General features: G+C 43.6%; 1 protein-coding gene across 4 annotated transcripts; it reads right to left on the bottom strand.

The window, feature by feature from the left end:
* Window positions 1–26,140: 26,140 nt before the first annotated feature.
* pcdh7b (protocadherin 7b) lies at window positions 26,141–137,055 on the bottom strand. Of its 4 annotated transcripts, XM_069672425.1 has the most exons (4): window positions 134,212–137,055; window positions 86,172–86,391; window positions 31,800–31,818; window positions 30,349–30,429 (listed from the first exon to the last, which is right to left on the bottom strand). In XM_069672425.1, exons 1-3 carry the CDS (start codon window positions 136,996–136,998, stop codon window positions 31,802–31,804), a joined length of 3,024 nt encoding a protein of 1,007 aa, XP_069528526.1. In that variant the 5' UTR covers window positions 136,999–137,055; the 3' UTR covers window positions 30,349–30,429; window positions 31,800–31,801. The 4 variants fall into 4 exon arrangements, with proteins under 4 accessions (XP_069528523.1, XP_069528524.1, XP_069528527.1 ...); XM_069672422.1 differs by lacking the exon at window positions 31,800–31,818 and having other exon boundaries at window positions 26,141–30,429; XM_069672423.1 differs by lacking the exon at window positions 86,172–86,391 and having other exon boundaries at window positions 26,141–30,429.
* Between the last annotated feature and the right edge of the window lie 7,124 nt (window positions 137,056–144,179).

The raw sequence follows: 144,179 nt of genomic DNA, 5'->3' as shown, positions 1-144,179 counted from the left end.
AAGAAATTGCCTATTATCCCCACTCTGAAAGGAATAGGTGTCTCCAACTGTTTGATTGCTATGAATACTTTTGGCTCTTGATGTGGTTGGGCAACACATCAAACAGCTAGTTACTTTCTTGCATAGCTCGGCCATAAGAGTATTATGAATTAAACACAAGATACTTGTGCCCCAATGATAAGGACAAGCACTCCCCTCCCCTCATCCCCTCATCCCAATACATAGAATTAACCTACCACCGCAACCCAAGCAGCACTGCCAACTTCAGGTACTGACCTACCACATGGCTTCTACTGGCCCCCACACAAGAGAGAAGAGTTTGTACAGAGAGCTGTCTTAGAAAGAAGACGGGGAAGGCAGAGCCAGGGTGAGGTGCCCTGTCTGGGGCTCGGACTCACCCCCCGCCAGGCTAGGCTGTGCGCTGTACCTCCCCCTACTCCCCCCCTTTTCATGAGGGAAGAGAGGAGAGAGCAACTCAAACTTGTGGTTAGGTGGGCAGCGAGAGCCAGCACATCGACAGGGTTATTAAGTAGGCGCCTCCCTTCAACGGTGTTTCGTCAAGTTAGGCCCACTACACCTCAGGGAGGCTCTGGTGTTCCAGAACCACCCCCCTCCGTGCTAGCTCTCACCACCCATCAAAACTCCATGCTGTCAAATCCTTATGTAAAGAGTGTACAGCTATGTTATTATCTCTGGCATGCAATGTTAACATGCTAATGTTTAGCTTGTTAAAATTTAGCTAGGTCATTATATACGCATGCTTACTTTTGCTACTTATACATTGCAGACAAACTCAGTGGTCCCAGAGAAAAATCAGGGAACCAAAGTGGTACAGGAAGTAATCATTATAAATGGACTAAATGGACTGTACTTATATAGAGCTTTTCTAGTCTTTCAACCATTAAAAGTGCTTTTACACTACTTGTCTGACTCACCCTTTCACACTCACATTCACATTCAGTAATAGATACAATAAAGACCTAACCACCGTAACATCTGTTTACTAACCCTGTTTCGGGCACGTTTGTGACGTCAGGCGGTGACGCAGCAGAAAAGAGACCGAAAGCTCCACTGGCAAAGGGAAAAGAGACAATTGGCGTCTATAAGTGGGTCTTCCCAGGTCTGAAAAACCTGCGTCAACACGGTAATTTCGGTGGGAAAGATTTACGACACACCATTTAGCATCCTGGTTGTTCGTAAATTCTCATTTCATGCAAATGTTTTTGTTTTTAATGTCTTCTTTTATGTTCAGACAACCCACGAACATGTTGACTGTTTTACAGGCTTCATTAAATATAATGAAATTTGGTTCTGGCAGATTTTGGTCAACAACAGATCTTTTCTTTCACCAAATTAATTGAAACATTTTTGATTCACAGTACTTTTTTGCTTCCAATAACCAAAGTGTCCTTGATCACTTTTAGTGTTTAATTTTATTTTTGCCAGCACAGCCACTGAAATTTGATGATGTCTGTTTTCCTTGATCTTGACGACTCATAACTCCCAAACTTTATTAAGGTTGATTAGCAGTTTGTTGAGCTTGTGCTTTTGTGTGCAATTCTGTCACGCATAAATGTTGACAAATGACTTCTTGGCTCGTGTTGTCGTGCACACACATTTCACGGATCTGCCACCTCAGGGCTCGCTGATTATCTTGCCGTGTCTGACTTTGGTAAACTTGAATGTTGGATGACTGGCTTACAAAACAGTGAAGTAAAGCTAAAAAATGGAGATACCAATCAATGAGAAGAAAAAGCGAGTGTGGAAATTGCTCATTAGCTGTTAAAAGCCAGTGACATTAGAAAAAAAATCAGCTCATATTCACATGCACCAAATTGCCTTGCAGAATCCAATCACCAAATCCAACTGGTGATAAATACCTACCCCTATTCCCAAATCACTACAAACGCAACCACAGTGCAACAGTCAAAGCATGCAGCTGACATTTTCAGTTTAATTTCATCCCTGAAATAAATTGTCCAATGGGAGAAATTTGAATTGCAGACGGGTTTTGAAATTAGTTTTACAGGGGATATAACAGAACCTATACCAAAGGGAAGAACGCCAGTTGATTAAATTAGTCAAAGGTTGATAAAGTTTTAATACAGGCATACAATCTTACATCTTTGATGGCTTTATTAATCTAATGAATCATCTCTTTGACTCGAGACTCAAATCAAAATGCAAAAAAGGCATCAGCCCAGCTTGTCCTCTGTAAGTAAACAACCCCAAGACTTCAGAATGGCATCGGCCTTGCTCACCATATGCTGCTCAAAGTTTCCAGTCGGTCGTACCTGGCCTGAAAACTCCAATGCCAGCCGTAAATCCATCTTGAAATCTACTTCTGCTAATTAAGAAAGGACGACAGAGCTGGTACAGTAAAGGTTCGAGGGACAGGGAGCAAACATAAAGGTGCAGGTTAACTGACAGGCCAGATGGCCGGAGTTTGGCACCAAAGTCACTTTTGCTAGTTGCACTCTTTTCACCTTCCTCTCTCTGTCTGTACTGTACTGCAGTTGCTGAATAGGCAGATAGAGCAAATTCTGATTGCAAATGATGAATTGTATACTTTATAAGGTCAGTTTCGTTAGACTGGCTGTATAAATGATATTAATATGGCACTGTTAAAGCCATATCTAACAGTATTGCAGCACTTATTTACCCGGGTCTTCATTTCCCTTGATGGAAGAAGTACACAGATTCGTAACCTACAGTACCAGTACAGCAATTTCAAAATACTCCATTACAACTAAAAAGTCCTTCGTTTAAAATTATTAAAACAACACAAGTATTAGAGGTATTAGTAGCAACAGGGATGGGACAAAATATCGATACGACAATATATCGTTGTCCTGACTCGTGCAATACAATTATTGTTAGTCTGGAGCCAAATATCAATCAATTTACAAATATATGATGCTCTAACCAGATTTCCCTGGGTCACAGTTAATCAGATATCGTGATGTATCATTAAATGATTGTCTACAGAATGGCTGTATTGTGATATAATCATTATCATGGGACACGTATCGCGTATCGTGAGTTACCCTGTGATTCCCACCACTAATCAGCAAAACGCAGCAAGTGCAAGTTTTAGCATTTGCTCTCAGAAAGAAGAAACTCTTGTGACTGATATAATGTTATATAACACGTAATATTTTTGTCTTACAAATCCACCAGGGTAAGCAATATTTAATTTTGTGGCTCGTCTAGATTTAGCAACAGTAGTTCTAAGAATTGGTAAAGAGTTTGGAAGTTCAGAGCCCATTAAGGGTCCCAAAATATATAAGTGTGTGGGGTCATGAGATGACTAATGTGGCATAGAAAAAGAAATAACTCAAAGTTCTTCTATGTAAATTTGTATAACTTTTGTAAATTTCTCTGATTATGTCTTTCTGTCTTTAATATCTGAAATGTAACAGTCGGGTCCAACCAGTGTTGTTTTTCTTGAAAAGGTTGGTAGCCACCGGTTCGATCTTTACCAAGGCTTTATGTATTTTTTTGGCACCAGTATACCATATCAGAGCAGCTGATTGGCTCTATGGATTTATGTAACATCCTGATGTGATAAACAGTAACTACAACTGTTGGACAATGTAGAGTTGGAAGCTCAAGTTGGAAGTTGGACGCTCAATTTGGAAGGTTTTTGAAAAGGTTGGTAGCCACTGGTTCAATCTTTACCAAAGCTTCTTACTTATGTAACATCCTAACTTGAAAAAAAAATACAGTAAAAGTACAATAAAGTACATTACAAATGCATTGAAGTTGCAGAAGTAGAAATACTTAAAGTCGAATTCCTAAAAAGTCCACAAGTAGAGTATCAATTGAGTATTAATGGAAAAATGGCCAAAACCACCCCCCAATACCTACGAACATGTCGACTGATGGAGGAAAAGTCCTCAAGAGAGCAGAATTGTCATTTCTTATTGTATTTAGCTACCTTCCTCTTCCATTCCTGTGTGCACATGTTGGTAGCTTTACTTTGTGAAAGACTTAGTTGAAGCACAATGAGACTAGCAGGTAGGCTGATAGGCGGATACGCCATCCACTGATCTCTATGGGTTGGAATGAAATGATTGGACAGGATTATAGCAGGCCTGCAGTAATGACTGATACCATTGCATTGCCTTTTTTGTGGTCAGATTATTTTATTTCTTTTTTGATAATCGAATATAAAGACAATTTGAACAAATATACCAGAAAAGCCTCTGAAATAAATGGACTACATGAGTACATGAGTACAAATACTCAGTACTGTAAACTGTTATTCTGTAATTGCTCTAAGCTTGTTTTCCAGCATGTCTCTTCATTTTGTTAACATTTCTTTAATTACAAAAGTTTCAGACACAAACACTAAGGTAATAATTGATGCCTAAACCCCCCGCAGGTTTATCCAGCAGCAAAGCCACTGATCATAAATCCTGGTTGCTAAGAGCTTCATAACACCGTCCTGTCCTCCTGGAATATTTTCAGATTTATTATCATTGTTTCTTCCGCTCTTGATTGACAGCTGGGAACAGCAGTTATAAGAAGTACCTGACAAAAACAATTAAAGGCTGTGCGCTCACTGTGATGGATCACCTTAACCAAAGTTAATCAACTTTCTGGAAAGTTTTATGTTTGTACAGTGTTTTTTTTTGTCTTCCTGTTGGGAGCGTAAATTGCTTTAAAACAGAGTGTTCTAACCACGGGGAAGAAACACAGACACCCACAAGCGATAATGCGAAAAAAGGAGCGTCTAGACGAGTTGTGAAAAACCCATAATCATGTCGGAAAGGGGCTTAAGATGAGGCGCACGGGAGGGCAGCGGACGTCTTTAAAGCAAACAGTTATGGTGAAAACTTGCTGTGCGTGTAAGTATTGACCCCTCGAATCCTTTCAAACAAGCTAAGTGCACTGTGTCGGCAAAGTTTGCTTTAAAGATGAAATCATTCCACTTCACTGTCTGCCGAGTGAAAGCGATGCAGCCAACCAATTCACATGCACGCTCTCTTGCATATAGGCTGCAGCACAGATGGATATTGATGACAGTGCAATACCAATTGGTGTAATTAATGCCCAGGTTATATTGGAAGGACATGGACAGCGATGTGGGCCATTTATCACCACTGGGGCTTGCTTATTCTCGGCCCATTGAGCCATTGGAGTAGGCTGGCTGAGCAGAATCTTAATTGCAGGCTCAACCCTACACCCCTCCCCCGCCTCACGCCTGAAAACAAGGGGGGGGACAAGACGGGAAAGTCAAATAGTCAGCCGACAGTCTCTCTCCTCCTTTTTCTTCCTTTCACTCGTCACCGCTTCACCTCTGTGCAGCGTGCAACGAGGAAGAGGAGGAGGGATACATGTGCGGCGGGGAGAGGAGCACACATGCACACACACGCATCAGCTGCTCGGGGGAGGGGGAGGAGGGGGGGAGTCTGTCACACACGCGGCAGGACTCGGAGTAGATTACAGAACTCCTGAGGAAATATTTCTTAGCCCTCAAGCTGACAGTGGAAGAGGATCGACCACTGCCAAGCCCCAAAACAAACATTTACACACTCTCCTCCTGCCATACACAACATTATGTAAAGAGACGGAAACGCAGAGTAGATCAAGCCGTAACCGACAAAAAAGAAAAAAATGCCAAATGGAAAATCGACAGGGAGCTCGCGGTCCGTATTTACCCCAATCGGTGCGAATGTCAGAGTCATTTTGTAGAAAATGTGCCATTTAAAATGTGTTCCAGCAGGAGAGCTCCACACTGCTTTAAAGGCACAGTAACCACTGTCAGCATCACCTGCCTGGTTCTCACAACATTTTGGAGAAATTCCTACTGGGTTTTTAGGTTAATGTATCCCCCCCCCTTTTTTAAGTTTTTCTTTTAAAATGTAGAGCTAAAGGAAGGGGGGGGTTGGGGGCTTGTAAGAAGGGGGCTTAATTGAAAACACAAATGTCAGAGAGGAAGCAAGGCAGACCGCCGTGGCATGGTGGAGGAGCAGGCGCCCTGGGAATACCAACGAGCGCTCATTATCTTGCTGTGTCGTGCCAGGCGAGGGGATAAGGGAGGAAGGAAGGATATAAGAGAAAGGAGACGAGGAAGGAGAGAAAGGGCAGTGGAAAAGCAAAACAGTTGACAGGTTGGCGTAAAGGGGACTTAAAGACACAGAAATGTGCACCAATGGAACCAAAGACCCTTCTCTGTGCATCAATGTACATTGTTTGCATATTCTACCCCTTGCCCACTGAAATTAGTGTGTTCATGTGGGTTTTTCAGACCAGGGAAGACCCGCTTACAGATGCCGATTGTCCTTTTTCCCATTGCCAGTGAAGTATACTCCTGACGGTCTCTTTTCGACAAAATTTGGAACGATGTTCGAGCGCTGCTCGGACGGAGACGGGCAGAATTTGTAGCTGAGATGACAAGGAGTCGCAGAAGTTACCGACAGAGCATAGCATCGCACAGGAAAGGGGGCGGAGATTAACGTGTCGATACGGGTTTTGTGTTCCCATCTCCCGATGGAAAATGAGGCGATAATTACCCGGGTCTACTGCAGGGTCATTTGACCCGGGTCTGAATGCCGATTGTAACCTTTTCCCACGAAGCAAAAAAGCTGGTGTTAGCTGTTTTTTTTGACCAGTGGGAAAGCGGCTTTCGTGTAGGCAAACTCATTTTTAAGCAAGAATGACAAACACACATCCCAGTGGTCCCCCCTCTCTTCATTGTTTTTGCCCATCATCACATCTTTCTGTGTCATTTTATCATTACTTTACATCTCCAGTGACTTCCTGTCTGCTTGCCCCGCGTCGAGTGAAAAATGCAAATATTTCGACTGCACTCAATTCCGAGATGCATTGCAAACAAGACACCAGCCCCCCCCTTATCCACTTGTGTCAATACAGGGCAGAGGAGAGATATAATGTAATATGATAGACTGCCGACCTTTCTCCGTGATCAGAGGTGTCAGTGGGATGACAAATAAACTGTTAAGTCGGGCGAAAATGCTGACAGTGAGCAATACGGAGGCCCCAGAGTTCCCACTCTTGCCACTAACACCTCTTCATGCATCTTCAACACCTTTAGCCATAGGTATACATGAAAATTCAAAGAGTGGAAGAGATGCATCCTGCATACATGCATGCTTTCTCTTCTCTCTTGGAATGACAAGTAATAATAAATAAATAGGGAAATAGCTCCCTATCACCTACCACCTTATGCTCACAAATGATCATAGAATGCCTTGTTTGTTTTGCATCCATTATCTATACCACTCAGGGTCGCGGCAAGGGGCTGTAGCCCATCCCAGGTGTCATTAGGCAAGAGGCAGGATACTCCCTGGACTGATCGCCAGTCAATTACAGGCACATAGAGACGGACAACTTTTCACGCTCACATTCACACCTACGGGCAATTTAAGAGCCACCAATGAACCTAACGAGCATGTCTTTGGACTATGGGAGGAAGCAGGAGAACAAGCAGGAGTACCCAGAGGGAAGCCACGCATGCCGGGGGGAATATGCATAAACTCGTCTGAACCGGAACTCGAAATAGGAACCTTCTAGCTGTGAGGCAGAAGTTGTGAAACTAATTCCTTGGTCCAAGTCCTTGGTGTTTTATCAATGGACATAGACCTGAATGCCTGGCTTCTATTGTTCAATTACAATTAGACCCGCCCCTTATTAGATAAACGTTTATGACTGGCCTGACCTCATTAAGGTCAGATGGGATCAGTCTGATTTTGAGGGGGACTTAAAGCATCTGCCAGAACCAGTAAAACATAAGCTTGGAGATTTCCAGCCTTATGATTAAAAAAAATACTTTGTGTTGAGTAAATAGCGCTTTTATAGTCTTCCAACCACTCAATGCACTTTTACACTACGTAGCATTCACCCATTCACACAATGATGGTAATGACCTAAGTGCCAATTGCCAATAAGGATCTATGCTCATTCATACCTGATGGCTATGCCTTTGGGACTAATTTGGGGTTCAGTGTCTTGCCCAAGGACACTTCGATATTTGACTGTAGCAGTCAGGGAATCGATCCCCTGACTCTACCACTGAGCCAAAGCCGCCCAATGAGTGAAGTTGTGTTTTTGCGTAAAATTATTCGGGAATTTGTCTTAACAAAAACGTAACCCTATTCCCAATTGATTGGCACAATGTCAAGAAAAACTTTCAATACATTTCAATTTGGGAGTTCTCACACAAATGTGGCCATTGTGGCTCTGGTTAAACCTAACTTTGCATTGGTCATCCCTTTTACAAAAAAATTTACATTGGCACTAGGTTGCGCAAGTCTTCTATAGCTTTCCAAATATACTGAATTGTATTATTTCCAACACTTGTTTTCTTATCAACATCAGGTTGAAATTGTCTTTCAGGGATGTAAAATAAAATACAAATTGTCCAAACCTAAAAAAAATATTCAGGGAGAAATAAGACTTATCAAATCTGTAAGCAATGTCAAAATACTGCATCATGTTCACCATGTACCAGCCGTTTTTATACCCTCATGGTCCACATAATAGTGTCTGAATCAGTCATCTAAGTGCTTCTCCACAAACAACCTGTTATAAAAGGAAAAAAAAGTTGGGCTCCTCGTACAGCACAGCAGATGGGAAGGGGACACATCTGCAGTGTGTACTGTGTGTACAATACATCTTTCCAACTCACACCCCCTTCCTTGTGCGTCTGTCCCCTTAACCCTCCGGCGAAACCCTCTCCATTGTATTCCTCATGTTGACACACAAGAAAAAACTGTCACCAGTGCTCCAGTGCTGTGCCATCATCTGGCTCCTCAGAGGGGAGTGGTGGCTCCGTGTGTGCCTGCATGGTGTTTGCATGTGTGTCGGTGGGTGGGCTGCCATCCCTCCGTCTCCGCTGAACTGATTGGCGTGGCAGCAGCGAGCGCTGACACTAATCTCATGTGCCAGGTCGGAGGCATCACACGGGCTGCTATCACTTCCATGGATAAACAAGTTCCTCTCACTGCTGCAGTAAGTCAGCAGACTCAATAAATGACACAGGGGGGACTGAGGGTTTTATGCAGGAGCCTTACGCAGAGGAGACAGGGGTCTGACAGACACTGAGGACGTTTAGAGAGTCAAGAGTTCAACGCCAAGTGAAGGGTACACCTTTGTCTTGAGAGTATCACTTTGAATAACATTCAGTTTGGATGTATCTGCTGGTGATGTTCCTAAGCTACTGCAGAATTTTAACCAATATGTTTGAAGGACATAACTGCTGCCTAAATAATATTCATTGGCATGTTGCTGGCGTTTTTCCAGTTTGAAATTCTTGCACTGTACAAAAACAAAGGACATCGGGGGGCGAGGATGACATCCTGAGTCCTTCATATGGTTAGGTTCGCCTTGCTAACAAGTTCTCCCAGCTGCATCTTTTCAGGAAAGAAGTAAGAGTGCTTGGGAGATGTTGTTTCTTTAAAGCTTAGATGCTTTTATAGCATCTGGTTCCTATGATGTGAATATGGTATGAATTGAGCACGAGTATGTTCTATGGATGGCTTGAAAATGAAAGAGTGCTGGTCCTCCAGTCAATTTGGGTAACTTAGATTTTGTTGGCTGGAAACATTGTGTGGGCAGTACCATTGTCTGGTATCTGTGGTCAATCAGGAACATTCTCGTCATAGATTTAAGCATTTATTGCCAGATGGAAATACAGTTATGCTTGCACTCTAAAGTTGAAACATGCTACGGCTTTCTCGGGAGCGCAATGCAAAACCCCCCTGAGTATACAGAGTGGGCAAAAGGCTTCAGATTAGACATGAAGAGGCTGGGTGATTGTGTGTGAAGCATTGTTGTAGAAGAGATGAGTGAGAAGGAAGTTGCATTTAAATGGACCGCCTTGTTGTGAGAAGCAGCTGTAATTGGTGTGTTCCTGATTAGAAATGATGATCAAACCTGCTGGCTGTCAGCTGGGGCGCACAACTTCTGTGTCCTGCTTGAACTAATGTGAAGCTTCATATTGGAATGTCTTCTTTTGGGCCCAAGGTTCTCCTGTAATCTGCAGTTCCAACTGTGGCCACAAGGGCAAACGCAAAAGCAAGTTGGTTATTGGCGTACAGAGACTTCATTACGATATTATATTATTATAAGTGTAGCTATATGTGTTTAACCAACGAAATGATCCATCTCAGAATGTTTTTGGATAACAGACCATATTTGGGCCTTGTTTATGGCGAAAGTCATGTTAAACTGGTCAAATGCTGTATTTTGTAACCTAATATTCATCAACAATACAATTATTGTGCTATCAAAGTATTGTTGTTTACCATTGGCAAATGATTACTGATGAAATTATTTCCAAATACTTAGTTTCTATACCTCTATTTTTTTATCCCCCAAAAATAGACACATTTTTCGTACAGAAATGTTTTTATTGCATTATTTGTACTTTCCTAGATAGCGTTTTCTGATTCTGGGGCATCCCTTTAAGAATGGTTGGGGCGATGCACTTGCAACTCAATCGAAAAGCTGACAATTAATGTAGGCTTTTTATTATTTATAACCCATACTATGGTGGTCATTGTTGAAGAAACTTGGCTCTGTAACTTTAAAAATTTAATGGGAAAAGGCTGTGGTTTGCAGTCCAGTATCACTGTTCTATTAAGGTTTGAGCCTATAACACACTGCTGCTATTGGTTTTTCCCTGCATGAGAGAAACGCTGTGTTCGCTTGTATTGCCAGGTAATATGGCAGTCACACCTCACACACCAGAAAGAGCCCGGTGATTTTCTGAGTTGCAAAATCGACACATGAATAAAATATTTTCCTCAGCTATTTTCAGTGCTACAGCAGCACTTTGGTATTAACAGGCACAGTTCTTAAAGTCAATGCAGTCTCGCTCAACCCAATCATGCATACCAACCTCACCCCGTGCTTCCTCGGAATCATTTAGAAAGCACTATATAAGGTTATTTATACAGGAAAGTTTGGTGTATTCTTTTTGTTTTCTAGTAACACTATGCTTTAAATTCACTGCAATATTCTCTTGGTAATCATGCCTCAAAGGGGGGATTAAAGGTCTTGCTCAAGGGCACACTGGCAAGAGGTTATCGAAGGCTAAACAGGCCTTTTGAAATAGATGATGAAACCTGACAGCATAAATCCTGAACATCCCATGTGGTTTTATCACACATTTTATCACACATGCCCCCAATAGATAGAAACATTAAATCAAAAAACAAATTGAAGCCCGCATTGGAGAACTGTGTGATTAATAAAGGGGGATAGGAGCGTGGCTGCTGACATTAGGGTGACATTGTGCACATAAACATCTGTTTTGTTTTGTCAAGACAGCCTGCTCCCTGGGGTTCCTGCTGCTTAGCGTCCTGAAACCCATGTGGATTTATGTGCGTGTGTATGTTTGTATGTGTGTGTTGCATTACCATGCATGACAGAATGAATTTGTATAACTTTCTGTGTGCATGCGTATGTGCAATTGGTTAATTAACTTCTCCTGCACAACACAGACGCACACACATTTTCTCCTTGAGGGAAGGGAGCAGGCGGCAGAGGTTTAAGCGAAGGGTCCAGACACATGGCCTCTCGTGGGATAGTGGCTCCCAGCTTTCCCTTCTGCTGTCCTCGTCCCATTGGGTGCAGCAAGTGAGGGATAGACAGGAAGTAAACAAGGTGGCCATAGGGACCACATAGTTCACACTTGGTTTGTGTAAGTGCGTGTGAGAGAAAGAACACAAAGATAGATGAAGAAGATTCCTCACCTCATGCCCCAAATACCAGGCCAATGGTAAAAAACTAAAAATTAAAAATACACCCTGAATTTTAAAACATAACAGAAAGAAACGTAGGTTTATAGCAGCAAAAGGAGACTGCAGAATTTGGTCTTAAATACACCAAAAATTAACCAGAGTGGCTTAGACCTGATTCTAACTTGCTTTAAAATATGACCAACAAGGGACCTCAAAAATGTCCCCTGTTTGCTTAGTAGTCCCCTGTTGGTGTTGTGTAATGAACCCAACGTCCCCTGTTAGATAGGTACTCAAGTTCTTTTTATAAACACATACACAGAACCATGAATTTCACCCTTGTTTCCTTTTATTTGTTGTTTGTTTTTAGTTGTTCGTCCCATTGGGTGCAGCAAGTGAGGGATAGGCAGGAAGTAAACAAGGTGGCCATAGGGACCACATAGTTCACACTTGGTTTGTGTGAGAGAAAGAAGACAAAGATAGATGGAGAAGATTCCTCGCCTCATGCCCCAAATACCAGGCCAACAGTAAACTTAATAAAATGAAAATACACTCTGAATTTGATCACATAAAAGAAAGAAACCCTCCATATTTACTAGAAGAAAAATTATGAGTTTATAGCAGCAAAATGTATCTCCTCCTGCAATGACTTGAGGACAGCTATTGGAATCTGCAAAACACGCACACGGGCACTGCTGAATATGGTCTTAAATACACCAAAAATTCACCAGAGTGGCTTAGACATGATTCTAACTTGCTTTAAAGCATGACCAACAAGGGACCCTGTTTGCTTAGTAGTCCCCTGTTGGTGTAGTGTAACAAACCCAAGGTCCCCTGTTAGATAGATAAACAAGTCATCAAAAACACACACATCAAGATCTATGAATTTCACCCTTTTTTTTGGTTTGTTGGCTTTTTGTTTTTTGTTTTTCAATATAGTTTTCTTATCTTCTTATTATCACAATATGGAAATACTGTCTTGATTTCATTCATATCAATAAAGCAATATTGAATTAAATTAAAAATCAGTCAGATACAAAGTCAGATGTAGAGAAAGGATGATATTCAAAATTTGACCTCTTACATCTGACCTAAAAGTAACCGTTCCGTCACAGGAGTGAAATTGAGTTCACAATGCAGAACATTAGCATGTACAGCGTCACATTGCTAATGCATACAAGTCCTGCAACCTCAATGCATCAATCAACAACAAGCAGCCAAGCTGTGATCGTCACATCCTAACATCCTTTGATGTCGCACATGCAAATACTCCTATTCTTCTTGTGCTTTTCTTCTCATACACTAACCTAAATACTTCAACAACACCACAAAAAAGCCACCCTGTTCATAGAGGAATCATATTCATGCAAATGAGTAAATAAAACATGCATGGGTACATGCTTGACTGATTGTATTTTTTCCCAACAACTTTGCAATGGCTCAGCACAGTCAGAAATGTGGGATAATTATGCAAAGACATGCATGCACAATGTGCATACAGGGAACCTTATCTCCAATAAACATCAAAGACAAAGAGCCGTCCTTGTCAGAATAATGCATGCATAAACAGATATTTTATATACATCACAGGAGTATTTTGTTTGCTGGTGGTGCAGGGATGCACTAAGCAAAAATAAGCAGCAAGAGAGAGGCCACTCTCCCTGGAGAATTGGCCCACAGATCTCAGTTTCTTCTCCCGACCCTCATTCTGTGAATTGTATTAGCCTGCACGGATAGCCGAATCCATTGATCTTGGCAGAGGCTGAAATTAGCTAATTAATTAGTGTGGGGGACGAGCAGACAGAGCGCCTGATGCAAAAGTCATCCACAAAACAAAGTTCCGTCCTGAAGTCGCTCCCATGCCCGTGGAGATTTCAGGTGCCGTACCTTATGTAAATATACCTCTTGTGAATTATTCATTGGCAAGTGTCATGGGCAGTGTTACTTTGGTATGCAAATGATATATGTAAATGGGAAGCAGCGTGTTGGACCAGCGGTTGGTTTAAGAGATCACCGAGAGATCAATAGTTGAATGGCTTGGAGTGAATGCATTTGTTTATGTATGTACATATGTTCATGTCAGATACTGTACAAGTAGAATGAAGTCAGTGATGTGGACTGGGACAGAGTAAAACAGCCTGCATTGTAGATGGAAACACACACAGACGGAATCACAATGATGTTTTGACCAAATGCATTTGAAGAATAATTTGGTTTACAAATGAGTAATAATAAAATGTCCGTATCAAAAAACAAAACTTCCTTTCTGTTATTAGAGTGTTTTTCTGTCATTTTCTGTGTATTAAATATGAATAATGCAAAAGGCTGAGTTCACTTTTCACAATTTAAGCCTCAGATGTCCACCCACACAGGTGTTTTCACTTGTGGGCTAATTAGACCTGCTCTCAGGACAGTGTGGGCGTGTACAAACTGGACTTGATTGACATCTACCAGACTCTCCTGTTGGCACCTCTAGATCAATCATCTGTGCCCCTTTTGAACTAGCTTAAATATAGTTGGATATATTTCTGCCCTCATCCCAGTAAGAGGGAGCTTAATGGAATTTTCTTTGTGGTGCTCAGAGCAAAAGGCTATGGTTTATTAACCATGTTTATAGGACGGCCATTTTTCTCTGACGTCACACTCATGTTGGTAAGCTGGACAGCTGCAAGGCATAAAAGTTGTACTGCTGTTTTAGTTACAGGTCTTACCACCTACCATGTATGGTGTCCAGTTTGATAACCAACTGAAAAGATAATTGAATGTGAAAATCCAGTACGTCATGCCACAACACTTAACATTAGCATTCAACCATTTCCTTATTAATATTACAATTTAATAGGGATACACAATAGTTTGGGAAGCAAAGATAATAAGGTGAATCGTTGGTGTTTGGAGCTACTTTCTAAAGAAGAAATAGTACCTGTAAAAACAGTTGTCTGTTTTGTTAATTATCCAGAGAAACAGCGGCACTTTGGCTGTTTTATTGTTGAAAATGTAAGGTTAATCCCATTCACCTTTCATGTAAAAATGCCTTCAAGTTTGATCTAAAATCCAGGGTAAGTGGGATTAAAATTGTCTGAATGGTATGACAACCACATTTAGTAATTTGGCAAAACTGCTACTGAAAAAGCTTTGTAGTCCCAGCAGTGATGTCACAGGGTACTGGAGTACACTGGCACATCACTTCAATTAATGGATGACTCTGACAGACCAAGTGGTAGTAGTAGGAAGTCAAACCACTGGAGGTCAGCAAATTGAATGTTTTCAGGGGGTGTTAGGTTACCCACTTAGTAAGGCCATATACTTAGGAGGGGGGGAGGTTGGGGGGATGCTCTTTAATGAATATTGAATTTGTTTAAAAACTATCTTAAAAAATTGCTTCTCCTATTGTTATTTGAAATCCATTTTTGGGATTGTAGATTAAATTGTTGAGCAAGTTACTTGGCAGAAATAATATGTTACATGTTACTTTTATTTGAAAGTAATATATTGCTTTACAATATTACTGTCTGTGTAATGAGTTACTTTCCCCAAAATAACCACAGAAGTACAACTATAGGCATTAGGCCTATTATAAAATGGAAGTGGGTAATGTTTGCTTTAAAAGTTTACAGTTTATTATTACATATCCTTTGGTGCCTGATAGTGCAGGCCTACAGCCTAATGAAGCTTCTCCTCCGTAGCGCAGATCTATCGTTTCTAGTGATGCGCCGGTCAAGATTTTATTAATACACCCGACATGTTGTTATTATGATAGCCAATCCACACGTTAATCAACCAACTTGTACAGTTGGAGGCAGGACAGAGACAAGGACAGAGACACTGAGCACCAAGGTGCTGATCCTGCTGCTGGGAGCAGCGGGTACATTCACATGCAGTGTGATGATGGAGGATTCCGCAGCCATCTCAGCCAGCCATTCAATTTAATTTCGGCAACAGGGTTCTTCTTTGTTGGATGTTTTTTTTTTTTGCTGGCGCACAGGTCAAAGTGGTGCGGGCTGGATGAGTGAAAACATGTTAACACTTAGTTTCGGGTGGTAACGCGTCACTTGAGATAGTAAATGTAATAATATTACCGAAAGTCCCATCAGTAATGCATTATATTACTGCGTTACTGCTAAAAGTAATTTATTACTACAATGCGTTACTTTTGTTACACGTTACCCCCAACACTGGTAGAGTCTGTTCCTAAGCACTTTGAAGGACCAAACGGACCAAAGCTTCAGAACAGAAACTAAATGGGCTTTGTGTTATATCCGGTAAGATTGTTGTGTTTCCCTTGGCTTTGTACATGAATTACAGAAAAGTACCTTGGTGTTTGACATCCAGCTAACTAGTAATTAAAAAAGCCTAATACTATATGGGTTTTTGGAATAGCACTACTTCCATTCGGCTCATTTCCACTATCCTTATGCCTACTTGGTGATTTCTTTTGGTCTAACAGTAATGAGAAGTGCAGTAGAGTGGCAGAGCTGGCGGGGCACAGTGGGATGGAAATGGCTCGGTGTCTATCAAAGTGTCAAAATGGAATACAGCTGTGCTGCACTCTGGCCTTGAGCCACGGGGTGAGTCAGGGATTCGACACACACACAGACACACACCTACACTGTGAGGTCAATGCAATCACTGCTGAGTCAACCCCTGTATTTGTGATCTGGCGTTGAAGAGAGAAAATGAGAGATGCAGACAACAGATGCAGCTTCAGAAAGGGTTAATTCTTGGGCTAGAGGGCTCTCAAGACACACTAGAGTGCACTCGCATGTGTGCGTTCTTGCCCTCACACACAGCTGCTCCGTTCATTATACATATACCCACATGGGAAATAATGAGATCACTAAGATCATTCTGTTAGAAAAAAGAAATCCGTTGCATTTTCATGGCTGGTGCCCTGTGCATGTTAACAGCATGAGGCGAGGAGGAAACCCAACTCTCCCGCCACGCGCGCTCGCTCTCTCTCTCTCTCTCTTTCTCCCTCTGGCTTGTCTCAATGCAAAAATATTAAAGCAAGCGTAGAAGAAATACATGAGACCAAAGAGATAGGGAAAAGTGGAAATGAAGGAAAACAAAATGTATATGTACAGTAGTCAAATTCAGCCAAAGTGAAACAATTCCATAGGAGACAAAGAGCTTCCACAATGGTATTGTCTAAATCCCGGACATAAATGCACTGCTGTGGATGTGGAAAAGGGCAAAGATGAGATATGACTCTCGCTGCCAAAGTGTAAGCAGCAAGACATTACCACCCGGGTTGGTTTTGCATGATATCACCTCATGATTCATATGTCAAAGATGATCCTCCGCACGGAATTGAGAAATTCTATGCATTAGACTTTCCCTAAAGTATCAGCCATGAGGCGTGCTGTATGTTGTCAAGGGAACTTCTGTAAAAACTCTCACAGTCCAAAGATTTCCCTCAAAAAATGCCGCAAGTATGAACATTTAAATATTTAGAGCCCTGATTTGTCTGCAGACGCTTCCTCAAGCCAAAAATTAATGATTTAAATTTATCTTCGTGACGGCCTTCCTGCTTTAGCAGAGCCAGCTTTGTATTTCCTCATTTTTGTGTCTTTTCTGTGCTTCAGGCCCTTATTAGGTAGGGTTTCCGTGCACCTGGGAGTACCTGGCCAGTCTACCTACATGCATTTAAGACCTGGCCTTCCCAGTGGGTGGTTCTTTATTCACGTCACTCTACATGCCCTGGGCGCCATGTTATTGGTTGGTTGGCCACAAGCTGGGTCATGACAAATTTGTGGCTTGTCCAGGGCCGGGGAAGACCAGTTCTTAAATGCACCAGGGGAGACTGGCCAGGTATTCCCAGGTGGATGGTCAGTACTGAGATTTCTGGCTTATAAAAGTGATGGCTGTATTTTTTTAAGAACATAATCTCCAACCTACAGAATTTCTTGTACAAATACATGAATAAATTAAGTTTCCTTCCATAGGTAAGTTTTTATGCAGCATTTTGCATTAACATTGTTTACCCCAGTTTTGGGATCTCACTGGAACTTGTCCAATTACATTACCTCAATGCAGTGTCTTCTTCTGCAATTGTGTAATCGCACCAACAACTGATGCTCGATTGGATTGAGATCTGGGGAATCTGGAGGCCAAGTCAACAAATTGAACTCGTTGGTGTGTTCCTCAAACCATTCCTGAACCATGTCTGCAGTGTGGAAGTACGCATTACCCTGGTGAAAGAGGCAACTGCCATTATGGAACACCGCTTCCATGAAGGGGTGTACTTGGTCTGCTACAATGTTAGGTAGACGGTACGGGTAAAAGTAACATCCACATGAATGGCAGGACCCAAGGTTTCCCAGCAGAACGTCACCCAAAGCATCACACTGCCCCCGCCGGCTTGCATTCTTCCCATAGTGCCTTCTGTTTCCATGTCTTCCCCAGGCAAGCGACACACACAATGACCCGGGTTTCCTTCCTTGGACCGCTTTTGGTAGATACTGACCATTGCAGATCGGGTACACCAAACAAGAGCTGCAGTTTTGGAGATGCTCTGACCCTCGTCTAGCAATCATAATTTGGCCCTTGTCCAAATCGCTCACATCCTTATGCTTGCTCATTTTCCCAACTTCGAACACATCAACTTCGAGGACAAAATGTTGCCTCACACATCTCACCCACCTGTCAGTTGTCATGATGTTATGGCTGATTGGGGTATACTCCAAGAAGAGATCAAGGCAGCAATGATCGTAACATGCCAAGAACTCACCCACTGACAGGTGTCATTGTAACGAGATAATCAATATTCTTCACTTCACCTGTCAGTGGTCATGATGTTATGGCTAATCGGGGTATACTCCAAGAAGAGATCAGTGCAGCAGCGATTGTAACTTGCCAAGAACCATAGCAATACGCCAACAAAGGCAAGAAGAAGGACTGAACCTCATGTTAACAATGGAGGTTCAAATATATTTCAAAAAACCTTCACAAATGTTTCAGTAAGAATAGAAATGCATTCACACTACATTTCAGGGAGAAACGCTGACTTTAAGCCTTTTGTTAAAGTTAACTTAGTACAACTCCACAGCAATTCAGAGTTCTTACTTTTATTACAAAATAAAATTGTCAAAAAAATACTATCAGGACTCAATCCGATGAAAGGAACCCTATGTGTTGGCGCCTGCATGCTTTTTAAACTTTTGCTGACAGTGACTTCATTGTGACGATCATGAATAAAACGCTTTTCACCGTTATTCTATTCAGGTCTTACCCTTCATACTGGACAGTCTACTTAATCCAGTAACCTTGAATTTTCAGTTCAACTTTATGACAAATGACAATAACTACTGAAAAGGATCAGAAGGCTTAAAGGGTTTTCTTTTTACACTCGCAACATTTTCTACTGAATGTAATGGAAGTCACTTTGAGCATATTCATAATCCCATAATGCTCAGGAATTTCTGATAAAGGGCCTTAAACTCTGAAAGTCAAAAAGGAAGGTTAATGTCCCAGTTAATGTTTTTAAAAGTGTCTATATTTCATATTTTGGACCAGGCTTTTGGCATGTTATTTTGGCTTTTTAAATGATCATTTTAATTTCTTCAAGTTCCAGAAGAAAGTACAAGAGTTCTTCTACAACAGCATTTGTCATTTGTTTGGGTTTACTTTTACATAAAGTCTGGATGTGAGGTGTCCTAGGGGGCGGGGGATAGTTAGATAGTCAATCAAGTAGTCACCCTTTCCTCAATCCCTTACCCCCACAGTCTACCGCCATGTATTTGTCATTTCTCGGCCTCCTCCAGCTCCGTCTCGCCTTTTCTTCTCACCCGCTCACTTTCTCCTACGTGAGTACTTCTCATTAATCACGACCCCGGCTCCAACTACTAAGGCTTGTATGGATTTTTGTCAAATTGCTTCTGCCACATAAATCTAGCACATATAAATTTGTGTGCATTCAACTCACAACTGATGTGTGATTAATGGGTGTGAGCACATTTGCCTGCGCCACTGCGGAATCTCTTGGCCTCACAACAAGTAGCATTCATACCTCATCTTTGGTGGGCGATCATGTGACGTGGCTCTGTCCTGGCTGCAGATCATTGTGGGGAATCTATCATGTGACAGCAGGGGTCACCAGGAGTCTTGTGGGTAATAACAAGTGACCTGCACACGCTGGAAAGATATCACTCACTCCTCGTTGTGGCCAGTCCAGTTCCTGCCTTCTCTGTGTCCTATTTTGCAAGTAAGAACCGTTCGTCAGTGTGAGGGGTGAGCTAAAAAACAATGATTGATGGAACTTAAAAACTGCTGAGATCTGCTCATGTTGCAGGTTTTGAGCAATGATCTTGTGGCTTAAACATTTGAAAAATACTTGGTTTAAAGAAGCTAAAACTAGTGAAGGGCAAAACAGTGACTAAAGAATTGAGTTTATAACCTGCTTTAAAGTCTGAAGCAGAAAGTATTCTGTATGTTATGCTATAGAGGTTAGCAGTTTCCATGGAAACAGCTTTAAAATGCAATGTATAGTAACATTAAAACTAAACTAACAAATATTTTTTGCACTATGGCTGTCTAGTTACTGCACTCTGGTTTGTTGTATACGGTAGCTCATGAGGTAGGTGGGTCAACTGTTAAAACCTAAGCTAGGGATAGTTTGGGGTTGTTGTTAGCCTACTAATAATTTAAATATTTTTCAGACAAAGTTCTGAGATTCCAGGCTTAAAAAAGTGATGGTCATATTGGTGGCCGTACCATCACTGCATGCTGGTTTGCTATATAAGCTAGCTCATGAAGTAGCTGGGGCTAATGTTACCTAAAACTAAAGCTAGGGCTAGTTGTTAGCCTTCTAATAATTTAATTTAAATATTTTATGGGCAAAGTTAAATAATGATGGCTGTATTTGCCCTTTGGTTTGCGATATAAGCTAGCTAATGTGAGCTAAAACTAAAGCTAGGGGTAGTTGTTGATTTGATAGTTGTTAGCCTAAGCATCAATCAATTTCAATGAAGTGACATTTTCTTTATTCCATTTTTTATTCCACACAGTTAAATATTGTCAAATTAATCAAATTAGGAGGGGGAAGGAAATAACAAAGAAACAGCTTAGCTAAGGGAAGCTAGCTTAGCCAGTCTTGCTAGCTGTCACCTCATTCTGTAACGCTAGTGTTTTTCACAGGATTTGTTGTGGCTTTAACGCAAAAATTAGGAACCTAATTGAAGTAGATTGTAAATTAAAGTATTAAATGAGGCCTGAATATGAAGCAAATTGCGTACTAAGCTACTCAGACAGATAGAAACATAGGCAATAACAGAAACATTGATTCTGATGAGCAATGGACTTGAATAATGATCAAGCTAATGTTGATTTTAAAATAGAAAAGAAAACGTTTTGTTGATAGATACTTACATTTCTCTGAGCGAGTTAGCCAAAGGCAGAGTGCAGTAAACCTTGTAACGTTTTTATTGCTATGGGGTTTTCGTCTGGGGTAAAATAATCATCTTAATATGATTTAAAAGGAAAGCATTACATCCTTTATATCCGGCCTCAAAACTTTAAGCCTTTATTTCTCAACTTCAACCTCAGCTCAACCTCTTTAAGTCTCTAAGTCCACCATATTCCAAATTACAACACCACAAAGCCACTGCAACAAATTCACTCAAGTGAATGGATTTCCATCAGAAAACACTGACTTTACCAGATTAAGTTTTATCAAGGGGGCAGTGGCTGCTCTTATGTGTGTGTGTCGTTTCCGCTTTGATAGCAATGGAGTTAAGTATAATGACATCATCCTCGGGGGTGTGATGGCCGGCAAAATAAACGCTGATAGAATTTATGCGATCACAATTAAATCTAAGTTATTGCAGGCGTTTCCTCATGAACTTGTTTATTTGTTCCATCCACAACACATAAAAAAGTTAGCCCTGAATCCCCGAGCGCGTTCGTAAAATAAATATGAAATAGAAATCAATTTAACAAAGCCTTAACGGCTATTCCTCGGATGCCATTTCTTGCAGTGCGCTAGAAAAATAAAATTCTAAGACAATAAAAAAGTCATAAATTGTGGATATCAAATAGCTTCCTCTAAGGTTTATGGTCGAATTCCCTCCGCTGATATGATTTTGAGTCGTTATTTCGCACCAGTGAGCATAAATGGGAATGGAATTTATATTAAAATTGCATACCTCATGTTTGATGTGAGAGAAGTGATCAATGATTCCATTAATTAGCTTTATATATTTGAGCGTGGGGAGCAGTACATTTGATATTCCTCCATCTCTCTCCTGCCCTATAGCATACGGAGACTGCTTTCCTCCCCTCCTGCGCCTGCAGTTTTATCTGCCTGGCTGTCCCCACGCTATCTCCCCTCAGAGGCTGGTTGAACACGACACCTCTGCGGAGTGGACCTCAGATTCAAGCGAATATCCGATTATGATCCAGGTTTCACCTGTGCCTCTGTTAGGACTCGTAGTGAAACCTGCGTGGGAGGTCAGCGCGCGGCCGGACGTTTTTATGTTTAAGAGCCTGCACAGAGATGCTTGTTAACAGGGCAGTGTCAGCTGTGATTGCTGATAATAGGTGTCAGAGGGTGCTTGTTAATGCCATTGAAATAGTCATGAAAGCTCATCCGGTGCTTGCACTTTGTTGTGATACAATCAGAAAGCACTCATGCCCACACAATTACAACCACTTTGACTCTATGACAACCTGGCTTGATAAGACCTTTCTCAGAATTTGTATTAACGAATGAATATTTTTTAGAAAACAGGTTATATCCCTGTAATTGTACACAAACTGTATAAAGACGTAGATATACGTACTTGCTTTTCACTACGCGTCTGTTTGGAGCGTCGCACGTGACATGCAGTATGCACATGAACTCTAGGGGTTGTATGGAGGCAGAGGGGACTTGACAGGGTCAACACAGCAGCAGGGACAGCAATGGCAGAAAGTTTAAAGCAGACTGAAATTAATTCTGATGAATCTATATGAGCTACAAAAGCAAACCAGACCATCAGCGACAAGATTGATTATTTCTATATAGGTATTTTTAATGCCTGAAACTGCTGGCGGGGAGGTAGGTGTCAGGTGAAGTGATTAACTGCATGCTGCCTTTGTTTACTGTTAAACAAAGCAGGATGAGATTTTTTTGTTAAAAACCGCCACTTAAGCATGTACAGGACAAAAATCGCCAAAGATATAAGAGGTACGGCTTTGTCAACAGGGGGCGCCAAAAAAAAAAGGAGCTTTAAAGCGATAATCTCCAAGATTTCAGTTTTGTTTTCTTTGGCGGCACCTTATGACGATAAACAGTAATTGCAGGAGCACACGTCCCACATATCTAGACGTTCGTGGTTGGCTCTGCTTGTAACGGTTGTAACTCTTGATTTTCCTCGCCGACGGTCGCTTTCCTTTTCAGACTGTTTGCCTTTATCTGAGCGTTGAATTTGTTTCTTTTTCTTTGGATTTTCACTTATTGTTGAAGTTGTATCCGTAGTCATCCATCTTCTCTTTGTTTGTTCAGCCATAGTAGATTACTGTTTACTCGCAACACTTGCAGAGACTAGAAAAGCAGCCGCTTAGCTCAGCCTACCCTCTCTGGCAGACCAACCACAGCTGGGTGATGGAAAACGCGTCACTAACTGGGCGCCGCTTGTGATTACGTAATAATACTATACACTGCAAATGCAAAGGCTTTCATCAGTGGGCCATAGGCTCAATCACCATTGTGTTACCTCATTTAGCGATGATTGAGATGATTCCTTTAAAGAGAAGCTGAAAGACCAAGTCCGCAATTATCCACATCTGTAGGATGTGTCATTGTCAATGCACAGCCACAAACATGCCTGTGAAAAGAGTTGGCGACAGATAAGTTCCATTTTAGAAGAAGCATCCGGGACTGTTACGTCTGTGCACGTAGGAAAATCTTGGGGAAACGGAGAGGGGACGGTGCAGACGGTCAGTTCTGTCCACAGAACACACATAAACTGTCGCTTTTTCTGCCATGATCTCAGAATTAATAGTGACCTCCTCAAGTGTCGCCATGTCTTGTTTACTTCCTGCACATACGGTAGTTGCATACGGCCTGAGCTCTCTGGTGTGCCCTCTAGAGGTATCCTCCAGTAACGGTTAAGTATGTGAACAATTACGTTCATGACGCAGCTTGTGTGCACGAACATAAGGTTGTTGTGGCCGTTGCCAAATGCCCTGAAATTGAGTTTTTCCCCACTAAACTGGCTGTTATTCTTCCTTATGGTATTCATAATATTCAGTCACTGTTTTATTCATAAAAAAAACACCCACAACTATTAATTGGTACGCATCGCCTAAACATAAATTACATTCAAATTCATTCTAATTTGTCTTAATTTCCCTCCTCTCTCAATAGAAGAATTAATACTACCCGCTGATTAGTCCATGCGAGGCAATTCAAAATGCTTCAGAGAAGACAAGAAAATGAGCGAGACAATTTGCATATCAACATGATTCAAACCTAGTATTTCTTAGAAGTGGCATCTTTTGAAGACAAACATGCAGGAGGAAAATAAATATGGTCACACTTTTGAATTTCCAATTGAAATCGTGAAAATACAAAACTTCAGTCTTTTGGGAAAAACATGTTTGTCTGGATTTAATTATTCGGGAATGATACGACAACACTGCCGTGTGTCATGCTCTCATTGTTCATTGTTGAATATTTCTGTTGTGAGGAAAACTTTCCCCATATTATTGAACTTTAAAGACGCAATTTTACAGTGTTCTATTAAGACGCCATTAGCGTTTTGAGGGCGCTGGAGAGGCTGCGGTGTGCTGTTAATCAGAGCGTAGGGAAAGGAGTGGAATGGATCTCTAATCACCCAGACTGTAATCACCTCATACATCACCCAGGCATACAGGCAAGATGAAAAACACAGTTAAAACATATGAATAAGTGCACATATGTCCACAAGTGTACATGAGCACATATGCTAAGTAATCCTACAGTCACATTTAACATAATTGAAGTGTCAGTTCGCTGGATGAGCTGTTTCACCGTCATGACATTCAAAGCCCAGCACATTAAGTCTTCTGCATTCTACTTATTTAAAGGGTGCGATCATCTGTTTATATTATTGAAGTTGGTTTGGTGTTACTATTGCGAGACATATTAGACAAACTTGTAACTTGAAGCTGCACCAGTCAACATTTTGGAAATCACCGTTGGATTAAATGTCCATGTTTTATCTGTACTTCCCCTCAGCTGTATGGAGCTTTAGGGCCCGTGTCCTCCGGCGTCTACCGTTGCTAGGTTACAAGAGTTGTTCCTCTTCCCTTGGTAAGTCCATTCTAAATCGCTCTGTATGCGTAATGTTTGCTTTTATTTGAGGAAAGTTTACAAAGAAAACATGAAAACATTTTAAAGGAATCGTGTCCTGGCTGTTAGCAGCAGCTCTACACCTGGAAATTGTCCCCTCAAAAACGAAAGGATTAGCTTCTCCACCGCTATTGTTGTTGACAAAGTCGATATCCTTCTTGATTTTGATTGGTTGGCGAAGGAGAAGTGACACTGATGAGCGTGGCGGTGTTCCAAAATTTGAGCTATTTTTACAAACACACCGCTTACACCGAGGGCATTTTTGCACTTAGGACGCCAAGCGTTGGAAATGCTGAACTTCTTTGGTTTTGTATAGAAAACAGGCCATTAGTGGACCTTTTAGATTCTATCAACACAAAATCTTTTCAAATCAAACTCGTTTACAAATGCCTAGACTGCCAGCCAAAAAGGTCCGTAACCCACTGTATGCCTAGCTTAAAAGTTGAAAAAGTTAGCTGTTTGCTTCTGAACATGGTAAAACATTTAGAAGCTAAAATGTCTAATATTGTTCTAAATAGTTGGTTGAGACCAAAACAGAGCCCCCAAAAAGGGAATGAGTGGTCAAAAAACATTTTAAAATGAATGCTAACACTAGACTGCAGCTGCTTTGTGTAAATGACAGCTAGCTGTTTGCTAACACATTAGCCAAAGCTAACATAGCAGTAATTGGTCTGATTTTGAGTTTGTTTCGCTGCTTCGAAGTTGCCAAGAACTCAATTTATGCAACTTAAAATAGTTATGTGACATAAACAGTGATGCATATGGTAGTTAAGGTTAAGTATAACTGTAATTAATACTGGATATTTTGAAGCAAACTACATTTTCACATTGGTTGGTTAACATACTGAGATTAATGCTCCTTTGAAGTGGCTGGAATGTTTTTATTCTGCAAGTACAATTTAGAGTTGATGTCAAAGTTCAGTCAGATGAGTTGTAAATCTCATTTGAGACTTTAAAATGCTAATAGTTATAGCTGTTAAACATTACTGGTTTAATTTGGGTATTATTTTATTTTGGCTACTCTTTGTGGAATTAAATATTTATTCTTCAAAAAACAAACCCACACATTAAAAAGAATAAATTAATCAACCAAATAGACAGAATTTGTTTTACCATGTTATATTTTAATTTCTGCAGAGACAAAAATGACAAGCAATTTATTTACACAAACCTGTACAAAAGCAAATTAAATTATGTAAAATATCTCATAAATAGAAGTGGACTTGCGTTCAATACACTTTGCCATGTTCAGCTAAGCTGCGTGCATAGTGACTCATATTAAACGATGATAAATTGGTTCCTCAATTTCTATATCAACATCCAAGTCGCAGGACAAATAGTAATGGTTAATATTACAAATCTCATTACACACTGTGAAGGCTATATGAATTGAGGAGAGCGCGGACTTAACACACACCTCGGGCAGCAAGGTACAAACATTGTAATGGCAGGTGCGCATGCCACGTTTGCTGTCAAACGTTCGTTTGTTACCTCAGTGAAGAAAAAGAGTATCAGTGAGTACATTGTTGCCAGTATATGGCATTTTTTCTTTCATGTCTTTTTGTCTGAGGTTCACACAACAGAGCCCGTTTCCACTCCATCTGATCTAATAATTCAAAGCATCACCTTGCAATATCATAGCAAACATCGTAGCACGCTTATTTGTAGGACGGGGTTTCATCACCTACTCTGATATGCATATACTGTGAATCTGCGTACGAGTGTTGTGTTGCTCCGCATATCCTGAGGTGTGTGTTCTGTCAGCTACTCTCCCTCGCAGCTTTTTTTTCCCCTCTCCCACTTCCAACTCCTCCTAGTAAACCGTCACATTAGCATTTTTATCTCCAGGCTCTCGCAACTCAGTCAAATGTCTCCAAGCATTTTTTTTTTTTTTTTACTCCCTTCTCGAAATCTTTCTAGATTCTGTCCTAGAGCTTGTTTCATGCACAAAGAAGGTTACTTGACCTCTGATGTCATACATGTACATGAGTGGAACACGACAAAAAAATCCATTATATCATTATTATTACTACCAACATGTACCTGTACTCATTCGGTAATGCACTATGCTAGGGATGGATATTTCAACAAGATAATTGACCCCAGTGAACATTCGCCATCACTGACATTTGACTGTTTGTCCTCCAAGAAGCCTTTGACATCATGGGATTATCATCTAAGATATGCAAATGTATTTCAGTCCGTTCTTAAATGCCACCCCGTTAACTTTTGAAACCAACGTAATTGTTTATGCACCATTCCAAACCGACATTAACCATACCAATTGGTATAAAAAGGCACAATTGCATATTTGCATTCACTCTAGTATTTTTTATGTTGTTTTTTTTTTTCTTTTTTCAGAAGCACTCTAAATATACAAAGTGGCACCAGATAAAGAAAAAACACATAGTACATTGTCATGATCATTTTCAACGGTTTTGATTTTTATAGTGTAAGAAATTAACGTATGGGATTATAAAGTAAAATACAAGATGGGGGTAAAAATTTGCTGATGGTATAAAGTAACAAAACATTTTTGGGGTTCGTGTTGTGATACAGGATGATGATATCGAGTAAGAAAAATATAAAAAATGGTATGGTCTTAACTGATGTACTAAGTTGTACTACATGTTTCTTTAGGTATAACAAAAGCAAGCAACAAGGTGGATTTCCATGTTTACAGGGAAATTTTTTTTTGTACATTTTGTTTTACAGTTTTTTTCTTCTTCCTTCTCAGTAAGTGAAGTAAGTTCCCATTAAACGTGCAGTAAAAAGTAAATATTTATGTATACAGTTGATAAGTATAGGAGCACTTTCTTTCCAACAACGAGTAGTACTTACAGACTATAGATTGCCGGAGTGCACAAAAAGCAGCTCCGGTCAAACCAAAGGGGTTTTGCTAACATACAAAAAAGTTCCATTGCATCTGATTTTTTTGTTTTATTACAGTCATGAGATTTGCGCCTCTGTAGCTGCGAAAAAGAAAGAGATCACCGTGGACAGGGAGGCACAACATCTCCACATTGTTATGTGTCTGTGTTAGCTGTGAGGATGTAACGGATGGTTCGTTGAGACATCACATTCTTATCTCAATCCTTCATTTAAAAAAAAAAAACTTCATGTAATGTCGAAGCAAAGTTCTCCCGGAAAGCTAATCCTGCGTGTAATGTGGGAATGCTTCATCATGTTCGCGAAGCTTTGGTTTCACTTTGACGCCGTTCTGCTCAGCCTGTAATGACTTCCCGCTTTCTGCGCGTACACTTCAGACGTTGCCTTTGTTTTGATTGTTCTCCATTGAGCTGATTCTTACATTCGTGCTCAAAGACGCTATCACCAATGTACGATGGAAAGCAACATCGACTAGTGCTAAAAGGGACTCTTGGACAGCCATGTGTTGGGTTAATGTCACCTTGAAGGCTTGAGAGGAAGTGAAAAAGAAGTTGATGCTTGTTGGTCACGTGTACATAGTGATATTTATTGCTCAGTCTATCACACAACAAAAAAAGAAAAGAAATAACAGTAGAAAGCTGTCCTTGCAGCTGTTTTAGGACGAGCTTGGCCTTGTTTACGCCCTCCTAAGCCTATTATCGGTGTACATCTACAGTATACACTAAATATAGCCTATACACACACACTATATACTGCATATCTGGCCCATACACACATACAATTTCAATTGCACCTCCAGAATTTTAATCTCGGCATGCCACACACTGTGCTTACCCAGGATTTTCAGTCAGTACAGCAGCTCCTCTGAAAACGAATCTGCTCTCCTGCTTCTCTGTATGTGTGCGATTGGGAAAACACTTGGGGTACAACTTGATATAAACAGGAGCATCCTACCAAGGAAATTGGGATATGCACAACCATGTACACACATGCTTTTCCAGCCAATGGCTCTAAAGATTTTGCATCTGGTAAAAGAGGGTTTTGGTCTCAATCTCGCCAATCAAAGACAAAGAACGAGAGACTGAGGAAAGGTAGCAAGACAAAAGGGAATGGTAGCAGTTAGCGTTGTTGCTGTGGTCCAATGTTTATGTACAATGAATGACATTTTATCTGTGAAGAACCACACACTGGTTAGATCGAATAAGTCACCATGTGTTCATCAGAGTAAACCAGTTGTGTGTCGTGGTCTGAAGCAAAGAGTTGTTGCAGCAAATTCCATTGGCTCCCATTTCTGTCCAAGAATCTCCATTTTTGGAGAAAGTGTTGTCAGGGCTGAGTACTTAAAGCTTAGTCTTTCCCGTCCTTATGAGATTTGAGTAAGTTTCAGTCAACTTTTATCACAAACAGTCAAGTTGACAGAATTCCACAGACAGCTCAATGTGAAAGAGACAAAGTTGTCCATTATATTGTTGCAGCCATTGAACATCAAGGCCGAAGCGCTGCACTGTTCGGAAATAAAAAAAAAAGGCATAACCAAGACACACTTTGAAGTCAAAATAGTCCACATGTACAGCTTTGTTTCTAGAAAAAACAGAAAAAGAAGTTGTCCTTTTTTGTACAGTGTCATCCTCAGGGGATAGGGCCTTCATTGGGGGATCAGAGGGGTAATGCATGCATGTACTGAATATGTAAAATGAGTTGATTATTGTACAGATTGACTATCAGGCAGCAGATCGTGTCCCAAGCACCCGACTCGCCAGTAGAACATCCCAAGTCCTATCCATGCCCTCAACAGTTTGTCCTCCTCCTCCAATTTTCTTCCAGGTCATGGCCGGAATTAGCACTTTAAAAATGGTACTATTGGATTATATCCACTTAAAAGTTTTCATTAAGGAGCTGTCGTAAAAGTCTTTGGAAAGTTTAGTCCTACCCTGAAAGGAACAAGAGTGGCTAAAAGCTTCTAGAGCTGTAACGGTGGTGGGTAAGCGACTATGCTTAGAGTACTTCAATGCCAAATGTTGTGGCACAAGGGGATGCTAGCTCACAGGTATACCTCCCGTCGCGTCAAAGTACCACAGGTTGTGGGCTTGTACTCCCCAGTGGGTGCCAGAGGGATCTCCTCGGTTGGGTGGCCCAGCGTCTCCTCTCCGCTTCCTGGGGAGCCGTAGGAAGGCGAGCCGAACGCCTCGTAGGAGGAGGAGGAGGAGGCCATCTTCTTGTTGAGCAGGTTGCGATTGCGGTCGCCCATCATGTGAGCGGCCGTGGGGTCTCCGTTGGCCATGGCGGCCATGGCGAGGGTCTCTTGGCTGCCGGGCTGCTCGGCGCTGCTGCTGCTGCCGCTGCCGTTGCCGCTCATGAAAGTGGAAAGCTTTGGTTGTTGTGGGGTGGTGGTTGACTTGGATGGCCGTCGCTCAGGCGACGTGCGCACAGGCATCCAGCAGGAGTCCGAGTGGCCATACTCGTCGCATTCCCGGGTGCATTTGCCAGTCATGGCTACGTCAGGCAAGGGCCGAGAGTCTAGAGGAAGCAGAAGGAGAAAAGAAAGTCAGTGGTACTGTTTGTTGCGCCAAAGTGGGGATATTTGATGTTGCACTACCACTTTTGACTAAACACACTTCCTAGCACTCAGTGTTTGGTGTGTGTCACATGATTTTGCTAATATGAATTCTTAAATTAGATGCGTGAGTCAGTATTTTCTCCCAAATGAGGTCATCAACGCATCTTAGAGTTAATGGAAAAGGTGAAAAACAACAAAAACTGGTCACGATGGTTACCAGGCACCTTTTGTCAAAGCAAAGTCAAAGTTCTGAATTTCATCACTGCTTGTCTGTGAAGGTTCTCGGTCATCCAGAACATAATCATTCTAAGCTTAATCCAAAAGGCAACTGGACTGGGTTGAAGTTCTTTACTTCAACCCAGTCCAGTTGCCTTTTGGATCAAGCTTAGAATTCATCACTGCTGGTTAAAATTAAACTTGTTGGGATAAAATTGCCTGTTTTCATGCAGAACCCAAACCACATGACAGAAACAGAAAACAACAATGAAAAGAAGACTCCACTGGCTACGACAACAGCCTCAAACTAAAAAACAGTGGCGTGAATCAGAGTTGAAATAATGTCATGCTTCAAAACGTGTTTGTGCTGAGAGGGGAAGGGGAGGGGGGGAGGGGCAGCCATGGAGGGAGTAGGGAGGAGGTCAGTTTGTGTTTCTCGGTTCGGCCTGATGTAAAATTTATAAAGCACAATTAGGCCTGCTCTGTTTGTGTGTACGCGTCGGTGTATAAGACGGGAGCACCAACAACACCCTGTGCTCTTATCCGGTGATTGACAGACGGCAATCACATTCTGATCTAAGTAGCTTAATAGCTTTGTGTGGCTAAAGCAGCCTGATATCCTCTTAAATCCACTAATAGGGTTCTTAACCAATTACCTAGCTAGGAGCTGGCCTCAGATTAACGACGTCTACTGTATTATTGTGAAAAGCAAATTATGTGCTTAGAATGCTCCAGCAGGACAACAGGTTTGACGGATATCCCACTGCCAATACAGTCAGACAGTGCAAGAGTTTATCCAAGTGCAATATGTGAAAGATAATTAGCCCAAATACAAAAACCCAAAGCTGAGTTGCTGGCTGGATATAAGACAAAAGCTGTGAGGAAGGAGCCTAATCCCAAAGCCCTGACAGAGTGCTTCGATGTAGTAACACAGTGCCAGAATTATCAGAGTGCCAATGTTATAGCGATGCTATGTTAGATGTAAATTATTCATGACCTGATGCGTTGTATGGGAAACCAAAATCAAGCAAAAGCGAGGGTGAGTGCAAACCAAGCCAAGCATGCCTTTGCCCATAGTATCAAAAGGAAAACAAGAGTTTGGACCATGGCTTACTTTTAATGCTCTTTTTCTCCTGTAAAAGAAAAAAATAGAACAGAAATCACTCTTCATGACTTGCACTTATGTATATTTTATATATGTTTGCTGTATGTTGAAAGTGGAACTAAAAGACACAACAGCACACAAACAAGTGTTATGCAGAGCGGACACATGACTGACGGACACGATGCGAGGCCGAGACAAGGACAGCAAAGGAAGAGGAGACAGGAAAAAACAGAATGTAGTCCTACTGATGTTCGCTTTTTAATCACTTGCCTCACTATGAATGCAAAACATCCAATCAGAGTGCCATTCCTGAACTGCCAGAACTCCTATTTCATCTATATACCTATTAGACTACATTTTCATGTCACAAATTACCTTCATAAAGCATCAACTGAAGTCGATGTAAAGCTAGTGCCCTGGGGAGCTACTGCCACTTGATAGAAAAATCAAATAACTTTTTGTCATTAGTGAGCCCAAACAACTGAGCAGCTGGTTAATGAAATGAAACAGCTAAATAAATGAGAAGAAAGGGCCAGAAAATCAAAGAAAATAGGGAGATGCGATGGCAATCACAATACGTTAACATGCTAGCTGATGTGGTGAATGTGATAGCAGTTGGCATGGCTCATGGCATGGAAGAAAAGATGTCTTCCTCTACCTCTTTTCCTGCGTCTTAGCCTGACAAACAAAGCCATCAAAGAGACAACCAGGTACTGATTGTCTTCCTCGTTTACACCTACGATTGAGCCATCAGGCTACCCACAATGCAAAGAGCTCTCGCGAGGGCCTCTGCGCCCTGCTTCTGAATGCTCATCCAATTGCCTCCTCATCCCAGTCGCATTCACACAAAAAAAAAAAATCAGCAGGGGAGGACCTTCCTGCCTCCGCCAGCTCTCATGGGGAAGCAGCCAACCTTCAGCCGCTGCCGAGGTAGTTAGCCGGCGCTCTTGTGTGTTGTGTGCTGAAAGGAGGCTGATTATTTCCTAGCCATGCTCCATTGACTCGGCAGGCTTGCTAAAAATGAAGACGTTTCCCACTGAGCTAATGAATTGGGCTGCTATATCAAAGCAAAAATGCTTTATTTTTCCCCCCTTCCCTTCCTCAGAAGTGTCACCTCCCCCTGAGGTTGGGCCATCAATATGACTACTTTAAAACCACTTAAATCCATGTGTCCTGTAGCGCTGGACAAATAAGTGTGCTTGAGTCGTCCTCAGCATGGACTAGTGCTATAACATGTTGTCTTGGGACTAGCTGTAGAGGATTGTAAATTTTAATGTCCACTCCACATCCATCAAATAATCGCTTATTCTAGCAAGAATAGAAAGTATTCCAATATTGGTAGCACGTTTGATTTAAAAGTGACACTAAATCCAAGATTTTATGTCCGTAGAATAAAAGCAAACCCATTAAAACATGGCTGCAAAATAATCAATTGTAATTTCTTCAAGTATTTCTATGAAGACACGCAACATTGCTCCCAAACATATCCATAGGCCCTTTCAAGACCCAATTCAGAAATCAGGACGTAGAAAATATCTTCAAAGAAAAGCCCTCGGAGCACACGCAGCACTGTAGCAGGCTTTTGTTACATATTCACAAACACCCCGCGAGCCCACACTATCAACCACAGCATAACACAATACAAGTGGGTCACTCTGCTGTGTTAAAAAGCCTCTCTGCAACACTGAGAGCTGAAGAGGGAGGCCTCTCCATACCAGGTTAGGTCCCTGGGGGGCTCAGGGCCTTTATATTTGGCGATTCAGAGCCAGAAAAACAGTGGCACAGTTTGGATGCCACGAGCAGGGTGGTATGTCTGTTGCTTGGAGAGAAGGGCTTTCAAACAAGCGGGGGGCTGGTCTGCTCATAAAAGCCCACAACGCAAGCCATTAGACCTTCACTCAAAAGAGACTTCCGGAAGCTCAAATGCTGTTAAAGTGTTGTACTGAGTATTCTCGGTTTGAAATCATTAGAAAATATACAGAATCTGACAAATCTTCATACCTTTACCACTTCTTAATTGATCAGCAACTGAAAAGACCATCCATCATTAAAATCTGGTGAGACATTGGCTTTATTACAAGTTAAAACTAAATATTAAGTAACCACAGCTAAGTGACAACAGCAAACCTTAGCATTCAACCAATTCCTAGCTAACATTACTGTTAGCTAATATCACTGTTTGATAGTTAGCTAGCTTTCTTTAAAGCTAAGTTACAACAACAAATGTTAGCATTCAACCAATCTCTAGCTAAAATGACTGTTAGATACCACAATCAATTCCTAGCCAACATTACTGTTAGATACTATAACCATTTGCTAGTTAGTTAGCTAACTTTACAGCTAAGTGACAACAGCAAATGTTAGCACTCAACCAATTCCTAGCTAAAAGGACTCTTAGATACCATAACCAATTCCTAGCTAACATTACTGTTAGCCAGCTAACTAACAGAGGGTTATATTAGCTAACTTTACTGCTAAGTGACAACAGCAAACGTTAGCATTCAATCAATTCCAAGCTAAAATGACTCTTAGATACCATAACCAACTCTTAGCAAACATTACTGTTTGCTAATGTAACCGTTTGTTAGTTAGCTAGCTAACTTTACAGCTAAGTGACAACAACAAACGTCAGTATTCAACCAATTCATAGCTAAAATGACTCTTAGATACCACAACCAGATCCTGGCTAACTTGTTTGTTTGTTTGTTAGTTAGCTAGCTAACATTGCAGTTGGCTTGGTAGCTACGATATCTTTCATATTCTGCTATTGCACTTTGTTAACTAGGAAGTGGTTAAATTCCATTGTTAGCTGTGTAACGGCATCGAATGACTCAGAAATGCCTTATGGACAAATAACCCTCTTGGTTTTCACTATCCATAGTCTTTTCAGTGTCTGATCAATCAGGAACAGGTGACATGATAGTTGTATATCCTATGTTTAATCGATTAGCAAACCTTGAGCACAGCTGTAGGCCTACAACTTGATAACAATATGTAAGATCCAAGCCAACATGGCACGTGAGAGGGAAATGGCTTGTGTGAATATGGTGAATAGCGACAGAAGTGGTGCACTGTTGAAGGGATGATTACCCAGCAAGACGCCACTAAAAAGCGGCACTCAGAGATATTTGTTCCTCACACTCTGGTATACTGAATTCTTTCTTCATTTGTGCAAGAAAAGCAGGCTGAAAGTGGGCCAGTGCCTGGTTGAGCCGCTGCTTTTCTTAGCTGGCTTTAGTCAGCCACCCTATCAGCTGACTAGCTTACACTGTGGGATATTTCAAAGAACCTCCAAGGCCGGGATACAGTACCAATTTGTTGCGGTGTCTTTAGCACTTGCTAAGATGTTGCAGTGGTAGGAAAGAAGCGGAGGGTTAGACTGTCATCGCTGCTGGGCATATGCACGCTAATGTCTGTTGCGTGGGCTATTCTGGGCAATTACAGTTTTGCAGTGTTTGTTTGTGTCATGCACACTGTGTTTTCGCTGTGGCATGTCAGCAAAGTCCACTCGTCGGTCCGCATTCATCTACGTCACCAGCGCTTCCACATTGGAGCTGAATCGTCCCCCGCACCATCAATTCTTCCTCTCCTTCCTCTCTCTATATTTTTTGCTACACGGACTGAAGCTCTGCGACCTTTTGCCCTCTTTTTTCTTTTTTCGTGGCAGACTCAACCCAAACAGCTGAGGCATTGGGAGGGAGGGATGATGGGAGGAAAAGAAAAAAGAGTGGGAAGAGGACAAAACAGAGGTGATGTGCTTGCATGCATTTTTGTGTATGTGTGTCCACACTGTGCCTTTGACGGACATTGCAGCTGGCTGGACAGCAGATAGGGGTCACAGCGGAGAGGGGAGGAGGAAGGGCACGCGGGAGAGGATGATGAAGAGAAGGAGGGATGATAGGAAGGGAGAGACAAGGAAGGGAGAGTGTGTGTGCTGAGTATAGCAGGGTCAGGGCCTGGGAGAAGGGAAACAGCAGATTGAGCGGAGAAGACAGCATGGCTGCCTCTGGGCCGTCACAGGCCAAACACACTGCCAAAGAGAGCAGTGGAGAGGAGAGGAGAGGAGAGGAGACAGGAGGAGAGGAGGAAGAAATGAGGACATGAGCAAAGACAAGAGGAGAGGACGGACAGGAAAGTTTGACAACAGAAGGAGTACTGTACTGCAAATAAGTCTTGGGAACATGTGCTGCTTGGACTATCCGCCTGCTCTCACACATGCTCGTATTAACTTATCAACCTGAAGAACCTTTATTTAGCCTTTTTATGGTTCTAAATTATCCCTCTAACAATGATTCCCTGTGTGCCTGGCTCAACTCAACTCAATCTAATTTACTTCCATCGCACTCCCTTCATTAAATGAAACACTTTAACCTCCAAATTTCATTTACACCCGTCCACATGCTTCCAATCCCCCCCAAAATATCCATCAAGACAAGAAAAAAAGTTTTTCAAGGCTCAGGCGGGAAGGCACGAGAGGGCGCCTGTGTCAGAACAGTGAGTCCAGCTTGGAAATGGGCTTGTGATTGCCTCGCGCCCCTCATCAAAGGGCCTCCCCGTACGGACAGATCTATTTCGCACGGCACAGCAATCAGCGTGGAGATGACAGTGTACATTGCCGGGTGTCACACAGATTACTGTGAGCGGCTGAGGGAGGGAAAATGAAATATTTATCCGGAAAAACCAGCTGTGGGACAAAATGTAAGAGGAGGGAAAAAAAGGATGCGAAGAGACGGCGACAAAAAGTGGCGAATAACGATGAAGGTAAAAACCAAAAACACCAAAGACAGCTAACGCTGTCTCCTGCAGCCATCTTTCTGCTCATTCTCGCCTCTAATAGGGTCCCACTTAATTAGCTGAAACTTGCCGACTAATTACGGTATAAGAGCGCCAGTCTCCCCGTGTTTGGCTGCCTCGCTGTGCAGGGCCCCCGTGGCATCGCCTCGCAGCCGAGAGGTCCCCGGCATCAAACGCAGACAGGCGGACGTCTGTCTCACACGACTAAAAGGTGGCTGTGGGGAACGAAAGGAAGGGAAATAAAAAGAGAGACGAAAAGAAGATGGATGGAAAACGGCCCGAGAGGAGACAAAAAAAAATCAGGTGCGGGAGGATGTGTTCCTGGGAGAAAGGAGCAGCGAGAAAAAGAATAGGTGCTAAATTATTAACGCCGTGACGGCAAGTTCAGACAGAACAATATCCACAGGAAAAAGCGATATTTGTCTTTCTCTTGCTGAGATGTTTGCCAGACAATTAAGGAAGGATGGAAGGGAGAAAGAAACGCAGTGGTGCAGGGGAAAATGAGAACAAAAGGGGCGTCCTGGGGAGCAATGACCTTTTGAAAGCGCAAGTCATGGCGTGCACCGCTAGCAACGGCAGTAATTGATGGCATTAACGTCAGCAGTGGAGTTTTTTCTCAGTGGCACAGGAAGTTAAACACAAAACTTGTAACCCGTGTTAGTCATGTTAAGTTCTTGTAACAGGAGGGACATTATTTCTCTTAATTAGATTTCATCCTTTTACACAAATCACACCCGATTCCTGAGCCGACATGACCCACATTTGACCTTTAGCATAGCTAACATCTCGCTATACGTAACCTTCCCGCGTTAGCACTCGTGCTCACGGGCCAGCTGCAGGGATACTGTTGAAAGCGGCAGCAGGTGATCTATTCTCTGCCTTCTGAGCTCCTTGAAGTATTTACTGCCTGGCAAGGGCAACTGAGGGAATAATCTGGAACCCCCCGCCATGCCTCGAGAGTAGCAGGACAGGGCGCGGAGAGGAGAAAGAAACACAGCAAGGAGAGGTGGAGTGAGTGAGAGGGAAAGATACAGAGCCCTGATCGAGTTCTGTAATGAGCTGTCGAGTCCTTTTTCCTGATGTCCAACCTCTGTGTGGAATAAAGACTCGACGTAAGGACATCCAGAACTCCTGTGAGGCATTTTCTAGCCTTTTTAGCCGCATATGCTAACTAGCGTTACAACAACACCGCAGCTACGCCGATGATATGGCTGCTTTTCTCCTTCCAGCAGGGTCAATACTCTTTCTGGAATAATGAATGTACTGCGGCCTGCTCCTGAGGTAATTAATTGCAGAGAGATTAACTAGCATAATTTCATTCTGGTGACGATCTCTCAGCCAATTATCAAATGCGGCTTGCACTCTCCCTCCCCTCTCCTGCTCTGGTTCTCTACCTCTCTCTCTCTCTCGCCCGTTTGAACACTCAGCACTCAAGCCCCATAAATAAAGCGTCCCGGCATGTCATGCTCCCTCATTCATCTTGCATGCAACTCCGCGCCTCGCTAGCATGCGCGTACGTGCGCGCGCATGCCGCCCGTACAGCAGGTGGTTGTCGTGTTTACTGGAAGCATATTTTCTCTAAATGCAGAAGCCACAGGCCGTGTCCTCAGAGCACTTGTGACCCCCGACCTCATCTATAAGTGGCACAACAGCGGGATGATGTGGGGAGCAGAGAAGCAGAGTGACTCATCCACTCCGCTAATAAGAATGACGGCGCTGGCTTTCTGCCACACACACACACACAAGACAACTGAAACAAACAGAATACCTCCGAAATATGTTCGGAAATCCACCAAATCTTCAAAAAAGAAAAAAGGGATTTTCTCATCAAGCTTTCTTTTTATCCTATAAGCACAGCACTTATAATCACCTTTACAAGCTCAAACTAACACCTTTGTACATGTAATTCATTCATCCTTGAAAAAACACAGAATTACAGTATGAAACAAAGCACCTTCCTGCATTTTTTATGCCCTGGTTTCTCCAGCACGGCACTCTAAGCTTACACAAAATGCTCCGGAGGACCCGTAAGGATTAGCATTAGCCGCTCTGCTATGGTGCACACATGCAACACTGCTAGCTGCCGATAAAACAATATGGCAGTCTCAGCTCGTTTTCGCACCACACAGACACTGCAAGCTTTACATTAACCATGCAGCATGTGTGTGTATGTGTGTGTGTGTGTCGTGCTCGGCATTCCCAGCCACAGACAAGAAGAAAAAGCACACAGTATTATTTGATAAGACAAACACAGAATACGGATGAAGGGGTGGTGGGTGTGTAGAAAATGGTAGGGCTTTCTGAGCTACTGTGAGCGTGTGTGAGCGAGGGGTTAATTCAGTTAAAAAAATGTGTTTTTTTATTGTTTATTATTCCTCTAAATTCTCTCTCTCTCTCTCTCACTCGCAAGATCTCCCTCTCTCCCTCTCTCTCTCTCTCTCTCTCTCTCTCTCTCTCTCCAGTCTTTAGAAAAAGAAGTGTCATTGCTTCTCCTCCACTGTTACTCTTATCGCACACTCCCAGGCACACTCACACAATAGCCTGTTTTACACCATTAAATGGTTATTTGTCAAAATACAATTTCGATTAAACCCTCCCTAAAATAAAAAAAGAGGCAAAAAAAGTCTGTGATTTGTGCTTTTTACCGATCGTGCTAATAAGGGAATGCATTTAAATCACTGTAAGGCGTACTGTAGCACTACACAGGGCAAAGGTAAGATGGTAGTTCCAAAGAGGGGACTTTAATAATACGATAGCAACCGGGGCTTTGGTGGAATTCTTATCTGATACAGTAAAAATGAATGGTGACTGCACAGAACATAGCTCAATTTCAGCACATGTGCAGCCCTGAGCTGCATATGAAATATGAGGCTTTAACAAGAAATATTACAACGCTTGGCAAAGACGCGTCCAAGCCAAGCGGCAAATTTGCATCAGAATTTCCTTTTGTGTCATAAATTCTGTATCAAATAATGTTGTATTCATGCATTGCTTCATTTTGTGTTTCAAAAGTACAAAAAAAAACCCCACTCTAGATATAAAAAAATAAAAGATGCAAATGTACTCTCTTAGCACCTGATGTCTAAAACAAAGGTTCCACTTGTAATAAGTAGTTAGCACCAGCAGGTTAGCTAGTTAGCTCATGAGTCAGCCAAACAACACCCACTATCTACCATGCTTGTCATCCTGAGTGTAGCAATTAGCTCTCAGCTGCTAGCGCGTTCCAGGCCAGAGCGAGCCGGGCATGGTGAGTCACGACCTTAATGGAAAGCTAGTGGTGGGATTGTGGTGGGGGGGGGGTAATTATGCTGACCTCAAGGGACAGGCTTTCAGTTTTTTTGGCGTGTCGGCTCATAAACAGGCACAGTGAGCTCCACTCCAGGGCAGAAAAAGGCAAATTATCCCGGGGTTGTGTTTTCCAGAGGGATTAGTTTTATGTGTTTGAGCAGGTTCACAAAACTACCTCAGAGATCTGAACCGACCAAGTCCTTTGATGGCTAATTCTGTGGGTTACACTAAGGGACACAAACTGTAATAGTAATCCTTTCAGACAAAGCTGAACAATGTTATGACCGGGGTGACCAAACAAGTGATCAAACTGGTTTTGAAGAATCTTCCCTTCAGGACACATAGAAAACCCAGTCGGAAGGTTAAAAACAAGCTGCACCAAATGGCTCACACAGTGTGGCCTCTTGATGAAAGTGCTAAAAGGATGTGCCTGTCAGCAAATAGTTCCTCCAGCACCTCTTTAATGTATCCTTGAGTCCAACCAGCGTGCCTCTGCTGTGTAAAACCACCCACTGTGTTCAAAACAGAAGCAAAGGCTACTTTGACAGACTCAAAGGCCTCATCCTACACAACAGACATCTTTGGACTGATTCACCATCACCGCAACGTGCGTACCAGTCAGATGTACGAAAATATGTACAGAGTTCTGACAAAATGCCACCATAAATATGTCAGGGTCCCAGCAGGAGAGGCTTGGGAACTCGCTGAGATTCGGGATCTTTGATTTCTTGAGTGCCTTAAACACTATCCGGCCACTCTTGCTCAGGCAGGAGCTCAGAGCGATACAGCCTGATAACGCCAAGGTGTCCTGGATTATAGACTATCTCGCAGATAGGCCACAGTTTGTTCCCTTCTCGGAGCAGTATATTGGATTTGCTGCGGCAGAGAGGCACTGTGCTGTCACCTTCCCTATTCGTTCTCTATCTTTGGCTTGGGACTAGACGGTAGGTCGCGCCACCTCCAGATTCTCTCTGATGATTCCTCCACGAAGGGATGCATACGCAAGAGCGAGGGGGAGGTGAGTTGAATTGAATCCTGGTGGGGCGATCTGGTGCCCAGTGTGAGGCAGACCATCTGCAACTAGACATTTGTCAAATTAAGAGGATACATGGATGATTTCTGACGACCTGTTGTCCTAGAGTTTCTTTTCAGATCTTACGGGCTGTACAGTCTGTACTAATGTTCCCATGTTACCCATACAGCATGCATGTGTCAACACAAGGGCATCCAAGCTGTGTCTGCACTACCCACATCCTCACCCCATCCCTAAGAGGTTTTGCATGTTGGGCGAAATTATACAGCGTGAAGTAGCAAAGAGCCCGTCTAAACAGTTTCTCTCTCTGCTCCTCCTTGCCTTGCTTCACCAGCTAAGGGGGTGTCAGCGACAGTGGCACACCACATCTTAAAACATTCATCAGTGCATGATTCAGTTCCCAGCAACAAACGCCACAGGGAGACAACAACAAGGCTCTTTTCAGACATCACTCAAAAGTCATTTCCTGTCCTTGAAGCCCCCAAAATCTAGATTTGAATGCTGGGAAGCAAGTTTCATGTTAACGTTTGAATGTATCACACGGCTGAACAAGAAAGAGAGATGATTCGAAGCAAAACCGGCCTTGGATTTGACTCGCTAACTCTGCCCCTCTTTCAACCCACAACACACTCCCTTCTTAACAGACCAGTTTAGCCGTATAGAACTACAGCAACATGGCTAGAGTCATACACAGTGTATTATTTAAAGCACCGAGGGCCCAATTTGTCACTCTGGCGGGCTCATCACAGGCGAACATCCTTTATGAAATGCACTTTTCACGCTGCCTGTCGGAGGGATCAAAGCTGCAGCCTTGCCCGTTTCTCCCTCTTCAGTTTCCCTGCTCCTATTCCCAGTGACAAAATGAGTCAATTTAAACCAAATGGATCCCCCATCAAAAAAACGAGGGAAACGGTGAGTGAGGTAGATAGACAGGGAGAAAGAGATTCATGTCGTGGGTGGGTGAGGTTTGGACAGGTGGGCAGTAACTAGGGAATATGGACACTCAGCCTCTCTTATGTTGACTGAAAATGGTTGAATATAGGACATGAATTCCATCACTGTATTCGAGTTGAAGACACTTTTCAACTCGATGGGGTAGATAGTCAGACAGAGTGAGTGAAAATTCACTTTGCTAGAAACACGAGCTTCTCAGGTGTTTTGAACTGTCATTTAGCCTCTGGCTAACACAGGTAGGTGTGCTACATTTGGTTAATGGTCCTATGTTAGCATTTTAAACATTGTGGTCATTTTGAAAGAACGCGGTGTCTCAGTTTGGTTCAATATCATTTAAAGGTGTATTTCAGTAAAGTAGGACTCTTTAGTAACATCTAGTGGAAGTTGCAGGAAACTACAACAACATCGGAAAATGTGTAACCTCAATTTAAACAAAGCAGGTTGTGTCACAACATTTAAGCTAGCAGTACTTGAAGTTAGCATAACATTTTATCTCTGCTTTATGGGAATAAATGAGCAGCTAGCATGTTTTCTAAATGTTCTCAAATGCTTATGTTAGCTATGTTACATAAACTACAAACAGTCGCTGTTAGCCTAAGAGGCTATCGCTAACTTCCAGTTTAGGAGTGGGGAACAGCTCCAGCACATACACAGAGCCAGATTGAGACAGCCTGTTTCAAATGCTACAGTTTCCAGCAGCCAAAAATTTGTAACGAAGCACTTACTTGACATTGATCAGCAGTTTGAGAACCCCCGCTGATTTTTGGTGCAAATATCAGTGATTGCTCCTTTCAGAGGCTCTTGAAGATAGTGAATTAATACTTGACGAGTTCAAAAGCCTCGTGTTCACCTCCGAAATCTTCACATCATTTCCAGCTCATATGATACTCAAATTAATTTGACATTATATGACACCTTGTACGTAACATAGCTTCACCGCGCCTTTTCTCCTTTGCCTTTGAACGCTGAAAACATGCTTCATTATTCACCCAGCTTGACAGGCCTATTTCTCCCCCCCATTCTACCCCCGCACTCTGCCTCCACCGCCTCCCCACCCCCGTTTTAGCAAAGCTTTCGACCAATTGATTTTTCCTCTTTCCTCTGTCTGCCTTTTTTTTTTCGCTCCCCGTCCTTGATTCTAATGCTTCTGGGTTGTGGGAAATATTTATTCACATTGATCGACGACCGAGCTGATGGGTCTTTCATGAGCGTCAGAACTCAAAACTGTTTTTGTCCTACTGATGTCTCAAAAATATCAATCACCAGTGGGATAAGTGTGGGTTGGACTGCAGATTAGGGCAATAAAAGCCCCAAAAGGCCAGACTCATTTTCCTACTGGAGAACAGAAAACAGAAAAATATACACCAGACGCCAATAGTCTGACCCGTGATGGAGTGTTTTTGTAATCTGCGATGCGTCCTAGGAGCTGTCAGTGCTCAGACACAATGCTTTAAGAGACAAATAGAACTTTTCTACGAATGATTGAAATACCCAAAGCATATCCAGACGCAGACTGAGTTCAGCTTGGGGGTGCAAAGTCATTTGGGTGCCGTACACGACTCGCTACCGGGGGACTAGACTGAGCGCTTCGATGATAATTCCTGCATCTGCGTGGTCTCCATTAAAAATGCAGCGCCGACAGGATATTTTCTGCATCAAATTTTCATAGCATTAAGCAGTCTTGACTGCCCCGTCTTACACCCACTGACATGAAACAAAGATGAAGTTCCTAAAGCCAATGTCTTCCTCTCGTTTTCTCTGAATGGATGCGGTATGGCTTATGTATGAGGGAAGCACACTTGGTAGTGGGATTCCTCAAGGGCCTTTGCAACTGTACACTATGTTCGCTATCCCCATGATGCAAACCGTCAGCCTACATGCGTGGATGCACACATACGGCAACATTATTTACATGCCACCTTAGAAGCAAAGAAACATGAATTATTACTGTCCAAAAAGATCAGGAAGCTGCCATGGAATCGAGTGACAGGTTGATATATATGCCTGGAGAACAATATGCGTTATATGTTAAGTAAGCAACACGTATGTACGTTCAAATAGTCAGCTGCCCACACAAACACAACCGTACAGTCCATTGACATCATGTACAGTACGGTTGGCAGCCAAACTAGTAAACACATTATGTCTAATCCTCATGAATATCACGACCCGATCTGACTCAGCTGCTCTTTTCACATTTTCATATTCATATTCAGCTGTCACATCCAAGATAAAAGCACATCATTCCAGCAAAATAAAACTCCGCGAACCCCCCGTTCCACCAATCGCTGCATGCAAGGTCATATGTAAATAGGCTTCCCTTGCAGCAAGGGAGACAGAGGCATCACCACCCGTGTCAGCATCATAAAAAAAAATGGCAAAAGCCGTGTTTGATAAATACGCATGGTGCACACAGACGCACGCACACACTTGGACTGAGCAAATAGTCTATGCGGAGAACGGAGAGCTCTGGAGGTTGCAGTGACGCGCAGAAGCAATGAGCATGTACAGTCGAGGCATGGTCAATTCAGCCTCATTATCACCCTAAAAGTACACATACTCTCCATGTTCTCTTGTCATGTGTGCAGACCAGAAACAGGCCTGCGGCCCATTAAAAGTCGGGGAAGCGTTCAAGAAAGAAGTTGTAGTTGTTGTAAAATGATATTAAACTAATAGTGCTGGATTTATCACTTTCTACGCACAGAGCTGGAGCACAAAAAAGAATCCTTTTGATGACACCCAACTTAATCCTAGCAAAGCTGACAGAGTATTTGCTTTCTATCCAGTTCACTGGTTGAAAGATTAGCATTATCTCTGTCCTTTTGATGAAAAGAATTCACCAAGAATAGGACAGAACAGTCGAGGCTAAAATGTAACATATACAGCGGCTGAGTGAGTGATTCTTATGAGGGTCTGGCAGCGATGGAAGGGCATGCTGTGTTAATACCTGATGAGCGTCACTTGAGAGAGAGAAAAAAAGCAATAATATGTATTTACTTCCTTTGTTTCCTCTCGAGAGACGAATGGGGAGGGGGCCAGTCGAGCTACAGTGGAGTGTGCGACCAAATTAAGAGAGAGAGCGAAACATAATCAGTGAGTGGTAGAGAGAGAGAGAGTGAGAGATGCAAGTGTGTACGAGAGAGAGAGACTGGTAATATGCTTGGGAATTTAATAAGGCTCAGCGCTCCTCAATAATATCACCCGCTTCACAGAGTCCTCTGGGAAACATGAAATGTGCCGATAAAGGATGATGCCTCCCTCTGACAAACGGGGTGTGCTAAAAGCGCTGTCGGAAGAAGAAGAAGAAGAAGAAGAGAAAAAAAAACACAGCCACGTGCTGACGCTATAGCTAGCGCACATGCTAATGTGCCCCAGGCTACACTTTAAAGAATTATTCACTTTCTTCTCCTTATGCTGCGATTCTCCAAACCTCCCTTCTTTAAGGTCACACACACTGCACACTTACTCAGAATGCAGCTGCATAATGTCAGCTTTATTCAGGGGATTGTTAGTGGACATGGGCGGCGCATTTAAAAGAGTTCCTGTTTGTGTTTTTGTGTCTTTGTGTGCATTTAAGCCTGCCCTGCCATGTTGAATATACAGCAAGCTGCAGTGAGATTTGTCATGGCGCCACAGCTTTGCCTCTATGAATAATACACCTGACCAAAAAGCAGGACGTGCTTTCAAAATAAGAGGCAGCTATTACTTAAACTGCACTGCAGGCAAATATGCCAAAATTATGTAGATTTACACATTATATGTGATTTTAGATATCTTGTACTCCACGCTTTTAAGGAAGCTTTTTCCACAAGATTTTGGAACCCAGATGTAATGAAGACCCTTATAGAGGTCTGCTTTAAACTGTCTCATTCCAATCCAACATATTCATAAAGTACTCTCAGTGTCTGTTTGAAGGTACCCTTTTGGGGTCTTTTCAAGGTTTATTATGACGTCGATTAGTACCCTTTAATTCCTGTTTGTAGGTACTGTTTAGTGTCTCTTTAAAGGCACCTAATCGAATCTGTTTTAACGTAACGCCCGTTTGAAGGTACCTGTAGGATCTGTTTTAGTGTACCTTTTAGTGCGCATTTGAAGGTACCCGTATTGTATGTTTTGACGTACCCTTTAGTGCCCGTGTGAAGGTACCAGTAGTGTCTGTTTTAACGTAACTGTTAGCGCCTGTTTGAAGGTACCCATAGTGTCTGTTTTAACATACACTTTAATGCCCGTATGAAGGTACCAGTAGTGTCTGTTTTAACGTAACCGTTAGCGCCTGTTTGAAGGTACCCATAGTGTCTGTTTTAACATACACTTTAATGCCCGTTTGAAGGTACCAGTAGTGTCTGTTTTAACGTACACTTTATGTTTGAAGATTCCCATGCTGTCTGTTTTAACATACCCTGTAGTGCCTGTTTGAAGGTACCCATAGTGTCTGTTGTAATGTATTTTTACATTTTGGAAAAAACTACTTGGTTAGGTTGAGAAAACACATCATGGTCTGGTTAAAAATATGAATTCAGGGTTGACGTTTGATTTCACCTATCCTTCCCTTGAGTAAAAAGCTCTTCCTACGACCCGCCCTGTCACTATCAGTTAGATTTGATACCAAAATGTGTGTGAATTCTCATTCATGCTTTTCCTGAGTTGCATTAAGGCACAACCCAACTCGTGTGCGAAAGCCAATGTGTTCCTTGTTGACGCCACCAGAGCCACGAAATGCGCTCCCTGACCTGTCATGTCCCATCTAACAAACTGAGAGACAGCCTCTCACTCTGTTGATTCCTATGACATTTACATACCACACTGCCTGGTCGTGTAGGAATCACCCTTAGGCTGTACCAGGCCTTGAATTTAGGACAGGCGCTTTTTCAGTCCGCCCCTCCCTCCTCTCTTGTCACTACCTCACCAGGACCTGCTCACGCTTGACAAAAAGAACCCCAAACATGTACCTTGCTCCACTGCCGCCAAAACGGGCTGCTGGCTTTCAGACGGGGGACACAAAGCGTGAAAGGGAAAAAAACACGGCCCATTTCTCTCTCTCTCGCTCCCTCCTCTCTTTCCTATCTGAGCAGACATTGATGTTCACAATCTTTCTTTCATGGCAACTCTGTCTATCAAGGCTCACCTGCTCTTTTGTCTTCACTAATCCCTTCTTGCACGCTCGCTCAATCTTTCTGCTTTTTTTCCTTCAATACCTTTGAATATTTCTTCCATGTTGTCCCTGTAACCCCCTCCTTTCTGTCTCTCCTTCCTCACCCCCCCCCCTCCCTCCACCCCCCATTTCTCTCATTATCTACCTCTGTCTCTGCTGATCGGCCAACGACTCCCTATTGGCAAATTCATGAGATTGATCATTTTTACACGGGTGGGTGGATTTACTAAAAGGGCCCCTCTCCTCTCTTTTCCCGATACACGGCTCCTACACGGCGCGCTATGTGGCACCCACACCCCTGCCGGTAAGACTCTGAAGCCCTATCACTTAACATGCACTGGGCTCAACTCCCAGGAGGAGAGAGAGAGGCTATGGGAGAGGGAGGAGAGAAGGAGAAGAAAGCGGAGTATCGTCTGCACGGAATACTAATAAAGTGCAGCACTCGAGAAAAAAAAAAGGGAGCAGGGAAAAGACAGTGGCGCGATCTGGTGCTACAAAATTACCACTTAATTTGATTCAATACTGCAGCATCTCCGTTTTCTATCCCCCTCGTGTTTGCATGCACCAATGTGTGCGTCAATTTATGTGAATATATGTACGACTGTGTGTAAAGTGTGCCCACAGGCGTGCAAAGATACAGAGTTATAGAATTCTCCACTTAAGATATTCATATGCCTTTAGGGACGTTGGGCACTCCATTCTTTCTCTCTTTTACTTTAATGTGAGAGAGAGTGTGGTCGGGCTTCTGAGAGCCGAAATAGCGAGGGAGAGGTTGCATTAGCATGATTAAAAGGACAGTAACAAATGACTGCTGTCTCGGAGAAGCCATGTGACTATCACAACAGGATATAGGCCAAGTATATCAAGACACACACGCTCCCTTATGGTTTGACGTTCCTCCGTAAAGAGCGACGGGAAATGAGCAACGAGGTATGCAAAGAAGAGGGATCTAACATGTGACAACTTTGAGAATTTACTTGATTGTATATGTTGTGTTTTAAGAGGCGGTGTGTGTGTGTGTGTGTGTGTTCGGGTGCATCAAATATTAATGGGCACATGGTCACTGGTGAAGCCTCATTATCACAATTTCTTTGGGGGAAGAATACAGAAGAGAGAGTTTCTTTCATTGCTACAACTGCTGAGTCGCAGGCAAAGGCGGCCTCTAAAAATAGCCTCAAGGTTTCATGTGCTCTAAACCCATTTCTATCCTCTCGTACTTGGTGGAAGCAGTGGAAACGCTTACTTTTATACTAGTTTTTCTCATTATAATTCAACCAATACGAAGACTATTTCTCTTCATTGCAGCTTTTTTTATCATTACGCCAAAAGTTGTTTGCCTGGTGCTGCTAAGTTCATAGGCTCGTCCTTCAATAATACTCTTGAATGGATAAAGTCATTAATTCCTGCCTATCATTTGGCTAATGGTTACCCTTGGCTCTGCAATAAACCGTTGCTAGCTTGCTCTTTTCCAATTCTGTCAGAATAAGGAAGAAGCTTTAACCTTGTTCATGTTAGCATAGTGGAAAGAACATGTTTCTATCTTTGCCTGTGGCAGCATTCGGCTGACGTTCATTAATATTAGAAGCGGAGGAAGAGAGAGAGAGTGAGGGTAAAAGATTCTGCGGTACATTAGCGGCCAGATTTATTGACATCTTTGCGCCGCGAATGTGGCAGGTGCTCTTAGGCTACTTGCAAACGGCGGAACTCCCCTCAACTCCTGCCTCTGGAGATAAGTTTTGGGGGGAAAATACACACTTACGTGCACACACTCACGGCTTTCTGTCAAGGTTGCTGAGACGCTGTAGGAACTTTATGAATGTTCTCTGTCTCGTCAGGGCACAGTGTGCAGCCTCACACTGACAGCAGGCATGAAGTGATGGAGGGTTTGCGCACGGTGTTGCCAACAGCTGAAAATCACCTGCCGGACCTGTGGCCGGGCCTTGAAAACAGAGTCACTTCTGCGGCCTCTAAGTCCCACTTAAAGTCCTTCAAACAACACCTGTATTACTGGACAACTTGGTACAAAAGCTTTTGACAGAATTCCAACTACCACCTGAGCTTCCTGTGCTTCCAACCTTAAAAACAACACTGTACCATTAATAAAACACCCCTCTCTCTGTGAGTGGGGCTCGTTTTATCAGTTATATCACTGCTGCATAGCGTCTCCTCTTACTCATGTTGACATTTATTTTCTATTGTCTTGACAACACAGTTGGCGCTGTGACAAATCAACACCAAATCAATTTTATTTTCTACAATAACTCACACTATAGTTTGTTTATCCATCAAGACGCCTTTCTTTGGCACTTATTGGCGCTACTTCTACCTGTTACTCGCTATCTATGCTTCGTCTGACATTGATAATGCTTAATTCAGATCTAAAGGGCCATAAACATACAATATATGGCCCTTTTAACTAAGCTACGCAAGACAAAACACTGCCCTGTTCAAATTACAAGGGCAGACATGAAAATATAAGATGGTTACCAGCAGTTGAATGTAATATATACATGTCCTATAATAGACTTGGCTTTCTTGCATTGAAGCACAGCTAGATTCATTTCTTGGCCCAACCCCAAGCCACAATCATAACCTTTTCACCTCAGCTCATATGTCTCTCCCAGTCCCGAGGCAACCAGCGCGCTCCATCACTCTCTGGATGGGGAACTGATGTATGGAACCATGCATCGGTTCAATACCATTTAATTGTATTAGGCCTAAAGTATGAGATTAGTCTTCAAATCTGTCCAGGAGAAACAGGGATGCTATGAGAGCGCTGGCGGTAGTGTACTAAATTGATGTGGATCCGACACAGTCTAACGGGGGGGAAAGAAGCCGACTCTGGTCTCGGGAGATAATGACTGCTTGGTTTGTTTCTGCGGGTCACCCCGGCCATTTCAGAACCAGAGAGGTGTAGTCATTGATGTGTCAAAACTATTTATCCCCCTCATCATCTGAATATTCCATGCAACTTGATTTCCATCCTCGCACCTTGCTTAAAGCTCTGAGACAGGTTGTCTGGTGTGATGCTTGTGAAATAAATTAGAAAAGGAAAGGGGGGAATAAATCACATTTTCATTGGATTCTGTAGCGAGGGAGCCTCTGCGAGAATCAAAGGAATGAGCTCAGGCTATGAAACGCCATCTATTCTTGGATTGTGCTCGTCCTATATTTTTTGGGAGTTACTGTGTTGCAGCATAGCATAAATAAATAGGCTATAGAATGCTTCTGAAATGGTTTTGTGCCACATAAAAGGCCTTAGTGTCCGTGGTAAAAGAAGGAAAGGAGGGCACGGATTTCTACCCAGCACTTGAATCATTAAAGATGCAAGCTACTGTACGTACAGAACAAGCTCATTTATCTGTCTATTTACTTCTGTGCATACCATACAGCATATTGTGTCATCCTTAAAATTGCCTAAGACAAAGCCTCCTCTGTTTGTGTGTTTGCATGTGTGGGAGTGCAATGACATACGAATGCGCAAACCAATCTTCAACATTATGCACACATTTGTGTAATCCAAACACAGAAGCATTCTGGGTACTAAATCTCCACCAATCAATTGGAGCTGTGGATATCATAGCAATGCAATGCAATGGAAGCCCACCAAATATTTAATACACAACAAACATATCAGCCGCTAACAGCTGAGTATGGATTAGGCCATCTTCCTGAAAGTGAGCGCATATTTACTGACACAAACAAGCTAGGGAGCATATTACCCAGATACACATTGCTCAGTGCCAGCGTATGAATGTTAAATTAGACTATATGGAGGTTTAGAATAGCTGCGGCGGTGACATTTGTTGCAAAAAGGAATAAATAAACAATACTGTTGACTGTGAGGCTGCTCCGTTAAAGATCACCAGCTTTAGAGGATTTTCTTTTAGTCAGTGCTTCACATTGATTCACTGATAGATTTAATGTACTTTTATATACATTGTAACGTTGGGTATAAGTTACTGTTTATGCTGCTGTTGTTTATTGTGGGAGGTGTCCACCGTAGTGGGTTATTGGCTAAGAAGTAGTCCTGGCGGACGGAAGAGGGAGTTACTGTTATAAAGCTACTTTTAAGTGGGAGTTTGGTGCTCTGGGAAGAATAAGACGCATGTTTAGCGAGTTAGAGCTAAGTAAAAAACAAGTTAGCCAACCAGTTTGTTGTTTTCCATTGACACCTCAACCACAGGTTAGCTGTTGCTGCGACACGGAAATAAATCTCCAAGCTCTGTTGAGCTAGCAGCGCACATCGTCTCCTCCTCGTTCTCCCTCTATCTGTCTAGCTAGCCTGCAACATTATAGTATATAAGACTGACTGTTTTGGTTATAGTGTTAATTCCGTTAACGTTAAAATTATGAGGATAAATGTTCGTCAAAGACCTCTTCCATGACGGAGAAGAGCGAGCCAGAGCTAAGCTAGAAAAGCAGTTAGCCAACCTTTCTGTTGTTGACAACACGTATTTTTGTTTTCGTTAATGAGACAAGACGGGACTAAAATGTTAACGTCAGGCTGTCTGACATTTAAAATCCATATTTTTCCTCACTGTGTCTAATCTGTCTTAAAATATAAGCAATGCATTACTGCAAGTGATTGAGGAGCGTGTGCAGATCCCTCTGAATCCGACCCGGATATACAGTTGGTGTCCCAAAGCGGCAGCTTGACGACAACGTGACGGCATCCACGCAAAACGGAGGGCTGTACTCTGAAGCGAGTTCTACACACCCAGGCTTTATTTAAGTAAGCGGGCTCAACAAAGCCTCAAGCAGCAGTTAGAGATAACGGGTATGACGAAAGGTGGTTATGAACTTTCTCTGTTAGACCAGGCTTCCTGCGTCAGGCTCTGTGCGCACCCACAGCAAAAGAGGCGTTTTACACGTCATTTGACGCTTCTTCTGCTCAAAAAGGAGCGATCATCGGCTGCCCGCTTCAGTCAGACTGTTTAAATGAGAAGCGATGATGATTAAATATAGAAAGATTTATGGTCAAAAACAACGCTGCTGCAAATAAGGCAAAAAAAGGAATGTGGAGCATGTGCTACTGTAACTGCTTCGATCTGTGGCTTACACGCGTAAAGTTACGGTTCCAAGTTTCCATAGTGATATATATGGATTTCATGACTACTTGAATGGTGGGGTTTATACAATCTAAATGTTCACATCTATGCACTGAACTTGTCCCAACAGATGCTAAAATAATTGCATTCAAATTCATATTTTTATTTCTTTTACCCTTATACTTTTCTGCCGTTAACGGCATTTTGATAGAAGAACCTTCCGCAATTGGTAAACAGGAAAAACAAATGGGCTTAGAGCCCGTGGATGTAGACGAGTATTGTTTTTTATTGATTTCCGTTGACTGAGGAGCTGGTGACAGGGAGTCTCCACTCATGAGGGCAGGTTATCGATTAGCCGAAGGAGGAGGAGCAGCAGGGGTGCGTAACGGGGTCAAGCGTGCAGGTGAAAAGACTTGGAATAGAGCCCAATTGGAAAGGCAAGGCACAGCCACATGATCCCTGACACCCGTAATTAACGTGTGAAATGTGGTCAATTTATCTTTGGATGGAAAGCTGCTGTTGCAAAGTCAACATTTTGCTTGTATAAGGGATTGGTCTAACACCAGTGAGCACTTGGAATTAACGTATCCTTCAGTGCTTCAGTGCAAAGTCAGGTAGGTGGTCACTCTTACTTTTCTGGTGCCATTCAGCAGTTATGAAAAGAAACACTGCTTTCAATGTAGGTATTATACTACCCTGCTGGCTTAGTGCTAATAATAGCACTAGCTTGAAGTACTTCCATAAATACCAATAAGTCCTAGTACCTTTATCCCTTTAAATAACCATCCCTAGCTGTAGAAGTCTACTTAGAGGACACTGGTACACTCAGAGGTAGGTGAGACAGATGACATTTTGAACCCCCGCAAGGACTGAATCATTACAAGCACCTCCCTACTGGAAGTGTGGTGGGATCAGCAATATTTCACACTGACAGAAGGACCTGACAGCAGGCGTCCACACACAAGCCCGACTCCTCTACTCCCTTTTATTTATTTAATTCTCTGTCTCTTTCTTTCACCCCCCATATATTTGGGAGTTGCCAGATTGGATCAAAAAATAAAAAAAAGCGCCTCAAACTCAAATGTACTCTTTGGCTCGAGCGCAAACTTCTCTGCTTGAAGAAGTACGATCTGAAAAGGGCAAAGTGTGTGATTAGAAATCTCAAACTCGACAGATTTTCCCGACATTCTTCTTTATGTCTCTAATCAGCATCTGAATGTAAATCTGTCTCCGGCTCCAGCTGGAGTGATAGCACCAGAATCAGTATGTGTCTGCTTAACACCAAAGTGTTTAAAATGCCCGCTGAGTGCTCCTCTATCTTTCTCTCTCTCGACGACTCTTTTCTTTTCTCTGTCTTTGTCGCTGATGTATATGCAGAAGGCACAACTCTGGTTCAGCTGATTGAACCTATTTGCGACAGACTCTTGCCTCTATCCCTGTACCCATTAGATAGTACCTTATCATACAACAGTTCGCTTGTACCTCTCTTACATCTTCTAAAGAAGATGAGCTCATTTGATCTGAATACCCCTAATGCATTCCATTCTTTGTGCTATTTATTTCTATTTGGGCCAAAGCCTTTTCTTCTCTTTTAGGACCCATGAATAGTGCATCACTCTCTGCTTTGAGCGCTTCAAGGACAAACACAAGAAGCCTTGGAAGTCCAAATTTGACTCCAGGGCAAGTGTCTTTCCTTGTCCCAACCCCCATTGTCTACCCACGTACCCATGACTCTAACCTCTTTTTTTTGCAGCCATGAAATGAAACAAGTTGGAAATAACAGCTCTGTCTTTGGCAATGCATCTGAACATCGTAATTCTCCAAACAATCGAGGCGTGTTAGCTTTGGAAGCTACTGACATGGAATGATGTTTGCTGACAGAGACAACACTTAATCACTTAGGAGGACTCCTCCTTTTGTCTTCTGTCTGGACAAGAAGAGAACACCTCTGCTTGGGTGGCCTGGATTCCCCTTTGGGACTAAGAAATCCATCACCAATCGCTTTAAAGTGCAGGGTTTTTATTTGCTAGTTAGATATCTCAACGTCTATGTGTTTCTAGCTGAAGTTTATCCAATGTTTTCCAAATTGATTTGAGGTTTTGTTTCTCAGTGGGCTGATCGTGGCATAAAAACTGGCAAGATCTGGTCCCTTGGGAGCGAGTCGCCAAATAAGCAAATAAATAATTTTTTTGATTTCTGTGGGTGTTTACATAATTTTTTTATTTGCCAATGTTCTTGTTCTTCCAAGCTACAAGAAATGAAACCTCAACTCTCCGGAAGCTCTACAAAAAATGATTCCGCGATCAGCAACCATGAGTGGTGACTTGTACCATTTGCTGGGATCAATTAGGCTGATTGGCTTAGGCTCTGTCTTGGCCAGCCCAGGGGGTTGGCAGTTGCAGACAAGTTGTCCAATTAAGTGAGCACAAGTACTTGCCAATAATGGCTGAATAATGGGCCTTAAGGGGAGTGTGATTCATCTCCAATGTTAGGCACCAGGGAGGCAGCCATTGAGTGTGTAAAAACCATAGATTTCTCTTTTCAGATTACAATCGATATCAACCCCCGTGGCTTTGACAGTGGCCTCAATGAAGAATTAGACTGTAAAGATGGTGGTATCCTGGGTTGATGCCAATAGTTATTTTCAGTCCGACTCTACTGGCGTACAGTGCACAAATGTCAACATCTGCTCTTCAGAAAAGGTGGATACAATTAGGCTCAGGTACGCACATTCAAACATCTTGCTTGGGGTAGCAGATGCTTGAGAATGGAAGCATTTTGGCATTTAAATACTGCTTAGTGTTCAAGTGCTGCATTTGATGAGTATACCAACCTGTCATTGTAGTTTCCTGTTATTCAGTTTGGTCTGATTTACATATCTTTGTAGAACAAGCGCTGTTCCTTGTCAATCAAATGGGAAAACTAGGACAAGATTGGTCCCATTATATCATGAAGGATGGGTAAACGACAAATGAGGCTGCTAAAGACCAACAACTTAAAGTGCCTCAGCATTACACATGTACATTCACTCCAAACTTCCTCAAAGGTCTGTGAAGAGGTCGGAAGCAGCCAGTTTTACCATTTTTTCCAATGCTTCCTCCTTCTTCTGCTTGAATCCCTTAGTCGAGAATAAGATTCAATAAGTAGTTGAAAGGCTTTAATTTCTTCTGACATCACATCCAGCTCCTATCTCCCTCCCCTCCCTTTCACTCTCCATTGTTGATGTGTCGAACACTGGCAGGTTTCTTAATGTCACATGTAAGTAGCTGTAATTTAATGCGTCGGGTGTGGCGTCTGACAGTGGCGTGTTTAATCTCCCCCTGTCGAATGCTTGTTAGAGCCACCACCTGATCATAGGCCCTGAGTGGGAGCCACGCAATCACAAAAGGACCATTTGAAACGAGGGAGGAAGACGGAGATGAGCTAGAGAATGGCTGCCAACTTTGATGCATTCTTTTATCTCTCTTGTTTCCGTTCCCCTGTACTTCTTAGTATATACATTATGTGGTTTTTCAAGATGTTACAATGAGGAGAAGAGGAAGGGGAGTCAAACTGAATTGGCACTTTGCTGACGGTATGACGCACCAGAGTTACTTGGGCATTCATTCTCCGAGGCACCCCTTGAACATTGACATCACTCTGTTGATCTAATATGAGTTGCTCCTGGGTACTCCTGCACGTCGTTCCCTTTAGGAGTTATTCCTCTGCTCTCTCTGCTTTGAGTCCCTCTTGTGTGCAGTGGCTGAAGGGTGGAACATGTAACAGACCTGGATGTTTTCCCTCCTAACAGTTTCTTCCCCATCCTTCTTACTATTCCCGCCCCCCCTCGCTCTGTCATCTTCTCCTCTCCCAGGTGGCTGTCTCTGGCCAACCGTGCACATAGCACATCAGGGTCAGCAACATAACGGACGGCATTAGCAGGGGAATGCACGCCTGCACATGTGTGCAAGCACATCGTTCCCACTTGCACGCATTCCCTCGCTGATACCAAAGCTGTCAATCATAATGGCCAGGGAATGCGTACTTCAGTACAGCAACAATCTGGAAATAATACAAATCCTCTGTGCAGCTGTAGGCAGCCCATCTTCCCACTATCTCCACTTCCCTTCCTCCAACGCTCTCAATCCACTCTACTTTTTTTCACTCTCTCCTTGTTCATCCTCCTTTCCGAACAAAGTATAATCCCTCTTTCACAAGAGGGTACTTGTGTCTTTATGTACCTACTATATTGGTTGCCAGGAGATAATTGTTTAGAAGACACATTGCGGTTTTAGGTAAGATTTAAAACAGACACACGGGAGAGCGAGGCAAGGCAGTGACACATGCTGTCTGAATCTCATTAGATATATTTGAACATAAGGGCTGCATGTGATTTCGCTGACCACAATGCCATACAGTTAACAGCGGGGCATTATGGGAGAAAAAGCAATTTGCTGCGGCAAGGCTCAATGGCCTCATGAATCAAGCCAATATGGACAAGGCGAGAGCGGTTAAGAGACCAGTACATGCCGCCTGGAGATTTCACTTAATACACTTCTTCTTTTTAAAAAAGTGTCACGCATTGTTGTACCTCAACCGACAGGTTAATGTCCTTTTGTGTCGTCTCGTAGCCGCAGATTTCACACAACAGGTTTTGGGGGTTTGCTGTGAAACTTTATTGAAGTGCCTGCAAAGATCAAGGCGCTTGTAAACAGAAAGATGATGTGTAAATTCTAACAATTCCTGTCCTTTGAAAGAGAAAATATGACACAGCAAGAAAAGCACTGGCTTGTTTTCCTCCAAACAACTACCTGTTGGCTTTTGGGCTTAAAAACACCTGTCATACCCCACTGCCAACCTCTTCCTGGTAGGTAGCTGCGCTGCTCAAGCTGCTAATGATAATGACAGCAATCAAAACATTGGCACTAATGCTGTTAATGGCGATGATAGCGCTAATGAGGACACTACCTGGGAGGCTGTTTGCTTAAGCTGTTTTCCTGGCTCGCCCTCTGGGACCAGAGGAAGAGGGGCTGATATCCTGTTGCAGCAGCCCCCCAAGGGGTCTCCTGGATGTCCTAAAAGGCCCTCATCTGCAGTGGCTAACTGCTAATACACACCGCTAATTACAAACAGGGGAAATGAGGTAACAGCAAGAGAGCCTCGCGGGGGCTTGGCAATGCACCCTGACTCCGTTCCCTCACTGCTACAACCCCTCGCCCTCTTCCTCCCTGGAGGGTCGTGGTTTGCAGCAAGTTTCTAAACAGCAATTTTTCATCCCTCTAGCTGTTGTGAGGCTTGGTTATAAACACAAGGGTGAAAACGCAGCAATTAAAACCTGGAATATTAGTCTGCTGAATGGCTGTATGGATGATCAATGTGGTGGAGAACAGGCGAAAGCAAAAAGGGAGAGAAAGGAGCTCTAAAGCTTGTCTATGTTGACAAAAGCTATTTATATACTGTATTTTCTGTGTCTAACAAAAGTGTGAGGGAGGAATGGGGGTGGGGGATTACAATGTTGTGGGACCACCTTTGTAATGCTAAATCCCATTCGTAATCTGCCAGTATTGATTGGCCATCACAAGCATCCATTTACCAAACAGAGGATTGTGGGGGAATAAGGGATTGGGTAAGACAAGGCAACACAAGGCGCTCCCGAATGGCCGACACTGGATAAAACCAAAGCCAGCTTCACTGAGCCTGCGCAAAAATAAAATAGAAAACCGAGGATAATGCTCTCCCTCTCATCTACTGTTTCGCCACAAGCACAAGGGAGAACATAATCGCCAGAGCAAGACTGAGCTAAAAAAGAAAAAGAGGGAAAAGGGTAGAAATGAGCCCTCCTGCCTCCATTTTGGCGCAGCTATCTGGCAGTTGCCCTTTAAGAGTGAAAGTCTGCAGGGTCCAATTGGAGACGGGAGCCCAATCCCCTGTTCGGTCATTAAAAGCGGTTTCTAGAATGGCATCCATCTGCTGCTCCCTCATTACTGCTGTGAGTGATGGTGGTAATGTTCCTAAATACGGTACTGGCGAATTGTCACTGTGACCCTTGACTCAGGAAGTGGACACAAGCCGGCTAATGATGCCAGTGTGTGGACAGAAGTGAGCTCTGGGTTTCCAACTTGGACTCAATGCAGGTGGCGCACAGTCGCATCATTAGGCTTAAATGACTTGTCCTTCCAGTGATGCCGCATGCCTCACCACTGTGTTCGTACCGCGGGTCGATCGCGCAGCCACCTGCATTAACGCCGAGAAGCGTCGAGCGTTCAGCCATTCATTCTCATCAGTGATGAACGTCAATCAATGTCGTCTGATTCTCTTCCCCCTGGACCCGGTTCTTTTCTTCCCTCCTTTCGACAGATGGAAAACTCAAATGTGTGAAATGAGTAATAAAGCGTTGCTAAAGAGCTAAGCTGTGAGTCAGCAAACGCACATTCACTGAGGATAAAAGACTTTTCCACGGCAGCCATTTTGATTTCACATCCACGACGTCAAGTTGAGGGCTGCTGTTATTTTCTCCTCAATAGACTTAAAATCTCTCCACTGCTGAGAATTCCTTCGCAGCCTTCCTCTAAACTTGCCCCTCCCGCCTCCGCGCTCCATCCATAGCTGCAGTGTTCACTCCCATTAATTACCTGCTTACAGAGGCTCTGCATTAGGGCCTGCCAAGACAGCAACAGAAATAGAGCTCGAATGAGAGTGAGAGTCGCCCATGTTCTTTAAGGCTTGTGAAGAACGTCTTACCACCCCCAACTCACACATACAAACACACACACCACTCCTTGTTGTTTGCTTCAGACAAATACACACTCAAACGATGCTGCTAACTTCATATGTATCCGTCTATGAATCTGCAAATAGACATAGTAAAATTTAAAATACGGGACACACTTGTATGTTGGCTCACGTTAATATTACTCCAAGGTATGTTCAGTGTATTTACCTGGAAGAGGAATGAACTGCACAGGTCACTCAGGACTAATGAGCTCTCTGCGGCCAAATCCCCAAAGCATGTCACTCACAAACACACACACATATATGCACGAGTATACTCTCACATGTAAGTTCCCCAACCCCCAGCCTTCCCCTCCGTCTCGGTTGCTTCCCCTTCCCCAACATCCCAATTGCAATTCCTCCTTGCGTCTCACTTCTCCTCCCTCTCTCCTTGTCCTTATTTTCTTCTCTCCTCCCTAACTTTCCTTTTCCTCTCCGTCCCCGAGGCGTATCCCAGGGAGCCACACTGATCCGGCAGCTGTTTGTTTGGAGTGCAGTTGATAGGGCACATGGTTACCTTGGGGCGCAGAGAAGTGAGACAGAAAGAGGCATATGAGGTGAAGGGAAGAAGGAAATAATGGTTGTGATGCTCCAGTAGGTGCGTACCCTTGGAGGGAGGGAGTTATGAGTGCCACAGGACGAGGTGGTGGTACTTTTACTTAAAGTTTGGGTGACACGAGTGCAGCTAGAACCCTTGATCCGGAGATTTTGCCACATTTTACCCTGGAGCGATACAAAAAAGTTTCAAAACTGGCCACAGTCAAGGTGACCTACTGTATACCTTCACACAAATATACAACTATTTTTCCAGTTTACAGGTAGATAGGATGGGGAAAGTGACTTAAAGGGCCAGTTCGCTGATTTTCAACCTCAGTCCTATCATGCTATTATTGGGAGCTAAAGCCATTATGATAGGAAAAAAATCCACTATCCGCTTCTCCAGTGGGACCTGGAAAACCTCCACCAGACGTAAAACGCGTCAATCTAGGACAGCCACCTCCGATGTCTCGTTTGTTTGAAATGTAGACTGTAAGTCCATAGATTTTTTAGACGATCCACCGGTATATTCTCGTCGTATTCCGGATTCTGTACTGCTCTCAGCCGTTGCCTGCAGCGAAATGGTAGTATTTCACTCCAGTGTCTCTAGCTAGGCTGTTATTTTCAGAGGGAGGGGCGCAATGCACGCTGGGTGTTGTAGGAATGTAGAATGGGCGAAACCACGAGCTGTTTGTACAACTTTCTCCACAGCTATGGCGCCAATTTCAAATATTATTGCTTCTATCGATTACAGAGAACACCAGCTTTGACTGACAGTGGCTTTTTTTCAGGGGCGTATTGCTCCTTTAAATGCTTTAGCAGCAAACAATATAGTTTAAATCGTCTATCATTATACGTGCCATCTTTCTGTGAAAGTGATATAAATTGTCATTTCTGGGAAAATTAATCCAGTAACTGAATATGATGTCAAATCTTTTGGCTAATTCAACCACAAAAATCGCTGACAAGGCAAGGTACTCAATCCCATTGATGGGAATCTATAAAAGATCCGATATTGCTCTGGAATATTCCTGCTAAATGACTTGAACCATTGCTCACAATGCCCTAATTAAACTAATATTTCTGATGGTTTGACATTTCATATGATATCAGTATGTGATTGCATTTCCAAATTCTAATATGAGGTCATTTAAACAGTTAATAGGTTTGATATGACTTAGTCTTGAAAGCACTTTGCAGTGCTGCTTGCAATTGGCAAAAGCAAGCACACGCTGTACCTACCAGGCACGAATCAACTAACAGGTTCCATTTACAAGATTTTATTTATACCTTGACAAGAACATTGATTGTCAAAAAAGCGAAACTCTGTTGGACACTGTGACTTGTCGTGTTGCTAAGGAAACCAAAACACACTCCAACGAAAGCAGACTGGCTCCATATGACAGGTACACAATAAAAGGGACAACTCAAATCCCATAAAAGGTGTCTTTGTGGTATGTGAAGCTGCTGCACTGCAGTCTACTTCACTTTGCTGCTAATTATCGCTGCCTGCCTGGAAGACAGAGACAGTAATGCTTCATTACAAAGTACAGAAAAAGACTGAGGACACTGAGGAGAAGAGAACAGACCAGAAGCAAAGTAGACGATGAAGGGGTATCATTACTGGCCCATTTGTCTCAAAAAACAGAGAGAGGACAGAGAGAGGCAGGAGTAGAGTTTGAGGAAGAGAAGGTGCACAAGATGACTGGATGTAAGAGAGAGACCCTTCAGAAACTAATCCAGTACGGTGTCTTGGGAATACCGCCTGTCAGTGAGGACCAACCGGCGCCCGCAAATTGAACCAAACCCCAGAATAAATGTAGAAGACTCTCCAATTCAATTTCATTATTCCACCTTTAATTACTTGCCCAATTTGGGGGCTATAGCACGCCTTGATTAAAATGGACACTATTTAATAACCCCGGCCCCCTCAAAAAGGGAACGCACCTTGAAGATGGAATAATTAAAGCGGCAGCGAGATAAGATTCATATCGTCCCTCTCTTGCTCTCGCCCCGCAAATTGGATGTGCTGTAACGAGAGAGTGGATGGAGCCAGTGTAGGGGAGAGTGCAACAATAGGGAATACAGGATTGGGGGTAGTGGATGGAGTGAGCGAGTGGCGGAAGGATTTGATGGACAAGTAGCAGGGCTTGGAGACAAGTGAGAGGATACGTGATCGAGAAGCATATGGTGAAAAGATGGTCTGATAGCAGGTGCTGATTCAGTACGGATTTGACCAATTTGATGCATCAAATTCACAATGTTTTACACAGCTGATACTTTGAAAAAGTGTCTCCTGAGTTGTGAAGGGTAAATGGGCTGGAGGATGTGGGTGGGTTAGAAGGGTTGACTTTGCATGGGTCCAACGGTGCCCCAAGGGAAGGGCTATTTAAAGGCAGGAACGGACAGCAGAGTCTCCCTCTGTACTCGCACCAAGAAATGAGGAGAGAGAAGTGGGGCAGGACATATGCAGTGTCCTCCACACAAACACACACAGATTCCGACTGAATGTGCAGCATCTGTATCTCTCATTTGCTTTTTTAAGGGCTCTTTGCGCTCAGAGAGGGCTTGCAGGACATGTTCTTTGCTGTGCTTAATCATACCCAGTGGGCCTGAGGTTACAAGCCAAAACACTAACAAATGTGGGAGTTCTCTACTTCCTGTGAATTTGGAATACCATGAATTCTGTAGATCCTGTACCAGACACCAAATCTATTCAGTTTTCCAGATTTTTATAAAGCTTGTCTGCAAGGGTGCAATGTATTCGCGTGTGGGGAAGGTTGTGCCGCATTGCATTTGTGTGTGTTTGTTGGTGTGCCACTGCAACTGCGACTAACCTGTGTGCCCCCATGGCTTCACCTAGTGAGAGTGCCATGGCTCGTTAAGCTGGCAAGGATGATGGGGCCTGACATCTATTTACCGAAGCCACGCAAACACACATACCCTAACACACAAATGGCCCACTTTGGCCAACAGCATCCCCTCCGGCCATTTTACGACTCGCACTCTTTGACTCTTTCCCTTCCATTACACCTAACCCCTGACCCCCCGCCCCCCTCATGTCTCGTTTTCATCCCTTGGTGCCTCCATCCTGGTCTGAAACGATTAGTGTCATACCTGGCTATGAGATTAAAACATGGGGGAAGTGTATTATTTGGTGCCCTACCATGGCTTCTATACAAGTACAAGTTATCTCAAGCATAAAATTAAGGATGTCCTTAACTATGAAATGATTTACAAGATAAAGTGAACATGCCTTGGAATGCTTTTATGCATGTCGAAAAAGCTATCTTTCCAGCAAGCCCTGACCGACTTTACAACACGAGTTGATACGTGAGGATCATCCTCGAAGAACTCTGTGTGTCAAGGGCTTGCCTTCAGCACTTCACTTGAGCAAAACACATACTTTAACACATGCGGAGACCTTGCAGATCTAGCTGCTGTAGTACAACGGTCTTGAGAAGCATTGATCGTCTGCAGAATACCAAACCCTCTCTTGAGAATTCAGCAAGAGGAGAGTCCTGAGTCTTTAAAAGCAGGCAGATAGTTTGGTCCGTTATATCTGGTTCTCCAAATACTTGTAATAAGTACATGTAATTAACAGACTTATTGTCGGAATCCAACTACTCCTTCATTATGTACATTTTCTGCTAGACAGCTGTTTGGTAGTTGGCAGCAAAATGTCCAAAAGACATACCCATATCCCAACAAAAGACCTAGTTAAATTTCACACAAGTAATTTAGGTTGTTTAAGCATTTAAAGGAACTTTTAGACCACTCTCAGAGAGCAATCTAAATGAATGATTCAGGGAGAGAGCGATATAGAACCATGGCTTGAGAGAGCGAAAGAAATCACAGCATGCTACCCTGGGCTCAAGCAGATCAGCGCCGTCTAGGTCAGCACATTTGAAGTAAAAGTCTGTCTTAAATGGGTCTTCAGACACCTTCAAATAAAGCCAACAGACAGCGCTGACCTTTACAAACTACTGTCTGCAATGAAGAGAGAAGAGGGGGAAATAGATGGAGCACACGTCCGCCATGGCTGGAACTCCTTCTAATTGAAACATTTCAACTCTTTTTTTTCCTAAACTCCAGGGAAGGAAATGAAAAGAAGAGCAGGCTCTGCTTTGACTTGTTCTTCTCTAGCACAACCCCCATCCCCCAGTCCCCCATCCTACCCACCATACTTCCAATTTTTCGATTGTGTTTATTTTCAAATCTAGGTTGCTGGTAGCGCGGGAGTCGAGAGGCTGTTATTTGAAGCTCACGTTTTACACTGCACTGTGCAATTAAATTTAATGACACAAGCGGTTGTCTAAGCTGTTTGAAGTGACTTAGCTGTGCTCTGGTGAAATACAGCGGGAGAGGGCCAAGGTCGAAGGCCGTTGATGTCACATTTCTCCTCGTGTTACGTAATTTAATGGCCCTGAGCATTGGCTTGTTCGTCCTTTCATTCCGTGGGGTCTGTAATTCAACTGAGGCAAGGAGCAAGAGAAGCTTGTTGCTGAACGATATTGATCTGCATCATCTGCAAGTGTCCGTAAGTGCTAAACCAGAAGCTTTTAACTGGATACCAAAGGGATTTCGTTTAATACTTCCAAAGGTATGGCTTGCAATTTGCCTGAAACTACCCCTACATCTTGGAGTCGGTGTTTGTGTTGCCGCAACCTCCTAATCTCCTAGACTTTACAAACATATTAAAGGTTTTCTGCGAGAGAGTGGGGCTTGGCTGGTTCCTATAAATCTCCCCAGTAGCGCATGAGTTATTTGTTTATGCGTGACATGTCTTGGCTGGGAAATGTGTGTCAAGCGAGCAGGTGGGGCGGTCATCAATGAAGACAATTAAACACCTCGGAGGCACTCAGCCAAATCTTCCCTCTGTCCCTTGTTTCTCTGTACCCTTCCTCCCACTCTCGCTCCTTCTTCCTCTTCCTCTCTCCGACAGATGATAATTCAGTGGGAGTAAAGGGTCACGGCCTGACAGGGAAGGGCATCATCAGCTGTGATAACCATCGCTGGACACAGACAGTCAACAACAAGTTGGCAGCTGAAAACAACAACAGACGTGAAGAGAACTTTTCAAAGGCACACACAAGCCCGGGTTTTTGTTACAGCATCACACACTTAGGTGCTTTTTGAATGTGCGTGCGCCTGCATTAATGCTGAATCTGCGGTTTAGATGAAGGGTGGTGCAGGTACACTTTGTGCTGTGGTGGAGGCACACTGCTTACTCATCCTAACTTGACTCCCATGTGTATATCGAGACCCGGAGACACACAAATACGCTGCAAGACACAAAACGTATCACTGCTCAGCCTCTTTCGAGGTCAAAAGGGCTCTCAGTTTCTCTAGCATCGTCTCAAATGCCTGCTAATTACAAGGAGTTGATGGGTATTATTGTACCCTCTCTAATTGCTGGAATATTCTAGAAGGACAAAAAAATACTTCTGTCACTTGCATATCCTCAAAGGAGGGATTATAGTCCCAAACTAGAGAGAGGGAGAAAAAATTCTGTGTCACAAATGGGGATCGACTGTCAGCCGAGCTAATTATCCCCGTTGAAAAGAGCAAGCTTCATTTCCCGGACTTACGTCGAGGGGAATCATTTGTGGCGACCTCATCCCCGACTTTATGAAAAGAAACATTACATTCATGATATTACCAACCCCCACGCACCCTCTGCACCCCCTCCATTCTTTCCGACTTCTCTTCAGCGTGGCTCTCATTTTGACGGCTAATTCCGGTGTTTTCATTTCAGAGGCATGAGCTTAATTCTAATGCATATTAGCGCATTACAAGGGGGTATCTGCGTCAGCAGCCCACGCACATCCAACTGACACATTGGATAAAACATGTAAGCTCTCGGTCACAACCACAGTGAAATGCACCAACAGTCTGTTGAGTGATAGCTACTGCTCGAGCTCCACATATTAGCTCTTCTTTAATGCACTGACACTGTTAGCCTTGCGCCTTTAACTGCCCTGTAAGAGGTGCAGCTTGCCTTATGCTACAGTGTAGCTCCATCTAAGTTCAGAGTGAATGCAATGCAGCAAGGTCAAAGCTGGGGCCCCTCACATGATCAATGCTAACGTGATTAGTGACACCAACCAGAGGCTACAGAGGCGCTTGTGAAGGTGCTAGAACCGCGCTCTCTTTCCCATCACAGAGGAGCATCTGAACCCGGGAGCAAGCATATGTGCAGGCTAACATGGAGCGGCCCATGGACCATAATCCATTTATGACTGTAAACATGGAGGAGGGGGAAGACATTTACTGTCAGACAGCACTTGCCACACAGACAGTATATCACCTCCCTGTCAGCAATGCACACACAGCTGGCCTCTGTGAAATTGCTACAGCTACAGATGTGATATTAGCTCCAGGCTGCTACCTTCTAATCAGCTGTAGTTAGAGGAAGGAAGCTCAATTTTTTTACATATTATTATAATATTTTACATATTTTCACCTTGTAAATTTATTATTTTTTTAAAAGGTGCAGTTTATAGACATGTTTCACCTGGATTATGTAGAGAAAGCATGCTTAAGTAAATGATGCATTCTTGCCAAAGAAACGTAAGTTTCAGAAAAGAAAAACAACAAAAATGGGGGCAAAGAGGGGGCTAAACTGTGGTCAAACTGGGGATTCCGCCTATAAATATGTGTTTTAATGATTTATAAAGAATTGTTGTGGATTGTTGTTTCTGTTAATTATAAAATGGGCCACGTAAAACAGCCACAGTGATATAGGGGTCAAATCGGTCTGACAGTTAGTGCTTGCAAAAAAACGTATGTTTCAGAAAATAGAAACAACAAAAACGGGGGCTAAACTTGTGCCAAACTGGGGATTTCACCTCCAAATTTGTGTTGTTGTTCTACATTTTTTATAAACAATTGTTGTGGATTGTTGAGTAGAAAATGGGCCACGTAAAACAGGCATAGTGATATAGGAGTCACATCGGTCTAAGTGCTAATCCACTGGCCTTATGTGAGGTGAATAAGGGCAAAGTTTGGCAGCCAAAGTGAGAGACTTATTCAGAAAGGTTGACATTTACACACTATGGTTCCTAAGCCTTTGGACTCCCAGCAGTCACGCAGTGGCTTTGTGTCCTGCTGCTCATGTCATCGCATACGGCTGACAGTTGAGCTGATGTGATATACAGTATGTGTGCGTGGATGTCGACAGTTAGATAGCACAAAAAAAAAAGTGTGTTTCAGACAGACAATGACACACTCCCTTTCCCATTATGCAAACACCTCTTTTCACACTCTGCCTTGCTCCCAGACCAGAACTTCTATTATTAGAGAAGGGCTCTCCAGCTACCGCTACTCCCTTTTGATTTTCATTTGCTTCCGCGAGCAGGTGCGACGGCCTCGCCTGCAGAATCAACCATCCTGCCTCTCGAACGGGAAACACAATTAACACGCTCGCAAACATTTAGATCACGACATGTATTTCTAGTTGCAGCGAATACATGATTAATGATTTTTCCTCTGTAGCAGTTTTATTCAGCAAGTCGGAGACGATTTTAGGTCAAGCAATGTATGCCACAAATACCTCCCCTGCCCTCCGAAGGCCAAGGTTGGCTGCTACATCCAGATCGATATTTCTCCTCGTACTCGCTGCTGGAACATGGGGTGCATCGGCTGCTGAGCAACACAAGCAGTGGAACACATATCTCTCTGCGTGTTTCCAAAACGGAAAGGAAGGAGTGGATATCATGGGTGTGGAGAGACACAGGTTTCAGCTGGACGTAGGAAGTGAAAAGATGCTGCTTTATATTTTTGGAGTGGATTTAATTACCTTTAGAAGTTGAGAAACAGAATAATAATGAGCCCCCAGTTATCGAAGTTACCCTGCTGTTACATACCGCTGACTCACTTAGATCATCCATACGGTCTTATATAAGCACACATATAGAAGTTTCATGAAACCTCTCATGGCAACACAACACTTCTACCAGACATCGTCAGAGTTATTAGTCTATTATTAGCCGCAGTAGCTTCTGCCCCCCCTCGCTTCCTGTAGACGTAGCGCTGTCATCATAGATGACTGGCTTCAAATTGGATACAGAGGAGGCCGCGGCCATGTCTCACATGCTGTGGACGTTCGTGGCATGTTGAGAATCATATAAGCCCCCAAAATAACATTTTCTGACGGAGATGGCGAGCTGATTACGATGCGAATCATATTGAGGGTTTTGCATAAACAGATGATTACAACGAGACGTCTGAGGAGAAGCAGGGGAGGGGAAGAGGGGGGAGAAGTTTGTGGAACAAAGACAGACCCTCTCGTCTCGGTCTCTCTGCGCCTCAAAAACAGTTGGCACCTACTTTTTTTTGGTCTTTTATTTCCGCTCATATTGGGTAAAAAAAAAAGAACAAAAACCAGTATGCAAACACACAATCAGAGGCGCTTGCACACATATCTTCACACGCACACACACACAGTGGGAAAACTGCAGACGAGCGAAAGTGAGGCAGCTGTGAAAACATTGCTCCTCAGTATCAGAAGAGACTTGAGAGGAAATATGGTGCAATTTTTTACAGCTCTCTGCCTGTCAGGGTGAGTAAAGAGAGCCCTGTCCAGCAGACCTTTACAGTCTGTACACGCATAAACACACACACACACACATCATGCTCACAAGAAGCCAAACCCTGGTGTCACTGAGTGGGCTGTGAACATTTACCTTTTGCCTGATTTGAAACAGCTCGTGTTGGATTATTCCTGCATTCCTGCTGCCTTTTTTTTTTTTTCTTCAAGGGAACACATTAGTCTGTGGCCTCATTTTCGCTACAACATAAACATGTGATTTCATGCTAGCAATAGCGGGAAATGTTGTGTTTTTTGGCCTATTTTTGCACCAGACGTGTCACAGCTAACTTCCTGTGTTAATGCAGGTTGAATCTAAAGTAAGTAAATACAGTATTAGCCAAGTTCTGCCATCTGGATAAGTTTAAAACAAGATGTTAATAAGGACACAATTTGGTGTAAGTTCTGCCCAATTTTATAGCTCCACAAAATGAGGCTTCAATTTGAGCGTTTTTGCACATAAATGTGTCAAAGCGCACTCTGGATCTTACCTGTGCATTCTTTGTTTCTCATTATTTTTTGTGCTATTCACATCATCAGCACTTCAGATTAAACCGTCGCAATCTCCCGCCCGAGTCTGAGCACACACACACACACACACACACACACAGACTTGCACAATTAATCACAAGGGGAAAAAAAAGGGGGGAGAGTCTGCTCGGGGGTTGCATAACACCTTGCACAGAACACAGTTGCGTCTCCGCACTCCCACATTCGCTCTTCTCTGCCTCTCGCTCCCTCCTCTCTCACATCATCACCTTTGTCAGCGGATAAACTCTTTGGCTTGCAGGCTTTCTATCAAAGCCCGAAAGCACAAAAAGGGAACTCGCTGTCTTTCTTCTCGCAGTCTCTCTCTGCAAAAGTCTGTTTATACACTGTACACACTTTCACCCCTCTGCAGCCTTCTCAAAAAGACACCCCCCCACCACCTCCCCTCCCGTCCCTCCCTTGCTCCTTCTCTGATGCTTTGGAAACAAATTGCTTTGTCCTCGCGCAGAGTTCAGCCAGAGAACATGAGTGTTGACAGCTATGGTCTTTTCAAGAGGAGAAGGGGGGTGTCGTGGGGGGGATTACCGCATGTATGTGTCGAGGTGGATTAAGACTTTTGACGCTATTGAAAGGTCCTGACTGGAGCAGTTTTTTAGAATTGGTCAGCGAGTCTTAAGCCAAGATAATGCGTTTTTAAGACCAAAATGAAATCACCAAATGCAGGGGCAGTAATAATCATAATAACACTCAGGAAGGGGGGCAAAAAAAAAAGAGCAAATAATCAAGAAATGTCTGGAAAATGTAATTTTCACTCCTAAACCATCTGTTCTCGCTGCTGATAATCTGTGGTTGCTTTTGATTAAGATTAAACCTTGCTGAGCTGTTAAAGTAGTGCAGCTTTTTTCTTTCTTTTATTTTTTTTAATAAACGAGTGATTTGAACGGTGATTTAGGGAGCAGGGGAACAAGGTGAGGTGTATGTGTTTATGTACATATGCATATGCGTGCGTGTGCATGTGTGTGTCCTTGCGCCGTCTGCAATCGCTCAGGGATTAAGATGATTTATGCTGCCCTGGCGTGACTTCAGATTCCCAACGTGTGGGGTGATAGAACCATCATTCATCTCCCTCTATCTCTCCCCTCTCCTTTTCTGTTTCACTGTCAGGGAAAATCAAACTGGTAGACCTGATTCCCCTGAGCTCTGAAAGTTTCAATTCCTTTTTTAAATTCTTGCCAAGTCTGGTATTTAGCCAGCTGTATTCAGTATCAGCAAAATAAAACTCCTGTAGAGACTGAAACAGTACTCCACTGTAGCAAAAAATCATTATTATTTTTTGGCACCATTTTACCCAAAATACAACTTGACCTACAACAGTTTGCTTTCAGATTCAGGTAGCTAGCAGTGGCTAATGCTGCTAAAAGCCGCTAGCCTTAAGCAGAAGAGTTTCTACAGAGATTTGTGTGTGTGTGGCAGTCTTGATATGATCAAAGATCCTGGTAGCCAACCTATTGACCCACATTACAACTTGACCAGAGAGTTTGTCTCACATTTGGGATAGGCTACGTCATGCTAGCTTGCTGCCACAAGCAACTAGTCTCAAGCAGGGATGAGGAATGGACAAATTTTCTCTTTGATATTGATATGACTATTAAAACCTGACACATATTTACCCACAATGCACTCAACCAGGGCTATTTCACTTCAAGACTAAGGCATGTTATGCTATCCTTGGCTAATATTCCTACAAGACACTAGCTTCATAGAGGAACTAGCAAATATGTTATCTGAACTCACTTCCTTTTAACTTCCCATCCCTGGGTTATGTGTGGGTTTGTGTGTAGCAGTTGTGACATGGTATTCAAAACATGGCACATATTTACCCATAACGCAACTCAACCAACAACACTTGTGTCGGAGATCATGAAGCAACATGCTTGTCGTGTACAATCCGCTAGCCTCAACCAGAGAAGAGAAATGGCTTACAAAGGTCAGCTAAACTCCTTCTGTTTAACTTCACTCCCTCAGATTTTGAGTGTGTTTGTTTCATTGTTTGTGTAGCTGTCCTCATATGACTGTCAAAACATGGTGTCTATTTACCCAAAGTGCAACTTGACCTACGACATTCCACTCTGTATTTGGGATACTTTATGCAAGTAGTGATGAATGATGCTACAGGCTGCTAGCCTCGAGTAGTTAGCTACAGAGACAGTTAATCTCACTTTATAAAACTCCACAAAACAAGATGTGTGTGTGTATAAGTTGTTGTCCTATGTGTCAAAACAATTTACCCACAATGCAACTTGACCAAAGACAGTTTAACATGAGATTGGGGTACATTTGGCTAGCAGTGACTAATGTGGTAACAAGCAGCTAGCCTCAGGCAGAGAAGAGTAGTTAGCTAGCTTTTTATAACTATTAAACTAACAAGAATGCGTTGTGTTTGTGTAATATCAAAACCCGACATCTATTTACCCACAATGCAACTCAAACAAAGACAGTTTACTTTGAGATTGGGGTACATTTTGGTAATAGTGGCTAATGCAGCTACAAGCAGCTAGCCTCAGACAGAGAAGAGTAGTAAGCTAGCTTTTAAAAACTTTTAAAGTGCATATAACAAGAATGTGTTGTGTATGTGTGTTGCGGTCCTGATGACATTCAAAACCTGACACCTATTTACCCACAATGCAACTCAAACAAAGACAATTGCGGCTACAAGCAGCTAGCCTCAGGCAGAGAAAAGAAGTTAGCTACAGCGACAGCTTAACTCACTTATGTCCTGATATGTGTCAAAACCTGACACTTTTTTTTACCCACAATGCAACTCATCTAAAATCTGTTTACTCTGAGATTATGCTAGCAGTGGCTAATGCAGCTACAAGCAGCTAGCCTCAAGCAAAGAAGAGAAACTGGCTGAAAAGGTCAGCTAAACTCACTTCTGCTTAACTTCACACCCCACGTTGTGTGTGTGGCAGTCCCGCTATGAGACAACTACCCAAAGAGTAGTTTGGGAACGACTCCCTCATAACAGCTATAACTGGATAATGACTGTAACTTGTTTCGCTGCGCAGTGTGTGAACCCAATCTGTCACTTCCAGAAGATTTTCAAATCCAAGCCGTACATTGTGTGTGGGAGGCAGGCTAAACGGTGCCTCTCTGCATCCTACAGCCCTCTGCGCTCATGCAGTGAGGGATACAGTAGCCTGGTTCAACCAAAAGAGACACTAGTGTTTATTTTAAAACAGCCCTTTTTGTCTGTATTTCAGATGCAGTATTCACTAGCTCCCCTGCAGCACAAAGGATCCCTTCTTCCCTATGTATACAAGCTCTTGATTTGCCAGAGGTAAGCCTCTTCCCAGAAGCATCCCTCCGACAATTGCACAAACCCATTCTCTCGCAGTGAGTTGCGGGCGATGCAGTGTTTGCCGAGGCTGCCAATAGCTGATCTCGGGGCATTTATTTAAAGAGATAGAGAGAGATTTTTACATGTGTCTGAATTCTGCACATTTGCGGGCATTGTGAGTGGACTCGCAGGCACATCATGTGGATTAGGATGCTCTGTTTTGACAGTCCATGGGTGGCGGGGGCGCATGCCGGGGCGTCTTTTGTCATCATGTCAGTCTCTTCCTGCTTGCTTTTCTCATTCTCCCTGATCAGATTTGAAGGGTTGCTTCGTGCTGGGACAATGTTTAAAAAAGAAGACACGAAAAGAAATAAAAAAACAGGAAAAACAAGGAAGTGAAGAAGAAGGTCTTAAACTTTTAAACAACTGTACTTCTCAGCGGTTGTTGACCATCACTCATTAGTGTCCCTCCTCTTAGATCTAATCCTGTCTGCCCTGTGGAGGCACTTCTGTGACAAGCTCCATAACCTCTGCTAAAGTGACTGCCCGAGGCTTAGCTTGAGCTACAGACAAGATAAATGCTATTGTTTTAGCCTGCAAGGTGGCTATTAGTCTGCGGGCGGGGACTTGCAAACAAAAGAGCCGGAAACAGACAAAGAAACAGAAACAGGTGTGCCCCTATTTTGTGTGTTCAAAGGGTTAATCTTTTAGTAAAAACCCCAGGGGGAAAGAAAAACAACTCACCTGGCTCTCCCTCATTAAACCGCATTTACCTCCATTGTTTGGTTCCAGTGTCACGTTACTTTGCTTTGATTGTATCCACTGATATGTTTGGGCTTTTTCCATTGTGGTTTAAATAGGAGCTTTTGCCTGCCGCTTTGGCTCTCAGGAAGTTTGGGCCTGCAGTCGTGAGCGATGTGCATAGCTGAGCCGGAGCTTTGTGAGGTGATTGCTGCATTTAAAGGCTTGAAAAAGACAGCTGCCACGCAGAATGGAACACAAAGGAGATGTTTTTTTCCGCCTCGTTTTGTGACCTTAAGGTGAGATGGGGAAAAAAAAACATCCACACCTGTGGGGAAGGGTGGGGATGTAAGTTTGGATGCGCTTTTCCTTGCCTTTACAACCAGGTGTTTGGAGTGGTGCGTGCGGGAGAGTTTGACTCAAGTTTTCACGCTGATTCAATTACCAGGTGCTGATTAATAATCATTCCAGCGTGAAGGGGGGACATAGCGCATTGGGCCTTCAAAATAATCAAAGAGCTGTGAGCAGGTTGATTTATTCAACAGATTTCCTAGGGATGCATGATATTGGATTTTTTGCAGATATCCGATATGCCGATATTTTCCAAACCTTTTTGCCGATTTTCAAGCATTTAGGTCAGAATTATATCAGCAGAAAATATCAGCAGAAAATATCGGCAGAAAATATCGGTAGGAAATATCAGCAGAAAATATCGGTAGAAAATATCGGCAGAAAATATCGGTAGAAAATATCGGCAGAAAATATCGGCGGAAAAATTAGATATCTGTCGATGCCGATATGTCATTTTCAAGCCATAATCTGCAGGTACTGATAACATCCAGATAATATTGTTCATCCCTAGTATTCCCTGCTTTGGAAAGAAGAAGGATAGAAAGATAGAAAGAAAAAGAATGAGGGGAGGTTAATGAAAAAGAAAAAAGGGAAACAAACAAAAGGGTCTTTAAAAATAAACATAAATAAACCTCTTTATCCAGCTGCTATATGTATAAACTGGTTATATTGCAAGCTAAAAGAGAGCACAATTGCAAAAAGCCCTTAAATGGGTCAACAATGCATAAGCAAGCAGCTTCACACACAAAAGAGAGTGAAGCAGGGAGAGTGCAAATATTAGCAGCACACACACACATCCATATATAAGCTACATACACAATTTCCTCCTCCTCATACACACACAGCAATTTCACGGCTGTGTGAATGCTTCAGCGAGTGTTTGTCTTAAGTAGGCTGAGCTCTCGGCCTTCATAAAACATGTATGGCGCTAATGCTGACCGTTATGCCGGTTTCGTGCTGGGTAGTCGCTAGGGAAACCGGTTCGATGGACTAAATGGACAAGTAAAAAAATAAAAAAAGTCTCGTAAAATGCATTAAAGTCACTCAGAGCGCTCTGACAAAAAAAACCCTCCCTCTGTTCTCTGTTGGCTTCTGAGAGAGCGGCAGAAGGATTGTTCAGGGTAAGGAAAAATAATGAGCATTTTTTTTCTTTTTTTTCAAAACTCCTGAAATACAAAAAAAAAAAAAAAAATCACATCAGCTTTGGGAGGGGATTTTTTTTCACTAATACACATGAACCTTTGGATTGTGCCCATGAGCTCGAGCGTGGACACAAAACGACAGGAAATAATGAAATTCCTCCGTTAGAGGAACTAAGGAGGATATTGTCCCCCCCCCCCCCCCCCCCCCCCCCCGGCATGTCAAAGGTCCAAGCGCGTGCCAAACGCAGACCTCTAACACCGCTCTCCTTCTGTTAGCTTTTCATTTCAATCCCTCCTCACCCCATCCTCCGTCCATATGAGACACATTAACCGTGTCCTCAAAGAGAGAAAGGGAGGGGGAGAGAAACAGATGAGGGGAGGGGAGGGAGGATAAACCCCCCTTTTTTTCATTGTTACACGCTTTCATCTATTTTTATAAGGCGAGGAGCGGAGAGAGGGAGGGGGGAGAGAAGGAAGGAGGGGAGTAAAAATAAGTTCTGGTGGGCCGCATTGGTCTTGTTGCAGCACTGAGAGGATGATGCATCTCCACTTGGCCTATGCAGACTCACACACACGCACACATGCACATATATATATATATATAATCTACATGTATGCTTGAATGCACACACACATTTACATCAGCAGTCAGTATTGATTTAAACCACTTCCTATAGAGAACAAAGTCATGATAACACTTTACCACCTATTCATTATTAATAACTTGTGTATAAACCATTAATAAATGTTTTATAACCTGTAAAGTTGTAAGCAAATAGTACCTCCTCCTGGTGTATAAACAGTAACAAGTGGTTGATTATCTTGTATAACAGAATGGACTCATATAGTGGTAATTCTTTATAACTACGCTTGTTTACAAATAATCTACAGGAAGGTTTAAAACATGGATTTTATAAACAAAGACGTGCTAAAATTGACCTTGGAAAATGACCTTATATTTTTTGTTAAAAGAAAGTCCTTTTAAGTTAAGGGGGGTAACATATTCATCTAGTAATATCTGTTCTCTAATTATGTCAGCTTATGCAATATTCAACACATAAACTGTCCTGTCTGTCAGTTGATAGGAAAGCCACAGTGTGTGATAGTGTGTCATTTCTTATGTCAGATTTGTTCACATTAAGTGTAATTATTGACACTTGAAGCTTTAACATTCTTATCATTATATAAAATGAATTGATGTTGATATTTCGAGATCAAATCCTTGATATCAGGACAGTGACTTTGACCCTGTTGGGCGACACAGCTGCAGGAATGTATCTTCAGCTTCTGTGCTCCCCGCCAAAGCCACCGCGACACACAGATTATCATTAGCTTTCAGGATAATGCCTGAAGCAAGGCACCATTTGTTTGCAGTGTTTTGACAGTTCTACAGCATTCAGCCTCGTCTCTGAGTCATCAAACCACCCCGATTAAAAGACGAACATGATGTCAAATTCCTAAATAATACGACCTAATTGGTATCAATTAGCGGTAGCAGCCGACGCTGCTGGCACAGCGAGGAGCTTCCTGACAAAATCCCTTCCCAGAAGGAATGCCGGTTTACAGCCAGGCCTGCTGGAGATGTGGCACAGCAAGCTGTTCCTGCAAACACGCACACGTGGGTAAACCCAGACTCTATGGCAAAATTTAAAAAATACGTGTTTTTTCTTTAAAAAAATCAGTCTTGGTGGCGGTGGAAAAGCTATTATATAAAGCAGGTATTGTCAAAGGTCAAGCTGCTAGCAGGCCAGATGCAGCACATATATAATGTGTTAGATAAACAGAGAAGAGGCGATTCACATTCCCCAGAAAAACAAGGATATCTCTGACCAAATTTGGTAAACCTTCACTAAAAATGAAGTCACACTTGTGGTAATGCCTGGAAATGGGTTACATGTGCTTCCAGTTGGTTCTGTTAGATTTGGCAGAACATGTCCACCTTTCTCGGAAAGTTCCGCAATCATATAAATGTGATGTGTTTTGTAATCAGCGCAGCATTCCTCGAGTGCATGTCATAATTGCAGGCAAGTTTCTGAGACGTGTGGAGGGCATGTGTTGAGAGAGAGTTATTATGCATGTGTGTGCGCCTCAACTGCGTGGTATGAGGAGGGGGTAGTGAGAGACGGTGTTTGCACATAAAGTATCGTATGTTTGGCAAATACATGAATGAATGCATGAGCGGCCGCAGCTTGGTGTCGGCCCACTGAATGTGCGAACACCTGAAATGTGTTTTTTTTTTTATAGAATTGTGTTTGTTTGCGCTTTTTCAACAACACTGAGGTGAGAAAAATGTTAAAAAGAATGCTTTCGTTCTTTGGCTTTCTCAGTTTTTCTTCTCAGATTATGCTACTGGTGTGAAGTTGGCATGGTGCAGCATATGCACATCCATATATAAATACATATACACACTTGGGTTGGTCTCGGATGCTCAGCCTACATACAAGTATAAGAAAAAAATACCAATACATTTCTAAACAGTAAATATATATGTGTTTATATAATAAACAGTCACCATATTTGAACGGTGGCCATTTTGTTATTATGGAGGAGTGGGAAGCCATTATGTCATTCTACTGTCGTACCAATGTGGGGAATCTGTTATCATTTCACCACTTCCTGGTTGTTTACCAACTTAAATGACAATGGATGGTGAATATCCAGAGGGAAATCTCGTCATTTTTAAATGTAAAACAATATATTTGATTGGTTATAAGCTGCTACTAGACAACAGCTAACTTCGGCATGAAACCAATTCCTAGCTTATAGTACCGTTAGCTAGGAGGTTTCCCTATAAATGTAGGCAATCTAACTGTCTCATAATTTCATTGCTTGCTTGTTGGTTGGCAACTTCAAAGACAATAGATACCAAAAAAACACCTAGTGACACCTATAAACCTCCACTCGACAACAGCTAATGTTAACATTCAACCATCTCTAGCTAACATTACCGTTAGCTATTAGCTTCCCGACAAATGTAGGGAATCCAGCAGTCATTGTAATTTCACTGCTTCCCTGTTAATTAGCAACTTAAAAGACAATAGATATAAAAAAACACAAACATTGTGACACCTATTAACTTCCACTAAACAACAGCTAATGTTAACGTTACACCATCTCTAGCTAACATTACGGTTAGCTAGGAGCTTTCCTATAAATGTAGGGAATCTAACACTCATTATAGATTCACAGTTTCCTTGTTGATTAGCAACTTAAGACAATAGATACCAAAAAACAGTGAGACATTAACAGGAGACAACAGCTAATGTAAATGTTTGACCATCTCTAGCTAACATAACCATTAGCTAGGAGTTTCCCTATAATTGTAGGGAATCTAACACTCATTACAATTCCACTGCTTCCTTGTTGATAAGCAACTTAAAAGACAATAAATACCAAAAATAAACCACTTCTTCCACTTCCACTAGACAACAGCTAATACTAACGTTCAACCATCTTTAGCTAACATTACCGTTAGCCAGGAGCTTCCCTATAAATGTAAGGAATCTGGCAACTGTTCATATCATAGCTACCCGGATGGTTAAAATCAAGAGGGACACCATCCATATATTAAGGTAATATAATTTGATAATCTATTAGCTACCGTTACCTAACTTTAGCATACAACTGCTTCCCAGCTTAAAACAGTCTTAGCTAGGAAGCTCCTTTCCTAGTGTGGAGTGTTAAACTGTCAGAAATTGATGTAGGCTAAGTGTAAAGCAACTTCCTTGCTAATGGCAATATTAGCTATAGTTGTGTACTAATGGGTCATGAAACTTATTTTTACTTGTTATATATAGTCCTTCCAAACATTACAATTTATTGTCTTTTCAGTCGTTGATCAATCTGGAAGGTGTGAAATGCATCGTTCGTATGATTCCCTACATGTAAGCATCATTTCAGCTTCCCTCTCTAAACGGACGTCAGATGAAAATGGTTGCCATGCGAATAAGGTCAATTGGCATCTCTCACAGCTAGCCCCTCCCATGCTACAGACCTCACACTGGGAGAGACATGGCACCCACTGTGTCCCAGTGCTGCACACCTGATGCTCCAGCATGCACCGGCAAATGTTATCTCCGCACAATCTGTTCCCCTAATCTTTTTTACAATCATGCTCAGAATTTTTACTAACTGGTTATTGTGACAAAGGAGGGGAAAGTTAGGAGGAGAAGTGAGAACAGGAGGAGCCGGAGGAGGAGGGAAAACAAGCAGAAGACAGAGTGCCTGGGAAAGGAAAGGAAGGGAGGGGGGGACAGAGGGAAGAAGGGCGGGAGGCTTTGGCTGAGCGCCTTGAAGGTGTTTAATTGTCTTCATTGAAGACCGCCCTGCCGGTTCCTACACCTGACACACATACTCAAGCCAAGAAGTGATGATATCGTGAGAGAGGTAAGGTAAGGAGAAGGAAAAAAGTAGAGCTACGTGCCTTATAAATTAACAGCTGTTGGAGGAAGCGATTTTACTCCGAATATAACAAATGCTCGTGCCATTTGGAGACCGGCCAAATTGCTAGTCGACGCTTCGCTGCACCTAAAAAGGCACCAAATGCACATGGCGGCGTGTATGACTGTAGGCCCTCATTGAAAATACAGTCATGTCTCTGCAGTGCCATGAAAAAGCATTCTGCTCTGCGTCTTTGTTTCCTCCTTTTATCAAATGTGCATCCAGATTGCATAAAGACAATGTAGAAATATCGTCGAAGCGAAAAATAGACACATGTATTCCCCCTGAAAACAATATGGCCGCCTTACCAGAGCTGGGTTTTATCGCAAGTACTTGACAATAACACCTTTTACAACACATTCGCTGCCTTTTATTGTGTGTAAGAATGGCTCATATTCTGTACATACACACTTTGAGCGCACTATAAAGTGGCTGCACTTTTTCTCTCTGGAGCCAAATGGCCATCGCGGCTGTGCGATTCTTCTGTGTGTGTGTGTGTCAGTGTTTGTAAGCCGGCTGAATGGCTTTTTTAATCTCTGTCAGGAGTGGGTGTCAGGCCGCCTCTAGCAGCACAAAACACCACAGCAACAATTCCATTATCCACACTCGGACCTCCACAATACGTTGGAGTGTGTGTGTAGAACACATTCATGCATCAGTTCTTGTTTAGCTTTGGCAGTCTGCTCTGTAACTTACAATGCAGGGAGTGTTTATTAGAGGCACAACAGCCATTTTCAACAAATCGATTCCAATTTTTGATTTTGACTTAGCTGCTTTAAGTCGAGCAAAAGAGGTGATATTGTGATGTTAAAACACTAAATGTTTCCCCTTAAAATTGCTCTATTTAGGTGAATCCAGACGCTGTTTTTTTTGCCTGTATTTCCCTTGAAACAAAGCTACGTTACTATTTTAAGGGGGTTTAAAAATTTAAACCCCTAAATAAAAATAAAAAATACAGTAATTTCTTCTCAGAACATTTTAAAAGCCTGAAAAGATAAAATTCCCAAGAAAACATGTTGTTTTGCAGAAATTTGCAGAAAAGTAAATAATCTTGTGACTCCTGATATTTTGACCCCGATAAAACCCCACATATTATTTTTCTCTCTGAACATTTCTGTTTGCTTTTAGACGCCTCAAAAAGTTACAATTCCCCCCAAAAACAAGTTTTGCAGAAATATGATTTTTTCATCTACCATGTCAATCTTGTAACCCCGTAGATTTTGACCCCTATTAAACCCCAAATGCATTTTTCTCTCTTAGAACATTAATGTTTGTTTCTGAATGCCTTAAAAAAAAAAATTCCAAGAAAACCAGGAGAACTGTGTCTCTTCCCTCCTCATCCACCGTGTAAATCATCTCGTGACCCCTCAGATTCAGATTTTGACCCCTAAGAGAACCCCACGTCGCGAACCATAGCTCTAAAGAATCTACAAAGTAAACCGTGTTCTCGGTAGAAAGCAGCTGAAACGAAATGAAAGCTGTTTACATTGAGGTCTGTGGGTTATCCAGAGTATATGCTGGTGATGAATTTTTAAAAATGTCTTCAAACCCGAGTAAATATATCTAAAAAAAGATGCATGGCCAGATTCTAATTCAGACAAATGGCAACACAACTACTACGATAAAACACAGATTCCGCATGTCCACCTATACTTCCTGTTGTTTCCCGCGCTTGCTCCTGTCAGAGTAGTACGTTACAGGAGTTAAGAGTGCACTGGGTGGGCTTTACAGTCAACGTGTGCCCATGTGGAGAGACACAGAGGAAGACAGCACTGTAGATGTGACACTAGGGTGTGATTTGAATACCTGCCTGCTCTGGCTGAGCAGTGATCAATCATCTCTCTGTCAAGCGCCACTCCCTGCTGGCAAACTTCTCCATGCATGTAACCCCATCCCTCACTTATTTTCCATCCTTCTGTTTCTCATTCTGTATCTCTCGCCTGTTTTTTTATTAATTTTCTCTCTCGGGCACCCACGCAGTGTGTTACTCATTTACTCCACCCTGCCACGCCATGCCTCCCTCTCTTTACTTTCCCCTCACCAGGTCCTCTTGTTCTCTCTGTCTCCCTTCGCTGTCGCCTCGCCTGAGGATATCACGAAAAGGAATCAGGGGCGTGGGGAAAGGGACAGATGGAAACGAATGAGGCTGCAGTCACACACACCTGCTACAAAATACACAAAGATCCAAATCTTTTACACACTTTTAAGATGCAGCTGATTATTATTTCTTTCATTTCCGACCTGATTTCAATTTCCAAATTAGTGTTTTTTTTTCCTACATGTGCACACTCGGGCTGTAACCTTGGGGAAAGCGAGCATGCGTAACATGCTGATTGATAGCGCAACTGTCTTCCGCTGGGTGATTTTTCACTGCGCTGCTCTCCGTCGGGTGGCATACACAAACACACACACCTACACACACACACACTCCCATCCCTCCACCAAGTTGAGGGAAATCAGACCTAAGACCAGTGCTGCTGCTGCTGCTGCCGCCGCTCTGCTCTTGAAATATGAATGGTTTTAATTAAACAAACTCGCTTTGCCATCTGGCCCTACAATTGGGCTCCCCTAATGAACAGAGTTACACACAAACAAATGTGTACACACACACACACACACACACACACACACACGCGCACGCATACACATTATTAACCAGGCTAAACAGCATTCCAACGGGCAGAGCATCGTAAATAGAGAGAAACAACAACAATGAGGTGATCTAGCGAGGTGCTTCACAGAGCTGGAAAATGATGCAGTGCCTCATTGTGCTGAATGAGGTGTGTGTGTGTGTGTGTGTGTAAGCTGGCTATTTGTTTCAATGTTTTCTCCATGTTTAGCGTATGTGTATTTAAGCAAAAGCTCGGCAGACCACCTGATAACAGCTGTGATGTGCCACCTGCCTGTCCTCCTTATGCTAAGCTAGCTAGCCATCGCTAAATGATGATGTTTGTAATCCAACAGTGGTACCCCAAGATTTCTCAGCAGGAGAGACAGGAGAGAGATAGAGCCTCTGTGCGTGTGTGTCTGTAAGCGCGTGTTTGTGTGTGTGCTGGGGGGTGGTTGTCTGGCAGCCAAAGCACAGAAACGTGGGAGGCATGCTAACGTTAGCAGCCAGTAGGACGTGCTATTACTCTCTCAGAGGCTACAATAAATTTGCACTATTCATCTGTCTTCACAAGGCGGCATCAACAAAATCAGGCATCAGCCTCGGTGAGAGGCACTCAGGGATGTAGTGGTAAATAAAAAGTTGAGTAAACTAGAGCACAAGGCACAAGCTAGCCTTACACGATGAGTAAATAGTCCTTTTTAAGTAAAGTTTTCTTTAAAAAGTGTGAAGTTTGATCTGATTCCAATGTTTAAACATTTCTGTTTGTTTTTAAGGCCTGAAGAGGTAAAATTCCCAAGTTGTTTTCAGCAGATGTTATTTCTTTCCTTCTCTTCCACCCTGTAAATCATCGTGTGACCCCTGAGATTTCTCTTTTGACCCCTATGGCAGGCTTCTGAACCCTACGTTGGCAGAGTAAACTGTGTTCTTAGGGACTATTTCTTCGGTCGAGTGCAGCAGAAAGGAAATGAAAACTTTCCACAGGTACACACGGGTAATATTCAAAATACAGGAAACTCTGTTTTTCTACTTCCTGTTGTTTCTCTTACAACCAAACACTCCTCACTGGAAATGTCCACACAGAATACATTAGCTGTGTTTACCTGTACAGCTTTAGCCCCAGGCAGGACAGCACATACTGCTGTATTAACTCAGACTTGTACAAGGAGGTTAAAGTTATACATTAGCATTTTCTCTATAACAAAAGCCCCTGTGTAATAATGATTCATGCTATGGATCAAATGGGATACATCATTGGCAGCGTGACCTATAGCAACAAGTACAACACAGCTACACTGATGTACTCAACAATGATATTACATCTTCAGTGCCGGGAGCGGTGCGAAAACACTTTGCACACCTCAGACACCTCGCTCACGATGAAAGGCCAATGTGGAAGCATGTTATTTGAGGTGTACTTGAACTAACACGGTTAAGAATTGAAACATCCACTGCCCCCCGGCTATGTGGAGATCAATAATAGAGTAAAAGTCTCTGACCCACCGATAATGCCGTATTTCTATCTGGAAGGGCTCTTTGACATCCGTAACGGCCTAATCGGGTGTTTGACTCCAAACACTCAGCGTTTATGAATATCTGATGAGCACCCGGGTAAGCTTATGAATAAGTGAGGGGCCCAGCTGTGCATCAAAAACATCAAGACTTCACAGAATGTGCCAAGTGCCTAAGCAGAGCGATATAAAGTGCAATTTGCCGCTCAAGAATTATGGGAAAATTGATGCATTTCTTGTTCTCAAAAGGCGACTACCAATTGAGTTCGTTGTGCATCGTTCAACTGAGCAAATTCAGAGTCACGTTAAAAGAAACAGCAGAATCCTCGTGGTTCCTGGCACGCCGCTTTTGACTGTCTGAAATAAAAGTCTACGAAGGTGAAACTGCAGAGGAGGCTCGTCTGATCGTGCATTGTGGAATGGGTCGAGAATGTGTTGACGGTGACCTCAGCACTCCCTGTTTTCATTCTGTTCTGGAAGAAACTGCCTTGGCTTGAGAGTTTCTGTCTTTTTTTTTTTTGTTCTTGACAATCCCCATGGAAAGGAGTCAACGAATAGAAAATAATAAAGTTCGAAGCCTGACCTTGATGAAGGAGATGAGGGGAAAGAAAACAGGGTCCCTTGGCACATCTGTGCGGGGTGGATAGAAAGAAAAGGAAGACGACTTGGAGTGAAAAACAGACTGTGTTAGTTGTCTTCGCATGTGTTTGTCTGGGTTTAGTTAGGACGGATGCCTGCACATTTCTGTGTGTATCGGGGGGTAGTATTTGCGTGCGTGCATCCATGTGTGTGAGACAGACGAGCAGCTGCCCCGCAGGACGATTGCTCCTGCATATTGTGCGAACATTGATCGGCAACGAGCTCCAGTCAGAGCTGGAAAAGGCACGGAATCAAAAAGGGACTTTTGGCTTTGTGGCCGTTTCAGCAGGACGCAAAGCGAAGGCAATCCAACTTGATGGATCGTAATCAATGAAGAGCAACAATCAAATCCTGAGATTCAAAGTTTTCAAACTGACAATCTTGTGTCAACCCCCAAGGTCAGGACTTTCATAGTCTTGGATCGACTCGAGCCATCATTTCCTTTCGAATCCAACCATCACACACCTATCCTCACGCTCTTTCCCTTTCTGGTCGACCACAGGGCATAAAGACAGACTTTACCACGAATCACAGTCGCATTACGCACGTAAAAGCCTGCAATTACCTGTCGCTAATGATGCCCATGCCAGCACTGAGCACCACAGCAAGCCATCTGCTAACTTTTGTTCTCCCTCACTCCTCCCTAATTTTCTAAAAGGTCTCGGGCTTCATATAGAGCGCTGATGGTGTCCGTGTGTGCTCTGGCTACAACACGAGGGGGAGTGCTAATGACTGTAGTTAGCATCCCTCAAGAGGCCAGAGCAGTTCGCCAATATTTGCCCTAACCTTAGATGATTGCATTTACTTTACACTTAGGTATTTAGCTGGTGCCCTTATCTAGAGTGACCTAGCATAAGTGAGCAAGCAAAAGCTTAGCGTCTTCCTCAAGGGCACTTTAACAGGAAGCTTATAGCTGCTTTTTTTGTGTGATTGCAAGACAGCACCTACACCAATTAAAGGCTCTCAGACCACAAGGCCACCCGGCTGCCAACCGAAATCTAGATTACATCTATTCATCGCCTCAGAGTACAAACTGTAAGCGCTTAGAATTGTATAAAAGTGCTGCAAAATGTAAGATTTACAGATTCGAGATTACAAAGAAGTATGTTGAACAAAACAGGCAAATCTTCACATGCACTCACTTGCAGTCTCGCCTGTGCAGCTGCCCTTCCAATCTACGCACACACACGCCAGTCGGGCTGATCTCACTAAAGATAGCGAAGCAGCAGCAGTGCATGTTGTTTCTCTTGGATGGAGACTGATTCATGAATTGACCTTGACTCTGTTTCTCCAACAAACCTCGTCTTAAGCTCCGGTTTACTTTGCAATAGTACCCTCTGAAAGCGGCGTGGAAAAGGCAGAATGAACAACATGTGTGCAGTGAGCTGAGACCAAAATTGATGGGGATTGTATTGCCGTGTCTTTTGGGTCAATTTGCATTCAAGTATTTAAAATTGGACAGTTTTTTGAGGGGGGATATTCAATATTCCATTTGTGGATTCATTTGTCCGCTATTTATGCAGTTTTGAATCTCAAGTTGGATTTGACTGACAGGCTGATCATACTTTTGATCTAAATGGGTGGTTGCTGTCGGCTGCCCCTGTCAAATTACTTCAAACGCAAACCAAGAGCCTTTTAATTGGTCTAATTTTGCCTGTAAATGGGTGCCAATTGTCTGAAAAGGGAGATTTTAGATATCCGCAAGGTACACCAAACAGCTCTCATTAAAAGCAAATCCCTTTTAATCTCCATTAAGGCCAGCATTTTATAATGTTCACCATGGACACCTGTGAAACTGCCTGACTGATGCGTACGAGTTTGTCTGACTTTCTTTCAGGCTAGCGTTCTCGGGTCATTAAGACGCATTCCAAGACTTTCCCTCTCGGTATGCCCTCTTGTTCTTCGGCTTTACCTTGTGGCATTGATCTGAAATACGTTAAGACATCATCCGCCAAACAACTCCATCCAAAAAGAGAGGATGTGTATCTTTAAGCCATTTGAATATCCTTATCCTAAGCTGCAGCGGGGAAGCCTCTGCACTTAGGCTTAGCACTCTCAAGACAGCTACTCCTTGTTAAGCGTCGCCTCAGACTCCTAGACTATGAATGGGACCATTACCCCCATCTCTCAATGCACACTCAAATGCACTCGCACACACACTCACACATATTTTAGCCTTGGTAGGAAACTAGCTCATGGCAGAAGAAGGTTCTGCGAGGCAGGATACAATACTGTACCTAGGGACTGACTTCACAATAGGCTGCGTTGCTTTCCGTTGCTCCCACTCACTCTCTCTAGACTGCAGTCTTTTCACATTACAACCTACTGAACATCAGTTCTATCTCCCAACTGTGGAAAATCGACTCCTCTATGAAGGCCTCAAGCCAAACACAGACTGCAGAACTCTGGTGTTAACCCCCCACTGTTAGTTCTTCATTACTTACTTTGGGTTTAAACATACAAAGACTGATACAGAAATTACCCTCAGTCAAGTTGAAACCTAGTCGACAAAGACAAGAGATCCAAACGAAAAGGAATAAGGCGGTCTAAAAGACGTTGATCTTAAAGAATACATCTGTTTCATTTGTTCGCTGGTGTCGGCCCTTTGATCAAATAAGCTCTAGGTTCCTGCAGCAGAACCGAAGGGTTCTCAATGAATCCAAGACCTCATCTTTACATGATGTCCATTTGTGGAAGGGCTTTAGCTTGAATAAAAGTTGCAGCAGCTACTACATCACAACCTCAACACCACATCACACCTGATACACTGCACAACCGACTTACCATTTGCAAAAACACCTAGAAGAAATATCTTGATTACAAGTCCTAAAAAGGATTCAACCTCATCGTTTTGGTATGTTTGTAAGACTGTCTGCCATCCGATTGCTATGTGATTGCTCTAGGTAGTATGTGAGTGTGTGTTTCCTATATCTTAACGACTTCTAAATCTCCTTTCAGTGTTTGCCCCTACCATTTTCCATGTGCTCTGCCTCACCGACACTGCCATCCGGCGTTGTCCTCTCGTAGCTGTCCTCGGGCAGGGGAAGGGCGCCCAGGCGGGGGCCCGACGAGCTCTTGCTGCTGGGCGTCTCCGACTCGTCCAGGCCGCTGTCGTAGCAGCTCTGCAGCGATCCCTGCTGGTGAGGGTCCTGGGGCTGGCTCACCACCGAGAAGGTCACTCGGCGAAACGGCTACAAGAGAAACCAAACGGCCGGGGGTCACTATAAAAGGGACTGCTTGACTTTTAATTTATTGCTTGAGGACAGCGAGGGAGTTGGATCCTCTGGATTTTGGAAAGAGATTTGGGGTCATGATGGTAGAGGAATAGGTAAGGAAAACAGGGGGCAAGGGTAAGGAGTCAATACTTTATTTCGAGAGGTCACTACGAGTCGTAGAAGTGTGCTAGCTACATTTCAAGGACTCTTAAGGCCAACTTTAATCTCCACGCTAGCTAAAAATCACTTCCCTGACCCCAAAATAAGACATGTCACCTAATCCGCTGTCACAATAGCCAACAAAGACCTTCTATTACCACAAACAAGGTCCTGCCTTTCTCTCACCCAGAATACTTTCAATAGGAAGACCTTGTAATAGGGATGTGGAGGAGGCTGTACAAAGGGAGCCTTTCACAACCTCGCTTGAAGCTCAGGGGACCAAGCAGACACTGCAGCTGGCTAAACCTGTGTGTTAAATACAACTAAGGAGGGAAGAATGCACTGGCCTCATTCTCTTGTTTATTTGCCCACTAAAAAAAGAGGACAAGGTGAACAAGCGCTCGGCCCTGCAGGAGGTCTGATTTAGAGCCGTGGAGCGAAAGAACAAACGCAAAGACGGCCGCAAACAAACATGCGCACCTTCCAAATTGGTTATTGGCACATGCACGCACACGAAAGGTGGGTTCACGTCATCGATATGTGTTGCCTGCTCTAACACATTATTGAGCAGTGTCCAGAGTTAAGCAGCTACACAGCATGTCATTAAAGCCAAGGCCTCTTACTCACTGTCTCAGTGCGTTTCCCTTCCTTCCAACTACAGCTCTCAATCCCTGTCTGAGTGTTGAACAAAGGTAGTGGCGGAGAGGGGGGATGAAAGAGGGAGAATGAGCATGAGGCGAGGAATGAAAGATCAGGCTTGGTCATTACCAGAATAAATGGCATAACAAATGGCTAATGCCATTCATTAATTAGATACGAATAACGTCAGAGCATTGCCTCTGTTGCGGCGCATCTTCCTTGCTAGACCTCATCACTTGCTCATGTTCTTATCTTTTTCTGCTTTTGCCCCCTTGGCCTCCTTGTTTCCTTGTTCGCTCATGAGGATATTAAACGGGGCACAGGCCCATTAGTCAAACATTTTCTGTTTCTCCTTCCCTCTCCTTTCATTCGTTCCCTGATAGTCTCAAATCAGGGAACAATTTGCTTCTTGTTGAAGTTAATGCTGTTATCAGCCTCGGCCATTGCTAAGTCTGTCTTTAATTAATCAGAGAGGCAGATGCCAAAACACTAAGTCAAGCTCTTATCACGTCTACAGATATTTGGAATGCATGAAAGTACGTCTACATCTAAGATAAAGATTGTCAAATGAAGCGTACACACACACACACACAGATATAAGGGACATTCTCAGCAGGCATTGACAGGTCACCTTTTAAAGGTGAACCTCTTTGTTATTCTATCATCTTGAGACACTTACTGTAAGCGCCTCTGAGCCTCTGCCAGGCACACACTGTGAAGGATTCTCTTTTTGATAATGAAATTTCCCACAAGCCACTGGGAAAAATGGGCTTCCTTTTGCTGTGTGCAAAATAAATTTGCATTTATTTATATATTTCCGCCCGCTTCTTTTTCTCTGGCTGGCTGGCTAACACAGCAATCTTGGCAATAAATCATGTTTCCATGTAATTACAATCAACACTCAACAAATGAATTGGTATAAATATTCATGCAAATTTCACTTGGATAGTCAAACATTTGTTGCATAATTAAAATCGGGGCCCAGAAGGAGAACCGCTCTCTATAAGTGTAATAACACTTGAAGAGATGCTAAGATATTAAACATGTTTTTTCATGTCGTTTTTTTCTTTTGTTTGTTTGTTTTTTTAACTCTATTTCTCTGAAACCCTTGTTTGGTGTGAGGTGTGTTTTAACAAGTCCCACAGCTTGCATGTCGTCGCACAAAAAGTACTTTGTCTTGATCAGATTTAGTGGAGTGCCACACTCCTCTGGAAACACAGTTTTCTAATGATACAAATTAAACGACTGTTGCCTAATGAATTGCTGGCGAGAGCGGTACAAAGAAAAGAAACACTCCAGCAAGCGCGCACCGAGGGAAAATTGAGTTTGGGAGAGAGAAAAGAAGCTGACGGGAAGGAAAAAAAAAAGTTAAATGAACAAATAGATTTTATTCACCTGAATTTCCCTTATTTTCACTGGAGGGAGAGCGAGATAGAAGAGAGAAAAAAAAGCTAATTTGTTTGCAGACCAGAAATGGAGTTCATGCCGTGATCGCCGGAGGCTTTGGATTAGAATCTGCAGAAACCACCGTCTGCACAGCGACCTTCGCTCCCTTCATTCTGTGTCTTTTAAATAAATGAATAAAATAAGAAGCAAGTCTTTTTTAAGTCATTTTCCCCTTACATTTGTGTGCATATACGTCTAGGTATGTGTAGTTGCCTGGGTAGTAAAGTGAATTGTCCAACATTGGCTTTCCGGTTGTCACAACCAATGCCCTTTTCCTTGTCTCCCAAGTATACCAAGTGAAGACAATTTTGGGGCTTGTCTCATGGCCGAACCACAGGGAGAAATTAACGAAATTATCTGCCATGCACACTCACACAATCAGGGTTGACGGCTGGAGGTTTTGCCGCCCCAAAGATACTTTAATGCAGGAGCAATAGCAAGGGAGATTGTACATCAGTAGGAATCAAATCAGCTTGTTGGTGTTACAGTGGTATTGTTCCCACATCTGTTCGAAGCTTAATGCAAAAGGCAACCGGACTCGGTTGAAGTTCTAGAAGACGTGTCACCTCTCATCCAAAAGGCTTCTTCTCTTCTAAACTGAGGAACACATCGGTTAGTGTACTAATGACGTGCAGAGTCTTATATTTCTAGCTCCGTCCACCAGTCAGTTTAGAACTGACGAAGCCTTTCAGATGAGAGGTGACACGTCTTCCAAGAACTTCAACCAACTCCAGTTGCCTTTTGGATTAAGCTTAGAATTGAAGACTGGATGACTGAGAACCTTCGCAGACATCTTCCCCTATCTGTCTGTCCTTAGAGTCACCCCTCTCTCGCCACATACTGTCCATTTTCAGACCTGGTGCCTTTTGTCAAGCCTGACTGAGTACATGCCCTTTGATGGCGTTAGCGCTACCTCCTACCCTGACCTCCTGCCCTCACAGTCCACTCTGCTGCCAATCACTTGAACAGCGGCTGAGACAGAAACACAAGCACACATACACACAGAAATGTCACGACCCCGGTCCCATTTAATTTTAAAGCAGCAACTTCATTTCTAAAGAATTACCTGGAGGTCAATTTGTTTTATTGACTGTCTACAATGTGATGGATGGTTTAAAAGCCTTGAATCCACAGATAGTAAAAAATAACACAAGAAAACATATTCAAATGATCACACACACCTTTATATCCGGTCTTAAAATAAGAAGCTAAACCCCATGCTGTGCCCTGCCAGAGAGTGGACAAGCCTTCAGTGTTTGGCCTTCATTACAAGTTAGCACCAGTTTGCTTTATCTTTACCAGATGCTGGGACCCCTTTTAGGCTCCCAACAGTGGAGGGCCTCTTCTGGGTGTGCCTGTGATCGAAAGCCAGCTGTGACAGCCACGGGTGATTGAGCAAATCCGTCATCCCACAAAATGAACAATGCAAACAAGCCACAGGTTTATTGGGGAGCTCTGGCCGAAGCTTGGCCCAGGCCTTATTTCCTGGACGCTAAAGGGGAAACACATGGGCTGCCTGACTCAAGCAGACCTGGAGCCAATAAAAACAGAACCGTGCCACTCATGTCAATAATATGTGACCTCTTGGATTTGATTTTCATTTCCTCCCTCCACAAACTAAACGCTGAGTCGCTGTCAGCAGCGCTCTGTTTGAGCCGTGCTTCTTCTTTTATCCTCATTGTTTTTGAAGTAGAACGCTCTGCCTTTGCATGAAACGTCAGAGTTGCTCAGATCAATGACACTGTTTGAAAACGCAGTCAAGGCACATTACTTGAGGCTATACAGTAGCTTTAATGTCAAGTAATTCCTAAAAAGCTTTTATTACAAGAACTCCTTTTCATTTGGTATGCCAAATGTCATTCATAAACGCTAAAAGGATGCATTACAGAACACACAATTAGGACTGTGTTTATACTCTACAGCAACTACTTGTCCATTAAGGGAGACTTTTGAACCCATTCTCTCTGGATGTCTGGATTTATAATAAAGCCCACCTTCGCCAGAGCTTCCTGACATGGTCAGCGATAATGGAACGATGGAGAAAGGCCTGGTTGGAAAACACAGTGTGTGTAATTTCAGCTGTAAATACCTTTGGCGGATGGCAGTGACCCACTACCATGAACCACAGGAAGTAATTGTGGCTGGGCTACACTTGGGGCTAGGAGAGCAAACATAAACTGCAGGGCCAGTGTCTTATTGCAGTCAAGCAAGAGAGAAGGAGGTATGGAGTAGAGAGTATGCGTAAGTGAGATGGAAAGACAGATAAAGAGGCCAGTCCTGCAGAGGGGGAAGGTGGGGAGGGGGACTCAAAGAGATTAAGAGAGAGAGCGGAGTGACACATGAGTACGGCCTTGATTGCCAAAAGTGCCAGTCGGTAATTAAGACGCCTTGTTTCATTTTTAATGGGCAACCAGACAGTGACCTGTGATACGCCACCTGAGACGCAAAGAGAGTGCCAAATAGCCACGGTACACCAAACAACATACTTGCTGGGATCTTAATTTGGTTCAACCCAATCGCAGCTGCTGGTGAGGCTTGGTGTAATTCCAGAACTGTGAATTAAAAAGATCATGATGCTGAAGCGTTAAATGAGACAAATGCCCTCAAGGTGAATGTCTGACTGGAAATCAATTGGAATCTGATCAGGGTGGATTCAGGTTCTATTTGGGTGCTGCTCAGTTGCATTTAATTACTATGTTACAGGCGAAGCTAAGAACAGAACGCTGATGCTGCCTGGTCTCAGTAGTCATAAACAGGAGTGCCTGAGATTGTCTCTCAGGTGGGTTTCTGTTCGGGCCGAGTAAGTTGTGGGAGTAGATGGCTGCAGCTTTGTTAGCGCAACCGCCTGCTGAGTCTCAGGTATCATGTTCTAGCCTGACTGATGGCTTTGGCCCTGTCAAGCTCCAGTGCTCCTCTTCACTTCCTCTCGTTTCCCCGTCTACTTCAAACTCCACTTCTCAGTGCACATTCCTCCCAGGTCACCAAGGATGAAGAGGGGAAACCGGGGTAACATTTCCAACGAACACCCAAGACTCCAGGAGAAAAGAAAGGAAAAACAGAATTGAGATAAAAGAGGCTCTTGCGAGTTCAGTGTCTGATTTTTTCCAACATTATCTTCTGAGTCAACAAAGATGCAAAGGGTGTTTTTTTCTGTCTTGTTCTACTCTGCTGAGCTTGAAAGAAAGTAGTTCTTCACATCCTTTCAGGCAGCCAGGCGCACAAGGGTATCCTTAACTGTGCACAGAATAATGGATTTGAAAATAAAAAAGAAGATACTGAGATTAGATTGATAAATTTGAGTGAAATGATGTGTGCTATGAGAGCTGTGAGGTCATACAATCCACAAGGGTACAAGCGAGATAATAACATTTTTAAACACCTTTAAAAATACTTTTATTACAGGAGGTGCAGACATTACGGGCGACACAGCACACCGTCTCGTTAAGAGTTGATGATGCCATTAGCACTCTCTTGTCGATCTTTGAAATCGTAAGGGTATCTTTTACCCTTCCATTTTACCATGTGGCCGTTTTATGATCTGACAGCAAACCGATCAATTGAATGTCCGTCGGTGCCTGCCCACTGGGGTTCTCTTGAGTCTTTACTGACCCTTTATTGTAGTCTTTGGCAGAAGAAGAAGCTGTGTAAATATATATGCCCCAGTAAGAAAAGGCTATTTTATAAATCCAAAAAGACAGTGGGAAACCCAAAATATGAACACCCTGGTGCCTTTGAGTATTGTCTGGTTGTGCTTGTGCCACAAAAAGTTGTTGCTAGGCAAAAGAAGTTCTCAGATGGAACTCTGGGGGGATAAATCCTTCAGCTCTGAGCTTGTGCATTGGGAACAAGGTTGGATTGAGAAAAAGGAAGTGGGGAAAAGAGAGGCAAAAGTTGGAGAGAGACTTGGGAACAAAGAAGGAGAAAGGAAGGGAAATAGGAATGGTCGGATCAACCACTTTCTTATTTCCTTATCATCTAACTCCGTTTTCTTGCTTCATCCCCATCCCCCTTTAGTCTTATTCTTTTCCCAGTGTGTTTGGAATGCCTTTGGAGTAGTGCCACTGTTAGCACTTTCCTATTAGCATGCACCTCGTGCACGCAGCCGGAGAGACAGACCCGCAGGAAAGAAAAAAAATCGAGTGAAAAAAAAAGATCACACATGGTTACTTTCTTAAAGTCTCGGCTAAACTTTTAATTGCTCTTCAAGTGGCGGATTAGGCCACTGGTGTAACAGAGATACTATTCTGGGGGGATGCTTTTGAACATCTTCAGAAGCTTAGTCCAACCCCTGACCTGCTCTGAATGGTAAAGGAGAAGTGTTTCTCTTTTTTGTATGATGGGGTGGGGGCGGAGATGGGTTGAGGGATGTTGAGTGGCAGTGGATTAGCTTCAAGCTGACAAATAACGCCCTTTCGTGGTACGCCGCCGCTTTTCTGCTGGGCTGCGAGAACACCATCGTAGCAAGCCTAGTGTCATGTTCTGATAGCAAAAGAAGACATAAATGAAGGTTTCATAATTCATAAAGGGAGGCTTGTCATTGTCAACCAAATATTTTATGCATGTCCATTTATGCTGTGGTAAATTTCTGCGGATCTTCCAGAGCAACATCCACGATTTATGTTACACAGTCTCATTACAAATAGATGGGGCCTTCTCCCGTGTCGCCATGTTAGAGCTGCTGCTGCTGACACAAGTGCTGGCAGACACTGGGAACGACTGTCAACCAAACCCTGACCCTGGTGTTGCTTACATACAGTCTGCCTGCAAATCATGTGATCGCATTTCCTACTTTTCTGAATCCAGCCCTTGTTTGTACACTGACAGGTGAATCGCATACCACTCGCTGTGCATGTGCATGTGAGCCCATGTGTGCGCAAAGCAAGTGAAATTGCTCCCTGCCCACTCAGGCGTGCAAGTGCCTCTTGTCTATCTGGGAGTGCGAGTCAACTCAAATGTGTGTGTGTCATGTCTTTGGCATTGTCATGTCATTTCACATGTCACCCTGCCATCAGCCTGGGTTCCCAGTTCTGGCATTGGCGCAGCGGGGGGAGTAAGGGGATGTAGGTGTCGTATGTGGGGATCCATCACAGTACTGGCAGCGCTGCATCTGACCAACGGCCTACTACTGTCAGTTTGCAACAGGCCTGGGGCTGGCGCTAACATTAGCTTGTTGTGACACAGGTCTGGGTGTCAGCAGAAAGCATGACATGGCATCAGTGAGTTGCGCCCGGAGTTGGCGCAAAGCGGCCAAATGCCAGAGCTGAGCAGTCGGATATGAGACACTGCAGCTCACTTATTTTTGCTACCTGTCTCTACAAGCACAGATGGAAGATTTAGGAGCCTTTAAATGTTATATCTGAGGAAATGAATGTCAAAACAGAGAGGAAAATATGGGGATAGGATTCACAAGGATAGACTGCGCAGAGAAAGGAAAAGGCAGAGATAAGGGAAGGAGAAGGAGACAGAGAACGAGACAGGCTGATAAATGATGCTTTATTTACCATTCTGAGTCGCTGATGACAGATAACCTGCATTTAGGGGATCAGGGCTGCCATCCAAACAGGCAAAAGAGAGAGGGGAGAGATAGATTGGGGGAGGTTAGAGAGCATATCCAGCTTATCCACTAATGAGGCGTTCTATTTGGGTACGATCATGCAGGCATGTATCATTCAAGTGGGATAAGTGGTGTGTGTCTCCTTGTGTGCGTTGGTAGCACTGGTCCGTGCAACTGTGTGCGTGCCTTTGTGTCATCTCCAGAAACACCCACCCACTCCTTGATTTCATCAGCGTAGTGCCGCCAGGTGGCGTGTCTTTGCCTTGATGTAACGAATGCCAACTGTATGTCCTGATCATATCACTCATACCCACATCCCTGCGCACACACTTCCCTTGGAGGTCCCATCCACCACCTGTTCCTGACAACAGCAGCATAGGACAATTACGATCCGAACAATTATGAAAACAATTACAACAAATGAGTAATTAAACTCTAATGTCAGTATAAATAAACTGACGGTGAGAAGAGAGAGGATGAAGGAGGATGGGGAAAAAAGCCCAAGGCAAGTAAGGAAAGGATTGAATAAAGAGCAGCGGGATAGGGAAGGAATTGAAAGAGATATGCGCAGTCGTTAACATGCTCCACTCTGCTGGTGCAACATGAGGATTATGAGAAGTGGAATGACTTCACACACATACTCGCACATTTAACAGACCTCGAAAACTTGGCGCTGAAGAGATTCCCCCTGCATGTTCCCCCATCCCTTCATTCCCCGTTCATCATCCCAACTCGGCCCCCTTATCTCCTAACTTCCCTCTCCTTCCTGCCTATCGCCGTCTCCGTCACTCTCGCCCACTCCCTCCCTCACCTACCTATCTCCGTCGAGATCACGCAAGGTCAAACCTTCCCGACATTTGATGGATGAAAATGGAATTAAGATGAAAGCACACTTTCAGATAATGAAGATATGCGGCGGGAGATTAGGAAGCTGGGGAGGCTGCCGAGGTGCCGACCAAATTAATATTGAAATTTATGTGTGCTTGGCTCGGGCCCAGACAATCCCCATGTGTTATTTTCACCAGGGGGGCCAAAGTGGAAAACATAACAAAAATTCTAATAGCATTTGAGGGGGGAAAGTGGAATGGCGGGTGCTTTTTTTTAATGCAGATGACAGTGTTCCTTTGTTTGATGTAGGAATACAAACTGAAGTGCACAATGCAGCTGTTCTGTGGGGCCTTGTGTGCAGCATTCAGGGATTTAATACCCTGACTTTAGGTCTGACGCTTTCTGGCTTAGGTGTGTGCCGAAGCATGTTTGCATACCAACATGTGCCTATTCAGATATTTGCATTGACTTTGAAAGGCATATGATGTACTTCCCAAAAGTGACACGCAGGCAGATACATCTTACAATCCAATCTTTTCCCATCTCAGCACTTCTAAAGGGCTGGATCAGTGGGTGTGTGTTTGAGGAGCGTGTTACAGAAGATAGGCGAAAGGGATAAGGCCCCTGTGCCTCAGAAGGCATCAAAGATAGACAGTCTATCAAGGCCCTGTATCGCTGTCTGATGACGGCGATATGCACACTAATCCGCATGTAAAATAGTCCTCTCCTCCAAGGCACTTCTTCGAGTGCACTTAGTGTCTCTTCTCCCCAATACTTTCCTCATTCTTCATCCTTTTTCCCTGCGAACGGAAGGCAAAGGCGAAAAAGATCCAGCACGTGCTCTTAAGGTCTCATTTTCAGCTTTAGCCCAATTAGATCTCATTACTCAGCTGTTGTCTGGGCAGCCATTTTGGGCAGCTAATGGGAAATTTGATAATGGCGTCAGGTTGTTTTAGTCCCCACTGTCACAGCGTTCCAGCGCTCTGCTTGCGGTTGCACTTTGTTAAGGGGGCACAGGAGTGTCGAAAAACACAATTAACAGTGCAGCTTGTTTGTTCCCTCTGGTATTTCTGCCCAATAAGTCAAAATAATGCAGAAAACATTGGGGGGAGCAGTACAAAAGAAATTCATGCGTAGTTCAATTTGGCCCTGTTTTTGTCATCTCTGAGCTGCAAGCTGTTCCCCCTTATTGAATAAGAAGGAGGGGGGAAAACGGTCAGGTTACATAGGAGATTGCCAACAATGAAGCTCTTTGTTAAGACATTAAGTAAACAGGCGGAATGCAGAAAATATTATCTCTTTTTTTCACTTGAATCAAAGGTTACGGAGAGGTCAAACAGGCATTATTACTGGACACCTGTGCCTGCCTGTTCTCCGGTGAGTCGTGTACCGGTGTACCAGTGCCCCTGCGGCATCCATCCCCACCTACAAGTGTGTGTGTGTGCGCGTTTGTGTGTTTAACCTATCACCTTACCGGCAGCTGGCATCCAAGGAATAAAAGAATCGTCAGTGAGATGGCCAGCGCAGGCAGAGGATGAAGGAGGATAGCGGGTGGTGCGCGGGGCTAGCAGATGGAATGGATCCTGTGTCTTGTTGAAGTCCCCCCCATTTCCCCCTCCTCCTCCTCCTCCTCATGCTGCAGGTGAAAGCACCTAACTGTTTGCATGCCCTCCCCTCCCCCTCCTCCTCCTGTCTGTACTTCTAATCAAGCGAAGGACAGAAATGAGAGGACAAGGAGCTTTGTTGATGAGGAACAGAGAAAGAATGGATGCTATTGAAGTAACCTAAGCTAGCGGAGAAAGATAGCCGCCGTGTGGACATATCAGACTGCACACACACACACACACACACACACACAGACGCACAGTGACAGCAACCGTTCTGCTCCCTGACTCCAAGAAGAAGCTGGGGTTGGTGTGTGTGTGTGACTGGGGGGAGGTCAATGACTCCGAGATGGCTATTGATTTAAAGTGACATCGGCGTGACAGATAATAGTGACGAGTGGTAGGAACGGCGCAGTGCATCACATGCAGCATCATCAAGGAATCTATGATGCCAGATCAATATGGTGGCATGAAGTCGGGTTAGCGATATGTGTGTTTGTGATTGCTATGAATAGGCCTTCATGCGCCCTTGTGGATTTTCAGGCAGAGCAGATGACTGATACGTCTCCCACCTCTCCTTTTTCTTCTTCTCTTTCACTTTCCCTCTTTCAAAGCAGCCGCAACAGCAACCTCTAACAAAAACCCAAACATCAAAACTCAAGGCCAGAATTGAGGCTGTCACATAAAAAGACAAAACATCCATTTAATTTGAGCTCGTATTACATTGCCATTTTCTCTCTGTTTGATCTGAGAACAATGCCCGGGATTTGCCTCAGACTGGGCCGCCTCCAAAAACTCCGCCGCTGTGCAGTACCTAGATCCTGACGAACAGGTTTTTTTTTTCTCCCCCATTCACTGCCTCGCAGAGCAAAAGCCAACTGCTAGCAGCTTAGCACAGCACCCCGCCGCACTAATGATGGCCCTCATCAGGCTGGCTAATTTAACCCCCTGTGTAAATTGGGAGGTGGAGGTCATGGGGGGAGGTTTGAAGGGATGGGGGGGTGGCTGTAATTCATTTAAAGTGGAAGCAGCTTAGGACAACAATCAGGCCTTTTAAACGATATGCCTGGCCGACATATCTATGTTAACAAGAAAGATGTGTGTGTTTAATTTAGACCACATTATTATGAATTTGGGCCATTGGAAGACGAAATCTTTAGAAGGCTACAGTGTCAATAATTCCCCATGTGTTTACTTTGCCTCCCTTGCTTTCTCCTCCAACCCTCCCTCCCTTCACAACTCCCCCTTTGGTCCTCTTCTTCAGCCAGAATCAAAAGAAGGTCAGACGCAAATGACAGCTCAGTAAGTCGAGTATAATGCACCAAATTGAGTGAAGGCTGTTAGCATACAACAGTACCACACTATACGGTAAGATTTGTGTCTTTCAATTGTCTGCATGTGATACTTTTGTAGCAGTTCTAACCAGTGTTGTGACCAAGTCATCTTTGCTCAAGTCCCAAGTAAGTCACAAGTCATTTTTTCTTGGGCAAGTCAAGTCCAGTCAAGTCCTTAGTTTAGGCAAGTCAAGTCACTTTTTTCCACCCAAGATCCAGCACTCTTAACTGTAGTATCCGGAAGATGTTCTGTCTAATAATGATATCATTGGCCAATTTATATAACCTGTTCAAAAAGTATGACAATGAATTGTATCTATATTATCTTGGCACAGACGCAGCCATGATGATGGTCTGCTCTGAGACCCTGTTGTGTAGTAACGAGTACGACTGATGAGGATTCTCTTTGGGGGCTTTGATGTTGCGTGTTGCCGTAGCGAGGAGTTTGACTGACAGCCAGTCCTCCCGTCATGACAATCACATACCGGGGAGCTTTTTGAGTCGTCCAATCATGATTCCCAGTTTGTGCTGCGTACATACTTGATAGTTAGACAGAGACTTGACAACCTTGAACTATATCATTTTTAGATTTAACAGCTAACATTCAAACTTATGAGTACACGCAAGTCATCAGAGTCATCATGCCTCAAGTCAAGTCAAGTCGTTAACTTGCAAGTCAAAGTCGAATCTCAAGTCATTTATTTTTTGTCAAGTCAAGTCACAAGTCACCATGACTCGAGTCCACACCTCTGGTTCTAACGTCCTGATATGCACTCCACGCCAAGTGCTTTAGGTGGCTTTCCTTGTTACAACTTTTTTGAGGTTTTATAATTGTCCTTGAAATTCTGAAGACAGCTATAGCTGTCGTCTAACACCCACAAACACCTACATATAATCAGGAAACTGCCTATATTTCTCCCTTAATTACATGTTCCTATATCACAATGCTGATGGTTGTCAAGCTGTTGCAAAAGAAGAGTCATTGCAGTTTTTTGTTGTTCTTCCACCACCGATGTGTACCACGCATCATCCCATCCAGATGTGATCATCACCATTTGTTTTTTCAGCACCACCAACTTTTCATTTCTCCTCCATCTGTCAAGAATATTACCCACCAAGTCATCCATCACACTCAATCCACTCCCTAATTCTCGCGTCTCTCGCTCTGCTTATCGCAACACTTCGGAGCCGAGACGTTATACTAACAAGGTGGAGAAAGACGAATGGCTCGTTGGGTCGTAAATCCACAGATAAGCGGGTGAGCGGGTGTGTTTCACATTCCGGTTTTAGTCCATGTTAGACCTTGGTGCCTTCTCTTCTTTTCACACTTGCATGCTTAAGCACACACACATGAATAAAGGTCCCTGTCATTCCTCCCTCTCTCGCTCTCCGCTAATGAGTTCCATTTCATTCCCACATTCCTCTACACGACCCTATCAACCCTGAGCCGTGTTGAGTTGCAATGCCACCGTCTCCCTGCCTATTTCAGTGTCTCTCACTCCCCCTCCACTCCCTCTCTATACAGTGCTTTCCGGTGCAGCTGATCTCCGTCGAGCCCTACAATCTCGTTAATATTTCATCAAGTGGGGAATTTCACATCTGTAGGTCACATTCTAGGCCTTGGCAATTAGAAACTCAAACAGCGACCTGGCTTGCTTCTTTTAATTCTCCTTCTTCTTCTTCTCTCTTCACCCTTCTCGCGCAGTCTTTTTTCAAAGGGAATTAACAAGTCGAAATTAATTTGAGCCCTCGCTGAAGTCCTTATAGCGCAATCGCCAAGAGTGACCGAGAGCGAGAGGGAGGGGGCAGATGGGGCCGGGGGTGGGCTGACAAGAGCGCTGGAGATGGTACGGAGAGAGGGAAAGTAGTGGATGATGAGAGAGAGTAAGAGACCACCCAAATCTACATGAATAAAATAACATTTCTGGTTTAAAAGTGTTGCATGACTAAATCAGGAGCGACTGTGTTCATTTGTTGGGCGCAGATTCTCTTTGGTCTTGGACAAATCGCTCGTTTAGGAAACTGAGGACGTGATATTGCCACGGTTGCTGGAGATACAATGATCTGGAACCCATGGCTAATTAAAGAACACCAGTTTGGACTTGGAAAATTAAACGTTCCATTGCGCCTTGTAAAATGTGTATTTGTTCTTTACTAGTGTGGGCTCTCTACTTTTGTTTTTGTATAATTACACACCAAAGGATATCTCTGTAGGCGCATTAAGTGGTCGGAAGTGCACGCTGGATTCTGCGGGTTTACCCTAGATACAGTATAGGAACTGGATTAACAGTGCCTCATTCACTGCAAGATCTTTGATTAACCCCGTCTGTAGCGCATGGCATTAGGAGGGCTTAACAATAGGGTGCCTGGTTTTAGCGTGTTCACATCTGCGATAACGCTGGAACAAGATGGTGAGAGTAAATGTAAAAGGGGATCCGCGTTATTCTGCTTTGTTTTTTAATCACATGTCGAACATGATAAAAAAAAGATGTGATCAATGATTTGTCTCCACGAGGAAGTCGACACAGCAGCTCCGGAATGGATTTAAAAAGATCACCGGGGCCTTTATCTGCTTAAGATACTGAGTAGCGTTTGCATAAACACAGGGCTCATCATGCTTTATAGAGCACTAAGCAATGTCTGTGTTTGCTGCTTTGGGACCAGTGATTATTAGCAATGGCCCTGCTGAGCCCTGACCCGCTCTGCACTCTAATACACGACCTTACGACCTTCCTGTTTGCTAGCCTGCTTAGCGCTAATACGTATTGATCGGTTGCAAGGGAAGGGAGTTTGTGGAGTGAGAATGAGATATGGTTAAAATTTCACCCAAAAAAATAAAAAACTCACTTTGGCAAACATAGGTCCCTGCTGGGCTAATTTAAGCAGGCAAACAAGAGAGGCAGCCCAGCAATCTGGCAAAATACTAACCAATGCTCCCCGCTGAAGCCAGCCAACCAAGGCCATCACACTGAGAACGTGGCCAAAATCCACAGAATCTTCCTCAGAGTTACAGTCTCAACCGAACCTCAGAGTGCGCGCCAGCGCTGAAACGAGAGAACAGAGCGTGCACCTTTTTTTGTAAGGTGCAGCCAAGACGGGATGAAACTTTGATATGAGCTCGTATGATCAGCCGTGCGTTTCCAGACACACCCATCCCACACGCAGCCCAGATCTGTCCATCAGCCGCGTGTTTAGCCAACCTGAAAAAAAAAACTGCCCCAATCAACACAGAAGCCGAGGCTTGTCAGTCACACATTAGCAGCCAAGTCACCACAAGGCAGAGGAGGAGATGAGGCTGAATGCTTATTAGCGGCTGTGAAATCTTAGCCCCAAAGCTTGTCTTGCATTCACAGTCAGAAAGCACCATTGCTTTTCTTTAAGAGGATTCTTATTTTTTTCAGTCTGGCACATTATACAGGGAAGGACGAGGCGGAGGCGCGCGATTACGTCCAAAACCTGATATTTTAAGCACACGGATATCCCCTACCAGCTCAAACTGTTACTGTAAGCATAAGAAAAGAGGTAGTTTGATATAGTATGTTCCCAGAGATTAGGAGGCTTCTCTTTATCCCACGTAAATTTACTCTGCTCAGCGCTGCTGGAATGCTGATTGGCTGTGTAGACTTTGGCCATCGAGCAGGAACATTTGCAGAACATTTAAATTCACAATCAAACTCAAAGAATGGGAAAGTTCGTCGCCCACGAGGTGGTTCAGCTTTGGTGATAGGTTTTGTTTCCGTTTGGTCTCCTTAAAAAATCGCTAGGACAACCCAGAAAGAAGCCCGCACACCATCCCACATACATTAATAAAAGCGTACAACCCACACGGAAGCAGAACCCGAGCTCTACACCCGCACGCTCGCCTTAGACGGACGTGCCGTTTAAGTGGATGTGACACTAAAACAGGAAGCCCCCGTTTGGAGATTGTGGCCGGTTGAGAATCACACTCCCTCTGTCTCTCCAGCTCCTCCACATCAATGTTGAAATAACGACGTCTTAACATATTTGTCAAACAGATGCAGCCACTTTACACTTGCTGGAGGAAGATGCAATATGCGGAGCTTTATGTCATTCTGTTTTCCCGACGCGCGGCATGCTGTCACTCATGAGCTTGACCGAATTTCAAAACACACTCCCACACGAGGGTCCGCTCAATAGTTGTCATGAGTCACCGCTAGAAGCAATTACTGCAATAATAAGGCAAAAAGAGGGACATTAAATTATACATAGGAGGAAGCTGAGGCAGTGTACAGATCAGGTTCCTGCAGCAAACTGGGCGGCATAATCATGATGGCAGGCTAACAGGAAAACAAAACATATTTTTAGACCAAGCATATGTGCGTTGGATTGCCTTCCACAAGAAGCACATACCCCCGCTAACATGTTGTACCACTTTATCCCGCCTCTCGTTGTGTGTATCAACGCGAGGATTGACCATCAATCGAGCGCCGTCCCTGTTCAATCTGCTCGTTGTTTGATCTCGCCGAGGCAAGAGCCAAAGAATAAACAACTCTATCACAGAAGGATTTTGCATACAAGAGAAAGGCAAAGAGATACAAAGCAAACAAATAAATGTGCCAGCCCGTATGAAGAGTTCTGGGCTGCGTAATTAGGCAACATTCATAATACATGACCGGAGGGAGAGCGGGAGGAAGGGAAGGGATCGGGGAGGAGAGGGAAGAAAGGTAGAGGAGCGAGCGTGTAGGCAGGGGTGGTAATGCTTGATCCGCTGTCATTGATCAAATGCGTGTGCGCAAAGTGTGTTCATTTCTGGTCGTTTCCATCATGCGGCCATTTGTGTGTCCCTGCACCTGTGTGTGTGTGTGTGTTTGTTTGTGATGGAGGCAGAGGGCCTGTGGCAGGTTGAAAATGGCCCGGGCCTTTTCATTTGACACCGCTGCGCCTTCAAACAAACTACCTAGGGCCCCCGCGCACACCCATAATCCATTCAAGGTAGCAAGCAATTTTCATTATTGACTGGTGAGAAACACAGGCAGAGAAAGAGGGACAGAGAGAAGGAGGGGGTGGGGGGAGGGAGTAAGCGAGACGAGATGGAAAACAAAAAAAGAATAGCATGGCTGAGCGGGGAGAGATTGAAAGTAGTAAAGAAAGGGAGAAGTGGAAGAGATAGCGAGGTGTTGCCGAGGAAAAAAAAAAGAAGGTTGAGTAAAGGGAGAGAGAAAATAGATTACAAATAAAGAAAGGGCTCAAGGAAGGGGAAAAAAAGAGATGTGATGCGCCTGGAGAGGGGATGCAATCGTAGGTGCTAGCATAGGCGCTAATGTGTAGGGGTACACATATAGGAAGAGCCTGTTTATGCATGGGCGACTTATATAACCTGTTAGCTTATGTATGAACTCACTCAAACACAGCCGGGGTTCCGGTGGTCACGGATAAAGTCAGAGGGGTGGAGGAAAGTTAGCGGTATGCTAATCCAGACCTTGTAAAGAGAGCCAGGGTTGTGGCGACAGACACGGTCATGACCATGAGTTTGACGGATGGCAGATGCAGATTTTTCTACCCGCACATCTCTCTCCATCTTTGTAGTGCTGTCTTTTCTAAAAACTACATATCCTAATACAGATTTACACCCAGGTAAAACTCAACCAATCTTATTTTTCAGCAGTTTTTTTGCAGTATCAGGCTTTAAAGATCCGTCAAGAATATTGACAGGGCATTTTGGCAGAGGCTCATTGAAATGCAGCTCAGCGCACCACGGAAGAAGAAGCACACAGACAGATAGATAGATAGAGAAAAGGAAGGGTGTTGAGAGTTGTTAGCGCTTGTGAGAAATCCCTCTGCAATGTTATATAAAATCACACAGATTTGTACGGTTAGCCCCCCTGCAAGCAGCAACACAACCTTTGAAAGTAGGCTAGCTTAAAGTATGTTTTATGCTAGCTGTGCGTTTGTCACCGCAAAGCCCGGTGGGCCCAGAACCGCAGTCCCCTTCCCCTCGACAGGGAGCATCCTCTGCTTTTAAACATGGAGGGAAGTTGTGACAAAAAAAAGGAGCAGAGGGGCAGAAAATGAGAGAAATGATTGATATTCCGTCAGCGTCTTGTTCCAGTCAAGAGACAAAATTCCTCTCGCTGTGTTTTTCTATCACTCTCTGTCTCTCTAACAACCTGAGCCGGCAGCCAGGAAATGAGCCTGTTTTGTTTTGTTGGAAGTTTTTTATGTCTTTCTTCTTCTTTTTTTTTATATTCTAAATAAAAAATGACAGCTGATTTGTCACCCTCTCAGTGGTATTTTCACTGGGTCTATTTGAGTGCAGCTAAAGGTGCAACCTGCGGGAAAGTGTGGATGTCCCTGACGCAGGGATAAAGGAGGGCCCCTACCTTGCTAGGGAGGTTAACACCACTCCCCATGCTGGGGTGTGTGCGTGGACATGCACGTGTCTGCGTTATGTATTGCTGTCGCATTCATCACACTCCAAAAAAATCAGCAATAACCGCGCCGATCACGCCAGAAATTCTCCCTCGTTTCGCATTCATCGCTGCACTTCCTGCTTCCAAATCCCTTATGCTAACATCCCGGTTCCCTTTCGCCTTATCTCCTCCTCCTCATCCTTTCAGCCTCCCTCCTTTCTCCACACTCACATCATCGCTCTCTCTCTGTCTATCCCTGACTAACACACACACATTACACTTACAGAGAGTGTGTATAAGATTATGAGTCTCTCTCTTTTCTATTTTTTTCCCTTTTCTTTACGACTGGGGCCAGGGCCTGAAGTTGCCTCTGTCAGCACAATAAGGCCCTATAATGGATGGTAATCATTCAGTGAGCGTGGCAGCTACGGCTAGCATGAAAAAAAAAGGAAATAAAGTGAGTGAGTGAAAGAGAGGGAGAGGGAGAGAGAGAAGCCCGGCTCCTCCGCTGCTAATCTCAGCTAATGGCTTCTGCCGAGCCAGGAGAGAGCTATACGCACTAATAATGCAGCGAGGGGGGAAGGAACGGAGGGATTGGGCGTGCGGGGTGGAGAGGTTGGTGCCGATGGGGGGGGGTCAACTGAGCGTTGGAAGGGGCAGGGGGTGTAAAGAGAGAGGAAGCGAGAGGGAGAGATTGAGGAGGGAGCGGGGGGAATAAAGGAGGAGGGAAAAAAGGAAAGCAAAGTCAGCTTAAGCGAAGGGTTTAATAGCATCATTATTATGGGGAGGCACCCACTACGGGATTTGGAGCCAAACACACACACATACACGCGCACACGCACACACACTCGCTCATATGCACAGGTCAATTTTAAGACCTTTTTTACCAACTGCTACATAACACAGAGCCATTCGTCAGTTGTGGTTACGAGTGGTCTGGAATGTTCCCATAAACATAAACACTTTAAAGTTAATGTTCTTTATCATCAACGTAATAGTCCAATATTTTGTGTCTTTGCTTTCTTGCCCAGACGTAAATAAAAAAAGGTCTATAACAGTTTTATTACACTCAAGGGTAAGACTTAGCTTACTAGCTTAGCATAAAAAGGTAGAAAACAGAGTTAAACCATTTGCCGGGCTCAGTCCGAAGGTAGCAAATTAATACATTTCTAAAGCTAACTAAGTCATTAGCTTATTGCATCTCATTAGCTTGTGTCCGAACTTTAGCAACTTCACAACAGTTCAGGAAGTTACCGCCTGTAAGTCATAAGCTAACATGACTTAGGTGCGACTAAGTCATGACCTTCTTGTGTCTCATTAGCTTGAGCAGGAACTTTAGCTTTAGCTAACTTCAGAATGATGACAACAATTCAGGAAGTTACCGCTCCTAGCGAGATACAAAGGTTGCTGTAACCCCCCTAAAAGTGCACTTTGAGTAATGTACATATTAAACCAGTATGATACAATGCGTTAATAACTGAGCTTTAGATTATCGTAGGTCTATTTTGTTATCTTTACATGGAGTTAAGCTAGCTGTTTCCCATTTTTTGGCTAGGCTAAGCTATGTGGTTGCTAGTTGTAGCAGTTAGCCATAAAAGTATTGTTAATTTTGTCATGTAACTATAAGAAGAAATTTAAAAAGCAAGTTTCCCCAAAATGTTGAATTAATACTTTGAATAAATATAACAATGTTACTGAACTTGCTGAAATGCTTTGGGGGGTTTTTTGGAGTCAATGTAATTAGCTTGGTAGCAACCTTTTCTGTGGGCCAACTGTAAAGATGATGAAATTATTAATACTGCTGTAAAAACAAAATGGCCTGTAGTTTTGATACGAGGATTTGCTGTGATTGGATTCACTTCCATAAATGCTTTCCACCTGTACAGACTTTGACCTTTCGAACCAATCAAACGCACCATCTGATGGTTTATTATTTTGCAGAGAGAAATCAAAAGTCAAAACCCTGCGGTAAAGAGAGTGAATAAATAAATGCTATGAGATTTATCATAAGGATAAAAGAAACAAACATTTAAATATAGGACTGTAAACAAACATCATTTGACAAAGCGGTACATTGGCTAGTGTTGCAATGAGCACCATGCTTTGAGGGATTGGACGTTTGTCTAAAGGGATTAGCTCAGGGGATAAGCAGAATGTTTCCCATATCTCTTTAGCCTAACTGAGCAGACAGACAGCAAAATAGTACTTGTTTGTGCCTGGCTCATTTTCCATTTCCAAATATATATTTATCCCTTTATCCAGTGTTCATCATCCGCAAGGTTATGCAAGCATGAGCAGAGACTGGGCTACGAGGTCGAACGTATGAAAGGCTGATACCAAATTACTGTTGTCCAGAGCTCATGCACAAGGGCCGAGGCCGGGGATTGGAGGAGAGACCAGCGGGCGTTTGTCTCTCATTACAAGGCCAGCAGACACAGATGGCCATGGTCGGAGCAGAGGATCAAATCCGTTGGACAGCACCCAATGGGTGAGCCATGAGTCGACCCACGGTCGCAGTGACAATAATTGGGAGAACGAAGCTTGAGGGAAATAGCGAGAGCAAAGTGTGAGGAGTTTAAAATCTGTCGCTCGAAATGTTGGGAAAAAAACTTTAAGCACATGAGAATAAAAATTGTCCGTCTTGTTCATGTCGTCTCGAATCGCACACGAGCAGTTGGTTTCACTCTGTAATGAAGGGAACATTTATCCGCATCAGCTTGGTCAGACATCTTGAATAGTTCTTGCAGAAGGATTCACAATAGATGATGCGGTGAGGATACAGATTTTCTTTGCTAGACTGGCCTCAGTAACACACAAAAAATGCCTCCTTTCTGTAAAAAATAGGTCAGAATTTAGCATCCAGCCCAGGGACAAAACAGAAGTCTTCGGTACTGTGTAAACATAAAGCCACACAGAGAAGAATGAGGAGAAAAAAGGCATTTTTTTCTAGGTGTGTGTGCGTGGGGGAGATGGAGGAGCGACTTTAAAAAGGTGATACAAAGAAGAAAAAGTAGGTGAAAAAAACGAGATGGGAAGCAGATGAAGAGAGGATATGGAAGATGGCGAACACAAAGGAGCTTACAGAGCTTAGAGACTGATGTCTTATGAGTTTGTGTGTGCGTGTCCAGTCAGGGTGGTCACACACTCCACTCTTTAGCCACCACTTTCACTCAGTCTAAAATATCTCATTTATGTAATGGATTGCCATGAAAATTTGGACATTATGTATCCAGGATGAAGGGTAAATACTTTGGCGATCCCCTGATTTTAATTTTAGTGCTAAAGCGGAATTGACATTTGCGTTTTTAGGGACATTTCTTGTCACTAGGATTGCTGTAGAATTTTGCCACAGATATTCAAGGAACCTTGAGTATAAATTCGAATATATTTGGCTCTTCATCTGGTCAAAATTGTCTATACCTTGGTTGGTGACCTAAAACCTTCCAAGCTAGCAGCATTCCGATTAGCCTCACTTATACTTCATTAGGCTGATTAGCAAGTGTTAGCATGCTAACAAGCAAATATGCTAAAACTAATACAAATAATACCTGCTTAGGACACTGGTTTAGCTCAGAGAGTAGAGCAGGCGCTACATGGACGGAGGCATTTGCGGCGGGTTCACTACCGACTTGCGGCCCTTTGACGCATCTCTAAACCCCACTCTGCCCTCCCCACATTTCCTCACCATCTACACTGTCCTATCTAATAAATGCAACAGGCCGAAAAAATTAGTGTTAGCATGCTGATGTTAGCATTTAGCCTAAAGCATTGCTCGTAAGTACAGCCTCACAGAGCTGCTAGCATAGCTGTCACCCTTCTTTCTACTTCTCTCTCCCTCTCTGCCTATGTTTCTTGTTTCCTCCCACTCAGCCTTGCGACTCTGTGAAGACTGATGTATGCCAGTTTAAGAGACGGAAAAAGAACATTCATCAACAAAGAGTTGCCTCGTCACTTCACTTGAAGTGTGTGTCTGCATGCGTAAACAAAGCTAATACTATCAGAGGCATTAGACATCTGTGTCTGAGAGTGTGTGTGACTGTGCGGCGGCGTGTCTGGGTATAAACACACCTCCTTGAACCTGCTTCCACCTGCCGTGACTGACTGGAGGCAGTGTGTTGAATGCTCCCCGCTTCTTTCTTGTTGTTGACATTCAAACAGTGTAGTAGGTTTTGTTGCTAGTGAAGTGCCAGAGGTGGAATCCATCTGGCATTATAAAGAAATGTGTTGACAAAAGAGTGCATTTCTGAAATACAAGTACAGAAGAGAGCACGTGTGAACATCCGTGTCTATGTGTGCAGGACTAATACCCCAAAAAGCAGCCATGAATCATGTTTACAGCCTTGGCGTGAGGCCTTTCATCCATCATCGCGGTGTGTTTGTGTGTGCGCCCGTTTGGGCGCAGGTTGCTCTGCTCCTAATTTGACCAGAGAATGAGCGAATGTTATCATTTTCCTGCCCTTGACCTGTTCCCGCACCGGTAGACAGAAACAGCAGATTGAGAAAAGATTGAATGAGGGGACCGGAGAGAGAACACCAAATAAACAGGGGAGGAAAAAAGAAAGAGGCAAGAGAGATACTGCCTCAGGCATCAAAAGTACAAGACAGCTACCAGGGAAGAATATTATAAATAGTTTCGAAACTGTTTTATTGTCTGCTGAGGCTTTTTCTATCCACGATGGAAAATCTCATTTTCAATATCACAGCATGTTGCAAATATTAGATCTTCTCTGAGCCCAGGATGTCGCCATACTCATCACAAAGTGTCATCAGAAAAGAGTTATCCTCAGCGGATGGATTAGCTTCAGTCTTCCTCATGCAGACTTTGACCTTTAGGGTGTAAATTGCAGATGGTTATCAGGAGACAAGCCGAATAAGAATGACAACCGAGGGGAATTTGATCCCTCAGCTGAAACTTTAGGTCTGTCAGAGAAGTTTGAACCCTGAAAAGTTTGTTAAAATATGTCCATGTCGAGGGGTTTTATCTCTTTTTTTCCCGTCAGTTTTTGACATTATCTGGTGTTCTAATAGGATTCAGGCTGATACGCACAGATGTGTGCGCGCGCGAGCATGCACTTCACACAGTGTTTGATCTGGCTCGCACTGAGGTGACATCCCGCTGCCGGTAACAAGGCCCCGCTCTCGAGGAAGGAGAACCTGAGGTCAAAGAGGCAACTACAATTCCACAGGCTTTCATTTAGTGCTCGGCTCAACCACCCCACCTGTCTTTGAGCCGAGATTAAAGACCTTCAAAAATAGACAGAGGGAAAGAAAAAGAGGGGTGAAAGTAGAAAGTTCAATGACAACAAAAACACCCTCAGCTGTCAAAACTCAATGTCATTGTATCTCAAAAGGGAATTGGTAATTGGCCTGGAGAGTGAGGGAGAAGGGGACTGGAGACAAGAAGGGACCAGGGCGAAGGTTCTTCAGCTATGTAACTCTGTTGAGGTATGCTGCTCGCATCGTCTCTAGCCCCAGGCAGAGAGAGGCCAGCTCGGCTGCTCAGGCGCCGCGCCTCAACAGCATAGTTCTAAAACGGTTTTGATGTCAAAAGGGGAATAAAGCTCAACGGCACTTCCTATTGTTGTTGGGAATATAAAAGACAAAGTGGTAGGCCCCCCACTGAGATGAGGGAAAAAGATGTTGGCATGAGTCATAAAAAATCACCACGAGCTGCTCAGTGGTTAACTAAATCACTTGCTGGGAACAGGGGAGGGTATGGTAAGAATAGAGACAGATATATTCCAGCATAATTCTGTGGTCACCAGCAAAATGTGCCAGGAGAAAGAGGCACCTACTCTTCCCAACACAATAGTTGCTTTTTTCATTTGCAAGCGCACCTGTTTGAGCAAATTCATCTAAACCCCAGCAGGAGGTTTTAGCAAAAGTCCAAGCATTTTGGGGAGTTTGACGAGAAGAGTCTTTTGTTGGCAAATTTGATCGCCCCTTGGAGTAACGCTGACAGGACAATGACCTCTATTTATCCCTGTTCAGTCAGCCTGTTCCTTAATTCCCATGTCATGTTTAGTGTGCAGTTTAGGAATGCATTGAGTTAAGAGTTCAAGGAAGGCCAAGTCAGCAGGAGATTCTTCTGCAAGACCAAAATTTGCCAATAAAAGGCTTTCCAGAACTCGTCGAAAATGCTTGATCGCCCCTTGGAGTGGAGGTGATGGCTGCTATTTATCCCTGTTCATTCAGCCTGTTCTTTTATTCCCATGTCATGTGTAGTGCGCAGTGTAGGAATGCATTGAGTTAAGAGTTCAAGGGAGGCCAAGTCGAGCAGATCAAAGGGCAGACTGAGGGTAAGCATCACTTCAAAGGGGCAGTCCGGTTGTATGGAAGCAAAACGGACAATGGCTTAGGAAAGAGGATGCTTAACTAGCCTTGCGACATACCCTCATAAGTCTTTTAATAACTGAAGGTTTTGCATCCCAATTGGTATGAAAACTTGATTCATGAAGCAACAATTTAGACCACAATCTAAGCAGAATTTTAGCGACACTCGCAAATACCATCTTGATTTGATCAAGGACACATTTCTTCCCCCCCCAAAAAGCCCGATTCCAGTTGCAAAGAGATTTAATATAATCAGCCTTGCTTTGACATTCAAGTCCAAACAAAGAAATCCCCCTACCAAGTCCTCCTGATTAACTATTAAAACTTGCGTCTTAAAACCAGTGTTGACATGAAAATCCCTTGTCGTGTCGCCAAGGCCTTAGCTCTCACTCAACCAAAATAAAAGCTTGTCAAATAAAACATTTCCTGATGAATATTTTAGCTTCAAATGCAGGCAGGTTGAAAGCATGTTTCTGCAGTTTCTTCATGCTCGGAACGCCAGATTGTTTGGGTTAAGCCAGTCCCCCGTCTGACCTCCCACCTAATACTTCATTGGCAGATTTACTTTTTTTTGGCCATTTGGATATATTACTAAATCCTACAGAGTTTATCCAGATGGTCACCATCCAGAATGTGACAGTCCAAAAAATGCAATAAAAGGCATGGAGAGGGTTCACAAAGATATCTTTGCAGCACTCTGCTTTTAATATTTCAAGGTTGTGAGCATAATACTTGCATGCTCTGGGACAGGGAAATTCACTTCAAAGGAAGGGTGTGTTTAACCTAGAAAATATAGCAATTCAGTAAAATGGATGGTTTCAAAGTGTGTGTATCTGATTCTGTGTGCACAGCCTTGGGTTTGACTATGAACCCAAATTCAACTCTACGGTAAATGTTAAAAGAGGGAAGGTAGGAAGATATCGGTAGAGCTGTCAGGAAATCTCGAGGGTATCTCTTTCTATAGGGTACAGCAGAGCCTTTGCATATGTGAATGCACAGATGTGTGTGTCAATATAAAGACAGCAACACATTAGCTCCGCTGCTGCTTTTCAGCGAAGATGTTAAAATGACGCGGTCTGTGTGTGTTCCCTTTCTCTCGGGCCCTGCATCCACTGCCTCATCTTTTGTGCCTTTGACACGCTTGTACGTTCTGGGTTCTTTTTTCCACGGTGCTATGTCATGATCAATTTGCCGCTCGGCACATGACGGCCCCTAGCGCCTCCGAGGATTTCAACGACTTTGTGTGCAATCCCAGCCTGCTTTTCTCGCTTTCTCTCCCACATACAAAACGGGCATTTGTATTTTTATCCCGCTTTGGCCGCTGAGCGAGATTGTGTCCCAGCTTTTGCCTCTCTGATTCCAGGTTATTGTTTGGGAGGGAAATCACACTGAATCTCGCCTAGCAGACACCAACTGGCAGCTCCTATTTTGAGGACAATCTGGCTCATTTTAGCTATTTTTTGCCCACTCTGTTTCCGACTGTGTGAGGTCGGGGTCAATCCGGTAATCTTGCAGAACTCTGAATGTGTGTACCTGTTTTTGTGTATACGCCTCTCTCTGTGTGTATGTGTGTGTGCAGTGAGAAAGAGAAAGCACTGAAGCATTTTGAAAACATCAGGCCCAATCAGTGCTCATTTGTTCAGGGACCCTGAGAAACCAAGCTCATTGCCTCACATGGCGACAGAGTGAGAAGAAACCGTCGACAAGTGTTGTTCTATGTAGCTACTGTTTGTGCACCTGCCTGTTTTTTAATGTGCTTATGCCAGCAATGAACACAAATACAGCCTGGCCCACAGCTTGGCCCATGGTAAGCCTGAAGAAACATCTCGTCTGTTCTTTCAAGCGCAATTAGAGTCCAAGAAATGGTCTTTAGCCTTCTGTGACAACCAGAACCAACCCAGAAACATGCTAGATTTCAATATTTACACAGAGAAATTGAGTAAAATGCTAAATAACTGGGCTAATAATGCACCGAAGCAAGAACATGCTGTTGAGGACATTTGCAATTCAACTGCTGTCATCAGTGGTAATGCATGCTATGCCAATCCAGCCAAAATATTCTATTATCATTCTGCTTTCGTATGCAGGTTGGAGCCGCCGCCACTGGCAAGGCTAAGGCTGCCTGTGTGTGTGTGTGTAGGTGGGCTCACAATATTAAGCCAGCCGAGGACTGAATGTATTCACGCAACCTGCCTCATGTATTGCGTTGCTCATTCTCTCCTTTCAATCCCTCCTTTTTTCTTCTTCCTCCACCACGCCATCTCTGTCGTTCTCCTCCTTTCCTTTCCTTTTCACCCTTTCTTTTTTTCTTCCTCTCTGATCCTGCATCCATCTGGCGAGCGTCCCACCACGGGGACTTTTTACAGCAGACCTTTCTTTCCTCCTCCCTCTAATTGAATAATGCACCGTAGTATAAAATCCCTCTCATTAAAAGGGCCTTCTATGGATTAAAATGCTGAGGCGAACACATTTTCCGCATGCAGAGGTAACTTAATGTATTCAGTTACCTCCAGTAATGAAGTGAAAATGAGTGCTGACCGATGGGCTCCAATTTATGTGTTTGCTCGAGACGGCCAGGGCTGGTGGCTTCGACCTAATGGTACCTGAGCGAGGTTTTAGGACATGTAAATAGACCTGGTTTTATGTCTGTTTATTTAAGAGTACACACTCCCTGGGAAAACCAGACCGTCTAAATGCAGCTTTGACCTTTCAAATACAACCCCAAAGCAGGATCTATATTAATGTTTAAAGAAATATTAATGCGATCAATATACAGTGCTGTGCAACCTTACCCAAAACATCCTCAGGTGATGTATGGCAGCCTGGTGGGCATCGATACTACAGCTCTTCCTTTAATACTATAGTAGTAGTACTGTACAGTTGAAGCACAGGATGTTCTGGCGGTACAGCAGAGCAAACAAGGGCCATTAATGATTTAAGGGGGTGAGATGTATCAGTGACTTCTAAGTGCAACAGATTTTTGTCCTCTAATTGGTTCAGATAGGCACCAAAACAAAAGTCCAAGCAGAAATCAATGTATGTTCCTGCTATTTGTTGGTTCACTCTCTCTGGATTTAGGGCGGTCCAATGAGCTCCAAAGAGCGAGTGGCTCTTAGCTTCAAAATATGAAGCTATAGGTACCAATGTAGGGGCAGTTAGGCATGTCTAGGTAGCTGTAAACAATATGCTGTGTCTGGTTACACTTTCACAATAAAGCAGTCAAGTGAGCATTAGAGACATTGTGATTGATTTTCAAAATAAAGCTTGATGTAAAACAGAAATATTTCAAGACTTTAAGAAATGTAGCTAACAGGCTCATATTTTGACTTGTTCGACCACCCACCAAGCTGCCATTTTTTCAACTTGGAAGCTGTAAATGTCAACCCTTAGGTATTACCATCAGAATTACTCTTGAAGAAAACAACTACACAGAGTAATAGCTACCTGTATCTAGATTGGTGGCCCCAATGCTGGCTGTCCTGAGAGCAGCTACAGAGCAGAGGCAGCTGCTGCCTTCCACTCAAACCAACCAGCCTCTATCCCTCTATTTTAGCACATCCTGACTGGGCACCTCCGAAATCAACCAATAATCTTAATTAAATTTTTTTTTACCAAACCTAAATTGGCAGCCAGGGAGCAAAAAAGCCACCAAACCTTTCTTTTTTCTTCCCATTCCTTTTTCTTTTGCCGTCTTATTTGATAGAGACTGTAAAACCCCGTGGTAGAATTTCAAATTAACCAACCTCACCCTCGTATGAATATGAGATTTCTTCGGCTAATATTGATATGCAGAGTTTTCTCATTATCCCAGGCGAATGAAACCGCTACAAACAACACCCGAGCAACCGTGTCTCATGCGAGGCGCGGAGAGGGAACAAAAAAAAAAACAAGAAGAAAGAAAAGTTAATGTTTAATTTGTGAAAACAACGCCCTGACTAATGAATTTCCTAAGTTTGTCTCCCCGCTTACAGCTCCTTGTTTGGCTTTGTTTTTAATAGAGCATGCAGATTCAGGAAAATGCAAGGCAGGAGTGGAAAGAGAGGAGGAAAAAAAAGTATTTGGACTTTTCTGAGGTGATCCAACCGTGCCCTGCCAAAATGAGATGTTGGAGCTAAGTGTAAGACAAGAAACAGCTTACATGAGGAGCGCATTGCCAGAGGCATTTTAATGATCCAGGGGTCTGGGATCGTGAGCAACACACGGTGCTCCTCTGAGCCCCAGACATGAACTGAATTATTGCTGTATACAAAAGCCAACATCTCCTTGTAGAATCACATAAATCGACTAAAAAAACAGGTAGCCGGTTGTCATGGTGGCCTATAAGATGTGAGGATATGAGTTGAAAAGAAGACGAGGTTCGTCTGCTGTTGAGGAGTTCAGCATGAGTTCATAGGAGCCAGTTTTTCTGGAGTCGATGTAAGCATTAGGTGTCTAGGCATGCACTGGCAGTAAATGCAAGGTTACTTTTAGGCGAAAGAATATGTTGTAGAAGTATTTCATAGAAATCTCTGAAGTGTTTCCAACGAAAATGCTTTTAAATCGGAAATAAAGTTGTTTTTAAAGATTTTAAAGGAGTAAAATTTATTTCCTCAAGATGTTTGGTTTCCCGTTTTAGAGGTTTTACTTCATACTTTTTTCCTCTTACCTAAAAACATGCTGCAAAATTTACCAGTGACTCATACTTCTTGTATGACTGTGCCTTTTTTAAGCAGCCTTTGTAAAGGCTAAGGAAATGTCTGGAATTAAAAAACACTGTGATATGAGCAGCCTGCCTGCTCCATCTCTACCGCTTTCAACTCCTCGCTGATACTAGTCACAAGAAGTACTGTAGCTCTGAAGTGGAATAACTTTGCCGAGTGCCTAGACTTTGTTGCACTCATGAAAGGAGCGCTCTTAGAATTGCGCACCACCGACGCGGGGGGATGCACGCACACACACACACTCACACTGGAGGAGATAAGAGGGAAGATGTAGGCGCTAACCGTGTGCATACTATGCAGTCCCAATACCCAATGCAGCTTAAAATTTAGTACCTGGAACCTGAGAGTCGGTCTGTTAATACACGAGCCCCCCCAAATATAAGACTTATTTATTTTTCTACAAAACACTAGCCTTCACAGCAGTGATATACTGCATATTGTGCCTGCCTCTTGCAACTTTATTTGATTAGAAAAGAATTTTAGGTAATTAATCACAAAAACAGTGCTTTGCTGGCTAAGAGTGTAACGTTAACGTTAGCTAGCAAAATGTCAGCAACCAGTATGTTTCCATCAAACATTTTAAGGCTGTATGATGTAATTTTTCAGTTGATGTCACTATAACTGATGAAAATACAAAATAAAGCAGTATCATGTTAAAAACTAGTGTTTATCCGACGCTCTACAGCAGCAACATGACGAGACAAGGGGCGGCAGTAAGCTAGCGCTAACGTGAACCTAGCTAGTTTCTCTCTGCTCTGCTTGTTTTCCAGTTAGGTTTCTTTAAGTGTACAAAGCCAGGCCATACAACGATAGTAGTCACAGCACATCTTTACAGTCTTGTTATTAGTATAGCAGAGTGCCCAGACTTTGTTGCGCTCATGAAAGGAGCGCTCTTAGAATTGTGCACCACAGACGCGAGGAGAATGCACACACAATCAGACACACTGGAGGAGATAAGAGGGAAGATGTAGGCGCTAACCGTGTGCATACTAGCCCCCACAACCTTAAGACTTATTTTCTTTTCACCAAAAAAGTAGCTTATAGCAGTGATATACTGTATATTGCGCCTGCCTCTAGCAACTTCTTAATTGGAGTAGAAAAGAAGAACTGATTTTAGGTAATTAATCATAAGAAATGCTTTGCTAGCTAAGAGTGTAGCATTAACATAAGCTAGCAAAATGTCAGCAACCGGTGTTTTTCCATCAAGTATTTTAAGGCTGTATGTAGACATTTTTAAGTTCAAGTCGTTACAACCGATAAAAACACAAAATAAAGCAGTAAAATGTTGAAACTAGAGTCTATCGGACGCTCTACAGCAGCAACATGACAAGACAAGGGGCGGCAGTAAGCTAACGCTAACTTGAACCTAGCTTGTTTCTCGGAGCTCTGCTTGTTTTCCAGTTATGTGTCCTTAAGTGTACAAAGCTAGGCCACACAACAGTGATAATAAACACGCCACATTACAGTCGTATTAGTAGTATACTGCTGTTACATACCTTTCAGACCACATGAAAGGAACAGAAGCCACTGCTAAATTCCACTTTGACAGCTTAAAGCAGATACGCGCCAACAGGATGGACACACCCGCTCAAAAACAAAAACAACATAGAAACAGTAGCAGGTGCAAGTGCATGCTGTCTCCTTTTGATCTCCTAAAGAATTGATTTCCTGAGAAGGAACATTGCATGTTTATCTTGACGCTTAACTATTTCCGAGCCTTTCACTGAATCGTTATGTTAATCCAAACGGTTCCAGATAAATTCCAACATTAATCCCAATTGAGCTGCAAAGGAAAGACAGACAATGATTTGAGTCATCCGGTTGCTTTCCGGTTAAGCGAGGTATGCTTAAGCGTGCGTTCTGGGAGTGGAACTTGTTTTCTTATGGTGGAAGAAAATGCAATGGCACGCTCCAACTTTGGCAACAAGCTTGGCCTAGTTAGGGCACCCTTGCCCTCATCTGCCACCACCTTCTGTCAACACGAAAGCACCGTAGTTTGCTCACACTTAATTTCAGTCATTCCAAAATGCTAAGAGAAATCACTGCATACTCCGGGTAATGCGCTTAACTTTGACACAATTAATTACTTCAAAGACTTATTGCATATTACTTAGATATCACTGTTTATTTAATACAATAAGAGATTCATTGCCGTCTACACACACACACACACACACACACACACACAGACACACACAAAAGTCCCCTGAGGATGAGAGAGAAAGAGAGAGTAGTGCGTTTGTTCCAAGTTATCACAATAAATGTAATTACACTGGGTATTTAATGTTTTTTTCATGTTTTTTCCCTCCTTTTGTACTTTTTTAACAAGAGCCTTGTCAGTCTGTAATTAGCGATCACTGAGAGGAATCAAAAAAAGCCAGAAAGACTTGTTTTTGTTTAGCTCCCCGCTTCTCTCCGTCTTCACTCTCTCTCTCTCCCCTGAGGGGAAGAAGCCTCACACGCAATTTGATTCACAGCCGAGTTGCCGAATCCAAAAAAACTAACTCTGACTTCAGACAATGTTAACTCTGGGAGATTCTTGCGCGTGTATTTGCAAATTTTCAACCTGCTCGGCTTTGCTGTTTATAAAAGCAGACGTGTCCGTGGAAAGGATGAGACACTGAATCCTGCGGGTGTTGTAGATGTCTTCGTTTTCTTTCTTTTAAAGACCCGGGCGGCTAGCATACGTGTTCAAAGGCTTTAGTCTCCGTGCTTTGATATGACACCAGCGAAGGGCCGGAATCTTGAAAATACATGGAGGAAAAAATGTGCTTCAAGGCATACAACTATATTTTTGTACTATGAATATTTAATCACTTTAAATGAAGCAACAGGGAAAATATGCGTAAAAAAAACAAGAAAATCTTGCAATTTTTTAGCTGCTGTTATCTAAAATCTAAATATAGAGTTCTTAACAGAAAAAAACTCTTTAAAATTTTTATAAGCCCTTTCCTTTCCACTTGTCCATCACCTTGTATAATAGAGGCACCCCACTGCTGCTGCTGCGGCTGCTCTTTCTTGCTGTGTGTCTTTGCTGTCTCTGGCTGATCTTTCCCACTTTTCGTCTTGTAAGACTTGAGCTAAACTACTGTTAACTCAGACAGCCGGCCCTCCTGGAGTTGTTTCTGGCCCTGGTGCATGTTTATTAAAGCCAGATTCACTCAGAAACATGAAAGCAGTTCTACAGAAAAAGCTGTTTTTGGAAGAATGGTGTTCTAAAAGGTCAGGAATGTTTCTCTGCAAACAAAGTGATAGGGGAAGAGAAAGATTTTAAAGAAACAGTTCAACAGTGGAGTGCATTGAGTAGCCTGACTACATGGCTTTGTTGAATACAATTTTTTTTGTGGGTCCATTATTGCAATCTACAGTCTGTTATTTCTGTATAACAGGCTGTGCAGTAGATGACAGACCATCTGTTATTTCTGTATTACAGACCGCTGCTATGGATAACAGACCGTCTGCAATTTCTGTATAACAGACCGCTGCTATGGATAACAGACCGTCTGTCATTACCGTATAACAGATCGCTGCTATGGATAACAGACCGTCTGTCATTACTGGATAACAGACCACTGCTTTAAATAACAGACTGTCTGTTATTTCTGTATAACAGACCGCTGCTATGGATAACTGACTGTTATTTCTGTATAACAGACCGCTGCTATGGATAACAGACCGCCTTTTATTTCTGTATAACAGACCGCTGCTATGGATAACAGACTGTTATTTCTGTATAACAGACCGCTGCTAAGGATAACAGACCGTTTCTACAGTTCTAAACACAGAATCTGGAGGAGTCCAATGACAGCAACCTGGATCTGAACGAAGTTCGGTTAATTTGACGGAAGACACATTTTTGAGGCCAAAAAATGAAAAAAAAAAACCCAACAAAGATTGAAAAAAATAGCAAATAAACACGGAACGAAATGGGATACGACAGGGTCTAACGAAATGTCAACAGACTACTACTACGTCAACACTTACGAAGCAGAAAACCTGAATCAGGTGCTGATTCGTGTGGTCTCCTTCAACTTGTCTCACTTTACCATCAGTGGAAACGTTCAGTTCAATGTGAGATAAATTAGCTAAGTCGACTTATTTTAAAAATTCAACAGAATTTACTATTGCCATGGAAGCAGTTCCAACTGTAGAGTTAAAGGGACTATTTTTTAGTAGAAGAAATAAAAGCCTTAAAAAAATCTGTAAAATCCTAAAACCTATTTATTTCGTAAGTAGCCGTGCAATACGCAAAATAATGCACAGTGAGTGGGTTGTTATTTTGGAATAAAACCCTGACAGGATTAAGCAGGACCCCTTTCATTAAACCTTCCAGAAGTACACACACGGTAGCAGGAAGAGCTCTTATTTCTGGTGGATTTAAAGCAGAGGAAGATATCTATAGGTACATTCAAGTGTTTTGTTTATCAAGCTTGGAAGCCAAGTGGTTTCTCCATGATGAGCTACGGGTGTCTAGACAGGGAGGGGGAGCAGGAGGCTGCCGCAGAGCCAGGTGCTCTTCATACACACTCCCATTAGAGATTGGAACTGTTTGAATCACTCTCAAACACACAGGCCTGCTGTTTATCCACCACTGATCCTACCCCTCTGTCCATTACACATGGATGGGAGGACCGGCTGTTGTCAGTCACTACCATTACAGGAAATCCATACCTAATACTTGTCTTATTATGAATGCTCATTGTAAAAGTTCAATAACAGGAACAGCAGCAGCGTGGGCGGTAATCACTATTCCTTACGGGGGTATTCATGTTTTTACTCATCCTCCATCTTTTAAATCGGAGTCTTGTGATGCAAACAGTGAGTCAGGGTTGTAATCGTCAAGCCTACATATGCATAACTTCCTCTGTAAATTCTAAATTCAAGCCGCACTGATATGCTACTGCAAAGAAACCAACACATTTCCGGATAGCTGCAGGGGGTCTGGGGCTGTGACTGCAGCGATGCGGAGCAAAAGAAAAAAAACACAACATCACCGAGGGAGCAGGAGCTTTAAAATTGAAATGTTCATTATAGATGTATAGATATCCAGAGTTATAGAGTGCACACGGCAAGCCCGGGAGCCATTCTGGGCTGTGATGAAACAATGACCCAGGAGCCGCCAAATTTAGAGACAAGCTGTGTCTCCCAGGAAGCATCTCCATTTGGACTGGAATGGCAAGTGTGACCCTCATCTCTCTGCTCCTCACCTCCTACTAATTGAATCAGGCTGCTGCCCAGGATAATTCTGTTTCTGTGTGTGTGTGTGTGTGTGTGGGCAAGGAAGTCTGTTAAACCAGGTTTAAAAATCGTTAAAATGTGTCTTTCCAAGCTGACCCAAGCTTCAGATAACCATCCAATATATTTCACACGTGAAAGGATTGGGGAATATTGTGCGCACACGCTAGCACAGCCCACCAGGCCTCATGCTGCTCGTTCCTATAAAACTCAGAGGGCAAATATATAACTCCAGTAAAAAGTCGCACGACTCTTCCCAGAAAAATCTCTATTAAAATCCCTCGTGGACATTCCCAGGGAAATTATGCATTATAAATTTGTCTACCCCCCCCCCCCCCCCCCATCCCCACCACCACCCCCCAACCCACTTCTGATACTCGGCTTTTTACTCGATTCAGATGCATGGATTTAATTAAGAAACAGCGGAATAAACATTAAAAATGTATGATTGGAAATTGCCGCAAGTTCTAGATCCTTCTTTTTTTCTTCCTCTTTTTTCACACCGCCGTCTGAAAACAATGTTTAAGCATTGTTCAGAGCCTTCCCCGCCATTAATTAAAGTTTTTGTTCCCCGTCCGTTCTGGTGAAAACTTGGCATCATGGCGGCTGAAACGTGGATGCAAAGAGGGGGAGCGCTTAAGGCGGGAACGCTCCTGTCTTATTCCTAATGCTGGGCCACGACACCGGCACTCTCATCAGTGTGCAACATTCAAACAGGGCTGTGAGGAGCCTTATAATTGTGCCTTATAATTAGTCTGTAGTCTGCTTTAAGAATGCTGAGGTAAACAGGGTTTAATTAGGAAGGATGGAGCAATCTGGGACAGATGTTGTGCAGGAGGGATCACACTGTGACTGTTTTTGGTTTGTGTCGCAGTTACAAAAGGGAAAGATGATGTTCTAGCTATTTCGGAAAGAATTGTTTCAAACAGCTTCCTTTAGTTGCAAGATTCTTGTCATGTTAAGGAGCTTATGCGGAGAAAAAAGCATTGGAAAATTTGTGCCAAAAATTGTGCTCTCAGAACTGCATGTTTTTCAGTAAAGAGCTTAAGTCCACAGCCCTGCAGGGTGGGTCCCTTAACCGTTCTCCTTCAGGGGGAGAGAGGAAATCAGGGACAGGTATTCTGAGAATGTCTTCCTGACTTCCCCGCTAAGTGGTAGCTCCAGTGCTTAAAACCTGCTGATGGGATCTCAGGGCCCCACCTATGGCTTAAGTCGTGGCTAAACCACATGAAACCCTCCTCTGACGGGCAGCGGCTGAACGAGGATCAACAGCCAACAATGTGGCAGTGAATGCGGCATTTTGGGAAAGTAACAAAAGCAAACACACCTAAGGCGGGTTTTATGGATTCTAAGCCTTAAATAACCACGTCGGCTAAGCTGGGAAGAACAGAGGAGGGGGGGGATGGGAGTGTGAGAATTATAGAAAGAGAGAGAGATGGAGGAGGGTCTGTTGGTGAGAGAATGGAGTGTTAAAACAGAGATGATGAGAAGAGGAGAGAGAGAAGCTTTGAGGGGCAGATGATGAGGATGACAGCGAGGGGAGGGGAGGGGAGGAGGGGAGTGGGAAAAAAAAAAATCACGCATTCTTGACAGAAGCAACATGGCAGGATCACACAGCTATTTTTCATTCACACTCCTCTGCATTCGCACATGATTCCAAAGGTACCCGAGCCCTGAGGAAGCCTTCCAGCAAACACTGTTTGCCAATTTTTCAAACCTGTCACTCCCTTTCGGTGCATCAGCTCGTGCTGCACAAAAAAAAAAAGAGGGGGGCCCTCCTGCTAGCGCCGCCGCGATTGTTGTTGTCATTGTGCCGATGCGAGGTAAACACGTGAGGCAAGTGTCGTCCATTTCCCCCCGTAATGCATCACACGGTAAGGCGGCAAACATAACTGTGGGAGGGACTGATTTTTTCCCCCTCTTTCCTTTGACAGCTCGCAATATCCGTGTAGCATATTTCTGTGGGTGTTGAAAAATCACATGAACGCCTGAAAATATGACTCGTGTGAATAAGCGGCGATGGCTCGAGCGATACGTGAGGAGAGGATGTGGGGATCGTACACATTCGCCTTGTCAGTTCAAGAGTGGAAGTTTGAAGTGGTGCCGGCTGCATCATTTTTTTTACCTCCGTCTTCCTCAGTCTCAACCTTTTTATACCTTCCGGCTGTTAATAAAAACACCATCTCGCCTATGGTGAGCTGCACGCTAAGCCGTGAAAACGGAGCAGGCGACTGCAGGTGAAATGCAGTCGCAGGTTCAGAGTGTAGGTTGGCGTTTGCGCCTGAGGAACATGTCGCCCACATGCAAGGACACACGTCCACACATGCACTGACACCTTTCTCTCTCCCCATGCTTTATCCGACACTCTGAAACACACACCCTTCGCTGCCCACAGTGTTCATTATGAGCTTTGACACAGAGTCTACAGAGACACTGAGCCTTGTAATCAAACAGGAGCCACAGCACGTTCCTGAAGGCCCTGCTTTAAAACACTCTACTGATTCATATTTGACTTAAATTTGCATTCAAAAGATCGATAACCCTGAGAGAATGACACTTAAATCCTACCTGTTCCTACTTGTCTCAGACAGTAGTGGCGATGCAAGGGTTAAAGAAGGTGAGTGTTTATCGTTAGAGGTGTGTAAATGCGCCCAGCAAACATGTTAAAAACAGCCGCAGGCAGTCCTCGGGGGCAATTCCGTAACAAGTTACAATCAGACACGTAGACGAAGTCGCACTTCATTAGGCTACATGCGTGCCAAGAGTCATTACAGTGAGGAGACGCACTCCAGTTTGATTTACACACACACACAAACACACACTTCTCAGAGTTCATTCCTGTCATTCAAGCTCCTGATTTTTAAGCTGATGAGTTTCCTTCACTTGCGAAAGGTTTCTTTACATTCCACTGCACTTCCAATCTGCACACACACTCGGTCATTTGATTTATTCCTTATGCATAAGAGTACATACAGCATTTATTTAACATTCCTCCTGTTTGATCCTTGACACCGGTTCCTTTAATCTGTCTGAATGAATTCATTGCTATTCAGCCTTCACGCTCCTCAGATACGGGATGAAATATAGAGGACTTGTTTCATCCGTCTTTAAGATTCATGGCTATTTGATACTCTGGAATGTTTGAAAGCACTAGATTCCTGTGCGGCGCATCACGTCAATAATAGACTTGACCTTGCGAGGCATGCCTTTTCTCAAAAGGGCTGAATGAGTGGCTCAGATCTTATTAAATGCTTTTGTTTAGCCACATCAAGCTCATTCTTCTCTCCCGGTTCAAGAAATGCGGTGCAAGTATTGTATTTCAATCTCTTTAGACTGGTTTCACAATGCCGAGCACAGGGAAGTAGACCGAAACACTAGGCTTGAGTTAAAGAGCAAAGTATTCGGCAGCCACTGATGTTCCCTCACTGTCTAATTTGATCTCATGAATCAAGAACTCAAAGTGGGAAGGGCTGTAAATTACGGGTCCCCGAGGAGCTGTGACACAGGGAAGAGATGAGCCCATTGTGCCGAGGCAACTGCTGCCAATTTAGTGTTCAGAGACCTTCATCTTTGAAATGCTCCCAGCTTGCCCAGGTGGCTTTATCAAAAGAGTTTAGTGGAACATGACGTTCCCACGCCTCATCCAACTTCGGGCCAACGCTATTGGAATACCGTGACTTTTCCGTTGAGGGGACACGTTGTCCCTGAGCACAACTTTTGGCAGTGATGTGTCTGAATTACCGGGTACAAGCAAGATGAGAGAGCAGTGAGAACCTTTTAAAAAACTCCAGGCATATGGCCATGGGAGAAGTTGCACTGGGTAGGGTGGGGGCGCTGCGGAGGTATATTGCCATAGTAACAATGGATAGCCCACCAAGGATTCCTGAGCAAACACAGGCATACGGTTTAAACAGCGACGGAGGACGCTCGCCAGCGTGCCTCCTTGTTCAAACAGAATCATGCTGGCACAGATAGTGCTGGCATTTTAAACATAAATTACAAGGTCTCCAATTGTCATGTCATGTCCCCAATTCACTAAGACAAGAGGGCAGCCTCGGCAAAAAAAAAGCTTATTCAAAGAGATTGAAAAGAGCAGGCACGCACCCTGACGTAAATCTTTCAAATGTGCAGAGGAAAAGGAAAGGGAGGCACACTGCAAAGACAAGAGGTTTTGTATGTTAAGCACATTTGCGTTGACATCAAACGATCGCCTCGCAATTGGCTTCACGGGGGACGGTAAATCTGCGCTACTCAAACATTTGCCGCCGCACCCGCAGAATTCTGATGGCGATTAAACAGAAAGTAACAGTCTTCCCTCTAAGTCCAGCTGGGGAACTCCACGCCGCACTCGTAAATGTCACCCATGTAGGCACTTAGACGCTTGTCAACGTCGCTATGAGCTCTCTTCACGTCACGAGTTCATATAAGAGCTCTTCCCTGTGTGATCGCCTTCCTTTGTGCACTTATGTTCCCAGCAGTTCGCCTCCTTCCGCTGAAGTCTGTTATTAATATATCATTATGGACGGATTAAATGTGATGTGTCTGACGTTAAGTGAAGCTTATTAAGCCGAGGCTGGGTTTGAAATAAAGTTGAGGTAGAGTATGAAAATCCTGCTCTTGTTTAAGCGCCTTTGTTTACCATTATTCTAATCATTTTACCGCCTCCAGGCATGTCAATTTGATTGATACCCTTGCCTTTCCCCCAATCCCAGACCTCATCAACCTAGAAAAAAGGCAACCAATGTAACAACATTCCCTATTTTCCTCGCCTCCCTGGGCTAGCTCCCCCTCAAGGCACTTCTCGCCACTGAATCCACTCTGTAATTTACAATTGGCTATTGTGTCCCAAGTGTTGCATCGGACCAACTCGGAGTAAATGAACCATGTCAAAGACCAGTCTTTCAGTCTTGATTACATCCCCCGTGTTCCTCTCCCTCAATAACTGCACCAAACTCAGCAAAAAGCCCAAGCTCAGAACCTGCTATTATTCAGGCACCTGAGTTCACCCTCTCATTCACAAGCCAAAATGGGTGCTCTTTGCCAGTGGCCAGTTTGATGGAATATCTGTTGTAGTTACCAAGAACATTGTTGCTTGGAAGAGAGAGCGAGGAGGACTCCATCGCCTGAGATACTGCAAAGAAAAGGAGTAAAAGGTGAAACCAAAGCTAGATAATAAACAGGTTATAGGGCAAGGTGCCGCAAATCAATACCTGAAACCATATTAAATGTCTGGAGCTCCTCAATCCACAGTAGAATTCGTCTGACTAAAGCCAGCATTACAGTCATCTCCACTTTATTTTGCAGTTTGAAACAGCGCCGGCCTATGGGACCATGCAGCATATGAGGATCAGACAGTATACAGTCTATCCTGTCAGAATCATATAGAGCCCTGCTGCTATGGAACAAAACATCTTGACGAGTCTTAAAACCATGCATTTTCTCTGAAGCAGTAAAATCTGCCACTGCAGGTATCTTACCCGTCTGTAATTGTGGTTGCAACTAATTAATATTTTCATTATTGACTAAGCTAGTCAAAAGAAGTGAATGAATGTCTATCATAATTTCCGAAAAGCTTTTTGGGCAATCAAAACTTTAGCAGCCTAAAGTTGAAACATGACATGACTCAAATGCCTACAAGTAGTGCAAAAAGAACTTGTGCAATAGTGGTCGGTTGCTAAGCTACGTAGCTAGTACCAACAGAGAATTCATAACTTCATATGGCTTCTAGTTCAACTGAATACGCAGATGTTTAACCATGTATCCGACACTAACCGTTTGTATGTCTGTGAAGGTTCTTGGTAATCCACGTCCTGGTAATTCAAAGCTTAATCCAAAAGGCAACTGGACTTGGTTGAAGTTCTTGAAGACTTATTACACATCTGTCAGCATACTAATGAGCTACAGAGGCTTATATTTCAAGCTCCATCCAGCAGTCAAGCGTTTCAGACGAGAGGTGAAAAGTCTTCAAAAACTTCGAGCAAGTCCGGTTGCCTTTTGGATTAAGCTTCGAATAAGCATTTGTCCGTAACGTGGCTACCATCCAGTTTGTTTCTTACTGATTCGATAGTAGATTCAAAATGATCCAAATCAACGTCAGCCATATTGTTTTATAAACGTTCTCCTCTCTCCTGTCAGTCATTGTATTAAGCCGGCCCCAAATTTGTGATTGGTCTGACCTGAATCAGGCTGGATGGAAATCTGTCTGAACAGGCCAGAGACCGGATGCATCCCTCAGAGCTAATAAAACATAAGTTTCTAAAAGCAGCACTTTTTTTTTGCCATTTCTGCTTGATGAATGACCAAAACAAATTACTTTCTTTTGATCAACTAATTGATTGATTGAGCAATCGTTTCAACTTTAAATCTCATCAAATAAACTCGCAAATATCAAAAGGCAGACTTCCTCTTCTTTAGCTTTACATCTTTAGTTGAGTTAGAGATGAAAGATGCTTTCAATCTTCCTGTATGTATAAAATCAATGTGCTGCAAATGCAAATCTGTCCAATAGTCTGCCTGGTGTCTATCTCAAACAACCTTATTCATATACATATTGAATGCTACATCCTTGTATTCACCATGCAATCAGAGCAGCAGACAAGGAGGCAAATTGGCAAATTACCAGGTTCAAAAAAGACTGGCTTGGACTTCATATTTGATAGCAGCTACCTCACAAGGCCGCTCGTAACTCCAGCTGCCCAGTGACCTTCATTCTCCAGCATGCAGGCGGACTCTACCGGCGTCTCACAAGAGTTATCGGCTTGGCTAATAGCCTGCTCCCTGCCAGGTATGGCCTCGTCGATATGCCGGCTTTTCCTGCCCCTGCGAGTTCTTTGCTAATTGAAACGTCTGCTTTTTTGCATACTTCTAGAGAAGGTGCACATGAGGAAAATAGGGTTGATATTGGGTCCAAAATACCTTAAGTGGCGCAAAAAGGGCCTCTTGGTGCCTTGCTCGAGGGCAGTAAAGAGGAGGCGTGGCGTCATACACCTGGACTACTCGAGCTTGTCGTAGGATTTTTAACGGTTGAAGATAAAGTATTGCTCCAGCCTTCAGGCTCCATCTGCCTCTGTATGTGCAGAGAGTGTATGTAATAACCAGACACACATAGAAATATAATGAACTGCATTCCTTGGGTAAACACACACACACATAAACACGCACACACAGGATATTGAAACCCTCTCAGGCATGTCGCCACGCGTGTGCCTTGCGTGCAGGATGATGGAGAGGCTGAAGTGCGGAGGCCCCGTTTGCTCTCCTCGCAGGACACACACACGCATCGGTACTGTACACCCACGCGCTTTATCACACCCTTCCGCATCCACACTGTGTGTGTACCCGCTGAGTACACATGCACAAACTTTCACACAGGTCCCCCCAGGCTTTGATGGATGGTCGGTGAGTGCTCTACCTCCTGTTTCATACACATATAATCTCATTTGGGGGCCACATGGTGGGAGCCGCACCAAAACAGGGCTAATAGAAGCAGTCAAGCTGTCCTATTCCTTCCCCTCCCCGAGTCAAGTCAGATCCATTAGATCTGCTGCTTAGCAAATATGTATGACTGCAGCCTGTTAATAAAAAGCCATATCCTTTAGACAAAAGAAATAGATGCATTATTTATCCAGGACTATTCTTAATGTGTCTTATGCAGTCGGGGGATCTCAGCGCGTCTTAATATTTCAGCAGACTCTTAATACAGAAAAGGAAGGTCACAGCTGAAAGAGGGTGGGAAGAGGTAACACAGGTGCATGTCTGTCAGAGTCTTAAAAAAATCAATGTGCACCTGAACCCGGGGTGAAGGTTGTACCTATTAGATACGCTTCGATTACACTGTTGAACTTGTTAACTTTTCCCCTGTCAACACCTTTAAGTAGGCGCACACACCTGCCTGAATCCTGCCCTTACAAAGTCCGGCATCCCCCCCCCCATCCGCCTGTCCACCTGGGAGACGTGTCAGTTGAAGGGTCTTTTTCTCCACCTGTCAGCTCCGCTTAATAAACAAGTTCTCTTCACACTGAGGGGCTTTACAGCTGGCTGCCGGAGCAAAAGGTGGCACTTAGGAGTAAATTATGGATCAACATGTCTGGCTTTCACGGCTCTTATTCTCATTTTCACGAAGGCCGAGTATGACAACACTGCCGATGCCGGATGGGGTTTAAATCCCCCCCACCCCCCAGCTGACGGGGGGTTCGCAGACACTTGCTGGCAGTTCCCTTGACACCTTAGACCTGTGTGAGCGAGACTGACAGCGAGTGATTCATCATGACATTTCCTCCACAAGCGAGGGGGGGGGGAGCGGAGATAGGGAGGCCCGAACACATTTGTAAACATACAATTTCTTTCAGTTTCAGCGCCTTCATTGGCAGCACAAGCAGGAAAAGATCTTTGCACGTCAGAGAACTGGGCGCCAAGATTCCACCTGTTTGAATCAACATCAAGGGAACAAAGGCCGGCGACCTTCCCTCGCTAAACAACCCCAAAAAAGCGCACCATCATGGGAGTTGCAGCCAGACATGGTTGCACCTGATGAGCTACAGTGTCAGACTAAACAAAACACTGTTGGTTTGCCTGTTAGTCTCGCAAACTGGCAAGCCTCACTGGCAAGCCTCACCTCAACTATCCCCCAGGGTTTTCCAGCAGTGTATCTAACTGATGTTCTCATTTAGTCCTGCTGAAGTCGATACGAGAGGACAGCTATGTGAGAAAACAACGAGGCTAGCATTGCATATCATAGACCTTGGGAGCCTTGTAAAAGTCAATTTACTGTACAAACTCCCCTCTAACAATCGCCCGTGAAAAACAAGTCGGCTCTACGTGCGAGGGGTGCGGTGATTGATAGCGCCACAGGAAAGGCAAATCTGCAAAAATGAATCGGCTTTATCCTGGTGAGCCCTATCTAATGCGATCGCTGCCGAGTATGAAATGAAATTCCATTTTCGATGACATCGAATTGAAAGAAGAAGCAGGCGAGAAGGAGGTGGCATCCCCGACTACCCTGCCACTTACAATCAGGAGCGTGGAGAGCAATCAAGGTGGCAGGTGGTGCGGCTTAAGTTTCTTGTCTGTATCGTCCTTCGCTCACCCCCTCTTTGCTAATATCTGGGCGTCTTATCCTGTAGGGGATGAGGTGCGGCTCCTTTATTGTCCTAAATCATGAGTTTCTACTTCATTTGTTGTATGTGTAGAAGGGAGGGGGAGATAAGGAGGAAGGAAAAGGAAGACAAAGGCTTAGAAATGAGGCATTTCACGCTTTCCCCTATAGACCATGTGAAGGAACTCTCCTCTAGCAGCAGGCATAGCAACCAGCTATAGAATTCTCCCCTCCCCGTCCCCTCCGTTTCTGCCAGCGTATCAGGTAAGTCTAATCCTCAGATTAGTAATTGCCTTAGAGCGACTGCATTCAAATCACCAAACCAAATTATAGCAGAAAACGCTGCCCGCTGCAATTTCATGAGTATTACCGGGCACTCTTACTCCTTCCATTTTCCCCTCTCGGAACATAAACAACAAAAGCAGCGAGCAGCCATAGATTGAATTAAGCCGTAATAGATCCAAAACAATTTTGATAAAATTAGCCACAGTCGGCGGTACGCAGCACGGCACAAAGGACGAGGACGCTAATAATAATGTGGCGCTAAACAAACCAGCACGTAATCTCATTTCTTACTTAATAGAAGATTTCCAGATTGTTTTTCAGCACCTTTTTTCCTCACCTTTTGCACCTTAAACCTAATTTTAGTGGGAAACTTTTCATATTCCGCTCCTGTGATGTGATAATGAGCTGCTCCTCTGCTTTGTCTGAAAATAGGCTGACCTGTATCAGCGATCAGAGCGGTAGGAAGGGAGGGAGGGAGGGTTGGAGGGATGGCCAAACATGTTTAAGCTCCTGTGGAACCTCTTATCAAGTAATTACCTCATTGAGCTCAATGAGGGACCGACTGCCACAACAGTTTCACAGATAAAAATCGCGCGAGAGAGCCATCGGGGGAGTTTGGTTGCCTGCGAGTGGCGATGACTCCCGGAGAAAAACACACAAAGGTTCGGACGATTGGCGGCGTGATTGCTTAATCCAAAAAGGACGAGTCATTACAGGTTCCATTAAGGTCACTTGTGGCTTTCTGCAGGTGCTTAGGCAGCAACATTTTGTAGCTTGAAAACAAATTAGGCTGGAGGCAAAGTGCTGCATTTCCATATTGGTTTCCTGATCTGCATGGAGCCTGAAGGGCAATCACATCCTATGTTTTGGCTACAAACACCATTCAGGTGACCTCCATTTGCATGATATTGTTTGTCCTATGCGAGTGCGCCTGGGAGGGGTTCTGCCCTATGCAAATCAGATGCTTCACTTGCGCTGGAGAGGCTGCAGCTACGAGGAGGCGCAGGAGGAACAGCTGGCCAGAGCGTGGGAGGTGAACCCTCTTGGCTGGGTTAAGGGCAATGTCCAGTTATGCTAGCTGCATCAGCCCCGAGGCAGGAGGAAAACCTGGTATAAGCGTTTGGATCTGGGTTTTTCTCTTTTTTCCCTCCGCTTGCCCTGAGGGGCTACGCTACAAGAGCATAGAATACAAGCTGCTCTGCCTCACCCCTGATTAAAAGTGATCCACCTGGGCAAGAGTGCCGCTTTGAAGTGCAATGATAAAACAAAAGCTGATGGCTTGTGCTAATTCGATGGCTAAGTGATTTCATTCCTCGCTACATTACGGTTGGACGGCATTATTTTCTGGCACTGGCTGGAACAGAAGCTGCTGCCAGGAGTAATAAAGTTAAGTGTTCTGTTAAGTGCATACACTACTCATCAGCCTTCAGATATAAGGTAGGACCAAGAATGTAAGAAGTGTAGCCACACACACGGCTAAAAAACTGCTAAAAATATGGATAGCATAATCAATGGAGTTAAAAGTAGGGCTGAAATCCCCCCCTCACAGTTAGCACAGCTTAATGACTGTTTAAATGTCTGATGGGCTCAAAAGAAAGCCTCGCCTCACCGATAAACTCCCTCAGTTGCCTGGTTACCTGCCCGTGCAGGTTGCCTCTGCACTTATTGTAAGATTAGCTTAGCGAGGAGAGAGAGAACCCGATACCTCCGAGATTACAGTCAACGGTCAACACCAGCCTCTCTCTCTCTCCTTCCTTCCACGTCTTTCTCTCTATGTCGCCACCCGACCCCAAAGTCCCCTGCGAAACAGTGGGGGCCTTTCACCGTGCCGCTAACAGGGCCGCCTTTCTTGTGCCTGTCTCTATCTCTTCCCACAGACGGACAGAAAGGAGAGGGAGTGGTGAAAGAAGAGGGCTTGTGTGTGCATGTCGTGTGTGTTACTTGTCATCACTTGTAATAAATCTTTAATCATTTACAGCATTAACAGGTTCAACCTCATTTGTGGCCTTGGTGAAGTAAAGTTGCGGCACCTTTCTTTCAGTATAAATTTCAGAACAATATACTGTTAATTCCATCCATTGACTTCCTAATTTTACGCCTCTAATCCAGAATTGTTCCCTTATCCGAGGCGCACAAGTGTCCCCGAGTGTTTTATTATGTCTTTAGCTCTAGTGGCACTCGCCCAAAAAACAGAATATTTTTAGAAGCAGCGTTCCTAAAAATCAAGAGCATGACCGCTCCACTACTTAATCTAATACAGAGGTGGCTTTTTAACGCCATAATTGGAGCGCATGAACACACACCTTCTCATCAATTAGCCCTCTTCTGCAGCCATTAAATTACACACTATTCACCGCAACGGAATTTCTCAAGACTGTTTACTGAGCCCACGGGATATAAAAGGCATTTTGATTACCTGCTGGCTTTTGTATATTTAATACAAAACAGGCCGCACAGTAAACACGGGTGATATCCCCCAGTGGACCTCTCAACACTTTCTTTACTATTCTATTACAATTTAAGTGGCCCTGGAATCACAAGAAAATACTCTTTGTGCATTGCGGCGTCGTCCATGTATTCTAACAAAAGCACAGTTCATAAAAGTTACCACAGCATTAATGTAGAGAGTAAATAAATAATTATATAAGTGGAGCGTAGTGACACACAATACATGCTGCTGCCGCAGCAGCAAATAGAGTGCCCTTTTAATTATGCAGGAGACATCCGAAAGCAACAGCACTCCTCACACTCTGGGAAGCAGCTCAGTGAATACACCATATTAGAAGCTGTTAGAGACAGAGCAGGGGATAGAAGTAAAAGGGGAGTGAAATGATTCGAGAGGAGAAGTAGCAGGAGGGAGGGGAGAGGGACAGAGAGAGATGAGAGTGGAGATTTAAAAAGAAACCACTGCAAGGCGAAGAGAGACGGCAGCATTGTAAGGGGTATGATGTGGCGGTGGCTGGAGGAAAGGCGAAAGAAAAAAGGAGTCTGCAAGGGTGGGTGTAAGGCATGCAAGGATAAGGTACACTGCGCAGGGCCAAAGGAGAGTTTGAGGGGATAAAGGCGACAGTGGGCAGAGAACATAAAACAAGACGAAAGAAAAGAAACAGAAAATGGAAGAAAAGAAACACTCCAGCTGTGTTCTGAGAGAAAACAGCGCTCCAGAATTCTTAAGGAGTAACGCTGACACCAAGTAAAAGAAGGATCAATAATTCATTAGACTAGCATAGAAAACACATAAAACAATAGTGTTCTTTCTCCTGGAAACGCAAATCAGCCGTCTTCATTACGTATTAACTTTGTTTCTTGCCATTGAAAGTGCACAAAAACATCCTAAAAATACAAGGACTGATCTGATAAAAGCTCCTGAAATTTGAATACCACATCACGCCACCTACACTGTTCTCCAGCAAAGCGAAAACAGAAGGAGGTAAGACTAGCTGGAGGGTGGACGTGGTAGGAAGAAAAGCAGGTAGAAGATGGCAGACAATAACGTATGAGGGAAAGGATAAAGGGAGTATAAAGATGTCCAATTCCACTGCTGGGTCAGTGAATTGATGCAGACACCGAAGCGCAAAAGAATGTTAATATGACCCTCCTGGCCAGATGTTCCTACTTAGACCGAGACTGTAAAACTGACTCACAAACCCAACAAAGCCTTGTTTGTGCGGCATTCACTCTTCATCTACCTTTTGTTTTTTTTAATCCTTTCACAAGTAGACAAGGCGGCCTTGTCGTACAAAAAGGGCAGGGCATGGCTAAGGGGGAATGTGTAGCCGGCCCCCTGCTACCCTCGCTCCCATCTGGGATAAAATAACTGCAAACCAAACCCTTATGCGAGCTGTCTACAGCACTCTGACACATATTCGCCAAGGTTAGTAGTTGTGACACCCCTGATGGAAAAGGCAGACGCAACACATGCCGTGATAAAAGTGAAAAAGTTGGCCGTGTTTGGTCAGGCGGTAACAGTACCCCTTCAGAAGCTAATCTAAACCTTTCTCTTGCCTTTCAATATTACATGTGAATGGCACTCCAAACCAAAACAGATCAATACCGCTAACTTGACACACATTAGCACCATAAAGGCAACAAGACTACTGAGACTAGCCCTGTCAGAAAGCATTATGGTGGAGAGAACACTAAGAGGAAGAAACAGAAGACATTTAAGAGTGGTGGAAGGGGGGAGAAAATAACATGGAGATGTGTCTTCTTACCTGTTTGTTGTACTTGTTGATAGTTTGACTGCTGTATTCAGAGCAGTGGTCAGATCCAAGGGAAATGTTATCTCCGGTGCCAACAAAGGTATTGGCAGGGGGCAGGTCCTGAACGGCCTGGTGCTTTTTACCAGCTGTTGGCGACTGCGGGTGAAGCTGGACAGTAGGGAGTGGCGAACTGGACTTGTAGTGCCGGGCCAGATCCGGGCTTCCCGGCCCTCCGTTGACCGAACGGTAGCGACCCATGCCAGGACTGTCCGACAGCTTCTCGTTGACGCCGTCGTATCGCTGCCCGTTGGGTTTGGATGCCTCTACAGTGACAATACTGCTGTAGAGGGGCTGTTTGGACTTCTGCTTCTTCTTGTCTTTCTTGGGCTTCTTGGACTTGTCGTGCTGCTGGGGTGTGAAGAAGTCCTCGTGGTCCTTCTTGCCGGCCTCGTAGCCATTCTTGTTCTTGGGGCGGCAGTAACGGGCCATGACGACAACAAGAATGATGAGGATGACTGTCATGATGCCTGAAACTACTCCTATCACAATGCTTAACTGCTGTTTGCTAAGATCATAGTTGGGGTCACCGGCGATGTTGGTGTTGAGAGACGTGCTCAGGCTCCGAGCCACCTGGGCCTCCACGACTGTGGAATTTGAAAGAGTCTCATTGACGTACACGTGAACTAATGTGGTGGTGCTCTGAGAGGGCTGGCCACTGTCGTTCACCTGGACCACCAGTCTGTGGAGGCCAAAGTGCTTCTGCTCCAACTTCCCCACCAGAGAAATGACCCCAGTGCCCCCATCAATCTCAAACAACTTGAAAGGGTTTCCCCCGATGATGCTGTAGCTCAGGTCTGCATTGGGGCCGGTGTCGGTATCAGTGGCAATGACAGTCCTGACTACCGTTCTGATGTTACTGGAAGGGGGAAGGAGGGTGTATGAGCTGTTTATGGGGAAAGTGACAGTTGGTGCGTTGTCATTTTCATCCATGACAAAAAGTGAAACTGTGGCGGTGGCAGATTTGGGAGGATCACCACCATCCACAGCTTTGACACAGAAGGTGTATGTAGTTTTCTGCTCTCGGTCAAAGGACAGGGTGGAGAAAATAGTCCCAGTGTCATTCTCGATTGAAAAGTCCTCCTCCTCCTCAATGAAAAGACTCATCTCAGCATTTTGGCCTTTATCCGCATCAATGACTGTAACCATGCCAACTGGGCTGTTTGGCTCAAGGTTCTCTTTGACATAGAAGGTGAACACATCCTGCATGAACTTTGGTGCATTGTCATTCTTATCGGCCACAAGGACAACCACTGTTGCAGAGCCCTGAAGTGTGTTTATGCCCTTATCTTTGGCTATCACTTTGAATTCGTAGCGCTCCGTTTGCTCTCTGTCCAGAATGGTGTTTACCCGGATGTCACCACTGTCTGCATCGATAGAGAAAAGCCCATTTACTGATGAGTCCAGGGAATAGGCTATTTCAGCATTCTTCCCACTATCTGCGTCGATGGCTGCCACTGTTGTCACCCTCTCGCCAGGGGGATTGTTTTCTGGAAACGACACCTCGACGACATTCTGACTAAAGACAGGAGGGTTGTCATTAGTGTCGCCCACCTTGACAATAAGAGAGTTATTACTTGCCAGGCTGGGGCTTCCAGAGTCCACAGCCACTATGACCACATTGTATTCCTGTGTGGCCTCATAGTCCAGTGGTGCAGACGTGTGCAGGAAGTATTTCTTTTTATTCTGCTCACCCTCCATCTCACTGGCTGGTTTGAGCTGAAAGGGCACATCCCCTACCACCGTGCAGGTGACAATGCCGTTCTCCCCCTGGTCCCGGTCTGACACCTGAACCAAGGCGATGGGTGTGTCCACCACCACATCCTCAGCCACGTTTGCTATCCCGTCTTTTAAGAAAATGCGTCCAATTTTCCGTATCTCAATAGCAGGAACGTTGTCGTTCTCATCCTTGATGTTCAGCACCACAGTGGCCTTGTCCATTTTCGGTGGCTGGCCTCGGTCACGGGCCATTACTGTGAACCTCAGTTGGCTCACTTCTTCACGGTCAATGCGGTGCAAGACACTCAGCCACCCTGTGCTCTCATCCAACCTCAGCAGCCTCCTGACTGACTCTGTGGCTGCCCCGAACACATACTCTATTTGACCATTAACCCCCACGTCTGCATCAGCCGCTTTCAGCTGAAGTATGGGGGCGCCAGGGGAGCTGTTTTCCGGTAGGTCAGCTTCATACACACTCTTCTCAAACCGAGGGCTGTTGTCATTCACATCGGTGATCATCACCCTAAGGATGGCCTGGGAAGAGCGAGGGGGATCACCTCCATCCCTCACACGCAGTGTAAGCTCATAGGAGTCTCTCTGCTCCCTATCAAGGGCCCCTTTAATGATGAGTTGAGGCTGCTTCTCTCCATCAGTAGTGTCAGCAACTTGCAGTTCAAAGACGCTGCTCCTGCTTGCGCCTTCCTCAAATCTCCTCTTCCCGGAGAATGAATCCCCAGAAGAGCCCAAGCGCCTTGAGTTGTCCCCATTGTCCTGGATAAGCTCATATCGCTCTATTCCATTTCTTCCAAAATCTCTGTCTGTGGCTGTGGGAAGCAGATAAAGGGTTCCAATGGGTCTGTTTTCCTCCACAGACAGTGTCAAGACAGGGGAAGGGAAAGACGGAGTGTTGTCATTTATATCTAATATGATGACTTTTCCCTCAAAGAGGTCGACCCAGCTCTGAGCTGGTCCAATCACTGACACTTCAAAATCTATAAAACACTCATTTTCATCAAATATCATCTGGCACTGCTGTAGTTTTTCACGGTCTATGCGCCTCTCATTGGTGGTGAGCTCACCTGTTATGTTGTCTATTTTGAAAAAATCAGAGCCTGATTCTAGCGTGAATGTCACCTCACCGGACCCGGCGACGATGCCCAGGTCGCCGGCTACGTTCCCTACTCTGACATCAGCGGGTCCCTCCTCAGCCAAACGGTACCGGAGCACCTGCTTTGCAGCCGGCTGATGCACAAACTGCAAGATGAGCATGCAATAGTACAAATAGTCCACTGCAGCAGTAGTCCTCATTGTTCTCCCAGGAAAAATGTCCAATTTGATGTGAAAAAAAAATTAAAAAATAGTAGTATCACTATAGCAGAGTCCGAAAATGGAGAAGAAATATCGTTTTCATTCAGAGCTAAGCCCTCTGGTGCGGGATGCATGAGACTTCATCCTCCGGACGACTTCCTACATCGCTCCTGCTGCAGTGAAAAGCAGCAAGTGCACGGGCTCTCGTTTCTACTCTGCTTCTCCTCCTCCGGCACTGAATGTCTGTTGCTCTTTCCTTGATTTAGCAATAACAAAAAAACCGCACTGATATCAAAAAAACACACACTAGAGAGGCTCCGTGTGCTCCGGGCGGTGCCACAAATGTTTGAATTTCATGCGCGTAAAAGCCAAAAAATGTTAAAGAGTCCGAGCATCAGATCACCAGAAAGTGAATTCACTCCATATCCGATTTTTACTCACAGTTTGTGGGTAGAATCTCCTTGTTTTTGGGTGAGGCTGCAATATTCCTCTTTTCGAAGATATGTCCACATATGTCAGAGGATCATTTAAATGCCCGCGCAGTTTCCAAACTCATCACACGGCGAGTGTTGACTGCGCGGAGCCTGTCAACTCTCCGGTATTGAGGATGTGAATATGAGGCAAATTACCTGTCCGGTTGCCTACTCTGCTCTCTCCCTCCAAGTCGGCCAGCAGACAGTGTAGTTCTCTCTCCTTTGAGCGAGCCAACTCCAATGTGACGCTGAAAATTCAAGGTTGAATTTTTTTTTTTTTTAAAGAAGAGAAATCGAGAAAAATAAAAAATGTAAATCCGTCGCTGATTTCAGGTTGAATTCCTCAGTGTGTCCGGCACATTCGAGCCTCTTCCCTCACCTGCAGACGCGCCGCATGTGTTGGCAGCCCCTATCTGCAGCACTGTGAGAGGGATTCACAAATGATATTGCAGTCTCCCTCTCTCTCCCTCTCTCTCTCTTTCTCGGTCTCTCCCTCTCCACCCCCTCCGGTTTCCTCTCCCCCGGCAGCGCACGTAAACAGGGTCGGACTTGGTCTTAAGCGCCGGGTTCAGACGCCGGCAGTGCCGTCAATATTTGACGAAAAAGGAGGACAGAGGAGGGAGATGCTTTGTGATAATAATGTCGGTTTTTATCGGTGCTTTCTTGAGACGTGCCTTGGCACTTTTTTGAGCACATGGATGCTTCAAATTTGTGTTTTATTATCCGGTCTGTGGGCGATAAGAGGAAATATGCGATTAAAACATTAGTTGAGTGCCTTCCACATTGTAATAGGCATTATATGGTGACGTTATTACATTCTATGCAATGCATTGCGGTGCAGGGATGGTGGCACTGCCGCAAGAGGTTCTATGTGTGAGAAGAAAACGTAAATCCAAAGTTTGCGCACTCATAAGTTTTTATTCAAAATGTGAAACAGTGCAAAATCTCAGTGCAGCATTAAAGGACAGACGAGACGGGACGTTGCTGGTTGTGTGCGCAGTGCTGTGGTTTCCCTGTGGTTACTAATATGAATGCGTGTGGTCGCCAGTGGCTGTGCTCTCCGGCGCAGCGAGCTCGGTGTCTTCTTCTTGTCTGTGTAGTGCTGATCAGTCCACTCAGCATACAGGAATCTGACACTGTGGTTATGAATTCTGTGCGCAAAGAGGAGAAAAGACAGAAATCCCTCGTTTAGACGGGCTAAATGAGGGGTTCTTTTCGGCCACTGCGCAAACCCAACTCCCGGTCTGTGCGAGATTAGTGCGCGCGGTGTGTGTCCTCTCACAGCTGCCATGCAAGTACTTGTGATGGGAACAGTGTTGGGCAAACATGCACGTGATGCTGACGGTCATTTAGGCAAGAGTCATGTGTACATTCTCCCAGGGGCGCAGTGTGGAAGGTGAATCTGCACATTTTCGGTGGTGTTTCTACGTGATTTCTGATACATCACGTGCGCATTTGATCCGCTGTGTAAGTGAAAAAAAGAGAATAAAGTCTAGGTTTGTGCTTTTAATGCGCGTGCATGAGGACACCCTCCTCTACAACTTTGAAATGTGGATACTCTCCTGTTTTATTATAAGGGCAGTGCGGCGCTGAGTCTGACATTATACAGTGAACGAGTGTAATGAGTGAGTGAAGGAGTGAGGGACAGAGTTGGGGAGAGGGAGGGGGGGAGGGAGAAGGGGAAAGAAGCAGCCAGTCTCAGCAGCTGCAGCTTTCTCAGACGGCTGTCTGAATTCCAGCAGTGGCTTTATCCTTGCTTACTAGCGCCCTCTATCGTCACATTTAAATCAAACCCCCCTCAAAGGGCTGTGGAAGGAAAGATTGTGAATGCCGCATGTTGCACATGTGCTGTGGGTGGACGTTGGTGTTTAACACAACACAACTAAACAAAAAGGAAAAAGTAGTATCGAGCACAGTTGGGTTTATGATATGTAGGTTGGACATTGTTAAATATATAGTTTTGAATATCCCAAATAAAAACCTTCTTTTTCTCCATCATTTTCAAAACACTTTTCTCAGACTGAAAAAAACTACATCTATTTTAGTGTACATTATGTTAAAATATACACACAAAAATCCCTAGGGTGAGATACTAATGGTACGGACCAAATCAGTATGTCAGGTTATTTACAGGAGCTAAAAGACAGGTATTTTGACCAAGCGCAGGTTTGACCTTTAAACTCCCACAGAATTATTACAAAATAACAGTAACAGTATAACAGATAGTGATGTGTTTAAAAAAAGAGCTCTAGTTGATTTTAATAGTTTGCAACCGCACCATATTTTACTAAAGTATAAGGTAACCTAACCTAAACGTAGCTTAAAGCTCCTGTGAGGAACTTTCAGTTTGTGTTGATTTGGCGCCCCCTGTGGACGCTGATTTTGCTGATTTCGTCCTGTACCTGCTTAAGGGGTGGTTTTTTAACCAAAAACCTAATCATGCTTTGTCATATGTATCACTCAATTTGAGGGGGGGGAATGCTAATTTCCTGTGGAGTAGCTTATTTACAGTTATAAAAAACACTGGTGCTTTGTGCAGGCCATCATACAGCCTCTGCCTGAAATGACTCAGTCAGCTCTGTCCCTTTAAGAAACTCCGCCCCTACAAGCCCTCTTTCTTCTGATTGGCCAGTTACTTTGTGATGTCACAAAGTGCAGCGTGTAAAAATTAGATTTTTTGTTTGCTTTTGTAGGTCATATAGAGTAAACAGAATTCATTTCAGTCTGTTTCATAACCAACGAAAAATTCCTCACAGGAGCTTTAAGTACTTGTTGTAAATAACACCTTACCTTGGGTGTTTTTTCCACCTATACGCCCTGAGTAAGTGAACACGTCATTGCATCAGACCTGAATTTGGTGAATTTTGAGCTAGTAACTTTAGAGTGTATTTGTTAACAATATAAATAAAACACAGTTATATGCATAGCCCTTTTTGGGGGGAAACTAAGTCTAATCAGCCCCATAAGTAATTCAAATATCCAAACATTCCCATTCAGCAAACAGCCTCATATGCAGCAGCGAGTATGAATCCATTATATCAAACAACAATAACAACTCTGTCCCAGGGCCTTTGGAATAACCAGATGCAATGAGGAATTGAGCTTGTAGGCGATTCGGAGACAGTGTTTACTATCACCGCAGAGATCAAGGCCCAAAATCATCACTGAAAATCATTATCATAGATGTGTGTGTGTGGCATCGATCTCGCTCTCAAGTGGATGAGTGGTCTAAAACGATGCCAGGGAACGCTCTCGACGGCGTCACAAAGACCTCATCAGTGAAAACGAGGTGTTTTGAAAACGAGATGTTTAAAAAAAGTGAGTCACACGCCCACGCGAGGAGTGATAGCTCCAAATTAAAACAAGTTCTAAGGAGAGATGAAACACCAAACGCTTTTTGTTTTCTGACTGAAATAGTTGCTCTTAAAATATATCATGCAAAGGTTAGCAAAGCGGCTAAAGCTTGCAGAATACACTTCTAGAAATAGTTACATTTTTCTTTATTTTTCCTTATTTTACTCTGCCCCATTGACAGTCTAGACGCATTAATGAAATGTGGGAAGAGAAAATGAAAAACTCGGATGATTGCACTGTCGGCTGAATTAATGGTCTCCGTTTTATAAACATAATAAGAAAAGAAATGTCTGCCCGTCCTCATTGAGTTAATGTTTCGTGCTTGACACTGTGTACAAGGTGCAATTATGCTGGCTGTCAACACAAAATGACACCTGTGTTGTCCAGCGGTGCGAGGATGAATGAGTGGTTGTATTGTTACAGGGTGGACGTACACCTGAGTGTTATTATAGGTTTGCCCCAGTGATTTAACACATTCCTCCCATATGGTTTGTGTAGACATAACTATCTAAATGATTGTTCATTTTATCTAGTTTAATGTTTTAATGCTGAATAAAAGAACATATATTTCCAGCCGTATGATCTAACTGCCAAAATATTGCTTCTTTTGAGTCATACTGTAACTGAAAATGTTCATATTTCTCAATTAGAGCAGAGGGTCTAAGTCTCCCATGAATATGAATGGAGGATAGAATATAAGCATTAATACTAACGAGATGAAGAAATAGATGTATTGCAAGTGTTTTACTATATTTACCCAGTAGAAAAAAATATTTAACACCTAAGCAGCAGAATATGACAACCTTGTTCTGGCACCAGTTTGTTCACACATTCATATCTGAGAAGGAGTCCACAGATGGTCAGGCACTTGTACTGAATTAAAGCTAAATTAGGTTAAAAAAAATAATAATGTTGGTAGTTAAGGGTGCACTGTGGAGATTTGTGGTAAACAAATACAAGGTATGTTTGCTAAATGACAAGTGTACCAACACCTTGAGGTCAAAGCAACATATTAAATGCTTTCTCTTTGAATTCAAAAGAAAATTCAAAACATGCTATGTTTACATGGACATTTGCTAACTTGCATTCTGCTTGCCTTAGCCACTGTATTGAAATTTCTTTGCAGGTTATGGCCACAAATCAGGGGCGAACATGTGCGCAACGTATCCCATTTAGGCATATTCATTTTTACGCACATACACATAACAAATCAATGACCCATTATTACAAACATTGCTCCATAGTGCTACTAGTGGTCAAAAACATGCCAGTTAAAGTCTTTTAATCTTTGCACATGTCAACAAGAATTTTTGGAAATAGTTAAAGTTGAAATTCTAGTATTTTTGGGCCCTTATTTTCACATATTTACAGTAATAAGTACAAAAAGTTTTCAGATTTCTCTAGTAGATCGCCTCAGCCAACAGCCACGAAACAGGCTACAATGGCTGGAACCTAATCCTTCGGGGCAACTGCACCTGTTTGTGTGCGTCAACTTAAAAGTGCTTCTTATCTATGCCTGGCAACATTATGGACAACAACAGTAGGTTATTTAAACCCTAAAATTTGTCAATAAATAAATAAATGAAACTATGAATTAAAGTCTTACATTCTTATCATGTGTCAAAAAGACATTGTTGAAAGAAAAAGTTAAAGGTAGTTGCAGAATTTTTTTTTAACAACATCCCTGTTTTAACATAATTTAAGGGTCCTAATGACTAAAAAGTTCAAAAAGTTTTGGAATTGCTCTGGTAGATCACCTCGGCCAACAGTCATGAATCAGGCTACAGTGGCTGCAACCATATCCTTTGGGGCAACTGCGCCTTTGTGGTATTTTTTAACAAAATCCCTGTTTTAAATATTTTAAGGGTCCTATTGTGTTCAAAAAGTTTTGGATTGGAATCTTATGGCTCCATGCTTATCCTTTGGGGCAACTGCGCCCATTTAAAGTGTCAACTAAAAGTGCTTGTTTTCTTTGTCTGGCAACATTTAGGTTTTTTGTACCTGTAGGTTATTTAAACCCGAATATATATATATATATATATATAACAACAGTAAATAAATAAAACAAAAACAAAATAGGGCTCATGTTTAAAATATATTCGGCATTTGTTTACCCATGTTTACCTTCAGTGTTACTGCCATGTCCACTGTTAGTGTGTTGAATCAGTAGTATCTAACATGATGTTGTTGATAAATGTCTATTTATAGGGATGAACTTGGAGATAAACAATCTACCACCTGTAGCCAACATCATTATGACTCTGCGTGGAATCTTGATGCTGGTAATGATGGAGGAGTTGGTGGTTGGATGTTGGCATCAGCTCACGGCAGGTGCAGATAAGTGGATTAATAAAGCGGATGGTGATTAGTGATTGGCTTCAGGTGAGAGGAATATTAGCTTTAGGCTAACTTGATTGGATGTTCTTAACTGGGTCACAGTTGCCTCTTAAATGGTTGGAAGAAAATCATGAATGGATAAGAGCTAAGAAGAGTGGTTTGTAGGAGAAAGAAGCTTTTCCGTCTTCCTTTACTTTTTCGTCTGGTGGTGCTCTTGAAATTTGAATGCAGGTGATTTGGCCACCACTGAGCTTTTTTTTTTTTTACGTCTCATGTTGCTTTGAAAACTCACATTCAAACTGTGATTGCAAGTTGTCTTTTGTGACAGAAAAATCCTGCTAATTGGCATTCAGCTGAGAAGTAGTTACCACAATGTTAGCAATTTTCCAACGAGACATCAGGTATTTTTTGTCTGTCTTCTGAAGAAATGTCAGATGATACTACGCTAAAATTGTGTTCTTTCAAGTGCGACGTTTGAAAAGCGTCATTTTAAAGTACTTCCACATTCCAAAGAGAGATTCCGCGTATTGTACAGAAACAAACATAAATTATGTACACAATTGCATGAAAGCAGACATATTTTTTTTTAAATGGACCTTAGAAAGCTATGATTATCGCACTTTAGTGGCGGTCTATAGAGATCTCATTTGAGAAGAAAGAAAGGAATGATTTTCCAATGCAGTTGGACTGTTTGCTGTGTTTAGTGCTTTGAAAGGGTGAAAACTGTTTTGC

The sequence above is a fragment of the Semicossyphus pulcher genome, unplaced genomic scaffold (assembly GCF_022749685.1).
Source record: "Semicossyphus pulcher isolate SPU_LCO1_2020_fin unplaced genomic scaffold, fSemPul1.0.p SCAF_21, whole genome shotgun sequence".
NCBI classification, from domain to species: domain Eukaryota; kingdom Metazoa; phylum Chordata; class Actinopteri; order Labriformes; family Labridae; genus Semicossyphus; species Semicossyphus pulcher.
The sequence above is the reverse complement of the archived record's forward strand: the minus strand, read 5'-3'. Positions and strand labels throughout refer to the sequence as shown.

Bases quoted from the DNA above. Each gene is read 5' to 3' on its own strand.
- pcdh7b (XM_069672422.1), bottom strand. From the start codon at position 136,998: ATGATATTTGATGAAAATGAGTGTTTTATAGATTTTGAAGTGTCAGTG. The intron at 86,392-134,211 runs GTAAGAAGACAC...TTTCTCTTGTAG, and splicing joins TCAACAAGTACAACAAACAG to CCGTTTCGCCGAGTGACCTT. The intron at 30,430-86,171 runs GTAGGGGCAAAC...TGCTTCCTCTAG, and splicing joins GGCAGAGCACATGGAAAATG to ACTCTCGGCCCTTGCCTGAC.